The sequence below is a fragment of the Schistocerca serialis genome, chromosome 3, assembly GCF_023864345.2.
Source record: "Schistocerca serialis cubense isolate TAMUIC-IGC-003099 chromosome 3, iqSchSeri2.2, whole genome shotgun sequence".
Lineage (NCBI taxonomy): Eukaryota > Metazoa > Arthropoda > Insecta > Orthoptera > Acrididae > Schistocerca > Schistocerca serialis.
In genome coordinates, this window is record NC_064640.1 from 801,539,543 (window position 1) to 801,683,721 (window position 144,179).

The 144,179-nt window shown below is 43.2% G+C and overlaps 1 protein-coding gene across 1 annotated transcript; it reads right to left on the reverse strand.

Moving 5' to 3' along the window:
- Nucleotides 1-6,849: 6,849 nt before the first annotated feature.
- On the reverse strand, nucleotides 6,850-96,099 carry LOC126470647 (protein obstructor-E-like). Its single transcript, XM_050098629.1, has 4 exons — nucleotides 95,985-96,099; nucleotides 38,328-38,555; nucleotides 24,904-25,092; nucleotides 6,850-8,541 (listed from the first exon to the last, which is right to left on the reverse strand). The coding sequence occupies exons 1-4, from the start codon at nucleotides 96,031-96,033 to the stop codon at nucleotides 8,240-8,242; spliced, it is 768 nt and encodes a 255-aa protein (XP_049954586.1). The 5' UTR covers nucleotides 96,034-96,099; the 3' UTR covers nucleotides 6,850-8,239.
- Nucleotides 96,100-144,179: the final 48,080 nt, after the last annotated feature.

Sequence of the window (144,179 nt, forward strand, 5' to 3'; positions counted from 1 at the left end):
GCACGGGGGAGATTTAAACCCACATCTCCCCCTTCGTAGTGTAACACCGTGACCACACAACAACGACAAGACGGTCAGAAACGATACTCAATATTGCATATATTAAGTATGATATTACGTATGGACTGTTCACTGTTTCTATTTTGCTTCTTTTTTCCACAATTCAGTACTCCTTCTGCCTGTTTTCATGCTTGATCTGTGTTCAGTTTTTGACAGGCTATCCAAAGGGCCCTTACCACTAAATCCGAGGTGGGTGCGATGGGGGGTCTCCCTTGGAAGCAATACTGCATGGTCCAGTCATATTAATGTGTAACCACAGCCTATGTTAGACGTCAACGTGCAATAATCACTCGCTCACAGCCGGTGGCAGAACTTACGATGGAGGATATAGAAAGCGCATCGGTGGGACGCGGAAAACAGTGCAGTCGTTGTCGTAATGCGGAAACGGAGCGATTTATTTGGCATCCAAAGGCCGCATGGTCATTTGGTTTCGAGCCAACGGTGGAAGCATTTTCGAAACGGATAAGTTTGTAAACCGTTCGCGTACCACCACGGTTAAAGTATATCGTGCGTGGGAAAGTGGCGCTATCGAAAACTTGTACCAAGGTAATTGTGGTGCACCACGGGCCATAGATGACAGTGGTGAATGACGTCTGCGGGGAAGTGTATAGGAGAACAGACGTGTAACTGTTTAGCAACTAACCGCCCAGATCAACTAAGACGCTACCAACAGTGTCTCCTTAACGATCATTCAGGGAACATTGCTGCGTAAGGGCTTCCGCAGCAGACTTCTGGCTCATGCACCAATGCTGACTGTTGTTCATCGATGGCAAAGACTGGAATTCGTACGCCAGTACCGCAACTAAGCGTCCACTGAGTGGCGACAGGTGACCTTTTCATATGATCGCGTTTTATTCTCGAACGGACAGACGGCCGTTGGCGAGTATGGCCCTACGACAACCGTCGTAAGGGTCCAGGCCGGAGTAGGATGCGATGTGATCTGGGGAACGTTTTTGTGACATTCCCTGGATGTTCACACCATTCTGGAAGGCACTAAGGCTCAACACAAGTATGCATCTATTTTTGGGCACCATGTCCACCCCTACACGCGGTTTGTTTTTCCTTGGCACGATACATCTACCAGCAGGACAATGATACGTGTCACATAGCTCGCAGCGTATGTGCATAGTTCGAAGAGCACAAGCGTGAGTTTACCGTACTCCCTTGGCCATCGGCCACTGGCTCACCCATGTTATTTTTTTGTAAGTGGTCAGACGGTCACATACCCCTGTGTCGTTGTTTTAGCTCCTCTGACGATTTACCTCAGATATAATCCCTAATGTAGCATCTTTCACGCTTTCTCCTTTGTGTTAAGGTGTGTGAGATAGAGTGTGTGAGAGAACGCAACTGAGTGGGGGTAAGTGCATGAGAGCCTTTTGTGTAGGTTCCAGTCTCACTCTCGCATCTATTACAATCAGTTCCCATTAAACGATGGAAGTGCTGTGAGCCACCCTATTGCATGATCACTCTACGTAATTTCGTATCTCTGAGGACGCTTTCCACCGATGGGAAGGCTTCGCGGATTGTAAGCCACAAGACTGACCTAGTTTGAAATACCATTCGCCATTCTGTTTCCTGTATTCTGATGGGGTGAGTCTTGTCCTGTGTACAGACTCGGGAGGAAGACTGCCGTGGTCTTGGTGGTAATCTGTGCTGGTGTGGAGATTATACAGTGATGGAAGAATTGGATGTGACTATTTAACTTGCTAGCTTAAGTATAGTGGTTAGGTTATTTCGGGATTGCTTGGTCACAATTACTCCACAATTAAGAATGCGGCAGTGTGCTTGCAGGTGGTAAAGTAGAAACTCGTAGGTTGCTCATGCTTGATTGAATGGTAGTTTATTATAGTGCCATACACTATTTTTCAGTTCATCGTGCTGTAAATCGAAGTTGTCACCCTCTTCTGAATTATGAAATAGTTATTGTTTTGTCGAGAGTCGTGTGATGGAAACGTGATGTTCGGATTACTTGTCGTGGATTTGAATTTTGCGTTTGTTGCTTTGAGGACGCATGTGAGCTTGTAAATCATTTACCTGTGTTTAGTAATAACATGTGCGGTTCTCAGTCTACTTCTTCTGGAATTATTTCAATGTAAACCGAATCATTTTTGTTAGTGATGCATAGTATAGTGCCATGCTGTACGGCCGTCATCTTGCTGTGTATCGAGGATTCGCCTTACGCTCCCTGAATATTGTGGCATATCGGAAACCACATACTGAGCTGCAGTCGCTGAACGTCAGTAGTACGAGAGGGTAAAAAACAAAAAAATAAAAACAAATATAAAGGAAATATAGTGCCATGGATTGAGCTTGTGTAGTACGCATTCCTGCCGCTAGGTGTGTGTAGTGCAACTCATTGCCAGTTCAGTACCGCCTGTGTTGTCGACCTGGCTTGTTCTGTGCACGTGCAGCGACTGTTTCTGCAAGCGCTGTTTTGTTCTTGTTTCGTTTTGTATGACGGAATGTTTAAGTGAACAACGTGTACCTGTGAAATTTTGTTTTCTACTCGGTAAAAATGCTGCTGAAACTGTTTTAATGTTGAAAACAGCTTACCAAGATCACGCTATGGAAAAAACTGAAGTGTACAAGTGGTTTTCACGAGTTAAAAATGGCAACATGTCGATTGATGACAAATGTCGTTCTGGACGTCCATCAACTGCCAGAATCGACGAAAATATTGAAAAAATTCGAGAACTTGTGCTCACAGACCGTGTCGACAGACAATTCATCACCTGTCAGAGATTAGTGCGTTTTCTTGGAGCTCGGTCCAGCGAATTTTAACGGAAGATTTGGGCAGACAAAAGACTGGTTCTTCCACCACGAAAACTCACCTGCAGAGACAGCCATTGCTGTTAGACAGTTTTTGACTCAAATGGCTTGATTCCGCTGCCCCATCCACGCACCTTACTCGCCTGACCTGGTGCCGTGCAACTTTTTTTTATTTCCGCGCATGAAAAGGGGCATGGAAGGACACAGATTTGACAAGAAGTCAAGAAAAAACGAGGGAGGAGCTGTCAGACGTTTCTAAGGATGACTACTAAAAAAATGTGTCGAACAATGGAAGCACCGATGGGACAAATGTGTTAATTGTAATGGAGAATATTTTGAAGGAGATAAGGTTGTTTTGTAAACAATTTGAAAATATGTAGTTTTTAAAAAGTAATTACGGTTTTTTTGTACCCCTCGTTAGTAGTTCTTCTTTGGATGCTATGAGTTTTCAGGTGCAGATAATGAAAATCGACGGGTGGTGTTTCGACGACAGTTGCGTGCTAAATGAATTGTCGGAATGGTACGGAAATCGGTAGATATGATGTACGCGTACAGACAAACAAATTTTTGTAATTTCAGCAAAACTGATGATTTATTCAAGAGATAGAGCTTCACAAATTGAGAAAGTCAATAATGCGTTTGGTCATCTCTGGTTCTTATGCAAGCAGTTATTCGGCTTGACATTGACTGAGTTGTTGGATATCCTCCTTAGAGATATGGTGCCAAAAGTTTGCTGAATTGGCGCGATAGCTCATCAAAGTCCCGAGCCGGTTGGAGGCCCATGCCCATAATGTTCCAAATATTCTCAATTGCGGAGACATCCGGCGACCTTGCTGGTCAAGGCAGCGTTTGACAAACACGAAGACAAGCAGGAGAAACTCTCGCCGTGGCCAAAGGACATTATCTAGCTGAAATGTAAGCCCAGAATGGCTTTCCATGAAGGGCAACAAAACAGGACGTAGAATATCATCGTCGCACCGCGAATTACAACTAAAGGAGTCCTGCTGTTAAACGAAACGGCAGCCCAGACCATCACTCCTGGCTGTCGGGTTGAATGACAGGCGACAGTCAGGCTGGTATCCCACCGCTATCTGCGGCGTCTCCAGACCTGTCTTTGCTCGTCATTGGGTCTCAATTAGAAGCGGGACATATTACTGAAGACAATTCCACTCCATCCATTGAGATTCAGGCCGAAAGTGCCCGACACAACTGCAAATGTTGGTGTACAGAGGTCAATGGTAGTCGGAGCAAGGGGTGCCGTGGCCTCAGCCCCCATTCTGTGAGCCGCCTAAAGGACCTCGTGGTCATCGATGATAATGTGAAACCAGGGCTCTGAATGCCTCTCTGACGATTGCTCGGTTCTGTCGTTCTGTCGTGTCTCTAGGTCGACGGCTTTCTTCTTGAAGCTTTTTTTCGGCCATGGTTCACCCATCCCTGCCAACATCTTTTAATAGTGGGCATCGCTCGTGTTCAAATGTTGAGAGATTCGCCGATTACTCCAACCAGCTTCTATGAGACCAACTAAGCGTCCTCTCTCAAATGCTGACGCATGTACAGGGTGTTTCAAAAACGACCGGTATATTTGAAACGGCAATAAAAACTAAACGAGCAGCGATAGAAATACACCGTTTGTTGCAATATGCTTGGGACAACAGTACATTTTCAGGCGGACAAACTTTCGAAATTACAGTAGTTACAATTTTCAACAACAGATGGCGCTGCAAGTGATGTGAAAGATATAGAAGACAACGCAGTCTGTGGGTGCGCCATTCTGTACGTCGTTTTTCTGCTGTAAGCGTGTGCTGTTCACAACGTGCAAGTGTGCTGTAGATAGCATGGTTTATTCCTTAGAACAGAGGATTTTTCTGGTGTTGGAATTCCACCGCCTAGAACACAGTGTTGTTGCAACAAGACGAAGTTTTCAACGGAGGTTTAATGTAACCAAAGGACCGAAAAGCGATACAATAAAGGATCTGTTTGAAAAATTTCAACGGACTGGGAACGTGACGGATGAACGTGCTGGAAAGATAGGGCGACCGCGTACGGCAACCACAGAGGGCAATGCGCAGCTAGTGCAGCAGGTGATCCAACAACGGCCTCGGGTTTCTGTTCGCCGTGTTGCAGCTGCGGTCCAAATGACGCCAACGTCCACGTATCGTCTCATGCGCCAGAGTTTACACCTCTATCCATACAAAATTCAAACGCGGCAACCCCTCAGCGCCGCTACCATTGCTGCACGAGAGACATTCGCTAACGATATAGTGCACAGGATTGATGACGGCGATATGCATGTGGGCAGCATTTGGTTTACTGACGAAGCTTATTTTTACCTGGACGGCTTCGTCAATAAACAGAACTGGCGCATATGGGGAACCAAAAAGCCCCATGTTGCAGTCCCATCGTCCCTGCATCTTCAAAAAGTACTGGTCTGGGCCGCCATTTCTTCCAAAGGAATCATTGGCCCATTTTTCAGATCCGAAACGATTACTGCATCACGCTATCTGGACATTCTTCGTGAATTTGTGGCGGTACAAACTGCCTTAGACGACACTGCGAACACCTCGTGGTTTATGCAAGATGGTGGCCGGCCACATCGCACGGCCGACATCTTTAATTTCCTGAATGAATATTTCGATGATCGTGTGATTGCTTGGGCTATCCGAAACATACAGGAGGCGGTGTGGATTGGCCTCCCTATTTGCCAGACATGAACCCCTGTGACTTCTTTCTGTGGGGACACTTGAAAGACCAGGTGTACCGCCAGAATCCAGAAACAATTGAACTACGCCATATTATTGCTACGCATGGTGGATATGTGGAAAATATCGTACTATAGAGTTTCCCAGACCGCAGCGCCATCTGTTGTTGAAAATTGTAACTACTGTAATTTCGAAAGTTTGTCTGCCTGAAAATGTACTGTTGTCCCAAGCATATTGCAACAAACGGTGTATTTCTATCGCTGCTCGTTTAGTTTTTATTGCCGTTTCAAATATACCGGTCATTTTTGAAACACCCTGTATGTAATGAATGTTGGGCTCCAGAAGGTTCCCTTTCTGTGCAGCGACCGTGGAATATAAACTTGTAAAGAATGTAGCAACCAGACGCGGAAACCTAATTTATTTATCTTGTTGCAAATCGATTTCGACTGATATTAGTCATCATCGGTGCTAAAACAAATACAAGAAACAGGGCATAAACAACAACTGCTTTAACAAACGAAAAAATTGACAAAAAAACATAGTTACATCAATTACAACATATACAGATGTCTGAAATTAAAATTTAGAGTCCTAACATACCATTTTCCCAACCGATATATGCCATAAGTAGAAGTTTGGGTAACTTCTTCGTTGTACCTCGTTTCTTTGTCTTAGAGTGCATTTTGAGTACTGTACTTGCATGTATACCCTCAATTAATTTTGGTAATAATGCTGCTTTCTTTACGTGCACAAGAAGAAATTAGCAAATGTGACTGAACAGTAAGTAGATTTGTGACCCACACATAAGAAAGTGTTTCAAATAGAGATCCCGCGTGTCTGGGTTCTGTTCCTTCAGTGTCAGAGGCAAAAAATACAGATGATCTGCATTTCGCCTCTCACGTGTGGTAGGTCTCTGTACTTGTTCAAAATATGTGTCCTTTTTATTTTAAATTTAAGGCGTTATATACGTCAGCAGGAGGCATTATTTCACATTATTACGAGCTATAACTTGTGTAATGAAGCTGCTGTATTGTCTGAAGCTGAAAATAAACTGAAAATTTTATGTACGCGTTTGCCACTTTGCAGCGTTGTCGCAGTAATACTCCAATTTTATTACATTATTTCTCCCTTGTACAGACTGACTATATAGGTAACACTCAAAATTTTAAAAAATGATAATAAAGTACCGTGAAACGAAAGGGAAATGTCCTGTTAAGTATGCAGTTATCTGTAACATTTGCAGCTTTCCTCTAATGATGTGTTTTTGATAAAGGACTTGGCAGTTAAGGAGCGAGGTCTGTGCGTAGGAACATACAAACAGTTAAAATTATTTATGATTTTTATTGTAATGTTCAATGAGAATTACAATGACAATGGGAACTGTAACAATAAATTTATCTTGAGGAAATTGGAAAATATTCACAAGTGAAATACTGGGTACAAGAAAAATTTACAACGAACTGTTAAGTTGTAACTAGAAACATGAACAAAACGATTTATCTCTATTGCTGGTTGGGAAAAAGCTAATACAAAATCAGTCTTAATTAGAATGAAAAGAAATCATTAGTTTCCTTTGACAAACATTAATGAGTAATGAAAAGGTATACGGAAATGAGGAGACTTTTACGGTTGAAATACACGGATACAAAGTGATGGGAAATACTATGAGAATTCTACAATGAATATCAAATAATTACACAACAGAAAATGTAACACATTATTTAGTCTACATATATAAGATAAAATGTAAAGAGTATTTGAACTTTTCAAAGTGTACAGAGACACTGGAAGACTGAAAATGAGGATCTTCAGGTGATTAAAGTTTATTTTAATTTTATATACACCACAGGAAAATTACTTCGGGAAGACATCTGCCGTAAGATTGAAAACTATTGTCTAAAGTTTCATTTGCTGTTTGACTACATATCACAAAATTTATGTTAATGGGTGAGGTACATCAAGACTCACACCGTCGGTTTTTGGTGTTAAAATGAGCGACATAATTTTATTTTCTTCGAATTAGCTGTTGGCAGCAGCAAGGAATACTTATTCGATAAATATACCATAGTGTGACAAATATTGACCCGTAGTTAAATCTGGACGGAAATTTAGCATTTATTTAAGGTAAGGGGAAAGACGTAAGTCGTAACGAGGCGGTTTCGTTAATGTGTTGTTTATAGCACGGGGTTATAACGCCGCCGCTCCCTCCTACTCATCTCTTTCCCTCAACCTTTTCATATCTATTAGCAATAATTTTGCCCACGGTTGTGAGCTTTCGTTACTATTGGCATTTAGCGATAAGAAAAGCCTTCCACTTCGCACAGGTTGCCATTTCTAAGTAAAAACCCGAATGATAACTGACTCTAGATAGGAGTACGATTTTTTTTATTTTATTTTTTTCTCCACATAATCGTTTAAAGTTATCCTCAGGTAAAATAGCTGCAAATCATGTGGCTGAGAGTTAACGGAATACGCTCTAGATTCCTATCCTTGGCAGATTAATGAAGAAAATTTTTTTAAAATCGGGTTTTGCTTTCACACTCGGCCTCTCAAATGTGAAAGTGTGGAAGAAGTAAACGACGCTATTGCCCGGATAGGACAAAGCACACGGCGCGCCATTCACGCCCGTTCTCTTATACACTAGAACAGAGTCCATTAGATAGGAGAGGTGAGCTACAGCTAGAGCACGATAAATAAGAGCGGCGTGCGGCCTAGTTGCGCGGGCGAGGCCGCAGTGGGATGGGCAGGGCTCCGGGCGGCAGGTCGAGCGGCTGCTCACGGCCGCGTGCCGGGCCCGGCACGTTGCGGTCGTCCAGCTCCTCGGGCGGCGGCGCCTGCGTCGTGGGCACGTCGCAGTCCTCCGTGGGCGGCACCACGCAGCGCAGCGACCGCCGGTCGAACACCAGCATGGCCGGGCAGCGCTGCAGCCGCGGGTAGCCGCCCTGGCACTGCCAGTACCGGTTGCACGACTTGCCCAGCGGCACGTTGCCGTTCGCGTCCTCGTTACACAGCGCTAAAAATCACAACAAAACATACTTTACCCTTCTCAAAAGAAAATCTAGTACAACGGGGTGTACTCGAATTAAACCAGTTTATTGCCGAACCAACTACACTACTGGCCATTAAAATTGCTACACCAAGAAGAAATGCAGATGATAAACGGGTATTCAATGGACAAATATGCAGGGTGTTACAAAAAGGTACGGCCAAACTTTCAGGAAACATTCCTCACACACAAAGAAGGAAAATATGTTATGTGGGCATGTGTCCGGAAACGCTTACTTTCCATGTTAGAGCTCATTTTATTACTTCCCTTCGAATCACATTAATCATGGAATGGAAACACACAGCAACAGAACGTACCAGCGTGACTTCAAACACTTTGTTACAGGAAATGTTCAAAATGTCCTCCGTTAGTGAGGATACATGCATCCACCCTCCGTCGCATGGAATCCCTGATGCGCTGATGCAGCCCTGGAGAATGGCGTATTGTATCACAGCCGTCCACAATACGAGCACGAAGAGTCTCTACATTTGGTACCGGGGTTGCGTAGACAAGAGCTTTCAAAAGCCCCCATAAATGAAAGTCAAGAGGGTTGAGGTCAGGAGAGCGTGGAGGCCATGGAATTGGTCCGCCTCTACCAACCCATCGGTCACCGAATCTGTTGTTGAGAAGCGTACGAACACTTCGACTGAAATGTGCAGGAACTCCATCGTGCATGAACCACATGTTGTGTCGTACATGTAAAGGCACATGTTCTAGCAGCACAGGTAGAGTATCCCGTATGAAATCATGATAACGTGCTCCATTGAGCGTAGGTGGAAGAACATAGGGCCCAATCAAGACATCACCAACAATGCCGGCCCAAACGTTCACAGAACATCTGTGTTGATGACGTGATTGCACAATTGCGTGCGGATTCTCGTCAGCACACACATGTTGATTGTGAAAATTTGCAATCTGATCACGTTGGAATGAAGCCTCATCCGTAAAGAGAACATTTGCACTGAAATGAGGATTGACACATTGTTGGATGAACCATTCGCAGAAGTGTACCCGTGGAGGCCAATCAGCTGCTGATAGTGCCTGCACACGCTGTACATGCTACGGAAACAACTGGTTCTCCCGTAGCACTCTCCATACAGTGACGTGGTCAACGTTGCCTTGTACAGCAGCAACTTCTCTGACGCTGACATTAGGGTTATCGTCAACTGCACGAAGAATTGCCTCGTCCATTGCAGGTGTCCTCGTCGTTCTAGGTCTTCCCCAGTCACGAGTCATAGGCTAGAATATTCCGTGCTCCCTAAGACGCCGATCAGTTGCTTCCAACGTCTTCCTGTCGGGACATATTCGTTCTGGAATTCTGTCTCGATACAAACGTACCGCGCCACGCCTATCGCCCCTTGCTAATCCATACATCAAATGGGCATCTGCCAACTCCGCATTTGTAAACATTGCACTGACTGCAAAACCACGGTCGTGATGAACACTAACCTGTTGATGCTACGTACTGATGTGCTTGATGCTAGTACCTTAGAGTAATGAGTCGCATGTCAACACAAGCACCGAAGTCAACATTACCATCCTTCAATTGGGCCAACTGGCGGTGAATCGAGGAAGTACAGTACATACTGACGAAACTAAAATGAGCTCTAACATGGAAATTAAGCGTTTCCGGACACATGTCCACATAACATCTTTTCTTTATTTGTGTGTGAGGAATGTTTCCCGAAAGTTTGGCCGTACCTTTTTGTAACACCCTGTATTATACTCCAACTGACATGTGATTACATTTTCACGCAATTTGGGTGCATAGATCCTGAGGAATCAGTACCCAGAACAACCACCTCTGGCCGTAATAACGGCCTTGATACGCCTGGACATTGAGTCAAACAGAGCTTGGATGGCGTGTACAGGTACAGCTGCCCATGCAGCTTCAACACGATACCGCAGTTCATCAACAGTAGTGACTGGCGTATTGTGACGAGCCAGTTGGTCGGCCACCACTGACCAGACGTTTTCAATTGGTGAGAGATCTGGAGAATGTGCTGGCCAGGGCAGCAGTTCACCATTTTCTGTGTCCAGAAAGGCTGGTACAGGACCTGCAACATGCGGTGGTACATTGTCCTGCTGAAATGTAGGGTTTCGCCGGGATCGAATGAAGGGTAGAGCCACGGGTCGTAACACATCTGAAATGTAACGTCCACTGTTCAAAATGCCGACAATGAGAACAAGAGGTGACCGAGACGTGTAACCAATGGCACCCCATGCCATCACTCCGGGTGATACGCCAGTACGAATACACGCTTCCAATGTGCGTTCACCGCGATGTCGCCAAACACGGATGCGACCATCGTTATGCTGTAAACAGAACCTGGATTCATCCGAAAAAATGACGTTTTACCATTCGTGCACCTAGGTTCGTCGTTGAGTACACCATCGCTGGCGCTCCTGTCTGTGATGCAGCGTCAAGGGTAACCGCAGCCATGGTCTCCGAGCTGATAGTCCAATCTGCTGCAAACGTCGTCGAACTGTTCGTGCAGATGGTTGTTGTCTTGCAAACGTCCCCATCTGTTGACTTAGGGATCGAGACGTGGCTGCACGATCCGTGCCATGCGGATAAGATGCCTGTCATTTCGACTGCTAGTGATACGAGGCCGTTGGGGTCCAGCACGGCGTTCCGTATTACCCTCCTGAACCCACCGATTGGGGTAGCAATTTTAATGGCCAGTAGTGTAGATGTGAGTGTTAGGAAGTTTTTTCTGAAAGCATTCGTATGGACTGCGGCCATGTATTGAAGTAAAACATGCAGATACACAGTTTAGACAAGAAGAGAATAGAAGCGTTTGAAACATGGTGCTACAGATGAATGCTGGAGATTAGATGGGTAGATCATGTAACTAATGAGGAGATACTGAGTAGAAATGGGGGATAAGAAATTCATGGCATAATCTGACTAGAAAAAGGTATCAGTTGATAGAACACATTATGAAACATCAAGGGATTACCAGATTAGTATTGGGTTGGGTTGTTTGGGGAAGGCGACCAGACAGTGAGGTCATCGGTTCATCGGATTAGGGAAGGAAGTCGGCCGTGCCCTTTCAAAGGAACCATTCCGGCATGTGCCTGGAGCGATTTAGGGAAATCACGGAAAACCTAAATCAGGATGGCCGGACGCGGGATTGAACCGTCGTCTTCCCGAATGCGAGGGTTCGGTTGGAAAGTGTGTCATAACGTCGTCTCGTCAGGGACTGCACGACCCCTCCCGCCGGGGGTTCGAGTCCTCCCTTGGGCATGGGTGTGTGTGTTGTTCTTAGCATAAGTTAGTTTAAGTAGTGAATAGGTCTAGGGACCGATGACCTAAGCAGTTTGGTCCCTTAGGAATTCACACACATTTGAACATTCGAGAGCTAAGAGTTTGTTGTTGCTGTGGTCTTTAGTCCGAAGATCTGCAAGCCTCTCCATCTCCGAATAATTACTGCAACTTACATCCTTCCCAGTCTGCTAACTGTATTTATCTCTTGACCTCCCTCTACAATCCCCCCTCCCTCCACCCCACGATACCTTCATCCAATACTAAACTACCGAGCGAGGTGGCGCAGTAGTTAGACACTGGGTTCGCCCTCGATCTTGCATTCAATACTGCTCCGTTTCGTCTACAGTTTGTGTTTTCGGCAATGTCAGTTGCACAGCAGTAAGGGTACGTTTACCGTTGAAGAGGTGGCGGATGTGCACCTCGTGTCTGGGTTCACGTGTGCAATGGTACAATTGCAAAACGACGGTATGCTGAGCTGATCTACAGCGATGACTACTGTTGTGGGTTGGCAGGAGAGCCAACACCGGGTTACTAGAGGAGGCCGAAAGGCACGCGTCTGGAACAGGTCAAGGAAATTACAATTTAGAAAAACGGACGTAGCTGGCGGAATACTTGACTTTAATCCATAAATGGTGAACGTCGGTCTTGACGGTACATTATTACAGTATCAATAGTACCTGGTAATGGTGCCTTGCTAGGCCGTAGCAAATGACGTAGCTGAAGGCTATGCTAACTATCGTCTCGGCAAATGAGAGCGTATTTTGTCAGTCGGTTGTCCAACTGGGGCGAGTGCTAGGAAGTCTCTCTAGACCTGCCGTGTGGCGGCGCTCGGTCTGCAATCACTGATAGTGGCGACACGCGGGTCCGACGTATACTAACGGACCGCGGCCGATTTAAAGGCTACCACCTAGCAAGTGTGGTGTCTGGCGGTGACACCACAACTACCACAGTAATTTTTGTGTGCAAGTGTTGCAAACTCTTCATGAGTAAACGTATCCATACTGCAGTGTATCACTATTGACATACAACTAAAACTGCCGGAACAATAAACCCAAGATATATCGATCATATATGTGCAAGAAATTCATTGATACCTTATAGCGTGTAATACGTTAAGTTAATTAGTTAGTTAAGTGTTCCATAGATCACCTACACGGTTCTTTTATCGTAATGATGTGGAAGAGTCAGGATACGGGATAGGTAACATTAATGTTAACATCAATGAACACATCACTTTTTAGTCCTACTCATGCCACACATTTTATATTATTGGGCAAATGGTTTGAGGTTTTTGCTGCTACATGCAGAACTCCTTTCTGAGCCACTGACAGCTTCAATAATAATAATTAGGGTCATTTTTCCTCTAGTATTGTAGGCGTGGACATCACTATTTTTCTCGAATTGTGATGGGATATTTACGGGGAATTTCAGTAGCGAATATAGAGGATGTCTCTCCTAAGAGTCGCATTTGCTCTAGTATTTTGCAATTTTGTTTTTTCAACGTGTAGGTGGAGTCAGCCCAAACAAATGCAGCTTACCACGTCTTTCATGCGACACCCAGCGTCGACCAGTTTGTTTGCAGTTACAAAAAAATGATTTTTGAAGTGAAATTTTACCAGCCCATTTGACAAAACTGTCCCAAATTAGTCTACTGCGGTATTCGTTTGACCGACGTGTTGCAACAGGGACAGTGAAATGAACTGTCGCGTGGCTAGGGCCTCCCGTCGACTAGACCGGTCGCCTGGTGCAAGTCTTTTTAGTTGTCAGCACTTCGGCGACTTGCTCGATGATGGGGATGAGATAATGATGATGATGAAGACAACACAATACCCACTCCCTGGGCGGAGAAAATCTACGACCCAGCCGGTAATCTAACACGGGCCTCTTTGCATGGTATTCCGTCACGCTGACCACTCAGCTATTGAGACGGACGCAGGGACAGTAAAACACGAGGAATAACTACTATTCCAGCAGCGACAGCAGCGTCCTGGACAGCGGTGTCTACTATCGCTATGCAGAACCACGATGCTCAATCACTGCTAGAGTACTGGTTGTTCTTCGTGTTTTACTGCTCCTGTTAATATATATTTGTAAGACTAATATCACACTAGACTAATCTGAAAGCGCTCTGTCCAGTTGGCACGCAAAATTACAATTAAAAAATCATTTTGTTTGATACGGGAAACAAACCAATGCATTACGTCGACGCTGGGCGTCGTTCGAAAGACGGGATGAACGCGATTTGTTTGGACTGACACCAGCTACACGTTGCACAAACGAAATTGCAGATATCTGCCAAAACACCAGAGAAACTTCGACTGAAGACTTTTAGGAGAGATACGCTATATGTGAAACTTCCTGGCAGATTAAAACTGTGTGCCGGGTGGAGAGTCGAACTCGGGACCCTTACCTTTCGTGGGAAAGTGCTCTACCATCTGAGCTACCCGTCCTCACAGCTTCAATTCTGCGAGTACCTCGTCTCCTACCTTCAAAACATCACAGAAGCTCTTCTGCGAACCTTGCAGAACTAGCACTCCTGGAAGAAAGGATATGCGGACACATGGCTTAGTCACAGCCTGGGGGATGTTTCCAGAATGAGAAACATCCCCCATTCTGGAAACATCCCCCAGGCTGTGGCTAAGCCATGTCTCCGCAATATCCTTTCTTCCATGAGTGCTAGTTCTGCAAGGTTCGCAGAAGAGCTGCTGTGAAGTTTGGAAGGTAGGAGACGAGGTGCTGGCAGAATTGAAGCTGTGAGGCGGGGTAGTGCGTCGTGCTTGGGTAGCTCAGATGGTACAGCACTTGCCCGCGAAAGGCAAAGGTTCCGAGTTCGAGTCTCGGTCCGGCACACAGTTTTAATCTGCCAGGAAGTTTCATATCAGCGCACACTCCGCTGCAGAGTGAAAATCTCATTCTGGCTACCCTGTATGTATTGCAGTTAAAATGCCAACTCATTGGAGAGGTACCTAGATGTCGACAGCGAGCGAACACCACACATTATTATTATTACAGCTCGCTTTTGCGCAATACATACTTTCTTTCTAAGTGATGAGTTACAGCAGAAAATTATTCGATAAGACATTACTGAGTAGAAATATGCATAATATATCAGAAGTGTGATTCGTTTGTTTCCAAGACTAAAAATTATACGAAGAACGTAACTGAACTTAATTGTTTTAGAAGCTCTGTAGTGTGCTTCTCCCAGTTCAAGTTTTTGTCAATATGTACACCCAAAAATTTGGGACATTCTACCCTATCTACTGATTCCTGTTCATGTGCTACATCAACTGTTGGTATACTGGTTGTTGTACGGAACTGAATACAGCGTGTTTTCTCAAAATTAAGGGAGAGTCCATTTTCAGAGGATCACTTAATAATTCTTTGATAAGCATTATTAACATCTCATCGTCAGACATGAAAGGCGTACATTCCACACGAATCGACAGTTTTCTTTCAGTTAGAAGATCACTCTCTAACAAAGCTACGAACTGTAATGTGTGCGCCACAAACACAATAATTGGGTCTTCCCATCTGAGATAAATGTCATGCAACACATGTTCGTGGAGCATAATTCCATCTCCTGTTAAAAAATCACATTGCTTAGTGAGAAATATGTCCTCAAACTAAGGAATAGTTATGACACGATACGCCTCTTTACCGCTACAAAAGTTCGTTTTTAACCCCTGATTTGTTCATGCTGTGGCCCATGCACCAATATAATTCGTCTTTTCCTATCTTTTTAAATCACTGGAAGACGGTAAGTGAGGACGTTACAAATAGGCTCTTACAATCATGCAAAAAAGCAGGTGCTTTGGTAATCACGAAGCTTGTCAATTAGTTGCAGTACTTTAAAACATACACCCAGCGTAAGAAATTCTGCAAGTAGTGTTCTCCACTCTCTACTGGCTCAGAGCATCTCTTGTAGCGACAAGACTGGTTCTCCGTCTCCGATACTTGCCAAGGATAGCTGCATTCCGTAAAAAGAGTTAGTCACGGTTCGCTGTCATCGAATGGAATAAATGTAAAGCTGGAACAGTTTAGCAAATTTTCTAATATCGAGTTCTTCCTATAAAGCTTCTGTGCTTGACCCGTGAAACCCTTTGACTATGTGATGTGAAAGTAGAGAGTCCTCCCAGGATTCGCCTAAATGGCGGGTTAACTCTGCCTGTAAACTAATGAAGGGTGTACAGAGTGTTAGACTTTCGATTGCCAATCCGAAAAGCGTACTCGGTTTGTGCTTCATTCACCACGTTGTTCTGCTCGATGAGTACGTAATGGCAGTTTTAGACAGATACTAACCCGTCCCTTACCATTCCAGCTGTCTGATAACAATTCCACGAGACTCAGCCGGTGCGACTAGATTTTTACAAAGGCCACTGAATTACCGGCTTCGTACGAGAATTAAATACGTCTCTTAGCTTAATATCATTTCTGATATTTTAATGCTGGAAGCGTGGCAATATATGGTAAAAACGTAAATAGTTAAGTCCCTGTTAATACCGAACTCTGGTTTTATGTGGCAGTACTACTATAAAGACGTCAATGGCTCTACAGCGTCAAATGTTTTCATTTCTCGTAATCTTAATGGAATTAGCTGGTTAGTATGGGAGCTATGTATCTGGATGCATTCCTTTGCGTCTTAACATGCCTAGCTGCAGTTACATATTTTTGGTTGTGCGATTTGTCTTTCAGACAGCGATTTACATCCCATCGATATCATTTGAGACAGATAATTAACCCATTATATGGCTATAACTTGCTGTCGAGAACTACCCTGACAATCCCAAGGAATGATTCATGAACAGGCAGGGAATGGGTTAGTTAGCTAAGATTTCAGTTACGTTATTTCAACAGTTTCGTCATTATGCCGAAGCATACACGGCAAGAATCTCAAGTATACGGGACGTTTACAGTCTTAATAGCCTGTAGCTGACATCCAGATAGATGCAGGATGCAGTAATTGAGATGAAGATCCACAGACCCATATCTCGCAGTGCTTCCTGATAGACTGAGATAGTGGCCTCCTTACCCGTGGCCTCCGGCTTCAAGGTAAAAGTAGTATCGCCACTGCCACAAATGCCCCCGCCTTTCACTAAGTCGCCAGTCCTACTCGGCCTGGAGGGAATACAGCGTAGAAATATGCGGAACTCTTAGACCGCAGCTATACGTCTTACTAATAGGCTCTATCGGCCTGTTACACAAGTTAGCTGGACTAGATTAATATTTCACTGGAAAATTAAATATTGAAAAGGTCCAGTATCGATAATATCGTGGAGGCGCCCACCGAAAACAACTTGATATCGTATGTTCTGTCCCAGTTGTGTTAACAAGGAGTGAAACGGACAAGCACTACTTTCTACGTGAACGGCGGCTTGTTAGGGCTCCTAACGTCATCCCTTATATGCCTGAAAATAATAATCGACACCTATTTCAAAAATCGCAATCAAATATCTCACACGTGAATATCCAATCTGCTTGTCGATTGCCCCACGGATACTTTTACTGTATTCTGAGAGGACATATGTTGATAAGCGGATCACAAAAAGTTGATTTTCTTAGCTTCGTTCTTTATCTTATCAGATATTTCCATTAACTACTGTTGCCAGAAATGTCACTTGAGACACTTTAACACACCGATAACTTCTTTTCATGAGAGCGAGAATCATGCTTGTAGAAGCAATCGTAGTAATTGGTTCGCTTCCTATTGCAAAACACTTTTTCAGATTTCTTTCTCCCAAATATGTTTCAGCAGATTTGTACCACCGTCTATGAGTCCTTGTTTCTATCGTAAGACTGTAAATTTTAAAATATTTCAACACTACCAGAGAAAATGAAAAACGAAGACCACACGCTTCTGTTGTCACTGTTGTAGTTTGTCTTTTTCTTTAATTACTATTTTGTTTGGTTTGTAGAACAATCATTCATTTTGTCTGTGTAGGCTCTCATCTGTATTAACATGACCAGTTCCATCTTGCCAGACAAGCGCAACTCATTTGTATATTTAAGACATTTTTTTTTTTTTCATCAGTCTACTGACTGGTTTGATGCGGCCCGCCACGAATTCCTTTCCTGTGCTAACCTCTTCATCTCAGAGTAGCACTTCACTTGCAACCTACGTCCTCAATTATTTGCTGGACGTATTCCAATCTCTGTCTTCCTCTACAGTTTTTGCCCTCTACAGCTCCCTCTAGTACCATGGAAGTCATTCCCTCATGTCTTAGCAGATGTCCTGTCATCCTGTCCCTTCTCCTTATCAGTGTTTTCCACATATTCCTTTCCTCTCAGATTCTGCGTAGAACCTCCTCATTCCTTACCTTATCAGTCCACCTAATTTTCAACATTCGTCTATAGCACCATATCTCAAATGCTTCGATTCTCTTCTGTTCCGGTTTTCCCACAGTCCATGTTTCACTACCATACAATGCTGTACTCCAGACGTACATCCTCAGAAATTTCTTCCTCAAATTAAGGCCGGTATTTGATATTAGTAGACTTTTCTTGGCCAGAAATGTCATTGGTTATTTTACTGCCTAGGTAGCAGAATTCCTTAACTTCATTGACTTCGTGACCATCAATCCTGATGTTAAGTTTCTCGCTGTTCTCATTTCTACTACTTCTCATTACCTTCGTCTTTCTCCGATTTACTCTCAAACCATACTGTGTACTCATTAGACTGTTCATTATGTTCAGCAGATCATTTAATTCTTCTTCACTTTCACTCAGGATAGCAATGTCATAAGCGAATCGTATCATTGATATCCTTTCACCTTGTATTTTAATTCCACTCCTGCACCTTTCTTTTATTTCCATCATTGCTTCCTCGATGTACAGATTGAAGAGTAGGGGCGAAAGGCTACAGCCTTGTCTTACACCCTTCTTAATACGAGCACTTCGTTCTTGACCGTCCACTCTTATTATTCCCTCTTGGTTGTTGTACATATTGTATATGACCCGTCTCTCCCTATAGCTTACCCCTACCTTTTCAGAATCTCGAACAGCTTGCACCATTTTATATCGTCGAACGCTTTTTCCAGGTCGACAAATCCTATGAAAGTGTCTTGATTTTTCTTTAGCCTTGCTTCCATTATTAGCCGTAACGTCAGAATTGCCTCTCTCGTCCCTTTACTTTTCCTAAAGCCAAACTGATCGTCACCTAGCGCATTCTCAATTTTCTTTTCCATTCTTCTGTATATTATTCTTGTAAGCAGCTTCGATGCATGAGCTGTTAAGCTGATTGTGCGATAATTCTCGCACTTGTCAGCTCTTGCCGTCTTCGGAATTGTGTGGATGATGCTTTTCCGAAAGTCAGATGGTATATCGCCAGACTCATATATTCTACACACCAACGTGAATAGTCGTTTTGTTGCAACTTCCCCCAATGATTTTAGAAATTCTGATGGAATGTTATCTATCCCTTCTGCCTTATTTGACCGTAAGTCCTCCAAAGCTCTTTTAAATTCCGATTCTAATACTGGATCCCCTATCTCTTCTAAATCGACTCCTGTTTCTTCTTCTTCTATCACATCAGACAAATCTTCACCCTCATATAGGCTTTCAATGTATTCTTTCCACCTATCTGCTCTTCTCTGCATTTGACAATGGAATTCCCGTTGCACTCTTAATGTTACCACCGTTGCTTTTAATGTCACCAAAGGTTGTATTGTCTTTCCTGTATGCTGAGTCTGTCCTTCCGACAATCATATCTTTTTCGGTGTCTTCACATTTTTCCTGCAGCCATTTCGTCTTAGCTACCCTGCACTTCCTATTTATTTCATTCCTCAGCGACTTGCATTTCTGTATTCCTGATTTTCCCGGAACATGTTTGTACTTCCTCCTTTCATCAATCAACTGAAGTATTTCTTCTGTTACCCATGGTTTCTTCGCAGCTACCTTCTTTGTACCTATGTTTTCCTTCCCAACTTCTGTGATGGCCCTTTTTAGAGATGTCCATTCCTCTTCAACTATACTGCCTACTGCGCTATTCCTTATTGCTGTATCTATAGCGTTAGAGAACTTCAAACGTATCTCGTCATTCCTTAGTACTTCCGTATCCCACTTCTTTGCGTATTGATTCTTCCTGACTAATGTCTTGAACTTCAGCCTACTCTTCATCACTACTATATTGTGATCTGAGTCTATATCTGCTCCTGGGTACGCCTTACAATCCAGTATCTGATTTCGGTATCTCTGTCTGACCATGATGTAATCTAATTGAAATCTTCCCGTATCTCCCGGCCTTTTCCAAGTATACCTCCACCTCTTGTGATTCTTGAACAGGGTATTCGCTAATACTAGCTGAAACTTGTTACAGAACTCAATTAGTCTTTCTCCTCTTTCATTCCTTGTCCCAAGGCCATATTTTCCTGTAACCTTTTCTTCTACTGCATCCCCTACAACTGCATTCCAGTCGCCCATGACTATTAGATTTTCGTCCCCCTTTACATACTGCATTACCCTTTCAATATCCTCATACACTTTCTCTATCTGTTCATCTTCAGCTTGCAACGTCGGCATGTATACCTGAGCTATCGTTGTCGGTGTTGGTCTGCTGTCGATTCTGATTAGAACAATCCGGTCACTGAACTGTTCACAGTAACACACCCTCTGCCCTACCTTCCTATTCATAACGAATCCTACACCTGTTATACCATTTTCTGCTGCTGTTGATATTACCCGATACTCATCTGGCCAGAAATCCTTGTCTTCCTTCCACTTCACTTCACTGACCCCTACTATATCTAGATTGTGCCTTTGCATTTCCCTTTTTAGATTTTCTAGTTTCCCTACCACGTTCAAGCTTCTGACATTCCACGTCCCGACTCGTAGAACGTTATCCTTTCGTAGATTATTCAATCTTTTTCTCATGGTAAGAAGTGTCAAAATATTAGCCCGTACGTGGGGCAGATAACATAGCATTCGGTGAAGATTTCATTTCTATCTTAGACCAGAACGGAAAGGCGCCGAACATAACATAAAAACTGGCTTCTTCGAACTACGATCATGAATTCTGTACAAATTCTTCCTCAACCCAGGAAAGTTCGATGAAGCAACTTAAAAGGATGCAGATTTTTCTGCGTTCTACATACAGATTGTCAGAGGTAAGGTGACCATAATCACAATCTTACAAAGACAGAACGGTGCAGTTAAATAATATCAAACGTATTTTTCATTGTTTGAGGTTAGTGACATCCCTTTCGACAACCGTAATTTGGATTTATTATGGAACAAACAATAATGAAAGGCAAATAATTAATCTCCATTTGCAAAAGTGCTGTCTAAAAGTAAGCTTATTTTTAGACTTTCTGTGCTGTATGAACACCTGTGAAAGAGGGATGCTAACACGAAAAAATTCTGATTGTGAGAAGTATGAGGAGTGGAGGAACTGTGCTCAGTGATGATACGACATATCTCTGTCGAAACTTTAGCAAATAATATGATTGTGGAGTATGGACACTGGACAGTAGACACTACGGAGCTTTCGGCATGGCTAGAACGGGATCGCGGGAGGGGATTCCGAATTAACATAATGATTTTTTTTTTCGTGTCACAGATCTGCTGAAATCTAAGATCGCTTCAAACTTAATAAAAAATCATAAAACTTGTAGAAATACTCGAAGACTTTGCAGCTAAACGAGTAAATCGTTACATGTCCACTATCATTCGGAACATTACACTGCAGTTTCTGATTAAATATGCCAGAACCGGTGCCGCTAAGAGAAAGGCTACATAGGCAACGCACGTTTACGTAACGTTGTGTACCGTGTGGCAGGAAATCCCACTAGAAATTTTCGGCACGGACTCAAACCACTCTCTCTCTCCAGTGTATTCGGTGGATGTTGGAGTCCTGCGACTTTCTATCGCTCAATAGCTCGCAATTATTTCTCAGAGGTGATGTTGTCAAATAGTTGAAGAGATAACAAATTAATTTTTCGGAGGTGGTAATTGTAGCTAAATCTGCCACATGCGTCTGAGTATTATTACTGCCCACCTCAATCATCTACCGTATTTTACGGACTACAAGACGTTGCGGACTATAAGATTCACCTTAATTTTTAAGAAATTTCAATTTTTTAACCGTTTTTATTATTAAACTGCAAAGTCAGACTACAAAAAAATTCTTAGTTTATTAAACCGAACTGATCCCTTAAAATATCTGAAAATTGTCATCTGACCTTTCTCCTTCTTTTTTTCTTCTTCTTCCTCTTCTTCGTCGTCATCGTTGTCCGCTTCGTATATAAGATGGTCTTCACTGCCATCGAGAGCGTTACTTATGCCGCACTTCTTGAAAGATTCAACATTAATATCTTATCTCACTCTAGGCCACGACTGTTTTATCCACTTACGCACTTCTTTGATTGAAGGTCGTTTTAAAGCTCCCTTCGGCGTGAATTCATGTTGGATTTCACCCATCATCCATTTGTTCCATTCTTCTCTCATATATACTTTAAAAGGTTTATTTTTCGAGACATCAAAAGGTTGCATTTGTGGAGTAAGTTCTCCCGGAATAACAGGAAGCTCCATACTTCCCTGTCTCAATTTCTCTTCAACAGAATTTTTCTAATGACTATTAAACAGATCTGGTACAAGAAGAGAACATTTCTTCAATAAAGTACCTTTCCTTCTCTCCTACACTCTGTTAATCAACAATTTCATGCAAGTTTCGTCCATCCAACCCTTGTCATGTATGTGCTTTTGGCACTGTTTTGCGCTTGAAAATGATCGTTGGATTAAGTTTAGTACCGTCGGTACAACATGAAAGGACAACAATTTAATGCATTTTTTCATGTCCACTTGTTTTTATAGCTACAGTTTTAGCACATTTCATGGCAACATTTCTATTACTCGGCACATCAAATGTCAGTGGAGTTTCGTCAATATTCGCTATTTGAGTTAGTTTCACATTGTTTTCTTTCGATGTTGAATAATAAAGCGATGGAAAGATAATATTTTCCCTTAATACTCTTGTGGCATTCTCTGAGATAATTTCGTTTTGGTTCGCATGCTGAGTCCATGACGCTACATAAACCTGTAGCACCAACCAAACTCCACCCTTAAAGTCTGTTAAGTGCCACTGTAGCGCAAGCTTACGAGAGTGTATTCCTGTGTTAATACCAATCCCATTTCGACGGTGTCCTTGAATCCATTTCGATACGTCATTTTCTAGTTTTGGCCATATCGCATTCAGTGCTCTATTTGCACCTTCAGTCTTCTTCATTTTTTCCATTTCTTCTTCACTAGCCCGCCAATCGCCAATGGTTTTTCTGTTGGTGGAGGGTCGATATGCCACTCAGCTGCTATAAATACCTTTTATTTTTCCATTACGAAACTAGCTACAAAAATATTGCGCTCTTACCGATAACACTAACCACTTTAAATTCAAGTTCACTGGCACTTTATACAGTAACTGCAGTATTTCATCATAGGCTAGACAGTATTCCGGATTTTTAATGGCGGAGTGGGAGGGACACTATATTAGCAGGCTTGTGAATCCCCGTAACTCATGTTCATCGCGTCGGTACACTGCTGCTCCCAGTTGAATCCAGTGTTGCCAGATAGAGATAGGTTTCCCGCTGCATCGAATATATGGCCATTTTTAAGACTCGAGGGAATTTTAACTTTTATATAAATTTTATATAAGTTTCAAGTATAGGAAGCACCTGAATTTTGAAGTCAATATTTCGAAGAAAAAGGTGCGTCTTTTAGTTCGTAAAATACGGTAGTGCTCAATCTAGCTAGCTACTGACGCGGAGGTTCCAGGTTATGTTCCTGGAAACCACATAGGGTACGAGTCTGAAATGCAGCTCATTTAGCCTTTTTATTGTTTAACTTGTAGTTATTTGAATAAATTCGTAGTAGTATCGAAACGGCAGTGGCATCAAATCGAAAAGTTTACTCTGGTATCCAAGTCATGTCATCAGCATTATTCTCATATTCGCATTAAATTAAATTTAGCAGACATGGACACAATGTCTGGCAGTATTACGTAATTATGACTTACAACGACCAATCACAATCCGTATACGGGTTATGAATGATCACAACAACAGCAGACACGAGAATCACTTGTTCCTGACGAAGCAATTGGGCGATTTCGTCAAAAATTCTAGCTTCAACACAGACCTGACTCGGAAAATAAACTGATTAATATTTTATACAAGGATTTCGGTGCGAGAAACTTCGATCCCCGATCAGAACTTTGCCGGTACACGATTTTCATTGATTTCTCTCTCTCGTCTAGAGTCAGAGCTGTAATGGAAGATCCTGAATCATCGCGGACTGGTATGAAGAACGCCCAGACGTTTCGAAGGCATTTTCAGAATATGGTTTCCTGTATATCCCCCTTATATGGCATACACCTCGAAAAAGATCTCGAGAATCTGGAGCGTGACGAACTAATTTAATGAGTAAAAATTTCATTTTCAATCTTTATTCGATGGTCTTTCATTTACGTGACGGTCATTAGCTCCGCAATTTGGGATCGCAGGCAAATATTTTTGTAAAGACAAATTTTATGGGTTTAACTAATGTAGAATGATGATATTTCAGACTTCTGACCACATTTAATGTCAAAATGACTTGAGTAATGGGCATCTTTCATCGTCCAAGCCGCTCGGGGTAGCCGCGTGGTCTTATGGCGCCTTGCTCGGTTCGCATGGCTCCCCCCGTTGGAGGTTAGAGTCTTCCCTCGGCCATGGGCGCGTGTGTTGTCCTTAGCGTAAGTTAGTTTATGTTAGATTAAGTAGTATGTAAGTCTAGGGACCGATGACTTCAGCAGTTTGGTCCCATAGGAACATACTACAAATTTCCAAATTATCGTCCAAAAGCTTCAGGTTTAGCTTTAGGTAAATTCCCAGGAAACCCAATAAACACCTACTAATGGAGTACAGCCGTCATTTCAAAATGTGTTGAACCATGCTTGTCGTATGGCAGAATACGGCGTAGCTTCGGGTCATACCAAGTATCGAGTTATCGCGTGCAGGTCACACTGAACACTATCCCTTCTCGTTATTGTAACTAGTAATGCCGAGAGTAAATTTCATGATGCGTGTGTTGCTTACGGTGCTTCTGGCAGCCGTCTACGTTGTCGGGCCAGTCGCAGGAATGCGTGTCCTCATTGTAGAGAAGGCCGCCGATGCAGAGCTGCTCGGTGGAGGTGCCGTTCCAGCACGTCCAGTAGCGCGTGCAAGACGTCTCGTGCCCGAAGATGCCGTACAGCCAATCACAGTGCTCCGTGGAGATGGGTGGGTCTGCAAGATAGGACATGCGCTAAAGCCACGGCATACATATTATTTTATGGCACTGAATCCCGATGTTCACTGTGTTTGTGGGTCTGAAAGAAAAATATACAATAAAAGAGGGATTAGTGCAAAAGAGCTCCGTGTCTCGTAAGCAGCATTTTATAGCAGAAGCATACAATTTATTACTCGAGGATGAACAGGGAGATTGCACGAAGTGCTGCATGGTGTCTTCGAAATTCAACGTGTAAATTTTTATAAGATTGACTATTTGAGTAAGGTTGTCATATTCAAGGTGGTTCCGTGATGATGTTACAAACTTTTAGGGATAATGGAGGAGGGTAAAGGTATCAGTTTGGGGTAAAGGACTCTGGTCCGAAAACAATCGAGTCGAAGGTTGTATGCGAAAATCGTTCTGATATCTCTGACAGTGGATTACATGTACCTATACTGTTGTGGTTTCGGTTTTAGGGTAGGAAACTTTCAGAGGTGGTAGTATCGACCAAAACAGGAAAGAAAAGTGTAGTAAACATGGACCATACAATGCATAACTTAAGACCTATGAGCACTTGTTAATCTTGGATACTGTGAAACACATCTCTTCTACTGGGAGATATTTGGTTTCCATGTGTTTGGAGGACGTAGTATGCAGCAAAACAAGGGAAAAGTCTAGTAAATACGGTGTATAACATCCATACTTTAAGAGCTATGGGCACTTGTTGAGTAGAAGAGTTGGGTGTCAGAGTAGCTCTTAAGGTATGGACTTCAGAGCCCTTGTTTACTGAACATTGTTTTCTTGTTTTGGTCCATACCATCTCCTCTAAAAAGTGAAAACCAAAGAATCTGCAAAAAACGAGATGGGTTTCACAGTATCGGAAATGGAGTGCTCATAGTTCTTAAGGTACGCACTTCGGGACCCATGTTTTCTATACGTCTTTCTTGTTTTGGTCCCTGCTACCACCTCTGAAAATTGCTTATCTTATAATCTTAGCAGCCGGCCAGAGTGGCCGAGCGGTTCTAGGCGCTTCAGTCTGGAACCGCGCGACCGCTACGGTCACAGGTTCGAATCCTGCCTCGGGCATGGCTGTGTGTGATGTCCTTAGGTTAGTTAGGTTTAAGTAGTTCTAAGTTCTAGGGGACTGATGACCTCAGATGTTAAGTCCCATAGTGCTCAGAGCCATTTGAAGCCAATCTTAGCAACAACACTACCGGCACATGTATTCCACAGTCAGGGGTATCAGAAAGACTTTCACTTGTAACTTTCGACTAGGTCGTTTCGGGACCAGCGTCCCTCATCTCAGATTGATAGATTTACCGTTCCTCATTATCGCTAAAAGTTGGATACATAATCACGAAATCACCCTGTGTAACTGAAGTGCGCACATCATTTATACAGCGACAGGTGTGGCGTGTATGGCAAATAACGAGTTCTGCTGTTTGCTCTTTACAGAAGGGACCACTTCCCCTCCTTCCAACCCTTCCTTAACTATCTTTATCTCCTCCTCAACATATACTCTAATTTTGGGATGTTAAGATAAACAGTGATAAAAAATTATTTTACAGCAGTGTATAGTCGTATCTATAATATACTGTGTGATATTTCTTGGGCGTAGATATAAGCTTCTAATATGATTGATTATGCGGAACAGCCACGTAAAATATCGATAGGAAATTGTCAGTCTCGGCCGTCACCGGTAATTTTCAGATCTGAGGGACAAGCCCAGGCGTCGATTCGGAATTCAGCATCAGCGGTGAGGCTAAACAGGTGCTTTACGACAATGATATTCAATAACTCGTTGAGCAAAGCATGAAGCATCGGTTGATATTCCCAGGCAAACTTCAGTGTGTATGCCCAAGACTTAATATAGCTGGCCTGACAATTGCATATTTAAATCTGTCTGGGAATATCAACCGGTTTGGTCACCAAGTCACTGAATGTCAGTAATCGAAGAGCACCTGTTTAGCACACCGCTTTCGCCACCACTGGTGCTGCGTTGACCGCCGGTGCTGCGTTGGATTCAGAAATGGCGCTGGAGCTTATCATTCAGATCTGATGGTGGCCGGTAACGACCGAATTTTATCTGAGTGCGTCGGACAATAAATAATTTCAATAAGAATGTTATCAATGACAGACTTCTCCATTACTACTGAAGTGTAGTTCTTTCGAAAATTTGTATAACTACTTTCTAGTTTTATTCCCATGAGTACATCTGGCGTGGTTTTAATACTCAGTGTCACTGATTCATGATTCCCCAGCTAGTAAACAGAGGGAGTAACTGTGACAAAAGTCAAAGCAAAGTCATTAATCTAGAATTAAGCAGCAATATGAAGCTGCAACATTTCACCAGTTGCGCTTAATTTGCAAAAACTGCCTGACCATGAAGTTAATTACTTATAAATGCAAGTAACATTGTCTTATGAATACGGTAAGGTACAGGTCGATAAGATGAAAACATTGCAGAAACGAACAGAAGGAGCAGATAGAACACCAGCCGTGTTCTGCAGCCAGAAAGTAAAAAAGGACAACGTATTCCTGCAGGAACAAAACAGGAACTGATATAATACTAAATATTCAGACTTCAAACCAAATAACAGAGGAAGAGAGGAAAATGAAGGTTTACTGCCGCGTCAACATTGAGATCGTTAGAGACGGAAATTGGACGTATGGCAGGAAACCGATACTAAAAATTTAAAGGAGCTGTCAGGCCTTTTTGTAAAATCAAGGCAGAACTATATCCGGATGTTCGGACGGCGATTCGAATCCTGCTCCTCCCGAACGCGACTTCAATGCCCTCATTGCTGCACCACATCACACCGTAATACAAGTAAAGACAGCTCAATTTGGTTTACTTGGGCTTCAAATGACCACTTCATTCAACTGCGGTTGCTAATACAGTGAGTAACTAGTCGGGTTTCAAATACACACATCAAAAAAAGTTTTGATCGTCCCAGTTCCCAGAACTCCTCAAGATAGACGTTGAGTGCGTATATTATATCACAGACACAGTCCCTTTGACTGTTCAGAGATGTCGCTAAATCCGCCAAAAGATGTAAACAACTATGCATGAGCAGTGCCTATTAGACGGAGGGAGTCCGACAGCTGATCATTTCCAATCAATCCACCAGGAAGGAGGTATACAGCTCGTGTTGCCTGTAGTTCAACCATGCCTAGACGGTCAATACCGCGGTTCGATAGCGTCCGCATTGTTACTTCGTGCCAGGAAGGGCTCTCAACAAGGGAAGTGTCCAGGTGGAATGAACCAACGCGATGTTGGTCGGACATGGAGGAGATACAGAGAGACAGGAACTGTCGATGACATGCCTCGCTCAGGCCGCTCAAGCGCTACTGCTGCAGTGGATTACCACTACCTACGGATTATGGCTCGGAGGAACTTGGAAAGCAACGCCACCATGTTGAACAATGCTTTTAGTGCAGTCACAGAACGTTGAGTGACGACTCAAACTCTGCGCAATAGGCTGCATGATGCGCAACTTCACTCCCGACGTCCATGGCGAGCTCCATCTTCGCAACCACGACACCATGCGCGGCACAGATGGGCCCCAACAACATGCCGAATGGACCGCTCGGGATTGCCATCGCGTTCTCTTCACCGATGAGCGTCGCATATGCCTTCAACCAGACAATCATCGGACATTTGGTTTCAGGCAACCCAGTCAGGCTGAACGCCTTAGACACACCGTCCATTGAGTGCAGCAAGATGGAGGTTCCCTGCTGTTTTGGGGTGGCATTATGTGGGGCCGACGTACGCCGCTGGTGGTCATGGAAGGCGCCGTAACGACTGTACGATACGTGAATGCCATCCTCGGATCGATAGTGCAACCATATCGGCAGCATACTGACGAGGCATTCGTCTTCATGGACGACAATTCGTGCCCCCATCGTGCACATCTTGTGAATGACTTCCATCAGAATAACGAGATCGCTCGACTAGAGCGGCTAGCATGTTCTCCAAACATGAACCCTATGGAACATGCCTGGGATGGATTGAAAAAGGCTTTTTATGGACGACGTGACCCACCAGCCACTCTGAGGGATCTACACCGAATTGCCGTTGAGGAGTAGGACAATCTGGAATTGTGGATAGTATGCCACGACGAATACAGGCATGCATCAGTTAAAGATAACGTACTACTGGGTATTAGAGGTACCGGCGTGTACAGCAATCTGGACCACCACCTCTGAAGGTCTCGCTGTATGGTGCTACAACATGCAATGTGTGGTTTTCATGAGCAATAAAAAGGGCGGAAATGATGTTTATCTTGATCTATATTCCAATTTTCTGTACGAGTTCCGGAACTCTCGGAACCGTGGTGATGCAAAACTTTTATGATGTGTGTATCAAAAACGCCGAGAAAAAGTACAAATAACTTACTTTCCAAATTAAAGATTGTAGCATGAACCAATAAGATTGGAAGATGAATGTGTGAGAAAGTTCAAAATTTCAGATCGTCCTACAAGATCTACGGCACTCATTGCATGGTACAGTCTCTTAGAGTCGAAGACGTTAAGTACAAAAACATCATAGAAGTATTAAGTGAATAAAATGAGATATAGGAACATTTAGAATACAATACGAGGTTGAGTAAAATACATCAGCGTAGATGGGCACTGGCAAACGCCCTTCTCTACGTACGCTTATGTTATTAATCATACTCACATTACTTCACTGCACCTGTGGAATGAAACATAACAAGTATAATTTGCGTGTAAAAGCCTTTAAATTTCGTTAGTTCTAACGTGTATGAGATACAGATGAGTCAAATCCACGTTACGCACCAAGACTTGCAGTAACAGTTACTTAATAGGAATGCTTTCTGTTTTGGATCATTGTGCGTTAACACGCAGCATGCTCGCCGGGTATAGTGTTTTGTAAGTGAAATAACATATAATTATCACCACTTCACCTCTGACGCTTATCGATACATCTATGCACGTTTCCAAACGTATGAAATTGGACTATGAAGCTTATGGAAAGAAATTACGAAATGCAGTCTGACATTTACTGAAATAACGCAGATACGTTCTCGAACTGTACCCTGTTGCCTTAATTTTCTTTGAGACTCCACCTGCATGATACGGTAAGTGATAAGGTCTAAATAGTTACACGAGCGTCCCTTCACTTTATAGACATATAAGAGATATGAAAAGATAATGAGAGAGCAGTCTTCTTGTTAAACACTATTTCTGCTTGCACACTACATAAATAATATAACTACGGTTAGCGTTTACATCAGAAGAACGTATTTCCACATTTTCTTCACAAATCTTCAAAACTGTTTCTGAATTGGGAAGACTGATTACTGACCGTGAAAGAAAATGAAATTACGTATCCCTGCATTTGATGGTCCCCATAAAATGTGTTTGTTTATGAAATAAAAATGATATTCAAACTTGACTGCATTCCACGGACTTCATATCTTGGATGAATCCAAAAGTAAGAATGCTGTTGGTAGCGCTGGTGCAGAAAACACACTTGGAAACTTCCGTTAGACATCTTGAAACTATGAGGATGTTATTGGAAGAGGCACAGAAATACGGAAGTTCCTAATTTTGTTACTATGTTGTTTAACTATTAACATACTGAAATGAGTGCGGGCTGAAAGAAAGTATTTTAATACCACATCTGGTTACACTTTTATAGAAAGAGACTGCATGAGTACTACAGTTGTCCTTAAGCCTGAACTCATTCTTAAGCCATTACGTGAACCAGAGCTTCCTTTATCAACTTATAACGTACTCTGTGAATGAAGACGTGAATTCCATCCTGACAGGAAAACATTTAGCTGAAGAACAGAATGTAGTAATCCTCGGTGAAACTCATTACCGACGAGGTGCTGCAACTTGACGTTGCTTCAGACAACCGTCGCCCCATTTTCCGTTGTTACGACATACGAATTGTTCTTAGAATTGACGAACAGGAGAAAGCAGTCTACTCTCTAATCACGGTCTGCGATGGCATTGCGTTAATTTGAAGGTTTCGCTAACAAGGGGACCGCACCATCTCGCATGAGCGCTTTTGTCCAGAGTTATAGTACGTACAGGGCTCGGCCAGAAATGAAAGTGATACAAGTGGGAGCTCCAGATGGCCAAACGTGAAGAAAAAATTGCATTTTGTGGAGCGCCGGGAAAGGCATGAGCCATTTATCTTAGTGTAGTTTCCAGGCAACGGGTGATGCAGCGGAAGAAGTACAGAATCGTGAGGTCGAATCTCTATACGGAAACTTATCTTTATTTTCAACTTTTTGTTACTTACTCAGCAAACAAAGCGAAACACACTAAAGTGCCAAAGAAAATGGTATAGGCATGCGCATTCAAATACAGAGATATGTAAACAGGCAGAATACGGCGCTGCGGTCGACAACACCTATGTAAGACAACAAATGTCTAGCACAGTTATTACATCGGTTACTCCTGCTAGAATGGCGGGTTATCAAGATTTACGCGAGTTTGAACGTGGTGTTACAGTCGGTGCACGAGCGATGGGACACAGCATCTCCGAAGTAGCGATGTAGTGGGGATTTTTGCGTACGACCATTTCACGAGTGTACTGTAAATATCGGGAATCCGGTGAAACACCAAATCTCCGACATCGCTGCAGCCGGAAAAATATCCTGCAAGAACGAGACCAACGACGACTGAAGAGTATCGTTCAACGTGACAGAAGTGCAATCTTTCCGCAAATTGCTGCAGATTTCAATGCTGGGCCATCAACAAGTGTCAGCGTGCGAACCATTCAACGAAACATCATTGACATGGGCTTTCGGCGCCGAAGGCCCACTAGCGTACACAAAGCTTTTCGCCTCGCCTGGGCCCGTCAACACCGACATTGAACTGTTGATGAGTGGAAACATGTCGCCTGGTCGGACGAGTCTCATTTCAAATTGTATCGGGCGGATGGACATGTACGGGTATGGAGACAACCCAATGAATCCATGGACCTTGCGTGTCAGCAGGAGACTGTTCAAGCTGATGGGGAGGCTCTGTAATGATGTGAGGCGTGTGCGGTTGGAGTGATATGGGACCCTGATGCGTCTAGACATGACTCTGATAGGTGACATGTACGTAAGCATCATGTCTGATCACCTGCAAATTTGGACAACGGGACCGGTGTCCGGTGTGGCAAAAGTTGGTGGCTTAGCTCTTCTGCTGATTTACTTGTAGTTTGCACGTGTTACATTACTCGACCCATGGATTAAAGTAACACTGGATGGAGGCATGGGAGAGTTGGAGGGTGTGGTGTGCAGATAAGAAAGCCGTGTCGTCAGCATATAACAGGAAGCAGGTTTGGCAAGGGGGTGTGTGTGGGGTTGGGGGATTGGGGGGGGGGCAGGTTTTGGAACGTTGTGGTGTAAAGGATGGGCCGGTCGGAGTGACCGAGAGGTGCTAGGCGCTACAGTCTGGAACCACGCGACCGCTACCGTCGCAGGTTCGAATCCTGCTTCGGGCATGGGTGTGTGTGATGTCCTTAGGTTAGTTAGGTTTAAGTAGTTCTAGGGGACTGATGACCTCAGAAGTTAAGTCCCATAGTGCTCAGAGCCATTAGAATTTGTAAAGGATGGAAAGGAGGGCCAGGACAGGGGCTTGAGCTACACCAGCAATGAGTTGAAAGATGCGGGAGAAAGTGCGGTTGTTTTTGACACGGTTCAAATGGTTCAAATGGTTCTGAGCACTATCGGACTTAACAAAATGGCTCTGAGCACTATGGGACTTAACATCTTAGGTCATCAGTCCCCTAGAACGTAGAATTACTTAAACCTAACTAACCTAAGGACATCACACACATCCATGTCCGAGGAAGGATTCGAACCGGCAGCCGTAGCAGTCCCGCGGTTCCGGACTGCAGCGCCTAGAACAGCACGGCCACCATGGCCGGCTCGGACTTAACATCTGAGATCATCAGTCCCCTAGAACTTAGGACTACTTAAACCTAACTAACTAACCTAAGGACATCACACACATCCATGCCCGAGGCAGGATTCGAAACTGCGACCGTAGCGGTCACGCGCTTCCAGATCGAAGCGCCTAGAACCGCTCGGCCACAACGGCCGGCTTTTGACACGGGAAAGACTGTGGTGGAGGTAGGATGGAATTAGGTGGACATAGTTAACTTAAAGTACATAGGTTAGCAGCTTGAAGAGCTGTCCGGAATGCCATATCCAATCTCAAGCTTTTATTATGTCAATGGACACAAATATGGTGAATCTTCCTTTGTGTAATGATCGAAAATAAAATGTGCAATGTAAAAAAGTTGTTCATTTGCGGACTAGTTGGGATGAAAGTCACATTGTAAATAGGTAGGCGTGTTGGCAGGTATTGATGAATTCTTTGAGTAAGGTTGCTTTCAATTTTGTTACTGATAACTGATGTAAGGTTTTAGGGAGATTTTGGCTCTGGATGTATTCGACTGCTCTGACAATTAACCTATACAGAGGGTGATATTTTAAAGGTTGGCAAGAGTTTCGTGATAAACTCTGGGACATTTCTGAGTTGGCCGTAGGTAACTGAATATTGAATGAGAGTAGTGTCTCGGTTTTTAGCGAGTGTTTTAAGATGTTATTGGTGACTTTAGTCCTACTGGTGAAGTAATATGTAAGAACTGGAAGTTTGGTGTGAAATGTGGGATATTTGTGTTAAAATTCATTATAATAAATCAAGAGAACAAAAAGCCAATTTTAAATGCGGATATGATAACATGTCTTGAGAGACATAATGAACAAATCTTAAGATATATAAAAGAAAACAAAAAGAAAAGGCTTTCTTAATATGGACACCGCAGGATGAAGTATTAGACAACATCATTAAAAATTTGGAATTGGATGTATCCTGGAACATTGCTACGGAGAAGATCAAGGAAAGTATGCGAACGTTTGCACAAGAAACTGTATACGAAATCCCAATGAACAAGAAGAGTGAAAACAGCCCACTACCAACGTTATAGTCTTATGACAATCAAAAGCTGCCTACTGCCAGAGATCTACGTTACAGAGCATCTGTTTAAGTGGCACGTGTTATGTACAGCGAGGTAACGAAAGTCATGGGATAGAGATATACACACGTACAGATGGCAGTAGTATCGCGTACGTAAGGTAAAAAGGGCAGAGCATTGGCGGAGCTATCGTTTGTACTCAGGTGATTCATGTGAAAAGATTTCCAAAGTGATTATGGCCACACGACGGGAATTAATAGACTTTGAACGCGGAATGGTAGTCGGAACTAGATGCATGGGACATTGCATTTTAGAAACCGTTAGGGAATCCAAGATTCCGAGATCCGCAGTAACAAGAGTGTGCCGAGAATACGAAATTTCAGGCATTACCTATCACCACGTACGACGCAGTAGCCCACGGCCTTCACTTTACGACCGAGACCAGCAGCGTTTGTGTAGAGTTGTCAGTGCTCACGGACAAACAACACTGCGCGAAATAACCGCAGAAATCAATATGGGACGTACGACGAACGTATCCGTTAGGTCAGTGCGACGATATTTGACGCTATCGGGCTATGGCAGAAAACGACCGACTCCAGTACCTTTGCTAACAGCACGACTTGCTCTGCAGTGCCGGCCGGAGTGGCCGTGCGGTTCTAGGCGCTACAGTCTGGAGCCGAGCGACCGCTACGGCCGCAGGTTCGAATCCTGCCTCGGGCATGGATGTGTGTGATGTCCTTAGGTTAGTTAGGTTTAATTAGTTCTAAGTTCTAGGCGACTGATGACCTTAGAAGTTAAGTCGCATAGTGCTCAGAGCCATTTGAACCATTTTTTGCTCTGCAGTGCCTCTCCTGGGCTCGTGACCCTATCGGGTGGACTCTGGAAAATCGCGGCCGGCTCAGAAGAGTTCCGATTTCAATTGGTAAAAGCTAGTGGTGGGATTTGAGTGTGGCGCAGATCCAACGAAGCTTTGGACCCAAGTTGTCAACAAGCCTCTATGCAAGCTGGTGGTGGCTACATAATGGTGTGGGCTGTGTTTACATGGAATGGACTGGGTCCTCTGGTCAAACTAAACCAATCATTGACTGTAAATGCTTATTTTCGGCTACCTGGAGATCATTTCCAGCCGTTCATGGACTTCATGTTGCCATACAAAGATAGAATTTTCACCGGGCCACAGCTGTTCACGATTGATTTGAAAAGCATTCTGTACAATTTGAGCGAATGATCTGACCACCCAGATTGCGCTATATATGTCCCATCGAATATTTATGGGTCATAATCTAGAGGTCAGTTCGGGCACAACATCATGCGCCGACAACGCTATCTCAATTACGGATGACTATAGAGGCAGGATGGCTCAGTATTTCTGCAGAGGGCTTCCAACGTTTGTTGAGACCATGCACGTCGAGTTGGTGCACTACGCCGGTTAAAAGAGGTGTGAGACGATATTAAGAGATATCTCATGAGTCTTGTAACCTCAGTGTATTGAAAACATTACTACAGACACGAGCGACAGAGACGCTCAACATCGGTTGGGTAGTGAGCTGAATACTACTGCGATCGGTTGAATCGACCGCAAAAGGTTAATACTTTTCTATTATGCAGCAGATGTCGTTGAGATAGTCACTGGAGGAACCGATTTAAGGACCGTCCTATCACGCTTTTTGCGGCTCCCCACGTCGGAATTTCGAGTCCTCTCTCGGGCATGGGTGTGTGTGTTGTCCTTAGCGTAAGTTAGTTTAAGTTAGATTAAGTAGTGTGTAAGCTTAGGGACCGATACCTCAGCAGTTTGGTCCCATACGATCTTACCACAAATTTCCAATTTTTTAAGGACCTTGAGTGCAATGCCTCGCCGGTTCAACCACCCTGGCGTTCATCTGAAATGATTTAGAGAAACTGCGGAGAATCAGTGTCTGAATGACCGAACCGATATCTTTAGCCCGCTTCTCCAGAAAATTATCTCGATGTTTCTATCAGCGAGCAGTTTTGCCCTATCCACGAGTTCTATACTAATCTGTCTTGGTCTCGAAAACATCTCTTTCTGCAGTCTTAATCTTATTCATTCATATTCCTCAAAAATGCACAGTTCTTGAAATAAATAAAAAAAATACAGCTCTAAGATACATGAGCTAGAAGTCTCTCTCTACTGAAAGGCAAAGACACAAAATCTTAAAGTCATAAAGAATAAATTTTATTAATTTGGTTCATTACTAATATTATTACTGCATTTCTGCCTCTTCTTCGTCTCTTGAAGCAGACTTGAGAAGCGTTTGATTTGCACGACCTTCCTTTCTTGATCTAGACTAGACTGAACTACCCAAAAGTTTTTCCCTTAACAGTAATGTAATAAGTTTTCAGACGGAAAGCGTGGCTGTTATTCTGATTCAGTAGTTAGAAATACTATACGTCTTGTTATACTTATAAGGTCATTTAGATCTTAAACGTTATCGTTAAACGTGTATCAAAACTTTTCCATCTCTGTTTGAAATCACTCACTTAGGGACGCTGACGTAAACAGCTTAGTCCTTAAGGTCGAGACGATTTATCCACAGAGCGAACTTACGAAAACTATGTAAAGCGGATAAACACATTTAGAGTTACAGATGAGAAAGCGAAAGTCATTATACGGGGGAAGTTCTTAGCCAGCAGGATTACCTTATAATGGCATCATTGGTCTGTTTGTTTCTATATCATTTGAGCACGTGTCAGCGCTCATGGTACGTAAAATAAAGCGTTAATACAATGCGTAACGCTTCTCTTGTGCACGATGGGATTTATCAGAATCTCTGTATTATCGTTGGTTTTTCTTCTGAATTGATTTAAGAAGATCTAATTTCGGACAGTCTGACTTTTTTATGGTGGTTGTGACATCCCGGTCTCTACGAATACGAGTCGAGAGTACTAACCATTGGATCATCCGTTTCGGTGTTGGCCCAGATGTATGGGCAGTATGGCACGTTACGCAGACGGCCATAACGTTTCAAAAATAGCTCAAAAATCGGAACACGGTTCTCGACAAGTTCTAGTACTCATTGGGGCGAGTGTTTTATTGCGTGGTCAACGCCCGTCACCTTTTACTCCCAGAGATAGCGTATGTTCCGAAAACAAGGCAACGTATTATTTTCACCCACGTGAAGTTGATGGGAAAATCAGAGGAATTAGACCTCATGCAGAGGCTTACCCAAAGGAACAGGAAAGCGGGGAATGATGGTCATACCCTCCGCCACACAACATAATGTGCCTTTCGGAGTATAGATGTAGATTCTGAAGCAACTGTGCCTTGTTAGAAGACTATTTAAATGTATTGTAGATCTCTTATAGAAAGGATTTTCGTTATACGGCTTTGGCCGCAACTGTCGATAGAGCACAGTTTCATTTACTTTGTAACGTAAACGTCATGTTTCCCGACACCTTTCAGACAAATTTCAAATCAAACTTTACTGACAGTTATATCTGCATATTCTTTTCAGTAACTCTTCATTTCTGTTATTAAAGAACACAGCTTCGTTAAACAAAATGAAGTTTTCTTTAATATCTTGGTGCAGAATTTAAGAGCATTGACATTCAGAAGAAGGCTCAGCATTTTGCCGAAAACCATCTTTCGATATCTTGAGATTATTGAATACAGGTCCGCCTTTTATGCAAAACACTGTTTCGCCACCTCTGTGCCATCCTCAGTGGGTTTTGTTTTTTGAAAACGTTATTTTACATTATGTGGTTTTGCAGGACCATCTGTATAGTGTCCTGCACGGACAGTTTGTCATGTTTTGTTGTGACTGATCTTTCTTCTTTTACGTTCTGAGGGCACTCCACACACATGTTAATGTACTTTGTGTATCACGTTTCCAATAAACAAAACTCACTGAGGATAGCACAGAGGTGCCAAAACAAATCTGAATAACAAGAAAAACAGTGTTTTTGCATAAAAGGCGGACTTATATCCAGTAATTTAACTGCAAACACGGAAAAAAGACAAGAGCTGCAGATCCAAAAGACGAATATATCTTGAGATGTTTACGAAGTGCAACCTATATATTGAGATACAGACGTACGATTGGAAAGATCGTTTCTGGTGGACGCTGTGAGCCGACGGGAAATGGAGCAATCTGCTGGATAGTGCATTAGTGAAGAATTGCGTAAACGTAAGGGAAGAAGTTGTTCTAAGGAAGTGATGAACCTGACAAAGTTTGAGACTTCACGGGCAAGGCAAGTCCTTGACCATTTTATTTCGCCAAAGGATCAACGGGAGGGGTCATGTAGAGTTGGGGTAGACCACTAAGACTGCTGGGTACTTACTGGCTAGCTGCTTGCCGTCACAGTAGTTGGAACGCCAGGGGTAGTCGCAGCCCTCGGTGACGCCACGGTGCTTGCCCGCGAACACCAGCCCGTTGGGGCAGTCGTAGAGTTCCGGCTGGCCGTTGACGCACTCCCAGTAGCGGTCGCAGTACGTTACGTCGCCCACGACGCGCGACTTTACTTTGCACGGGTCTTCCTGGTCACGCGATTTCTGCGCCTCGCTGCCTCCTGTAAACAACAAAAACTTGCATTTTAGACACCCAGTGTTAAGATCGATGGTCAACGGTCTTGCCGCAGCGGTACTGCCGGTTCCCGTAAGATCACCGAAGTTAAGGACTGTCTGGCTGGGATAGCACTTGGGTGGGTGATCATCCGGTCTGCCGAGCGCTGTTGGCAAGCGGGGTGCACTCAACCCTTGTGAGGCAAACTGAGGAGATACTTGATAGTGAGGTAGCTGCTCTGGTCTCGTACACTAACATAGGGCCGGGAGAGCGGTGTGCTGACTACATGCCCCTCCATATCAGCATCCAGTGACGCCTGAGGACTGAGGATGACACGGAGCCTACTCGGTACCGTTGGGCCTTCATGGCCTGTTCGGGCGAAATTTATTTTTATTGTTAAGCTCGTTAGAAAAATAGAAATTTCTTCTTAATCAAGTGTCATTGTATACAGTAAAGTTTTGAGAACCACTGTGTCTGGTCAATAGCAGCGCTTCAAACAACAAAAACAATTGCCGGAATCCAATATAACCTGCTGCTGCAAGTTTCAGCAAACAGATCCCCAAGATAGAAACCCATTATCGGTCATGTAGTACAAACTGCGGCATTTTGGTAGGGAGATTTCTTACGTTTGCAAAGCGGGTATGCGGGTGAACCAGTGTAGTTGGTGATTTAATGTGTTCTCTGGATGTTTCATCTTTTTCCACACACTCCACAAAACTCTCTTCAAGAAATTCATACCCCAGGAATATTCTCCAGATAGACAGCTCGATAACATTATTTGTAAAGTATATTAGAGGGAGCACAGCTATGAGGTCTACAAATACGTCTATACTCAAAAGGCCACCTTGTGGGACATTACAACATAATCTTCATTCTTCCTTCCTTTTCTGGTGTATTTCGATTTTCTTCCTCAAACCAACTTAGTATATGTTCCAGCTTGCCAAATAATAATCAAAATTTCTCGGAAGAGAGTTTTGTAAACGACGATGTCCAAAAATGAATTACTCTTAAGTATCTTTCCAGTGGATGTCAAGTTACGGTTACGCTGTCGTTTCGGCTCAAGTTGGTCCGTATGGTTAGTCGCAGATATCTGACGATTATGAGTTGTTCCCAATGACTGATTGGCGACTTAGTTAAACAATATTTGGTCTTTTCACTTACCTACACTCTTTACATTGGCTGTGTTGATTCCAACCAACCAATAATAAAATTTCTGTATTTAGCCAATCAGGCCATTCCGCGCACTAACTGAAGCGGCCCGCTAGAGACAGTTAGTGCCAGTTGTCATAGCTTAATTGATAACGCACGAGACTGCTCACCCTTCGGCTCGGATTGGATCATTACCACCGTCCAAGATTTATTGCTGTCTTGTTCGGTTTTAGGAAACAAACCTAAGAATATGTTTGGCGACACCGTGTCTGGTGGGCCGCTTGAATTTTATTTGGGCGCGAAACGGTCTTATTGGCTAACTTCAAAGCTAATTAACTCGAAAACGGCGCAACGTATCGAATTTTTTCTTAATAATTATTTCTCAGCACGACCTACCCTGTAACATCCTTACAAGTTTTTCAGTCTGTTTCTCATCACTCTTTATATGGATCTGTTTCACTGTTTTGCTAATATGTCTTAACAACCGTGAGCTTTGCTAAAGCCTTCAAACATTTTCTCAGAAGTATTGCACATGCTTACACAGAATTATAGTTATTGAACTATATGAAAAAAAACGTAAATTACTTACAAACTACGGCGTGCGCACAGTTTATTCAACATGTAAACGTCCCTATAGATATTCGGATTTGGGTTATGACAGGTTCGATATGTCTGCCATCATTGGCGAAGATGTGACACAGACGAATAGCGAAATTCTGCATGACCAGCTGAAGTGTCGGAACATCGACGCTGCCGATGACCTGAATGGCTGTTTTCTGCTCAGCAATGGTTTTGCGGCCTCTGGGTAATCCAGAGCCAGAACGCGGTCCAAAAAGTGCCCTCCACGACATCAAGCACTCTCTTGCTCCGATGGGGTCCAGCTCCATCTTGCATGAACCACATCTTGTCGAAATCGGGGTCAGTTTGATAATGGGGATGAAATCATTTTCCAAAACCTTCAAGTAGAGTTCGGTAGTCACCGTGCCATCAAGGAATATCGCACCGACTATTCCGTGACTGGATATTGGACACCACACAGTCACCCGTTGAGGGTGAAGAGACTTTTCGATTGCGAAATGCGGATTCTCTGTCTCCCAAATGCACCAATTTTGCTTATTGACGAACCCATCCAAATGAAAGTGTGCTTCGTCGCATTCTTGCGCATACTAATTCTCATCATGCCCCGTGGCCAACCGTGCAGTTTGAACGTCCTACCGCAAACCGTTCAGAAGTTATGACGATTTTATTTCATATAATTCAATAATTGTCACCCTGTATGTTTCACTCGATATTCTGTCATCGAATGTCCTTTGAGAGGAAGTTAGTACTTACGGATACAAAACATTCATTCATAAAAATACAGCCAAAGCAGCGGTGGGGGCAACGCAGAGAACAGCAACACTAAAGTGTGCGACAAACCTAATGTAAAACTGAAAGTACCGGGCTAAGAAAAGAGCGAGGGTTATCAGATTTTGAAATACGTTTTTTGCACTCAATGCGGCCACAGTCTAAAATGTTAACGACATGGCCCATCTACAACCGATCCTCTCAAGACACGGTGCTTTATTTATACCCTGAAATCAAGACCGTTACATAAATAAGTGTGGCACTCAGATACTGGACAGACGCAGTAACTTTTTATACCTCCAAATTCCTAGAAACTTCCTTGAGGATCAAAAATTTGTGCCGGATCGGAACTCGAACTTGGAACCTTCACTTTTCGCAGACAAGTGTTGCAGCGATTGAGCTTTCCGAGCCCAACTCACGCTCCGGCCTCGTAGCTTTAGTTCCACAAATACCTCATCTCCTATCTTCCAGTTCCTGGACTAGGATTACTGGAGAAAGGATACTACTGAGATATGGTTTAGCTACAGACTAGAGATGGGTTCTAGAAAGAATTTTCACTCTGCAGGAGAGTGTTCGCTGATTTCAAACTTCCTGGTGGATTAAAACTGTGTGCCAGACCTTGATTTCCTTGTTGACACGAACTTGCATCATCGCAACTTCTACGTTTCTAGCCTCTCCTATCGGCATGTGGTTAGGTCTTCTTTTTCAGTCCATTTTCGGGAGAGTTTCGTGAGACTGGGTTTCATCTGTATACTTCTCTATCTGCCTTTACCAGCTTACACCACGTAGCGATATTTCTTTTCACTCCCAAGCCACAATTTCATTTTCGTTTACAATGTGTGTTCACGGCGACTCGTCTCTGTCCGGCCTCTTATTCAGCAAACATGTAAACTTAATGTGAGCCTTTGCAATTTTAAAGACATAAAACTAAATAAAAACGGCCAAGTTAGTTGCGTCTCAAACTTCTTTATGTTAATTACTCCTTCGGTTCTGAATTAAATATTGTCCTATTTGTTGATTTTTGACTGTACTTGACCTTCCGATCCAGAAGGAAAGCGATAAATAACCATATCGTATCTGGAAAAAAGGAAAACCGAAACAAACCTTGTCTGACCTCCTACTCTATCTCGATACGCTTGTTAGTTCACTTAGGGCTTCGCTGCGCTGGATGGGAAACGATTATACGCTAATTTGCACAGACCTCTGGTTCACATTTAACGAGCAACAGCCTACCTGAAAAGCGTATAGCTACGTTTAAATCAGCTCTTTCCGGTTTCTACATGACAATGGAAACTCATAGCTTCTTCTATCCTAAAAGTGAAAAAAAAGCCCGTTTAAGAGCAAAACCATTTCTAACGTGGATCGATGTAGAACTCCGTGATAAATTAAGTGCAAGGACGAAGATCGAAAGAACACAATATAAAATGGACTTTCTTCTTCTTCAGGGTGAAAATTATATCGTAATTACACATTAAATTTGTTCACTTTGATGTCTATATGGAGCTGATTAACATTTTAAATAGAGAAAAGTACAAGGCCAACGTTTTGTCTTAGTGTCACCTTGTTATTAGCTATAAAAATCTTGATGAAATACACTCCTGGAAATGGAAAAAAGAACACATTGACACCGGTGTGTCAGACCCACCATACTTGCTCCGGACACTGCGAGAGGGCTGTACAAGCAATGATCAGACGCACGGCACAGCGGACACCCCAGGAACCGCGGTGTTGGCCGTCGAATGGCGCTAGCTGCGCAGCATTTGTGCACCGCCGCCGTCAGTGTCAGCCAGTTTGCCGTGGCATACGGAGCTCCATCGCAGTCTTTAACACTGGTAGCATGCCGCGACAGCGTGGACGTGAACCGTATGTGCAGATGACGGACTTTGAGCGAGGGCGTATAGTGTGCATGCGGGAGGCCGGGTGGACGTACCGCCGAATTGCTCAACACATGGGGCGTGAGGTCTCCACAGTACATCGATGTTGTCGCCAGTGGTCGGCGGAAGGTGCACGTGCCCGTCGACCTGGGACCGGACCGCAGCGACGCACGGATGCACGCCAAGACCGTAGGATCCTACGCAGTGCCGTAGGGGACTTCACCGCCACTTCCCAGCAAATTAGGGACACTGTTGCTCCTGGGGTATCGGCGAGGACCATTCGCAACCGTCTCCATGAAGCTGGGCTACGGTCCCGCACACCGTTAGGCCGTCTTCTGCTCACGCCCCAACATCGTGCAGCCCGCCTCCAGTGGTGTCGCGACAGGCGTGAATGGAGGGACGAATGGAGACGTGTCGTCTTCAGCGATGAGAGTCGCTTCTGCCTTGGTGCCAATGATGGTCGTATGCGTGTTTGGCGCAGTGCAGGTGAGCGCCACAATCAGGACTGCATACGACCGAGGCACACAGGGCCAACACCCGGCATCATGGTGTGGGGAGCGATCTCCTACACTGGCCGTACACCACCGGTGATCGTCGAGGGGACACGGAATAGTGCACGGTGCATCCAAACCGTCATCGAACCCATCGTTCTACCATTCCTAGACCGGCAAGGGAACTTGCTGTTCCAACAGGACAATGCACGTCCGCATGTATCCCGTGACACCCAACGTGCTCTAGAAGGTGTAAGTCAACTACCCTGGCCAGCAAGATCTCCGGATCTGTCCCCCATTGAGCATGTTTGGGACTGGATGAAGCGTCGTCTCAAGCGGTCTGCACGTCCAGCACGAACGCTGGTCCAACTGAGGCGCCAGGTGGAAATGGCATGGCAAGCCGTTCCACAGGACTACATCCAGCATCTCTACGATCGTCTCCATGGGAGAATAGCAGCCTGCATTGCTGCGAAAGGTGGATATACACTGTACTAGTGCCGACATTGTGCATGCTCTGTTGCCTGTGTCTATGTGCCTGTGGTTCTGTCAGTGTGATCATGTGATGTATCTGACCCCAGGAATGTGTCAATAAAGTTTCCCCTTCCTGGGACAATGAATTCACGGTGTTCTTATTTCAATTTCCGGGAATGTATGTTAATGGATTACAGCCTAGAAAACGTCAGACATGTCGGAGAATTCGAGTGCCACAAAGTAATTCGAAGAGGTAGCATGTGATATCCAGTAGTTTGTGCACTGGGATTTCATCCCACATGGTAACTAAGTCGTATAGTTCGCATTTAAGTAAAAAATATTTTTTTTGACACAAAATATGGTATTATGTTTCTAGCTAATTATAGGATAGAAAGTTCTCGTGTTATGACATAACTACAGAAATTCTAGCTAATCTGATTTGGTTCTTCGGGTTTTCGATGATTAGTTGCACTTACTGCTGATTCTTTCTGCTAGCAGCACTGCTGTGGATGCCACTAAAACACGGTGTTTATATCGACCAGCACATTCAGAAGAACAGCATGTTCTAACGAAAATATTATGAGTGTTGTATGACATTTTGATTGCTCGGTATCAGTCGGTAAGCCGGCCGGAGTAGCCGTGCGGTTCTAGGCGCTGCAGTCTCGAGCCGAGCGACCGCTATGGACGCAGGTTCGAATCCTGCCTCGGGCATGGATGTGTGTGATGTCCTCAGGTTAGTTAGGTTTAATTAGTTCTATGTTCTATGCGACTGATGACCTCAGAAGTTAAGTCGCATAGTGCTCAGAGCCATTTGAGCCATTTTTTTTAATCAGTCGGTAAAAACCACAACAGATAATAGTTAAGAGACGGAAAACATGTTAAAACTCACTGAGTATAGAAAACGTTTGCCTAAACCGGTCTGGGTGAGACGAATAACAGCGGCTATTAAAGAAGAACTAAAAATCCCATGTTGTCTTCTGCAGCCACGCACTATTGCAGGTAAGATCCGAAGGTGGTATAATGACAAACGCAAGCAATATACTTGCCGGGACAGAACGTACTTATTACTCCCAAGGGCAATATTGGCAGTCAGCGTAACCCACTGAACCTGTCTTAAAATGCGCAACTTTCTCAATGTCGTCTCTTCCCCTCCGCTCATCGAGAGGTATTTGTCGGAAACAGGTGTAGCAGAACCAGAGTCAGACGGATTTGGAGTCGGAGCTACGGTGACCTTCTTACAATACAGCTGGCAACACCGCGAATAGCGCTAGCGTCTCTTTCTCCCATTCCTCTCCCTTCGAGTTTCTGCAGCCGTTTTATACATCAAGGATAACCGAGAGTCTGGGAAGAAAATGGAAGTAGCTCCTTCCTTGTCGCCTCCAACCACCAAACGCTTCTTTAGCAGCTGGGAAGATTTAACAACTCACTGCAACCGCTTTTTTACTTCCACTTCAGAGGAGGACTTTTACTTCCACTTCAGAGGAGGACGTACTCACTTTCATCTGTTGCGCAAAACAAGCATCTGCAGGAGTGTTATATAAACAACAGGGCTTGGCGGCGTACGGCGAGCCTCCGTAACAGCGGCAGACTAATGAATGTGATTTTTCGTGTGTCCCGCTCGGTCGCAATCGTGCTGCTCTATACAATCAAGCAACTAAAGAGAAAGAAAACCTGTTTTCGTTCATGACTCCACCTTAATACTTCTACTGAATGAGTAGATTGCTAATCAAGACCAAATAAACTAGCGCAACACAAGACCACAAAACATTTCAATGGACATCGTGTAAACATTACGTTAGAAGTTTGTGGCGGACCATCATTCGAATACGAGTCTATGCGTCGCCTTCGTGTTGAGATATCTGAGTGGGAATGGCGACCCCATTCAAAATTCACACTGGACTGCAATCACGCTTTTTTCTCTCCCTAACTGTTCAATCTACAGCATACTCTTAGGTTAATAATTTCAATTCTTCATTGCTTGCAGTTGTTCTTCAAATATGGCAACGTAGTAAAAGGTACCGGAGCAATTACCGTCGAAAGTAACTGAATAGTTTTCGGTATTTGTCAGCGCAGTGGAAGCATTAAAAAAATGGTTCAAATGGCTCTGAGCACTATGGGACTTAACTACTGAGGTCATCAGTCCCCTAGAACTTAGAACTACTTAAACCTAACTAACCTAAGGACATCACACACATCCATGCCCGAGGCAGGATTCGAACCTGCGACCGTAGCGGTCACGCGGTTCCAAACTGACGCACTTAGAACCGCACGGCCACACCGGCCGGCAGTGGAAGCATAGCAGAAATCTTACCGAGATATCGTAAAATCATTCCACTTTCGCGGTGTTATGGATGTCGTCGGAATACGTCTGGACACACACATTTAAAATGTTTTCCGGTTTTGATATTTGAACCAAAATGTTTCAAATGGTTCTGAGCACTATGGGACTTAACTACTGAGGTCATCGGTCCCCTAGGCTTAGAACTAGTTAAACCTAACTACGCTAAGGACATCACACACAACCACGCCCGAGGCATGATTCGAACCTGCGACGGTAGCATCAGCGCGGTTTCGGACTGAAGCGCATAGAACCGCTCGGCCACAGCGGCCGGCAATCTTTGAGTCGACTGGTGCTGACCTCCATATGACTAAATTCACTTTACGTCCAAATTTCATTCCAGTGCATGTAAACGGGGATTGCCAAACTTTTCCTCTGACGGACCACTTTGAGAATGCAGATACTTTGACGGGACACCTTGTTTAGTTTGAAGGTTAATATAATTTTTTAAAAATGAGACAAATTTGTTTTATTCAGTGATTACTTCAATTTTAAATCATAACTAATAACGCAGATATTATAATAAAATTTTAAAAAGTAATTAGTGCCGTCAAAATGTGGAAAAAACGCATGTTATTAATAGTTTTTCGTGGAGCCCTTATCCTCTTCCACCGGAACACCAGACTTTCGTGGAATACAGTAATAATCTACTGTAGCTCCCGAAACCTAGAGCTACAAAGCTGATTTTCCTTACACCAATTTAAACTCGAATAAAACACATAATTTACGGAAAATAGAAAAGTGCTGTGTGAAGAAAGGTATAAAGAAATGTTTCCTTGTGTTTCTGTTCCGCTAAAACCGAGAAATCCGTGGACATCCTAGAATTATCTTAGAGAAGTGCAAATAGTGAACATGAAAAGGCATTTTAGCTAAGAAAAACACAAAATATAGACAACATCTACGGAGTCTGATGAAAAAAACATGTAGAAGCAAAAAAAGGTAGGAAGGCGTAAACTCTCGTCAACTATTAGGTCGGTACGTCCTCTTCGAAGGCTCGGACTGGACAAGGCTGTAGCAAGAGATCAACTGTAGCCTTTTCGAAGCAACGACCCCGGCATTTGCCTTGCGTGGCTTGAGTAAGTCACCGAAAACATAAATGTGGATGGCTGGACTGGGACTAGTACGCAGCTCCTTCCGGATACGAATCCCGTGCTTTTACCTCCGCGCCTCTTCTCGCTGAGACAGAAGAGAACGTGACAGTTAACAATTACATATGCAAAGAAACCGTGATAATGGTTGTTTAAGAACAGAGCAGGAACAATGACTGACATATGAATAGAGTTTTAACGTTCCCCCGACGATGAGGTCAATAGAGACGGAGCACGAACTCCAAAAGGGGGAAGGTAGAGAAGTTAAATTTGGCGTGTTCTTTCACGGCATTAGGCTTACACGATTAAGGGAAACCGACGGAGACTAAAGCTGAGCGGCTGGAAGGGATTTGAACCCTGGTCCTACCGAATGAAAGTAGGCGTTACTACGGCGCCACCTCGTCCGACAGATGCTGAAATAGGCACTCAGATTACAGCCGATTAGTGAAGCCAAACAGGAAGAAACGTGTGGCATACCCCGAACGAGTACAGCGGCTAACACGCCTCTATCCTGTGGTAGGCTTTCGGTCCTACATCCTGCTGATACTTGAGAATAGCTTCAAATGATTGTAATGCGTTGTCCTTGTGTGTCAGGTCTATAGCAAATCATCAGGACCATTATTAAAACTACTGTCCAAGTCGAAAAGGCTAAATTTGTAACTCAATTTCCCCTAAAGTATCAGTACACTTCTTCCAAAAACTTTCAGAGATATTGTTCAATTCCTGTATTATTTTACCGAAACGACTTCAAAATAATTATATACTCCCACACAACATAGGCTCTCAAGGCCGATGTTGAAACCCCAAAGTTCCTTCCGCGTCTGCGGAGGACATCTTCAAGGGGGCTTTTAGCTTTTTCGAAGGTCTGCAATCCACCAGTGAGCCACCGGACTTTCGAGAAAGCTACAATCCCGCTTGAATATGTCCTCAGAAAACGCGGACGAAACTTTGAATTTCGGCAAGAAATTCATCCGCCCACAGTTTAATCGCCAGAAATATTTTAATAAATGTGGAAGTTTATATTTTGCAGTTGCCGCTTTACCTTCGAAGATGTTCCCTACACTTGGAGGTGAAAGATCAGTGAATTGTGTTATATATCGACAACGGCCTCGGCTCGGAAGTTTTAACTTAAACAATTATATACTCTCTTTAATATTCTCAGCGACCTGGTATCCAAGGTGTTTATTTCTGCGGGACAGGAATTACTAAAATGCCGAAGACAATGCGTCTTTCGAGAAACCAATAACTTCCGAAAACCTAAGAACGCAAATAAGTAGCTTTTCTTTGAATTACACGTGCTAAATACGGTAAATATGTATCACTTCACAGGCTTAAGTAGCTGATTTCCACACAGCAGGTCACTGATTTAGAATATTTTTGAAAAAAGTTCTCATAAGCTTCATAATTTCAAACTAGGCCAGCAGCAGAGGAAGTGACTGGCGATGGTATTTATGTAATGCACCTTTACGATGCATACCAGTAGTGATTTAGATGGGAAGCTGGCAGTTAGTTTCGAAGAACTGTTCTCCAAAGTTCAGTCCATTATTGTTCTATTTTTCTTGTTATAATATACGACGACAAACAGGCAGATAAAAAACACGCTTCTTTTTCGACGTAGCCTTCTTTTAAACTTTGTCTAATGTTTTTCGAGTGAGTAGATTCCAGTCCTCAAGTGCAGTTTTGGAAGGCCTGCAGAATACAAAAAAGGCCCTTTACCTTTCCGGTAGAAACTGGTCCGCCTTTTTTAGTGCTACGCCACCAACTCCCATTCAATGCTTCGATAGCTGTTTCGTTACTGATATGAATTAGCCGATCAACACCACCCACAGTGACAAGTTAGTGTACAAGATTTTTTTCCAATCGGCCAAACCTTACTGAGCAATTAATTTTCACGTTTGTCTTCGGTAAGAGTTTAATAAATGTGCCATCTAGTTCGCACAAAGCGTTCACAATCATTGCATAAAACGAATCTAAATTTTCCTTCTGGTATGCTTATTACGTCAGCTATTTCACACGTATTCAGGCGTGTCCAGTAACGTATCTTACCCCTCTGTAGCGATGTTTTCATTTCTTAGCATTTGCAAATGGATTAAACTTCTTATAATCGTCATCCAACATTACATGAATTTCCTTTGGCTACAGATCGCCATACACAAAGCAGTTACGATTGAGCGATATTCTGGCTAACCCATTTGGACTAAAAACACATACTTCGTTCTGTTTCTTTTATTTAGTTACTGTCTTTACAACGGTTTTAAACGCCTCCTGAAAAATGTGTTTTGCCAGCTCTGTTGTTACTCGTTACGTGCGGTTAACGGTAACAAACGTCCAGCAGTTCTAGGGTCAGTTGGCCACATGTGGTACTCGTAATCTGTATATCCGACGCCCATGTGATTTCCAGTGTGCTCTTTCGGTGACGGGTATGAATTATATCGACGACATGGTACAGAGGTTTACTATTACAGCAATAACCAGCCTCGTTTAAAGTCACTGAAGTACCTCCAGACAACTGATGAAGTTTTGTTCAATCACGTCAAACCAAAGTAAAACTAAATCTGTTTCTGAAGCAGAAAAAATAGTGGCTAGCCTTCGTATCATGAAACTTGAACCTCCAGTTGTTTATCCCGTTCTGTTAATCACTCCGTTGTAGGCAATTTTATGGAGATCTGCTGTAATTATAGTGGGGGACACGAAGTCAGAAATTACGTACTCACCACCTCTAAGACTGTGGCTACGAGCTTAATGGAGAGGAAAGTAACCTTCGTCGATCGTACAGGTGTTGCCATGGACCGCTAAACATGCAACGAGCAGTTTTCATTTGTTGTCATACATTAAATCGTGATCCAACCGTGAGCTGGCTTCAAAAATAACGCCTGGCCATGAAGTTTCACTCATAACGAGCGAAAGGCAGAGTTCTTTGCAGCTGGACATGTTTCTGATAATAATACACGGTAAGCGAGATTTAGACACGGTCATCAGCGATCCGCTTATCATCGATTTAACGCGTATTGTGAATAAGGACATACAGGCATGACCACATAAGTTACCACTACCTCACTATGCTCATAGATGACTCAATATATCTAAACCAAGCTCTTAGATAGTTTTAGTACTTAACGGGGCGAAAATTTTGCTATGCAGATAATACTCGAAATGTTTTACTGATAAATCTAAACTTCTGAAATCGTACGCAGTATGATGCCGAAGTCTGAGGGCATAGTGAAATTTCAATCTCCTTCAAAATATTTGGAGGGAAATGGAGCTGAAACAGCGGTGTTTTAAGGAAGAAGGAAGATTATGGTTTAGCGTCCCGTCAGAGACGGAACACAAAGTCTGATCGTGAATAATGGGGAAAGAAATCCAACGTATCCTTTCAAAATATCTGTCCACCAGTCGTGATTAATAGAATCACGGAAAACGTAAATATGGAGGACTGGATGGAGAATTGATATTCGGTTCTCGAAGCTGTAAGGCCAATGTTTAAACCATTGAGCCACCTCGCTCACTTCAGTATCTCCAGACACTTCTTCGGCCGGGAATCTTATTGACTGTAGTAGAATTGTCTTCATTGGTGAGTCCGGCTTCGAACCGAGTCCCGACGACCAGCGGAGACGTCCCTGGAGACACCCTGGGCAGTGGTAGGGTACCAACCTGACTGTCTGCCATCATACGGCCAGACATCCATGTGTGATAGTCTGGTGTGCCATTTCATTTCAAAGCAGTGTCCCTTCGGCTGTTATCCTCGGCACCCCAACAGCACGGCAGTACGTCGACGATATTCCACGCCCCGTTTTGTTGCCCTACATGGCAAGCCATACTGGGCTTATGTTGCAGCAAGATAAGGCCTGCCCATACACGGCGAGAGTCTAACGCTTGTTTTCGTACTTGCTAAACCTGCCCTTGGCCAGCTAGATCGCTAGGTCTCACACCGATTGAGAACGTTCGGAGCATTAAGGGAAGGGCACTCCTATCATCTCGGAATTTTCACGGTCGAACGCACCAGTTGGACAGAATGTGGCACGATATCCCTCAGGAGGGCATCCAACAACTCTTTCAATTAATGCCAAGCCAACTAATTGCTTGCATAAAGGCTAGAGGTGGACCAACGCGTGATTGGCTTGCTTAATTTGTGAAGCCCTTTCTCTTGAATAAATTATCATCTAATTTTTCTGAAGTTGTAATCGTTTGTTTGTCTATATATGTACATCACATCAACCGATTTCCGCCCCATTCGGATACTTCCTCCGTTGCGCGTCTTTTTCTCTTGTCTTCGGATGTATATAGGATAGCTCGCACCATATCCCAAAACTGACACTGCTCTAGGACGGTGATACATCCTAATTGTTTTCAGGGAAGCCGATCTGGTCTATTTAAGATATTTATAATTTTATGCGTCATCTTTTTAGAGTTTATCACCACCATTACTGTTAGGATTACTCGATAACTTCACTTTTAACAGAAAGCATGCAGTTTTCCTTGGTAACATTTTAACACTTTAACGCCATCCTTCAAATTAATGGACTGCGAAATTACACTTACTTTCCTGTTTCTCTCTTGTGATCCTCACGAAGAACATGTCGTCTGCCATTGTCATCAGTTCAGTAACGTTAGTGCTATCACTTATCTTCCGTATTACGGAATTCCAAAAACTCTGGACCGCACATTGCCCCATATGGACAGTCTTTCGTGTTGACTTTCATTGTTTCTTGTCCTGGACGCACTAGAGATGTTTATATTCCTCTCTATCTCTTAGGAAGTTGTATAGCGTTTCTAGATTCTCCAACTGCTACAGCGAAAAGTCATATGGAGTGACGTGATTAGAGTTGTAGGCCTCTAAACGGCGAGGCCATCAGCGAGAAAGAAAGAAGGCTTGATGCATTTCCGCGTAGTGGATTAATGCAGTGGACTAACAGCTGCGCATTTAATTTTGTAGAGGAAGGAAATCCAACAAACAACTACAATTTTAAGAAATTTTTACCAAGTTACTAACAAATAGAGTTTACAAAAGTGTTGCTGAAGCGGAGTTGCTTCCTCTAAAAAATAAAAGAAAGAAGTCCCGAAATATCTGTCATCGCGTACATAGTGTACATAGACTGGGCGTCTGTCGGAAGCTAGACTCAATTATTTATTTATTCTTCTTTTGACGTGCCTCTCCTAAATTCTTACTGGTGAGTGCTAATATCGTGCGTGGTCTATAGTCTTTCAATGTTTCATATATTATTTTCTCGAATATATTAGCCAAAACCACCGACAGAAAAATGGGTCTTGTTCTGTGAAAGGATATAATGCCTATTATTTAAATAGCCTTTCCATAACATTAGTAATCTGGCATCTTCTGTTTCACATTGTTCTGCATCTTCGGGAAGCAGTGCTTCCATTAGCAGGCAACTAACTCTCCCCAGCTTTCTGTAACTATCCCAATATATGTTTTCGATGTTGCCAGTCGTATTTACTAGATTGACGTTTATGTCTGAAATTACTCCTACTCTGCCCTAGTCGGGGACCGATTTTGAGGTGTATTCATTATTTCTAGACTGAGTTTCACGACTGTTTGATATAGTTGCCTTCCACAGCCATCTGTCAGTTAGCCAAACCACAACACAGATTGCACGTTCCTCTCGATGACATGTATAAAGCGTTTAGTGCGTTCCAGTTGATTAATATCCTTTAGTGTCACTGAAATCTCGTCCGTCTCATCACTGAATTGACGATACATGTAACGCAGGATGTTAGTCTCCCTTCCAGTTAAATTCCCCACATACTACAAATTCCTAATAAAACAGTGTGGAGGCCTGCATCAAATCAACCTTAAGACTGGCGACAACAACAACAATAACCGCGCTGTAATACTTAGCCAATTTAATGAGTTATTAAAACCAGTATTGGTGACGTAGAGCGTTGTCAATGAGTGAGTATCTCAGCAGCCGTTGGCATACTAGGGAACTGTACTATACGGTCCTTGGAGACAAAATACATCGAAATTCAGTTGTTCAGTTTCTTCTCGAACTTCATGCAATATGGCCGGCCGCGGTGGTCTAGCGGTTCTAGGCGCTCAGTCCGGAACCGCGCGACTGCTACGGCCGCAGGTTCGAATCCTGCCTCGGGCATGGATGTGTGTGATGTCCTTAGGTTAGTTAGGTTTAAGTAGTTCTAAGTTCTAGGGGACTGATGACCACAGATGTTAAGTCCCATAGTGCTCAGAGCCATTTGAACCATTTTTCATGCAATATGCAGTATTTTTCACTGCGGTGAGTTTTCCGATTTGTATTCCTCCTTACTCTATTGGGGTTGATTGGATCTATTAAACAGTTCGGACATGCTCATCCATAAATCCATTCTATACGACCATACGTCATGACGAAGTACTTGCATAGCCTATCTAAGCAATATAATTTTTTTCTTATGATAACTGTTTGAACCGGCTTTCTAGCTTTTCCACAGCCACTGGGAACTTGTTGTTATAAAGAGAGCCTATGTACGAAATCAGGTGCAGGAAAGGTAAAATATTCCCCTTCTGGGTGCATATTCCTGACTGTATGTCTTGATGCTGTAGCGGGTGTCATCTGCTCTTCTAGCCTAGTGAACTGTACAAATAGGACTAACTGCATGCTTCCGAGGAAATTAGAAAAGCCCCACTAGGAAAGTATGAGGTTAGTGTAACTCATACTAAAGTGTAACAGTGGTTGACAGGGAACTCTTAATCGAAACCTTCGGAAGGAAGTTAACGTTGTTGCAGTCATGCCATGTTGAGTAAATTTAATCCTGGAACACTAAATGGGGGAAAATATTACACTGCTGCTAAATCATCGTAAATTTTACTACTGCAAATTTATTCCAAGGAGAACATAATTTGTAAGTTACCCATTATTAAACTACAAATATTATGCTTCCAATCGCACGTTACATACCAAATTAAGTACAGAATGTCATGTTTTGTACTTACAGCAAGCGTAAATTTTGCGAGGGTTTAGTAATCTAGGGTTAAAGATCCATTTTTCGAAATTGTGTGTGGAACAGCCTTGTCGCATCAGTTGTGTACAAGGGCGTACTGAAGATTAATGCCTCCGAATTTTTTTAATTATGTTCTTAATATAGGCTGAGGTGTTACATGTCATGCATATTACTCGATCGACTTTCCCATTTCGCAAACGCAAATTACAGTTCTCTGCCGCTAGAGGCCTCCGAATTAAAGTGCGTAACGTGGCGATATTTAACGTAAATACACTGCTGGCCATTAAAATTGCTACACCAAGAAGAAATGCAGGTGATAAAAGGGTATTCATTCGACAAATATATTATACTAGAACTGACATGTGATTACATTTTCACGCGATTTGGGTGCATAGATCCTGAGAAATCAGTACCCAGAATAACCACTTCTGGCCGTAATAACGGCCTTGATACTTCTGGGCACTGAGTCAAACAGAGCTTGGATGGCGTGTACAGGTACAGCTGCCCATGCAGCTTCAGCACGATACCACAGTTCATCAAAAGTAGTAACTGACTTATTGTGACGAGCCAGTTGCTCGGCCACCATTGACCAGACATTTTCAATTGGTGTGAGATCTGGAGTACGTGCTGGCCTGGGCAGCAGTCGAACATTTTCTGTATCCAGAAAGGCCCGTACAGGACTTGCAACATGCGGTCGTGCAATATCCTGCTGAAATGTAGGGTTTCGCAGGGATCGAATAAAGGGTAGGGCCACGGGTCGTAACACATCTGAAATGTAACGTTCAAAGCGCCGTCAATGCGAACAAAAGGTGACCGAGACGTGTAACCAATGGCACCCCATACCATCACGCCGGGTGATACGCCAGTATGGCAATGACGAATACACGCTTCCAATGTGCGTTCACCGCGATGTCGCCAAACACGGATGCGACCATCATGATGCTGTAAACAGAACCTGGATTCATCCGAAAAAAATGACGTTTTGCCATTCGTGCACCCAGGTTCGTCGTTGAGTACACCATCGCAGGCGCTCCTGTCTGTGATGCAGCGTCAAGGGTAACCGCAACCATGGTCTCCGAGCTGATAGTCCATGCTGCTGCAAACGTCGTCGAACTGTTCGTGCAGGTGGTTGTTGTCTTGCAAACGTCCCCATCTGTTGACTCAGGGATCGAGACGTGGCTGGACGATCCGTTACAGCCATGCGGATAAGATGCCTGTCATCTCGACTCCTAGTGATACGAGGCCGTTGGGATCCAGCACGGCGTTCCGTATTACCCTCCTGAACCCACCGATTCCATATTCTGCTAACAGTCATTGGATCTCGACCAACCCGAGCAGCAATGTCACGATACGATAAACCGCAATCGCGATAGGCTACAATCCGACCTTTATCAAAGTCGGAAACGTGATGGTACTCATTTCTCCTCCTTACACGAGACATCACAACAACGTTTCACCAGGCAACGCCGGTCAACTGCTGTTTGTGCATGAGATATCGGTTGGAAACTTTCCTCATGTCTGCATGTTGTAGGTGTCGCCACCGGCGACAACCTTGTGTAAATGCTCTGAAAAGCTAATCATTTGCATATCACAGCATCTTCTTCCTATAGGTTAAATTTCGCGTCATCTTCGTGGTGTGGCAATTTTAATGGCCATTAGTGTATATCGTTGTATGAGAGGTCGTCAAAAAACTCAAAGTGAGAATTCGAAAAATTCGTCAACACGTGGAGCTCCCTCTCCTTCAGCATGACATTTCCAGACCGCACACGATTCCGGCGACGTCTGCAACAATCCGACGCCTTGGGTTCTCTTTCATCGATCATGCTCCATACAGTCCCGACTTGGCCCCGTCCGATTTCCGTCCGTTTCGAAGACTTAAAGAACACCTTCGACGACTTCTCTCTGACAGTGATGTAGCGGTTCAAGCAGAGGTGAGGTTGTGGCTCCGTGAACAAAGTCAAACATTCTGCAATGGGGGTATCAATAAACTGGGTGTCCGTGCTTTAGGAGTTTTAACATAAAAAATTAGGAGTCATTACTTTTCAGTACGCCCTCGTATTATGAGAATAAAATAACAGAGATTAGGTCGTTTGCACAACCAGGTAGACATATTTCATTCTCTCAGAAGGGAAGAACAACTCTCCAGCATGCACTGGGCGGTGACTATCGAAACAGGCATACATGCCCTCATCTTGTGGTCGTGCGGTAGCGTTCTCGCTTCCCACGCCCGGGTTCCCGGGTTCGATTCCCGGCGGGGTCAGGGATATTCTCTGCCTCGTGATGGCTGGGTGTTGTGTGCTGTCCTTAGGTTAGTTAGGTTTAAGTAGTTTTAAGTTCTAGGGGACTGATGACCATAGATGTTAAGTCCCATAGTGCTCAGAGGCAGGCATACATGCACGTAGGTATAAGCAGGAAACATCCATGGCCTTGTTCAAGTAATAGCTGTTACTTACTGGGCACCATGAGTTTACACGATCCAAAATTGTATTCATGCTTTGGCACGACACGATATTTGTCTTATTATTTCGAGTTGCAATAAGGAAAGGAGCTCCAGCGAAGTCACCTATGGTTTCTTGCACACTACGTTCTCCGTTTGGCAACATATTGCGGATTGCGTATTCAGTAGGTCAGAGCAACGGATACTCGTTTACCGGAGAAAATCTGAGACTTCCCAGCGACAACGAGATAATCGTCAGAGTGCGTGGGCGTGGGAGCAGTACTGCGTGAGAAACATTTAGGGATGGGGAGAGGAGACGAGTACGCAACGTGCCTTGCATATTGCATGAAGACGCGGGAACGCACGTAGAATGCGCCAGCCACTTGTGAAAGTGGTGGCTGCCATTTTGACGTGGAGGTCGACGTCTCGCCTGGCCTTCTGGAAAGTTCTGCACGTACGGTAGATGGCTCCGTTAGGTAGCTCAGCGTGCCCAGTTTGCTTCCACAGGCGCGAACTGCTGCAGCTTGTCCCCTGGTGGTCGGTCTCTGAAGAATGCGTGCGTCCTTCGTCCCCGTCCGTGAGCGGCTTGGCATGACAAATGTGCCGCTGTAACCTCAGATAGCGCGCTCTGACACTGCCAACTACCTTCTCGATGCAGTACTTCTGATTTCAATCACAGGTATACGCCATTTCTAAGGAGAGGAGAGGCCTTAGGTTCCACTAATCTTACTCTGATCAATAGAAAATGTTAGACCCAAGAAATGCGAAAGAAGTACAAGGATTAAATTTTATTTTGTACAAGGTGTTTCTTAAAAAGCCCTACAAACACCTCGGGCGTCTAGTGGGTGCTAGGTAGCTAAATAATAATTTGAACAGGAACTTCTGTCTGAGAACGAGCCCCTTCCGTGCTACAGGAAAAAATCTGAGTAATATTCTCCACTCTCACGCCTGGAAGAGCGATAGTAATGTACTGTCGCTCTGGAGATTACTACGTATGTAACCAAATAAGTAACGTGGTAGCAATGATATCTCCTAAGTTACATGCGGTCAGCGCGTCTGAATGCTGGGGGCCCGATTTCGATTCCCTGCCGGGTCGGAATTTTTCTCCGCTCGGGGACTGGGTGTTGTCCTCACGCTCGTATCGTCATAACTGACATTCCACTGTTGAGATGGTTATGTGGGCACGGCCCAAAAGCCAATAAAGTTACATGGCAAACCTACTGTATTAACATGTCTCATTGTATACGGGTGTCCGTGCATCCACTACGCATCCGAATACATTCTTACAATAGCGTTTAACATCGGGCATTCATTCCACAGTGGTTACTACATTACAGATGAAATAATTGCTGCAGTCACAGTAAATTATACCGCCCTTTCACTCAGCAGACGCGGGAGAGTGGAAGATATTGCTTAAAACGTTCGTTCCTATAGTGCGAAAACTGTATGTTTCCGAAATGGATTCCAACCGCCACCCCTTAAGCACTCTAGGAGCTGCTGAACGGAATCTTCAAGTATTCTATATAATATCGAGGTTCTTCGAATATTGAAGTTAAAAGACACATTATCTCCCAGTATGTGTGCATCTCCATCGTCTTTTTACAGATTTCTTAACTTTCATAGATGTTAATTATCGACACATCTTTCTACTCGTGTTTAAGACTGGAACAGACGTAGTAATAATTAGCTACTACTATGGAATTCTTTATATTTTAAATGTTTTAATAAATATAAACACTCGTGCTACAATCTTCCAGATTGTATACTACGAAATTTTGAATCAGCGAAGAGATAAAGAGGATATTTTGAACGTGTTTTCGTCACCTAGCGCCTTCGAACGAGTTAGATTATTGTACAAAACTATCAGAGGGTTATTAAATATTTTCATTATTGTCATTATCATATTTTAAACTACAGTTTGTAGATCTTCAAGGTATTACAAGTTGTGAACGCGAAAAATCGCCAAAATTTTTTTATATCTCGATTTTGACGAATTCTTTGTTGTCTGAAGTGAAAAACAACATGAATCTTTCGTGTAATATGCCTTGCAGTGTTCAGAGTAAATTGTCAAGAAGCACGCATAATATTCATTCGTTGGCCAAGTTGTTAAGGAAGTTATTAGAGATTGCATACTAGTGGTACAATTGGCATCATCACGAAGCGCAAGTACACAACTAAATTAAAGGATCAAACACTAACTAACAGTCACTCAAACCGTTTACGCATCGATCTAGAAGATATTCGAAAGGAGGAAAGAAATGTATAATTTTACGTCCTGTCGAGAACGGGGTCGTCGGAAACAGAGCATTAATGAAACTGACGAAGGATTTTAGTAGTCGCCCACGGGCTAACCGAAGGAGCCATTACGGCATTCGCCTAAAATCTTTCCACGCAACCGAGGAAAACCTAAATTAGGATGGTCACCTGGGAATTAGAACGTCACTGGTCCCCAGTAAGAGGCCAGTGTATATATTACTACGCCACCTCGTTCGGTAAGAATTTCAAACTATCCGCATCTGATGAGGAAAAGTCGTCAGAAGTAGCCACAAAGGTAGGTTAGCAAAATGTATTTCACCTGTCTCACGAGGTCAGCTAGGCAACTGCACACAATCTCTCTGCACTAGCTGGGTGAAGGCTGCTTGATCTAGGAAAGCCTCGCGCGTCCAGTCTCGGTATCATTTCCCTAACAGAACATGTTTCCTTCTCAAGCCACGAGTACCACGCGTAGGTGACCCGTTTCTAGCATGGCAGTGAAGCAGGTCAAGTACTTCTGCAGTGATAATCAGTTTTAAGGGCTACAAACCACGAGCTAACCAGCCGTACCGCGTCCACATATTCGTTGAGAGCCGCGCTACAACAGGTTCCGCGCGCCGCATTCACCGGAGAGCGCTCTTAGCATTCTCCTCGGCCGACTAAGTGACCTTCATCCGGTTGCCAAGTATTCTGAATATTTCCTTTGCCAGCAACTTTCGAATCGTTATAGCACCCTCTCGTCTTCGCGTGCGCGTGTGTCCTTGCAGCTGCCGCCGAGGTCGCAGTATCACTAATGCTTCTTAAGCCACGTCAACCGTTTTTTCCTTCGTCAAACCCTTGAACTAACAGGAAGATCCGTGTGTGTGTGTGTGTGTGTGTGTGTGTGTGTGTGTGTGTTCGTCAGATCACCTTACCTAGGAGATACTGAAAACTTCTGTAAAGTCGTGTTTTGAGGTAGCCAGATGGAAGAAAAATCAGAAATATTATGCTTCACACCAACAGACCGGGCCAGGCCGGAAAGAATTTATCGATAGTTTCATTTTAGGATCTACATCACTACAGGTGAAGGCTGACTATTTTCGTGAACACGACTGAGTTCTTTCTCTTCCCTGGTCCGTGGCGCAGGTTATCAGTCTTGAATGACACCCCTGTCGACTATTCTTTACTCCACGTACCAACACCAAAACTTTTTTTCTTTGTACGACCATAACAAATAAAACTGGCTCTGAGCACTATGGGACTTAACATCTGTGGTCATCAGTCCCCTAGAACTTAGAACTACTTAAACCTAACGAACCTAAAGACATCACACACATCAATGCCCGATGCAGGATTCGAACCTACGACCGTAGCGGTCACGCGGTTCCAGACTGAAGCGCCTAGAACCGCACGGCCACACCGGCCGGCTCGGCCATAACACCTATTAGCCATTTACAAGCTATACTACGTGGAAAATTTACTTCAGACAGTTGTGCCGTCACACAAATAGGTTGAAAAATTAACTGAAGAACTCTTCTTGAGAAATCTGGGCGTGCATTTATTGATATGTTTACATGCATGCAAATCGTGTCTGTGTAGCAATATCATCTGTGTGGTTCCGATACATTTCTAGTGAGGATTTAGCGTCCCAGCGAGGGCGAAGTCACGGGAATGGGAAACATTGCTGTGTACTGATTAAAATCAGATTTATCTGCTTTAAATAAACATCCCATTAACATAGAGTGACTCAACAAAGTCACCGATGGGGTCATTAGAGACGGTGGAAAGGATCCGTTTCGGCAATAAGCCGCGTGGTCTGTGACGCCTTGCCACGGTTCGCGAGGTTCCCCACGTCTGAGGTTTGAGTCCTCCCTCGGGCATGGGTGTGTATGTTGGCCTTAGCGTAAGTTAGTTTAAGTTAGATTAAGTAGTGTGAAAGCCTAGGGACCGATGACCTCAGTAGTTTGGTCCCATAGGAACTTACCAAAAATTTCCAATTTTGGCAGTTATGGTGGTGGGGGTCGGCCCTGTCCACCCTGCGATATTCGTATGAAGATACATAGAGAAACATCGGGACAACTAACTTTGGATGGAAGGAAGAAAATTTTAATCCCACTTCTCACGAAAGCTAGTTCTGTTTGATAACCACTACATCGCCTTGATTGGATGAGTGATTTTGGAAAACGGCGTGAAACAGTATTACGATGCCTGGACGTAAATTTGACTTCGACGTATACCATTAATAAGTTCAATTTTCTACAGCTGCACTATCTTCAGTAGCACCATTATTTATTTATTTATTAGACACACGCTCCGGCTTCGCGCGAGTGGCACTGAATATCTATAGGCGGACGTAACAGTATATACAAACTTTCCGCATGAATCAGTCTTTTAGTGAAAACCCTATCAAAATCCCTACTGTAGTTCCTGAGATTAGCCTACACATACAAACTGAAAAACACGGAGGGGGACTTTAATATGTTATACATATAGATTTAGCGTAAGGCATACCTTAAGAGTTTTTTTAATCACAACAGTTGCTACACATATACAAAGATTACTAAGCTACTACATATCAACGCTTCAATAAAGTTCTTCAACGTAGGAAGGAGCTTAAGGGCTCTCAACGTCGAGTTTCTCTCAGCGATTTCTCCAATGTAATATAATACAAATAATACAACTATTAGCGTCCGTGGCTTTCAATAAGCCACACCTGTTCTCTGGGTAGCGCTAAAGAACATTCCCTTCGAAGCAAATATTTAAATCCAAGAAGCAGAGGTAGTCAGATAGACTCAAAGACACCCCTGGCTAAACTGAATTTGTCAGAAATGTACCACTACTTTTCATAGACGGAAACAGGTCATGCATCTCACTGTGAAAACAACTATGGAAATTTTCTTCGCGTTTGTTAACATTTAAATTTAGCAAATCAAAGTAAGTCTATCATCGTAAAAAACAAAGAATCAAAATAATTAAACGCAGACTGACATTAATTTGAACTCTGGCCATTCATATCATTTGCTGGGCGCCGTTTTCTAATACAGAACTAATATGAGGAAATAATTCTTTTGAACTTATTCATTGCAATGTTAGGGTCATGTTTGTAGTAGGGAAGGCGAATGTTTTACTTCGTTTTATTGGGAGAATTTGTGGAAAGTGTAGCTCATCCATAAAGGAAACGGCGCATGTAGCGCTAGTGCGATCCATACTGTTCGGGAGTTTGTTATCCCCATGAGATCGGATTATAGAAAGACATCGAAGCCATTCATAGGCGTGCAGCTGGATGTTTACGGTAGGTTCGATCAGGATGCAAGTATTACGGAGATGCTTCATGAACTCAAATGGGAATCCCTGGAGGGAAAAACGGTTCAAATGGCTCTGAGCACTATAGGACTTAACATATGAGGTCATCAGTCCCCTAGACTTAGAACTACATAAACCTAACTAACCTAAGGACATCACACACATCCATGCCCGAGGCAGGATTCGAACCTGCGACCGTAGCAGCCGAGTGGTTCCGGACTTAAGAGCCTAGAACCTCTCGGCCAGCGCTGCTGGCTTCTCGAGGGAAGACGATGATCTTTTCGCAGGGCACTGTTGTGGAAATTTAAAGAACCAGCATTTGAGACCGGCTGCAGAACGTTACTGCTGCCGCCAATGTACATTTCCCGTAAGAAGAAGGTGAGATGCGAGAAATTAGGGCTCGTAAGGAGGATTTTAGACAGTCGTTTTCTATTTGCGAGTGTAACAGGAAAGGAAATGACTAGTAGTGGTACGAAGTACCATCTTTATCACCCTTCGTTTAGTTTTCTCACTCGTTCTAGAACTTCTGAAAACCACTGATCAGCTTTTTTCTACAATGAAATAAACCTTCGGGCATGATGGACTACTGTATCAATCTGAGACGAGACTACACTACACGACTCCAGGCAGCTACTGTCCAATTTCTGTGTTGTTTGGCCCAGTGAGGCTTAAGTTCCTCTGTAAACAATGGCCTTTTGCGAGGCACCCGACTCCAAATGTCTGTTGCAGGCAGGTCCATTCACTACATTCTCTAGCAGACTGGTTGAGATGGACGTGCGTTCACTGACAGCACCAGTTCCTGTCGAGCTTGAAACCCATTGCCACTAACAGCGCTTCACACTCGTCTCCAGTCCCTGTCGGTTACGATATTTTTACGACTACTTCTCTTGGGCCGTGTTGCACGGCTGCTAGCGGTACAACGTTCCTTGGTGACACGTTAGACGGTTGGCGTTGATGCATCACCCTTTCGGAAAACTTGATTTTCCATGAGGTTCCTTTCTGACATTCTGTCGTCTCTCCGCGTCGATCCATTTTAGTGCACTGATTCTATACAAATGACTGTCACATGCACACCAGTTCACTGCCATGACTTAGGTCATTAATAGAAGGTCACGTACCATTCTGGTACAAGTTCTACATGCGCTCCAAGAGGGTGATTAACGTTTCCTCGCATAACAATAGTGAAGAAGCATCAATATAGATTTCCGATGAAATTGTGGGGAATGACAGCTTAATCAGTTCGTTAATAGCCTCCTCCCCGCTTAGCACTGTGCACCATATTTCTGGGAGGCATACTTCCCACGTTGTTGGAAGTACATCTAGATCTACATACATACTCCGCATGCCATCGTACGGTGGGTACCATTACCACTACTAGTCATTTCCTTTCCTGTTCCATTCGCAAACAGAATGAGGAAAAAACGACGGTCTATATACCTCTGTAAAAGCCCTAATTTCTGCTATCTTAGCCGGCCGGAGTGGCCGTGCGATTCTAGGCGCTACAGTCTGGAACCGTGTGACCGCTACGGTCGCAGGTTCGAATCCTGCCTCGGGCATGGATGTGTGTTATGTCCTTAGGTTAGTTAGGTTTAAGTAGTTCTAAGTTCTATGGGACTGATGAGCACAGCAGTTAAGTCCCATAGTGCTCAGAGCCATTTTTTTTCTGCTATCTTATCTTCGTGGTCCTTACGTTCAGTGAATGTTGGAGGCAGTAGAATCGTTCGGCAGTCAGCTTCAGATGCCGGTTCTCTAAATTTTCTCAATAGGGTCCCTCAAAAAGAACTTCTCCTACCGTATAGGGATTCCCATCTGAGTTCCCGAAGCATCTCCGTATACTAGCGTGTTGACCGAAACTACCGGTAATATATCTAGCAGCCCGCCTCTGAACTGCTACGATAGTCTTCCTTTAATCCGACCAGGTACGGATCCCAAACACTCGAGCATTACCCACGAATACATCGCACTAGCGTCCTCTATGCGGTCTCCTTTACAAATGAACCACACTTTCCAAAAATTCTACCAATAAACTGAAGTTCGTCATTCGCCTTCACTACCACAATCCTTCCACTTGATCTTCGTAAACATAGATGCTTCCATCATGATGGAGCGCCGCCTGACTTTTCCCGTTTCATTGGAAGTTCCCTGAAAGGTGCCTAGGGAGAGAAGATACTGTTTGTGTCTAGCTAGAGCACTTGCTCTGAACCCACTTGATATCTTCAGGCACGTTCTGTGTACGAGACACCTGTAGAGACTGAAAAGGATATCCTAGCAAGAATTCTCGTACCGGTGGTATTATTCGAATAGTGGTCTGGTAGTGCGTGCTGGTACGATAGTTGGTGCCACGGTGTCATGTCTGCATAGAAGCTGGGGGTGGGAGGATTGGGGGGGAGGGGAGGAGGGACGCCACTTTGAACAATTGTTGTGAAGGTTGTGCAGATAAATAAAATTGTTACAAAAATCTGTCTACTTCCTCAAAGTTGATGTCATCAACACAGATGTAGTATGCTTAGAGACTCTGTGAGTTATGCAGCCAACTGAGCTTATCTGTTGTGAAAAACAGAGGATCAGACACATTTATTTCGTGTCGTTATCCCGTTAGCTGTACCCACACCTGAGTCTCAGGTCGTAGTGAATGCAACGCCATAATAATGTTTTATTATAAGCAGGGAAAGGACATTTACATAATATGGGTACTAATCATGAAAACTCTGATCTGTTTTTTTTTCAACTGTTTATGTATTTTATATCTAAGGTTTAGTTGTGGAATCAGCTCATTTTTTTCGCTTAAACAAGCGGAGAACGTTTCACACAGGCTGACTGACGTATCAATCCAATGGATTGAGTACAGGACTATCTCTACTCCTTTTCCCGCAAGCTGGCGTGTTACTTTATACGAGAAGGTCCACGTACATGTAATGGCCGTTATGTCCCTCTAATTTTCAAGAAATTGGCTAAAAATATCCGAATGACCAGGTAATTTGCATCTGTCAGCACTGCCAAGAGTGGCAACGCTGGAAACACCGTGTATTTGCATAACAGGGACGGAACGAAGTGTAAGACTTCGTAAGTCCTCTTGCGAAAGCGGTGGCAGTTAAATCTACATGCGTGTCAAACAGGAAATGCCAACTCACTTTCACCTGGCGGACCTGACAAGCAGTTAAAGATGTCGCATCACCGCTACTTGGAAAAATCCTACGGATTTCCGACAGGGTACAACAAGACTACGACACTGTCGTAGCGAGAAATGGTAGTACCACTGAAGTAACATCATTCCATATAACTGAAAATTAATGGCATAACCTCGATTTTATTAATTAATAATATCGCTGTTCTGTTGCACTGATGACATAGATTGCCCTTTCTTGCCTTTTCGGTATTCTCACTACTACACTATGTGTATCCGGACACGCTCAGATACATACGTTTTTTATATTAGTGCATTGTGCTGCCAAATGCTGCCAGGTACTCCATATCAGCGACCTCAGTAGTCGTTAGACATCGTGAGAGAGCAGAATGGGGCGCTCCGCGGAACTCACGGACTTCGAACGCGATCAGGTGATGGGTGTCACTTGTGTCGTACATACAGCACAAAAGTGTACAGGCCGACCTCGTCTGTTGACTGACAGACTGCCGACAATTGAAGAGGGTCGTAATGTGTAATAGGCAGACATCTATCCCGACCATCACACAGGAATTCCAAACTGCATCAGGATCCACTACAAGTACTATGACAGTTAGGCAGGAGGTGAGAAAACTTGGATTTCATGGTGGAGTGTCTGTTCATAAGCCACACATCACGCCGGTAAAAGCCAAACGACGCCTCGCTTGGTGTAAGGAGCGTAAACATTGGACGATTGAACAGTGGAAAAACGTTGTGTGGAATGACGAATCACGGTACACAATGTGGCGATCCGATGGCAGGGTGTGGGTATGGCGAATGCCCGGTGAACGTCCTGTGCCAGCTTGTGTAGTGCTAACGGTAAAATTCGGAGGCTGAGGTGTTATGGTGTGGTCGTGTTTTCCATGGAGGAGGCTTGCACACCTTGTTGTTTTGCGTTGCACTATCACATCACAGGCCTACATTGATGTTTTAAGCGCCTTCTTGCTTCCCACTGTTGAAGAGCAATTCGGGGATGGCGATTGCATCTTTCAACACGATCGAGCACTTGTTTATAATGCCGGCCTGTGGCGGAGTGATTACACGACAATAACATCCCTGTAATGGACTGGCCTGCACAGAGTCCTGACTTGAATCCTATACCACATCTTTGCGGTGTTTTGTAACGTCTACTTGCCGCCAGGCCTCACCGATCGACATCGATACCTCTCCTCAGTGCAGCACTCCGTGAATAATGGGCTGCCATTCCCCAAGAAACCTTCCAGCAGCTGACTGAACGTATGCCTGCGAGAGTGGAAGCTGTTATTAAAGCTAAGAGTGGGCCAACACCGTACTGAATTCCAGCATTACCAATGGAGGTCGCAACGAACTTGTAAGTCATTTTCAGCCAGGTCTCCGTATACTTTTTATCACATAATGTATTTTGCCGCAAATAGCTGTGTGGCTTGGCATTCACTTTGCTTGATTAGGAGGCAGCCTCATTATGCTTATTTGCTACTTTTCGTCTTTCTCATATTGAAGGAGCAAGACGGAAATTGGTTTTGGCCACAGATTTTATTGAGTCAGTATCCTAGTACCGTCTAATCTTCTCTCGTGATATTTCACTAGGGAAACCATATAACAAATTGGTCTCATTGTTTTTAAGTGGACGTTTGAAGGAATGCAAAATTTGTGGGTTGAGATTGTGTACAAGAACCAAGTATATATAGTTTGCTAACCTGCATGAAAAGTCAGTTGCTTAATTGGTAATGTACACGCTATGTGGGTGTTGATATTGTGCTTGTTTTATTATGAATGAATAAGGAAGAGCAGACAAGAGTCCGTCAGATTCGATGCACTCATGTATCGCAGTCCTCTCGAAAGACACCTACTGCAAAGTGAGGCCTAATGACATAATACGGCTGACGGATAACCGTGAACAGCTTCTAATTCTTCACCTGCTAAGACGCAGTGTCCAGTCAATGCGATCGTTATTTCTGATTTTCGAAATGTATCCCAGGACGCTGATGCATAGTGCTGTGGCTGTTAATGTACGAATCCACCACCTGTCGGCCGGCCGCGGTGGTCTAGTGGTTCTAGGCGCGCAGTCCGGAACCGCGGGACTGCTACGGTCGCAGGTTCGAATCCTGCCTCGGGCATGGATGTGTGTGATGTCCTTAGGTTAGTTAGGTTTAAGTAGTTCTAAGTTCTAGGGGACTGATGACCACAGAAGTTGAGTCCCATAGCGCTCAGAGCCATTTGAACCATTTTTTTCCACCACCTGTCAGAGAATCGATGAGCTCTGACTGTGTCATTAGATAACATTATTTCAAATTATACTGCCCTAATAATACCATTTCAGTACCCCTTATAGCACTGACGGCTACAGCAAGGTATACAAAGAGATATGATTTAATTACATGTTCAACAAATAATACCTGTTAGCTGACATAAAAATAATGTCTGATTTTGTTATGATCTGAAGTACTAACAACATCAAGGTTCTCAAGACAGGAAGAAACGTTCAGTTTTGGTAAACACTCCGCCAAAAACAGAAACAACACCCCCGAGGTCGGTGTGCAGTGGCCCCAGGATGGAATATGTGCATCCTGAGGGATTGTAGTGTTAGTGATCCATTTGTCACGTCCATCGGCGATCGGATGGTGCTCAAGAGGTCTGTCTGTGTGTCCCCTGGTTTGACTCTGCAGGCAGTAACTGTGCTGAGTTTAGAGGTGAACAGTGTTTGCGATATTCTTTCCGGGGTATAACCATGCCCCGCCGAGGAATACGTACGCCTGTTGAGAAACTTCAGCCATCTGAAAGGGGTCGCATTGTGGGCCTACGGGAGGATGGATGTATCGACGGATTGCTGCACATGTTGGATATAATGTACTGGTGATATGTGTCACTGCTTTCATCAGTGGTCTGTGGAACATTCCCACACCCCAAGTTCTGGAACGGCGCGTCGTATTAACGCACGTCGAAATCAACGCATTATGCGAGCAACGGTGGCAGACCGAAAACCATCCAAGGAGCAAATCTGAGCCCATGTTTCACCTGCTGCGTCACCAGTGGCCAATGCACCCCCTCTGCTTGCAGCAGTACTACGAGGGGCGTTTGAAAAGTCCGTGCAAATATAAAAACTACTTACGTGTTTGGGGTAAACCTTCTTTATTTTTCGGCATAGTCTCCTTTTAGACTTATACACTTCGTCCAACGCTGTTCTAATCTGCTGATCCCTTCCGAATAATAAGAATCGTCCAAGTGTGAAAAATAGCACCGCCAAGCACGGCTACTCTGGTGTCGCGAATTAGTCAACTGGAGAATGGACTGGCGCTCTGTTGTCTTCTGTCATAAGAGTAAGTTCCGTCTGAATGCGAGTGATGGACGTACACGTGTATGGTGTAGACCTGGTGAGCCTCCTATTCCGGAATGCATTCACCCACAACGCATATGTCCCTCCCCAGGTTTCATGGAGTGGGGGCCCATCGGTTACAGCTCAAGGAAGGAAGGAAGATTGAATTAACATCCCGTCGACATCGAGGTCATTAGAAACGGAGGACAAGCTCGGATTGTGTCAAGGACGAGGAAGAAAATCGGCCTTGCCTTTCCAAAAGAATCATACCGCCATTTGCCTGGAGCGATTTAGGGAAATCACAGAAAACCACAATGTGGATGGCCGGACGCGAGTTTGAATCGCCGTCCTCCCGAATGCGAGTCCGGTGTACTAACCAGTGTACCACCTCCATCGGTCAGTTACAACTCGCGGTCACCTTTAGTATTTCTACAGACTAAAGAACCAGCTCCCGCTACATTGCACAGGTTGTTATCCCGGTGCTGTTGCCACTTCTTCGACAGGAAGGTCATGTGGTTTTCCAGCAGTACAATGCACGTTCATATTCGGATGCGACGACGACACGATCTCTTCGTGGACTACAGCAACTGCTCTGGCCAGAAAGATAACTAGATCATTGAACACATATGGGTCATGATGAACCGGGAACCTACTCGTTCTACAGAGCCTGGAAGAACCATTGTCTAACTGCAAAAGAAGGTGCAAGATGCTTGGGAAAATCTATCGCAGGATGCCATTCGGCAACTTTGTGATCATTTGTAGACAAGAATGAACACCTGCGATGCCACTAAGGAGGAGGGAGGGGCACACTGGGTATTGATTTGACTGTTTGGACACCCTTTACTGTGACAAGTGTGTTTCATTTGGTCGTAATTTGTTATTAAATACCCCTACAATGATTAACAACCTGTCACATCACTTCTCAGCAAAATGATCTTGCCCTTGAGGGTGTCGCAATTTTTTTCGCAGTAGTGTGTCAAAGAAGAAACTTGGAAACATAAACATGAGTAAAAGTACCAAAAAAGAAAATCGAAGACTAGCAACTAGCTTCTGGCATGAGAAATATAAATGTTTCAGAATAGTTAAGAACGTTATAAGACACTTCATCCTCAATCAAACGTGCTACAGTAATTTTCTGTCTTCCCATCGCTATGATGAGACTGTGGTAGACAACATGAGTCCAACTACATCTCATTTCGTTGTTAGGATCAATGCGATGAACCACGCCAGCGTCTATATCATCTTCTTTGCTGATTTTGGTAATAGTTTAGTAGTACTGTTTCACGCAAAAGATTTTTAGAGTATATCTTCTACTGCACTTTCATTTAATGGAAGTTTAGAAAGCTGTCAAATCAAATCGTACAGTTTTGTATGAATGTTTATTTTACACTGTTATTAATCTATAACGTGCGCGCGCGTGTGTGTGTGTGTGTGTGTGTGTGTGTGTGTGTGTGTGTGTGTGTGTGTGTATGTGTGTGTAGGCACCAAACTGATACCAATTAAAGGTCCGAGAAGCACCTGAGACCTTAAATCAAAAATTAAATAAAATTAAATGGAGAAGTAACGTGTAGTTAACATAATCACAGGTCACATTTCCACCACTGTTCCTCATATACCTTATAGGTAAAAACAAGAGAGGCTGTCTAATCAAACTTAATTCATAACTAGTTAAATGCAGTTATAATACTGATCGGGAACCTATTCTGTAATTAACACAAAAGTTCTGCTAATTTTCGTTCAACAACAATTGTACAATGTTATTCATAAGCTAGATCTTTTGTTTATTTCCTGTTATTGAATCTCTTGATGATTTCCACAGAGAAAACAGCAGCAGTTATCTAAATTATAGCTTTTACCGACACACCAATGAATTTAAAATTTCTGCAATGTGATACACCAAATATCGGTCATGGTACTGCTTGCGGACGCTCTCTGAATTTGCTTAGACTGGCTACGACGAGAAAAAAAACTTAGTGTAGAGTGACCACATTGTTCAGCCATTTACACGTATGACAGAGGGGCCCGTCGTTCCATTTACGATGTGTTTCATTCAGCGCAATGAACAGATTATCCAAGAGGCCTGTGTGCTACGCGAGTTTTATACGACAGAGATGCATATGACCCTTGAAAGAAAAGAACCAGATTCTAAAACCAGGTTGCCATCAGTCTATGAATAGCATAAAAGTGATTAATGTCGACATTTGGATTTCCTGAGGTAAACCGCAGAGCGTTCGCTTACACGATTGCCGAAACCCAACTGAAAACTGAGACTGTATTTCATCTTACAGCAAGGCCACTCCCTTCCAGTTCATATATCGTTGCTCCACAGCTTAAATTTTATAAATGATCGGTAGCTGGTACATTTCAGTCATTTATTGACCTCACAGTAGGCTGCAAGTAGACGTACAGACTGCAGTCAGTTTTGTGAGTCCCTATAAACTTTGCAACACAAGCAATTCGTAAGAGCCCATTTTTACAATAAAGGCAATTGCATTTCGGTAGAGATGATCCTCGCGCTGCGTTACTGTTTCTTTTAACATTTATCTGGTGAAACTGCTGTCGCTATTATAACATTTAACGACAGTGGTGGTAGAGTGCATTTTTCACTTATAAAAAAAAAGTCGCTAGCAAACGGTAAAATATAATAACTTTTACAAGATACGGTGCGTTCAAAAAGTTTCTCCGCAGTGCCGTATGATTGTTAGCCGCGCGTGCCGTATGATTGTTCGCCTGCCTGGATTACTTCCCTTCAAGTGGACTCTCCCAACATTCCACTGTTTCGTTCATCTCAGTAAAAATGAATATTCAATAAATTAATAACTTCTATTTCACTGAGTTTCATTTCGGTATATTTACTGCGGCATACGGCTCGCGCGGCTAACAATCATAGGGCACTGCGGAGAGACTTTTTGAACACCCCGTACATTTAACTTCTTTGGCAGCAAGGAAGACTACACAGTGAAGGATTTATTTCTACAGCTATCTCCTGTGGCTCCAGGATAACGTATAGGCAGTTTTTCAAGCCCTGTCGTGCTGTGTTGCGCTTTCCCTTTAAGCCACTGAAGTCGACACGAAATATAATATATACGACTATTAACTGTGACCTACTGCGCCTTTATGAGGGAGCTGGAATAAAATGAAATGCGAGGTGCGGCTACAAAGGCAGGAACTCCCAGCAACAGGATCTCTTTAAGCTGCCGACGATAACATCCACTCACACAGGCCTCTCTCACAGCCAGCTTTCTACCGCGTGGAGAAACTTCATTTCCACAGCCAGTTAGCGTCAATGAGCATCGTTCCTGTGACCCTCACCCAGCGTTTCGAAAACAATAACGGGGTATTGTGTCATCCACCCACGCAAATTTGGCCTACTAAATAATGACACAACAAGTCTCTACCAGGTGTTTTCATGTCACTTGTTTCACAGTTTAGACGCTAGTATATTGGTTAATATATACAGTAATATTGTGTTTAAGCTATTTATTGTACTTCATATATTCAACTGTACTACGAAAGACCACGTACAGGCGTAATGCAGGTCATATATATCCACTTCTTTTCTGGTGAACATGTAAACCTGTAAGTACTTACGGTCTGTTAAACTGTAACCAAATCATTCAGCTGTCATACAATATGCCGTCAACTTGACTAGAGGATAAATTGTATGTATTAGAATGAACATCCCGTCTTGTCAAATTACTTGTGACAGCGCCATGATAATCTCTTTTAGAAATTTTGATATTATTTAACAGTCGCATATAATTATCGTTTTATGAATTCTAGCAGTATTGAAATGAAGAACCTAAACTAGTACATAAAGTTCGCCATGAACTCAATGTGTCTGCTGTTTTGTTCATGGTACGAACTCAGTGGTCCATTATATATTTCTCCACTGACAAACCGATCTGGCGTCCAGCTGAAGTTCTTGGATAGATTCTCGATGAACTACATAGCTACCAAGACCATACATCCGTTTTTATCACAATAGACTTTGTAAAAAGAACAATAACAACGAAAATTATATAATTACTGATTCTGTGAACTGGACGACCTCGCAAAACTGATATTAGTGGAAATATTTTGTTGCAAAATTTGTCGCGCTCAATAAGATATAAAGATACGAGAGGGGCAATAACGAACGGTATCTTTGATGACCAGATATTTTTTCATAAATACCGTAAAACCACATTCAGACAGAGATAACGACCTGAACTTATTTTTACGTCAACAACAGGAGAGAAGCAAACTGCATTTGAGGAAATCGTGATATCAACTCTTCAGTCTGACAATCAAGCGTGTAAACTTGAATAAACATGTCTTTAAATGTCTTACACGAAGTTTACTCTTTTGTAAGAAATAATTAAGTATTGATCAAATTCTTATCAATTATGATGTAAAAATAAACCGTTGATCTGGGGCTTGCGTATACTTTTAGAAGTTTTTGAATTTCATATCTCGTGACAATTAATGCGACCTGAGTTATGCTAAGAACTTCCACTTCGGGTAATCTCTTACATTCTGCACTACAAAAGTGTAACTAAGCTTTCTGTTTCACACTCCTTCTTAGCTTCTTTGTCGCTCATCTTGTTCATACATTGAATAAACGTAAACTTGTGGTACACCTCCTTCATAAAGCGAACGTCCGCAGTCACAACTATGCGTATCATAGTTATATGGCTTCCTAACTTGCTGAGACAAGGCATCCGCGCGCTACAATAGCCAACCTTGGTTTGGTATACCAGTCCAATTGGATGGGGTGTCTGGTGCGGTTTCGCACATCTGTGCGAGCAAATTCCGCAGTTCACACCCATCTCTACTTCAGAAATAAAGTACACAAAAAGTTAAATAAGGACAACACACAGCACAACAATTGTATAACACGCCTTCATCTTAGATTAAGAAATCTTTGTGGCGTCTGCAAGGGCCCCTTAGTCATAAGAATAAAATAATTTCAAATATAGGTGGAGCCATTGTCAATCGCGTATGGTCTCTGAGAAAGCGGAAATAACGCAGAAAAAGAGTTGTTCATATTAACTAACAATAGATAGAATAATATTTCTGTTCTATTATTTACGCCGTTTTCTCGAATCTTTTAAGCCACTGACGAGAATTACTATTATTGAAAGTCTTATCTAAATAATACGTACACCACGAAGACAATATAACTATCAAGGAGGTTTTAAAAACAACGTTAACATTCAGGAGATACTGGGATCCATTTTTCATGCAAATATCATTTGGTTACTGTAGGCTCTTGAAGTCGTTCCTTAAGAAATATCAGAGACATTCTTCCAATATTAAAGAGGTTGGTAATGATGTTATCATAACTTAATGTCCTTTTCTGATTGGGTAATTAAAACCCGATGTCACTGTAGAAAACTGGGAAGAATATATTACTAGGGGTGATAGCACAGTCGATCTACGGAGCGTTCTCGACATCATGAACTAGAAGAATTGTGTATTAAGATAGAGTTACAAAAACTTGTTATCACCCAGCATATTCATAGTATATACAGAAATTCTTTACACAACAATATTAATTATTCTTAATACTTACACAATGAACACTTATCATGCCACTCTTACTTCTGACTGTACACCATTGCCTATATCGAGGAATTTGAATAACTGTCGTCAATGTTTCCAAAAGTGACCGATAGTACATACAAAAATTAGTTATTTGTGATCTCATTTACGTTATTTACTGTATTTTACTTTATCACTAAGACCACTACGTGCGAAATAAGCAAAAAGAGTTTGCTATGTAAATTTCATCTTATGCCAGATGCTATTTACTCAGCTTCCCTTCGTTCATACATGTTTCAATATTCCCTTTGCCGTCTCCAATGGGCCCTTATTTTTCATTTCTGCCTGCCTTTCCGAACAACCAACTTGTGGACACTGAATAAGTTTTTATTTTTGTGGCTAAAAGGAAGAACTGATTTGGAAATTTATAATTAATGGAGTCTTCCATATTGCACAATTAGCCTACTACCTTTTTTTCCTTTTCCAGTACCAAATTCAAGCGCTGTAATATCCATTAGTGGTGGCTCCTTTATAGTGCCTGACATTTCAGAACTCTTAGCATTTTCGCAGTAGACTCATGATTCTGATCAAACCTGAAGATCCTACAGTGTGCTATGTAGGAGCACTTTATCGTCAGCTACCTGTGTGCCCCGACGTTTATGGTAACATTGCTTCCTTAACTACAGTTACTCATCAAATACTACGAAGCTTTTTTGCTCCCTTCCCCCCCGCCCAGTTCATATCCAATGGTATCTTTTCTCTTTTCTACATAGTCGGTAAATAACGGACTGACATGCAGCATGTAAACTAGACCTATAAATAACCGGTCAGTCAACGAAGCGGATAACAACTGGCAGTGTTTTACGTGCTTACTCTAATATTTTTAGCAGACAAAACAATCCTAACATAAAATGGTCATTCCGAACATTCATAGCGTGAGGGAGAAAAAACGCTACTGGGTATATATCAGCGCATAAGAGAATCCAGTATAACGCAGCCAAGGAGATTTTCAAAGCGCACGCCTGCACACTGTTAATATTACGAAGAAAAGCCATGTGCCACTGAGGCAGCACTGGTTGAAATTGAACTTCATTCAGTTAAGTCAACAACCTGTTCATGCGAAAATTCTCTCAAGCCGCTCGTGGGAAGATATCGCTTTAACCTCGTTCCGTAAAGAGCATTGTCCTGTGAACCCGGCCTTTCTCTTCCAACGAGAAGACCCGCCAGTGTGTGACAGTTGTGTGCAGTCACTCTTTGTGTATTAATTCTGAAGTGAATGCATTTAATTTGCACACAAGATCACAACTCTTCGCTCTCCTAGAGACAGATTTTCTGCTTTAAGGTAAAATGTAACTATTGTTATATCTGTATTCAGTGGTCCTCTTTCCAACTAATGAGGAGGAAGTCAGACCATTTGTGCTAAATACTTACACGAGATCACCATTTGTGTGACAGAGCATCCTCCTTCCTAAAGCAATACATTATCGTAAAAAAGCTAAAGAAGGTTAAGGTTGTAACGTCTACTCAATGTTAAGATTATTGTTGATTGAGGAATGAACAGCGTTAGCCTATTTAAATAAACATGTCAGCATCTGTTTCTAGTGACGCAGAGATAACGCAGTCAACCATATTAGGTTGCTAGAAGGTCTATTCCTTTATATTAGCCCAGTGTTAACCACTGTGACATCTAATTTGGTAATAAACAAACGAATCAAATGCTCCACTTGCAACCACTTTATACTGCAGTCATTATATGTTAATTTAGCGACAGCTTCCTTGGTGATTACATTCCAGCTATTATGATCATCTTAATATCATTTTTTGAAGTGGCGCAGCGAGAAAACTTGAGTATCAGTTTATGTCTGTCTTATTTGCCATTTGAGTTTTTCTTGTTTTTGGGAACTCGTCAAAAATATATTTAAGAAGCAAGTTTTTGGTACTTTCTTCGGATTCTTTTTTCATTGGGCGAGGTTATTTCCGAAGGACATACCGTCTGAGTACCATCGCCTGGAATAATTTTATTCAGTTATTCCTAATTGCTAGGTTCATTAGTTCCTTCCACAGTTGGGTTGAGAAATTGTTCTAAATTCACATCGATTTTAACAGGAGAAACTACAATTAAATTTCAGCCCACTCTTCACATTGTGGTTTTCTGCGTTTTCTTAATCGCTTTCAAGTTAATGGCAGTTCCTTTAACAAGTTCACCAGAGTCCAGTAACAGAGGTAATGCTGTGTCTATGACTTTACAGCAGGATCTTCAATACTTATGCCGGATTGTTCAACGACAGCTGGACCGAAGTTTCAGACCAAGCTATTGCACCGTCGGTTCAGTACACTGTATTGTTGTAATCGGGAATAATATGAGAACGTGTTGTGAATTAAGGCAGGTTAGATCTTAACATGGTCCTTATAGATAGAGCACAAGCTCTGACTGATCATTAATGGGGAGGGAACTCGGTCATCTGGCGCCGTTTACAGAACCATCCCAGTATTCGCTTGAGGTGGTTTATTGGGAACTACAAGGTTTTTGAGGAGAAAAGAAAAGGCCGCAGATCTCAAGAGTTCAGGTGAGCTATAAGCTGGATTAATAATGTCACACTGACAGTAAATTTCACCTCAATTCTGCTCAACGCCGCCATGGACATGTCACACTATGGAAGGTCGGCACACTCTCTCCTACCCACATTTCATCCCCTTCGCCGGTCGGTGTTGCCTTGCGGTTCTAGGCGCTTCAGTCTGGAACCGCGTGACCGCTACTGTCGCAGGTTCGAATCCTGCCTCGGACATGGATGTGTGTGATGTCCTTAGGTTAGTTAGGTTTAAGTAGTTCTAAGTTCTAGGGGACTGATGACCACAGATGTTAAGTCCCATAGTGCTCAGTGCCATTTGAAACATTTGAGCCATTTTCATCCCCTTCTTCTGATACCTCAACGTTGGAGTTTAGGTTACAAAATGGTTGAAATGGTGAAATGGCTCTGAGCACTATGGGACTTAACATCTATGGTCATCAGTCCCCTAGAACTAAGAACTACGTAAACCGAACTAAGCTAAGGACATCACACAATACCCAGTCATCACGAGGCAGAGAAAATCCCTGACCCCGCCGGGAATCGAACCCGGGATGGAGTTTAAGAAATCCTTTCGGCACCCCTTAGGTGGTGTTAGTCTGCCTTCAGGTGCCAGAGCAGCCGAAACGCAGAATGTGTGTCGACGTTTCTGACAGGTACTTATGTAACGTGCTAAACTGAGGTACGTTGGTGGCACCTTGGTGTGTTGCCGAACTGGTGGTGGGGGGGGGGGGGGAGGGGGGTGGCTTAGGGGAATCTTTGCCGTTTTCTTCACGCACTATTTAATGTTGCATCCTCCCTCCGCCCGTGATCACGACACAGAAGGGCACGAAAAAGGAGTGATGAAAAGCACATGAACCCTTTGTTGCTTCGGTGCACGTCCAGTTTCCGTTAAATGGTTTTTAACAGTTCGTAGTGGTTCAAATGGTTCAAATGGCTCTGAGCACTATGGGACTTAACATCTATGGTCATCATTCCCCTAGAACTTAGAACTACTTAAACCTAACTAACCTAAGGACATCACACAACACCCAGCCATCACGAGGCAGAGAAGATCCCTGACCCCGCCGAGTTCGTAGTGACTCTTACCTGTACAGAAGAGCAAAAATTGCAGTCCGTCTACACTCGAAAGGGGTTGTATCACGTTTAATGGTGTTGCAGCCCTACAATGTCATTAGAGTAGGGTTGAAGCGCCCAGAATGTGGCAGCAATGCCGAACGTTGTCATGCACGTCTTCTTGTTGCCCATCGCGCAATGGACTGTCATTATCGACCGCGAAATGTGTGGGAATCAACGCCCTCCGGGAAGGGGTGGTTTCACTCATGTCCTTAATGCACCTACCTGAGGCCTTTTCGTGGCGATTCGGAGCGCCAGCGTGCCTGAAATGTTTTCCTCGGCCACGTGATTTCAACGCAGGGTGTCACGTTTCTGACCATGGCAGAGGCCTCAGAAGAAGGGGCGAAATGTGGGTACGTGACTTCTGAGCTGCGGACTTTTTTTTCCCGCCATTCCAAAGGAAGTTTTCAGGCGACGTTGAGCCAAATCTCAAACATATGCGTCGAAATGGGACAATTACGGAGACCGAAAACGTGATCTTTTAATTTTGTATAGTGTAGTTGCTACTGACGAAAGACACTTCTAGAGCCTTCGACGCAGCGGCCTGTGTGAGTGCTAAGGCATCTGCATATCGGAAGGAAATAATGAAATTTCAGATAATGTTCCGTCGACGTCACGGTAATTACAGACCGAGTACTAGTGGAAATGAATGGAGGAGGAACTTGGTCGTGGCTTTGATAATGTAGCTATCCAGGTCTTCGCCTCGGGTGATTTAGGGTCAACGCGGAGAAACTAAATCACGGTGGGCGGACGGAGTTACTATGCCCACTCCTCCCAGATGTCTTAACCACAGCATCACCGCACCAAATTAGTGTTGTAACGTCAGTGGTTATAAAACCCCCAGAGACCAGACACATTTATCAGAGGATATTAAACACGAGAGTATTATTTGGATTCTGTGGAATGATTTAGAGACTGATTGGCTTCTCGGAGCCTTAAGAACAGGGGGAAGAGCGGTTTCTCTTTCTGTCGCTGGACAGACGGGGCGTGGGAAGACGCGTCGGCGGGCAGGTGCGCAGCGTGTGCGAGCAGGTGACAATGTCTGGAGAGAAGCCGCACGTGTGACTCTCTCCGCTTTCTCCCGGCCGGCGACTTTCTTCCCGCGGCACCGCTGCTCAGTGAAAACGAACGCGGAAGACGCAGCGCGGCCGCAGTGGCCCCGCCCGAGTCCTCCGGCCGCTCCGTTCCGATCCACTACATAAATAAAAGCGCCGTTCTGCAACCTGCCTGCTCCTCTCGACCAATTCCGCAAAAAATATCACGCCGCCTCCGGCACTTCCTTGAACCCCCCGCTGACGAGCTGCCATCTGCCAGTGACGCTATATTAACCACTAAATGAAGAAGATATTTCAATCGTGGCTGATGGCAGACTCTACCTGCGGCTAAGTGAAAGTCGTTTAATTCCGCAAGCCCGCCGATTATCGCCGGGTCTTCTTCCTCCTAACGTTTCTTGCTTATTACGCACAGCGGAGCTCCATGATACTATTACCTAATCTTTTTCCTTGTCTTCTAAAAACTATAAAGGACAGTCATTTGAAAACGAGACAGGTGGAAAAGAAGTAATTAAACTGTTTATTGCCGGCCGCTGTGGTTGAGCGGTTCTAGGCGCTTCAGTCCGGAACCACGCGGCTGCTACGGTCGCTGGCTCGAATCCTGCCTCGGGCATGGATGTGTGTGATGTCCTTAGGTTAGTTGGGTTTAAGTAGTTCTAAGTCAAGGGGACTCATGACCTCAGATGCTAAGTCCCATAGTGCTTAGAGCCATTTGAACCATTTTTTGAAACTGTTTATTATATCGAAAGTAATCGCCGTAACTCTTAATACCTTTATCTCAATTTGAGACAAGACGGTCGACGTCTTCTTGGAAAAATGCTTGCAGTTGCCTACGGAAACCTAATAGTACCCAGGCAAGCACCTTTTCGTGCGAAACAAATCGATGGTTACGAATGTCTTCCTTCAGAATTCCAAAAGTATGGCAACAGCACAGGGAAAGATCGGGAGCGTATGGAGGATGGGCAAGGGCTTCCCAGCGAAAACTACTGCGGCGTACTCGAAGCAAACTTGGAAACATGTGGGCCCGCCAACTACGCTGCAGGAGTTTCGCCGGCAAGCCGTTATACAACCTCCACCCAGTCCTGCTGTCTCCTCACGCGTTTTCCATATTTTGGGAGCCCTGAAAAAAGACATTTGTGGCCGTCGACGTACTTCGTACGAAGAGGTGTACTCGTGGGTACAATCAAGCTTCTTGCCTTGTAGCACAGTGGGATAAATATATTACCAGTTATGGCGATTACTTTTGACATAATAAAGATTTTGCTTACCTTTTAGAGTTCCATACCTCAATCGGTAAAAAAGAAGCCTTATACAGGGTGTTACAAAAATGTACGGCCGAACTTTCAAGAAACATTCCTCACACACAAATAAAGAAAATATGTTATGTGTACATGTGTTCGGAAACGCTTAGTTTCCATGTTAGAGCTTATTTTAGTTTCGTCAGTATGTACTGTACTTCCTCGATTCACCGCCATGATTTCATACGGGATACTCTACCTGTGCTGCTAGAACAGGTGCCTTTACAAGTACGACACAACATGTGGTTCATGCACGATGGAGCTCCTGCACATTTCAGTCGAAGTGTTCGTACGCTTCTCAACAACAGATTCGGTGACCGATGGATTGCTAGAGGCGGACCAATTCCATGGCTTCCACGCTCTCCTGACCTCAACCCTCTTGACTTTCATTCATGGGAGCATTTGAAAGCTCTTGCCTACGCAACCCCGGTACCAAATGTAGAGACTCTTCGTGCTCGTATTGTGGACGGCTGTGATACAATACGCCATTCTCCAGGGCTGCATCAGCGCATCAGGGATTCCATGCGACGGAAGGTGGATGCATGTATCCTCGCTAACGGAGGACATTTTGAACATTTCCTGTAACAAAGTGTTTGAAGTCACGCTGGTACGTTCTGTTGCTGTGTGTTTCCATTCCATGATTAATGTGATTTGAAAGAGAAGTAATAAAATGAGCTCTAACATGGAAAGTATGCGATTCCGGACACATGTCCACAAAACATATTTTCTTTCTTTGTGTGTGAGGAATGTTTCCTGAAAATTTGGCCGTACCTTTTTGTAACACCCTGTAGAATAACTACGTTGCCCTTCTGTCCGTCAGTCCGTCCGTGAGCCTCATTTTCAGGAACGGGTAGAGGTATCAAGCTGAAATTTATGGCAGTAGGGTATACCGCCCCGCCGGCCGAGGTGTTCGAGCGGTTCTAGGCGCTACAATCTGGAACCGCGCGACCGCTACGGTCGTAGGTTCGAATCCTGCCTCGGGAATGGATTTTTGTGATGTCCTTAGGTTAGTTAGGTTTAAGTAGTTCTAAGTTCTAGTGGGCTGATGACCTCAGAAGTTAAGTCCCATAGTGCTCAGAGCCATATACCGTCCCTTGGCAGTGTAAAACATTTAAGCTTGTAAGTCAATGCACTCAAAAGATAAGGCCAGGCCTCAAATTCATTCATTAAAACCTATAAATGAAAGATATATACATATGTGGAGCCTGGTGGTGTGGCAGTAAAGTGCGTGTCTGGACGCCAAGAGGTTGCGAGATCGATGTGAGGAGTCGCCACAGACAACACGTGCACGTTAAACTGTAGGTCGCCTTTCCTCGGTTGGGTACAGGGGTACATTAGGGACATGCAAGTCATCGAAATGGCGTCCATTAGAAAGACTTCCATCAGACCGTTGAGCTACACGAAAGTTTCATTATTATCTATGTAAATAATCTCCGTCTGTTTCCATCTCTCTCGGTTTCATTTGACTGTCTCTTATAGTTTCTTGTGTCCCTTGAGACAACGAGAGATATTCTGAACCGAACAGTGAAAAACTATTTTGTGGTGAAAATGCTATTATTTTTCAACTTTGTCTTATATTTCGTCAACACATATAGCCCAACGTTTCTCTTGCAAACAGATTGTCCCTTTTCCCGAATCATCTGCTGAATTCAGCCACCCAGTTCCTAATTGTTTTAAATCAAGATCTCGAGCTGCCACTTCTCCTTCAAATGGCACATCGTTTATCCTGAATTATGATCACAAACCTCCACTAACGTAAGACGTATATACTTTGAAAGTAAACTGTCCAAATCAAAAAGATATTTTAACCTCTCGGTGGCAGCGCATCTATATCAACGTAACACATTTTGTATGACTGCTTTAAAAATGACCTACGAACGAAATCATTCCGCATTTCAAGTGCTCACTCACATTACTGCACAAAAGTAGCAACATAAAAAAACAAGAAGTAGTATTGATGTCAATAAGCAAAACGAGTACTACGCTACTGCGAGGACATGTGAAAACATGGTGTAACTGACTATGAATCATGAAAACGTGCTCTTCTTATTTGTTGAAAGTGTATTAGACACCTGAGCAATCCCAGAAGGATAAACGTGACCTCTGATTAGATTAGATTAGATTAATTCTTGTTCCATATATCATGGTTCAAATGGCTCTGAGCACTATGGGACTCAACATCTTAGGTCATAAGTCCCCTAGAACTTAGAACTACTTAAACCTAACTAACCTAAGGACATCACACACACCCATGCCCGAGGCAGGATTCGAACCTGCAACCGTAGCAGTCCCGCGGTTCCGGACTGCAGCGCCAGAACCGCTAGACCACCGCGGCCGGCTCCATAGATCATGAATACGACACTTCGTAATGATGTGGAACGTGTCAGGTTAATAAAAGATGTCTGTACAAGATATTACATTACACAAAATATCGCATGACAATAATGTTTAAGTTGGTTTCTTTCCCTTAATTTATATCTAAAAATTCAGCCAATGAGTAGAAGGAGTTGTCATCCAGAAATTCTTTTAATTTATTTTTAAATGTTGGTTGGCTATCTGTCAGGCTTTTGATGCTGTTTGGTAGGTGACCAAAGACTTTTGTGGCAGCATAATTTACCCCTTTCTGTGCCAAAGTCAGATTTAACTCTGCATAGTGAAGATCATCCTTTCTCCTGGTGTTATAGCTATGCACACTGCTTTTACTTTTGAACTGGGTTGGATTATTAACAACAAATTTCATAAGTGAATATATATACTGTGAGGTTACTGTGAGGATCCCTAGATCCTTAAATAGATGTCTGCAGGATGACTGTGGGTGGGCTCCAGCAATTATTCTGATTACTCTTTTTTGAGCAATGAATACTTTTCTACTCAACGATGAATTACCCCAGAATATGATGCCATACGAAAGCAGTGAATGAAAGTAGGCATAGTAAGCTAATTTACTGAGATTCTTGTCACCAAAATTTGCAATAACCCTAATAGCATACATAGCTGAACTCAGACGTTTCAGCAGACCATCAATGTGTTGCTTCCAGTTTAACCTCTCATCAATAGACACACCTAAAAATTTTGGAAATTCTACCTTAGCTACAGACATCTGTTTAAAGTCTACATTTATTACTGGAGTTGTGCCATTTACTGTACGGAACTGTATATACTGTGTTTTATCAAAATTTAAAGAGAGTCCATTTGCTGAGAACCACTTATTAATTTTGTGAAAAACATGCTTTACAATTACGTCACTTAGTTCTTGGTTTTTGGATGTTATTACTATACTTGTATCATCAGCAAAAATAACTAACTTTGCATCTTCATCAATGTGGAATTGTAAGTCATTAATGTATATCATGAACAGTAAAGGACCTAAGACCGAACCCTGTGGGACACCGTACTTGATAGCCCCCCCAGTTTGAGGAATCAGCTGTTGTTTTAACATTACTTGATTGCAGGTTCGTCCTCTCCATAAGAGGCCATTTCTTTAATTTATGTATTCTTAAGGACCACGTTCGGCTGGGTTTGGAAAGGAAATCGGCCATGACTTTTTCGAAGGAATTATCTCAGCACTCGCCTGCAATTATTTAGAAAAGTTAGGGGAAACGTAAATCTATGTGGCTGGACAGGACTTTTTTAAACCTAGTGCACGCCCACTGCCACTTCGATCTTTCCCGTGTCATTGGAGGGCAGAACTGGATAATCATGTGGTTGGGATAACGCTCTACCCATCTTCAACATCGGTATTTAAAACTGGAGCTGTAGCTTCTCCTTGAAATAACACACCGTTTATCATGAACTATGTTCACAAGTGAGGGATAGAACGAGATGTCGCAGTGGTTAATGGATTGGATCATTGTAACCAGGTGAACTACCACAAACCAACTATTTACGTTCAATCATACTAACATCAACAGCGGCAAGAGCACATGGTGGCATGATCGAAGCTGAATACGGGGTTTGAAACACTTCCAGTGATGTTACTCCCAGCTGAAACATCGCAGAACTATTTTTCAAATTCATTATTTGATTCTGTGTGCATTCTCTATTGCCCAACTTCTGAGAGATCCAGTAAATTATTTCAGTTGAACGTCACAGAACTAGCTGCCCAGTCATTGTTCGCCAATCAAAATTTCTTAATAGGACACCATTCAGCTCTAGGGATTTGGTTCCTGCAGCACCCATCCTTCCTGACGTTCGGATCAGGTTGCCTATCCCTGTACCGTCACTCATCCTAGCAACAACAGTAATAACATGTCCTACATACGAAATGTCTAAAAATAGTGTCTCATGTTCCTACAGCAGCCCATTTTAATCAAAATTAAAGGGTGTTCCAAAATGATCTCTACACCTTTGATCACGTATATTTAAGAAATGGTGATGGGTAGAAAGATTCGGTTTGCGGCATATTGCTCACACGCACCTAGTTTTTGTTCCGGGCTGGTTACTGACGAAACTGGCTATCCGCAGCAGGTGGCACAGATTGTGTAATGGTTGAAAAGACCAAATATGACATCGACGTCCAGCAGAACTTCCAACCACGTCACAGGAGCACACCAACATCACGTACGACCATCAGTCCGTGGTACACGAGCTTCAAGAAACACTGAACTGCCTCGAAAAGGATGAGTTGCGGGCGTCCAAGCGCGAGTGATACAGATGTGAAACGAGTTTGCATTTCCAAAGGTCGAAGAACTGCATCCTGACATCACGTTGCAGCATGATGGTAACCCTCTTTCTGGAGCCTCGATCGTTAGGAAGGCTTCAGACGACGCATTTCCAGGTCGCTGTAGTGGTAGAGAAGGACCCATTTCTCATGGATTAAACTGCCTATCCCTGTAACATTACTCATCCTAACAATAACAGTAATAAATGCATCCTACGTACGAGGTGTTTAAAAACGGTCTCCAGACATAACTCGATTAGATCTTTTTTCTTGGGGGGGGGGGGGGGCGGGGAGGGGGTCGAGGGGTGGTTTTGTGAAGCATCCTGACTGCTACACTACAGTGCGGGACCTGCAGAAACTGCTAGTCGCATCAGAGTAGCAACCGCACATTTTAAAGAGGACATGCGAGACCGGACGTGGATGGAATTGGAATATTGCTTAGATATCCTGCGTGCTACAGATGACACATACGTTTAACTCTGCTGAAGGCTACTTAAGCTTCAGTTTTATGTGAACATTATGTCGCAAACCACAACTTCCTACCTGTCCCCATTTTAGAAATATACGTGATCAAAGTTGTAAAGATCACTTTATAACACCCTGTAGATGAAAAGTTCGTATAACTGTTTACTTGTGAGGAATAATATGTAGTAGACCGCCTTACTGTTGCCATTTACTGCACGTGTCTGAATCACTGTTATTAGCTAGACACTGATGGCGGCGCTCACAGGAGTCATACCATTGCAACGATCTGCCACATCAGTCAGTTGAGGCTAAGCTGCTCATGCGCTACGTTAGTTGAACAAGATTAGTGACTCCGTGCAGTGTGAACAAACTGTACTGCAAAAAGTGGAGTGCAGGCATACATCTCCTAGTCCCCCTTTATGTTTTTAACCCCCCCCCCCCCACACACACACACACTTCCCTCCAATACTGAATGGTGATCCCTTGGTGTCTCAGAATGTGTCCTATGAAGCGATCCCATCTTTCAGTCAAGCTGTGCCACAAACTTCTTTTCTCTCCAACTCTATTAAGTACCTCCTCATAAGTTACGCATTCTACCCATCTAATCCTCAGCATTCTTCTGTAGCACCACATTTCAAAAGCTTATATTCTCTTCTTATCCAAACTGTTTATCGTCCATGTTTTACTTCCATACGCGGCTGCACTTCGGACAAATAACTTCAGAAAAGAATGTCTGACATATGTATCTATATTCGATGCTAACAAGTTTCTCTTCTTCAGGAACGCTTTCTTCTCGTAGCCAGTCTAAATTTTATATGCCCTCTACCTCGGCAACCATTACTTAAATTTGTTACCCAAACAGCAAAATTCATCTATTACTCTATATGTCTCGTTTTTTTAATCTAATTCCCTCCGCATCTCTTAATTTAATTCGATTACATTCCATTACCCATGTTTTGCTTTTTTTGATGTTCATCTTATATTCTCCCACCAAGACATTGTCCATTCCATTCAGATGCTCTTCCAAGTCCATTGCTGTGTCTGACAGAATTACAATGTCATCGGCAAACTTCAAAGTTTTTGTTTCTTCACCCTGAACTTTATTTCCTCCTCCAAATTGTTCTTTATTTTTCGTGACTGTTTGCTCAGTGTTCAGTTTGAATAACGTCAGGGATAGGCTACAATCCTGTCTCGCTTCCACCTCAACCATTACTTCCCTTTAATGCCCCTCGACTGCCGTTTGATTTCGGTACAAGTTGTAAATAGCCATTCGCTCCCTGCATTTTACCCCCGCTACCTTCAGAACTTCAAAGAGTGATTCCAGTCTACAATACTGCTTCCTGTAGGAATTTGTGACACTTTTTAAACATCTTGTATGTTAATTATTAATTAATTTGAAATTTGTAAGTGAGGTTGGCACTGTATACCACGATGGTAGATGCGTGCAAGAAACGGTCAGTGTGATGCATTTGAGCCAGCTGACGAGTCTTTTTAGCAGTGCGTTATGGCAGGTTTACTTTATGAGAACGATTATGGTTCTTTTTTTGCCAATTGCCTATTTCAAAACAAAAGGATTACTATTGTTCTAAGTCTTCTTAGGGCTTCCCTAGTCCATAGCTAATCTTGGGTTCCTTCAGAAATCCTTCGGTGCGTGCAGAGATTTAAACTTTACCTCACCCACAGACCAATGAATGATTGTTTGTCTTCGTTCATCTGTCATGCACACGAAGTTGCGCGGGCCATCGTTCAACAATGAGCTCAGCTAATTTTAGTTCTCCGAAGAGCAGCAGGTGAATTGCGGGACAATCCGAAGGCCTTGCCAGTCCCTTGAGGTTTCGTAATCAGAATGAGCAGAAACTGGTTTCAGTTTGCAAGCAGGCGGCCACCAATGCCAAGCTCTTCTTCCAATAAGTGTGCGTGACGTCAGCCTTCCTCTGAAGCATGACGGCAGGGATGACCACAGCCTCCTTAATAGCGGAGTGCATCCATCAGCACCGTTCACCATACGACCTTGACAAACTTCAATAACGTTTATCCTTCACGGTCGCCAGTTCTTATGACATCCGCAACGGATCCGTGTTTGTCATACTGGCGTCCGTTGTGCCAGCTAATGCTGCGGTGAGACAGCGACTAGTATCCGAATTGATGCTGCTTCTCAGTCGACTGTCTTTATTAAAATGCTTGGTGATGTGAGGCTCTTTTATGAATCAGAGCTTTATTAAGTCGGAGGACGGCTCAGACATCTACAGGGTGATTCAAAAGTAACTGTACTCACTTCGCAAGTGTAATGTGTGCACCAAAGTAAGAGTAAAATGTTAAATAAAGTTTTGTGTGAAATTTCTTTATTTCCGAGATATGCAGTAGAGTAGGGATCACAAAAGTAATTCTTCTCAGAAAGCAACGACACTAAGGTATTCGAAATTCAGCACAACTATGTTCTGTAATTTTCCCCAGAATATATTCAAAATGATGTCCATATAGACGAAGACAGTGACGTGCTCGATGCCTTCCCGCTCTCGGAACGTTGCAGGCTCCGTTTATCAAATTCTGCACACTTTAACATGCATTTTCAGGTAGTTACTATAGTTGTGCTACATTCTCAACTTCCATATCATACATGAGTTTCTAGAGACGGCCCCTAAGGTAGAAGTGCAGGAGGTTAAGATCCGGAGATCTGGTGGGCCAAGCAACAGGTTCTGCACGGCCTACTCACTTATCGGGATAAACAACACTGGGCTACTCTCTTGCCTGGGGCACCGTCGTACGTAAAGGTTAAGTTGTTTCGTGCAGCGAATGGGACATCATGAAGCAAACCAGCCCATTCATGTTCCAAAAGCTGTCGATATATTCTGCCAGTTAGGCACTGTAGAATAACATGCGGTCCGAGGAAATGATTGTCCACAATACTACACGAAACGTTAAGTGCAAAACGATGGTGATATCCTCTTACTGTAGCTACGCGATGATTCTCAAACACCCACACGTATATGTTATGAGCGTTCACGATACCCGCACGAGTAAAGAGGCTCTCATCCATAAGCAGAACCCGACGACCGAACAGTGGATCAGCAGCATGACGCTAGAGTAACCACTGACAGAAACTCTGACATCAAGGGTAGTCTAAATTTGCCAGCTCCTGCAGCCATTTTAGTCTTATTTTGATGCTTACATTACATCCACGACGTGTGTGCAATCAATTTTGGATCACCCTGTGTATTTGCTCATCTGTGAACGTTTAGTCGTCAATGGGACATGGACAATAATGCCTCTCATCTGATAGGATATCGAATGTGTTTAGCAGGAGCTTGGAACTAAATAGTTTCTACTAGTTCTGTTTCCCGTCCAGCGGAGACAATGAAGAACGTATGTCGAACTTATGTATTCTATTTGTTTTTAGGCCATATATAGATATTACTACAGTCGGTAAATAAAATAGTCAAAAAACAACATGCACAAATTACACACAAATAATAAGAGTAGGATGTAAGATCCACTATACGTCATATAAGTGGAATTGGGAAATGAAATAGTGATCTATATACTGCGGATCCTACTGCGAAACAGAGGTAATAAAATGCCTCAGTTTCTTTCAGTCAAATTAAAAGGAAGTCATATTTGATGTCCATTTATAATGATTTGCCAGGAATCTATGTCCACCAGCGCAATAGCATGTTGGGTCAATTATGGTACAAAAACTGTTTAATTTCGTCGTGACATGAAGGTTATAAGTCTTTGATGGAGGTACGGATGCAGATGATATTAGATGTCTACTCGGAGGATATAAAAGTCCAGTAGGAAATTGTACATTAATTCCGACATCCACCCCGATTTCTGTAGGAAATCAAAGGCCAGAGCATTCGTAAAATAATTTCGTTCTCTTAAGCCAAGCGATGTGGCACAGTACTGAAGTCACTGAGCATACATTCTAGAGTAGCTAGGTGCAAATACTCGTCTGGCCATTCTGACTTAAATTTCCCATGCCTTCACCAAATCGCTTTAGGTGAATAGTCAGCACAGCTCCACTAAGGCTGCGGCTAAATCTCTCTACCATCCTATTTCAACTGAGCTGTTTGCTCATCGTTAATGGTCTCGATGTAGACGGTATGTAAATGTGTAACAATTCTTCCTTTTCAAACTGTACCTGAAAGGACACGTCTGCTACCCTATGTACGATAAAAAACATGCAGGGATCCTTCCACTCAAATTCATATTAGCGCTAGCAGTGGCAAAGAAGACAGACGAGCTGAGGGATCCTTGTTGTCTATGACAGGGATAAAATAGCCCCCGACAAGTGAGCTAGGAGAACAGTGGGTCATAAGAACAGAGCGGGCAGCAATAACAGGGCAGGGAAAGGCTTCGTTTCACTCAATGAACTACTTTCACGTCAGTCCTCGTTCATGAACGCTCCCGCTGTCCAGTTTTATAGCTCCAAGTGTATTTCTCGTGGCTGCTGTGAATAATGAGTAAAACACTTGTAGATAATCTAACGGCGCATACTTAAATAACAGATAATGGAAGTATTGGTGTGATGGTAAATCAGTGAAAACGAACCAACAATGACGGCTGCAGTGCAAACGAGAAAAACGACAGGAAAGTGGAAGCCACTCAGTAGTCGTTTGCCATAGTCTTGGAGTGGCACGTTGAAAATATCCTCAGCGAGATGAATCAACGAACGGAGAGTTCTACGTGGTTTCGTTTTGAATCTCAACTCTATTTATTAAGTTATATATCTCTATTTAAGTTATATTCTATTTAAGTTATATCGTTTCGCGAACTATCAAAAGCCAACACACAGACAGTTTCTGTATCAATACCATAACAAATTCCTGAGCTCAATCTATCTGCCAGCCACCTATAGTGGGAATCTTGGAGGAGCTGCGATAGGTTAGTGTGGGGAGGATGGATGATGGAATAGAACCATTCGAATATTCAGCTGGAGTTATTTGGAAAAGCCTAGAAAAAATTAAAGCTTTGGCATAGGAACCAGAGTTTGTACCAAGAATCATCTCAACTGTCCCTTTGTCTCGAATTCATCATATTATTGTCAAGAATGTCTGCGAAAGTTCATTAGAAAGAAAGATAGTGTCGGGTTTGTCCAAAGAGAGCGTGATAGGACAGTTAATGTTCCCCTTATTCGTATACGACTTATCAGAGAAAATAAGGGACATTTTCAGAATATTCTCTGCTTGTATTATTCCTCCACGATTGTTAAATAAGTATCGTCAGAGTAGTCTAGACAAAATTACAACTTGGAGTACTGAATAATAAATGTGCATAAATACGGATGAAATATCTTCTAATATTCAATTTCTTTACTGACAAGGGTTTTTACTGGCAAATCGAAGAATAACAGAGATATGAAGTGAAATGAGCAAGAAGAACTTTTGCAGTAGGGGTGGACGGACTTCGATCAATTGGTAGAGTTCTGACAATTGCTGCGAATCACGCACACGTACATTTGATGGGATCTGTTCTTCAGCGCTGTTCAAATATTTGTAATTCTCATCAGGCCGACTTGAAGGAGAACGTAGAAAGCGTTTAGAGGTATGCTGATAAAACCAGTTTAGTCAGTACGAGAGTTTTCAGGAGATGCGGCCGTACGTGGAATACGCTAAAGAACAGCGACAGTTTGTTGCCTCAGGCTATACTATTTACTTAGCCCTCTTTTCAGTGACTGAAAAGAGGATTTAATAAATATTACATACTGACTGACTAGATGTCGCCTTCATTCAACAAATTTATGGTTATAGTGATGTTCTTCTCGCACATCGCTATTGCATAAATTTATGGAACGATTACTCAGAAAATCTGCAAAAGAGTTCTGCTTTGTCTACCATATATATCGCGTAACGAGCGTGAATACAAGGTAATAGATGTTTGGGGTGCGTATTAGAGCATGAGGTCAGTTTTACCTCTTTCTATTCGCAAAATGGGAGAGGAAAGTAATGAGTAACAGGGAACAGGGACATACAAAAAAACCAAGAATTTTTCCATTTCCTTCAAATGGAAAAATACCTGATGAATGAAGGCAGAGTGATCAGAGTACGCTACAGGGCTTGTGAGACATGGGTAACAGAGCTACAATGAGAAATGTGTGAACTAAAACGACAGAAAAGCGATCTTGTTCAAATAAATTTATTTTTCATGAGAACGGTCGCGCTAATAGCAGAAAAAGGGTGAACAGTTCACTAAAAACCTAGAGGCAGAAGAAAGCTGATATGTATCTTAAACTTGAACAAATAGACTGCCACTCATTGACACCGATGCGAACTTAACTTTGAATGCCTCAGTGATAACTTCATTGAATTGTGCCTTTTCGCTTCTATAGAGAGCAGGATTTCCTATGTTTGTGAAACTAACGTCTACAAATGGTATTCAAGGTATATATTTGGAAATATTATTTTTTATAGTGCTTCGTTACAATTCTGGAATGTGCACGTTCATCACCGACTTACAGTCGAGTCTAAGGCATTTCTTCAGACTTCTCTTCTATCCCACTCGATATGACACAATAATCGAACCTTCCCAATTTTGTATTATCGTCTGAATTTATGCATCTGAATTTATCGTCTGAATGCCTGTGTGACAGAACTAAAATAGTTAAACTAGACTTGAACTTCTACCTCGATGGTTTCCAATTTCAGAAGAGTGCTTTGCGCGCATGAGAGCGTGAGTCTGGCAGAGAAAGACAGAAGTGTTGCTGAATCGTGTTAAATCCCATCTACGATGTATTAACGCCAGTATCTCGCGTGATTGTCTAGAATGATACTGGATTCGCATTGAGAAGGAGCGCGGTTCAGCTGTCCAGTGGGCGACGTTACTTCGTGTAGTCTTCATAACTTACAGGGACTATTGGGATGACCCCCAAGCAACTGTCACTCCGCTATTCCAGCCTAAGTGAGCTACTGGCTCTTACTCAAATGATTCCAAAGCCAGTGAGACGTTAAATTCTAACCTTCGATCTCCTTGTTTCACGATGACTTGCAGATTCCTACTACCTACGGAACCCCTCTTCCTCCCCCATCCTACTCTCCCACTTCCCACACACGCTCCATCCACCCAAAAAAATTACTTAATAAATGTGATGCTTCTAAGGATGAACGTATTTTTAACACGCATTTCTGGGAGAAAAATAGAACTATGTTTGCAAGTACAAAAAACGGGAAGATTAGAGCTAGAAATATTGTCTATGTTGCTGTCTTTAGAGACGGTGTAGTAGTTCAGAAAAGAAATGGTCATAAGCTCTTTAAGGTATCCTCCGGCTTTCGGTTGAAGATATTTGGGGAATTCACAGACTCCCTACATCAGGATCGACGGGTGGGGATTTGTACCCTGCGAATACGACTCCAGTGTCGTAATTACTGCACCACGCCCTCAGTTCAGATACTATATGGGTTTCTTTCTATCGCGCATGCGTCCCTTCGTAGTCTCTAACCTTGTTTTTCTCGCTGTTGGAAGGCGTGGCTGCACAAGTAAAACCAAAGGTCTGCTGCATTTCGCACATGTAGAAAATAAGGTGTGGTATGGTTAGCTTACAAGGGTTTTCCCGTTTTACGTGCACATGTTGCTAAAGATGGTGAAGCAAATCTCCACCTCTTTTAAGAAAAAACGAAATATTTTAGGAGGCAACATCCACGCTACGGATGACGCAGTCGTCTTCGACTTTTTATCTTGCGTGTAGCAGGTCATTTCACAATTTTCTGTATTTAATTTAATCATACTATTGATCAGAATATCCGTCGCATTATGACGCAAAACTTGGTCCATGTACCGATCGTCAATTAAGGTCAGCATTGCGTTACGTAGACGGGATATCTCCATCTCGAAGTTTTAGATACGAACCTGTTGCATGGAAATGTAAGATTATGGTTCAAATGGCTCTGAGCACTATGAGACTTAACATCTCAGGTCATCAGTCTCCTATAACTTAGAACTACTTAAACCTAACTAACCTAAGGACATCACACACATCAATGTCCGAGGCAGGATTCGAACCTACAACCGTAGCGGTCTCGCGGTTCCAGACTGTAGCGCCTAGAACCGCTCGGCCACCCCGGCCGGCGAAATGTAAGATTAAGATTAGCTTTTAGCCTCAGGTCAACAATATTAGCGGAACAATCAACATGACATTAAAGCATATACCTGATGCACCTTATAAGTGCTTGAGAAGCTCTGTTCATTGGCAAATTACTTTCATGACATAAGGAGTCATCAAAAAATGATACAGACAAGCACGTCTATGATAGCAGATACGAGGGCCTCAAAATATTCCATGGTATCGAGGTAAAGTTTTTACGTTGTGTATAAGAGCCAGATAATGACATAAAACATTGTCTTATATACTCGATGAAGTTTATATGGCACTCTTAGACTACTGGCTGTCTACGTCTTGAGAAATCTCCCGGTGCGACCCATTGGACTGGCGTAGTGCCAGAGTGCTAGCCTTGTACACTGGAACTGCTAGTCTGTGTACCTGGTTGTTAGCAGAACCTCTGATGTCCGGTCCAAATGACTGCTGGTTTGTTGTTTCTTTGAAAAGAACAGCCCTTATCAGACCACAGAAATAATTTCCATGTTCAATAGTGTTAATTCCCACGGTAAACTAGGACACGAAGTACCTTCGCTGAGTAAATGGATTCGAAATTTAACTAATTTAATCTCTCGTAAAACGGCAAGTCTTCAAATGCAGTGCACATGTTGGTAACTCATTGGTAATGCAACTCCTAAAGATGAAGCGATCGGTCGTGATGAGAGAGGATCGGCTTTGTATGGATAAATAAGAGCTGTTTTCAGTGAAACACCTCCGAATTTGCTAAATTACTGGTTTAAATACCCTGTAACTGCAACAAGGAGATTTTCATTGAGGACAAAAGCATTGCTAGTTCGAGATATTAAGTAATTCCTGAATGCTGGCCGGCCGGAGTGACCGAGCGGTTCTAGGCGCTACAGTCTGGAACAGCGCGACCGCTACGGTCGCAGGTTCGAATCCTGCCTCGGGCATGGATGTGTGTGATGTCCTTAGGTTAGTTAGGTTTAATTAGTTCTAAGTTCTAGGCGACTGATGACCTCAGAAGTTAAGTCGCATAGTACTCAGAGCCAGCCATCCTGAATGCTGGAGGATAAGGCTATCGTGCTTCATTAATTAAAGCTTGTTTTATACTGTCATAGCTGAGCAGAAATGTACTATGATTACAGTAATGTTTTGATGCAACAATATATGACAGGCAATAAATATTCACCTTCGTGAAATGTGTGATAGTTTACTTTATTTGTTATTAAATTGTGGCAAAAAAAGATGATTTGGTGGGAGAAAATGAAACTTTGTTCGATTATAGACGACGCAATGAAACCCCACAATCAAATTTCTCTGTATGTGGAACGGTGCGAAAACATTAATCAGACTTCCAATTTCGCGACGCAGTTGTGAATACAGTACAGCTTATCTGCAGTTTTAATACGTAAAACTCTTGCGAAATATGTCACTGCGTCGTTTTTAATTGCGTGGGACCACCATCAAAAAGGATCAACGAAGAATATTCAGGGAATTCAGAAATCGCCCTATCATATACCGACTGTTTCGTCAGGAGGTGAACATCGGGTGAAAAGTCAGAGACATGTGAATGTAAGCTTTCACGGAGTTAATGCTGATGAAATCCTCTCGGGCTTCCATCCGGGAGGCTGCGTTCAAATTCCGCGACATTTCGATGAGTATCTTTCTCATCTTCTGGCGACGCTCGAGAAACTTTGACCAAAAGTTACAGACGTTCAAAATGGTTCAAATGGCTCTGAGCACTATGGGACTTAACTGCTAAGGTCTTCAGTCCCCTAGAACTTAGAACTAATTAAACCTAACTAACCTAAGGACATCACACATTTCCATGCCCGAGGCAGGATTCGAACCTGGGACCGTATCGGTCGCGCGGTTCCAGGCTGTAGCGCCTAGAACCGTTCGGCCACCCTGGCCGGCGTTACAGACGTTCTTTGGGGAAACTTTGTGAGAGAGCTGACGCGCTCCTTGCGAAATAATGATGTAAATTATTGGGAAGCTATCCGGGGTGTACCTGAAAGTTATTGCATTGCATTTCTAGTACTAACGTAGGCAAGTAATCGCATCATACGCAGTATACATTTCCAGTTACAGGCATTCCACAGCTACCATGGGAATTTTTAGAACAACTCTGTAACATGCTCTAGAATGTCACGCATTGTGGAGCTCTTCTTCCAACATTTCCAGCCTCTGTAGATTTCTGCACGGTGTGTAGATTGGAGAGAGGAACTAGAGTTTTCTGACGCAAGGTATCGACCAAAATTAGCAGGCTGCTATACACAAGAACTACCAATGCACAGTTCCTGTTAGATTTAAGAGTAAACGTCCAGCTTCTGGTGAAACTGATACTATGTTTCAGAACCTGAACATGTAATTTGTTAATACTGACTCAAAAGTAGATGCATACAGCGAATGTGCTGAATTCTATTTTTCTCTTTAGGGCGAGAGAGCTTTCGGCGTTACGCACTTTAGCGAGATGACTGGCGAAAGGTGAGGAGCCGCACTAACAACTTTCGCTTTTACTAAATGGAGAACCGGTAAGGGTCCTTACGGTCAGGAAGAGGATGCCTACCTGCAAGGAGCAGCGCTACTACGAAGAGCGAGCTGGCGGGGGACGTCATGCCGGCGTTGCACTAAGCACTACTGCGATGGCTGGCGTGCTGCCGCCGCCTTTTTCTGAAACATGCTACGCGCCCGCTCGCTCGTCATTGGCCGGGACGGCGCGCCGGCGCTGGCTATTGGTTAGCGCTCGAGAGGTTACTAAGTGGGCCACCGGGGAAGCGCCAGTGAAAAGTCCGTCCCTGGAGGGTTTCAGAAAACCGAGCTCCGGCCTACGTCCGCGATGCGTAAAATTCATCGGCGAAAAAGAAAGGGGGGGAAAAACAACGCCGGCTCTTACACAAGGTGACTCCCGTTGGCGCAACTGGCTGTTTGAATAAAGCAAACTCTTTTCCGCTTCAGGACAGCTTCCTGGCTGGGTGTGATGGTCTATCGAGGAGGGAACAGCACTGGCCTCTTCGTAACCCGGACGAAATCTGCTACCTGACGAAACACGTTGCATAACTTCTCTTACTTCCGAACTAACTAGATAGCTGCTTAACTAATACTGAATTGTAGTGAGCTCGGAAACGTGCTAATAGCGTCGTGGATCGAAAGTCAGCACCATGCATGATGGTTCGGAATAGTACCACTTGTGAGTACTTTGTTCGGGAGGTAACATTATTGGTTTGGTGCATGAGTTCCAAGCATTTTCCCGAAGTTTAATAAACACAACAAATACGCACAACAGAGACTATAGCCATCACTAATATATTCTCCTTCACTATTTACAAGTCTACTAATGCGGGGTAACTTTTCCATTCTGTGACTGTAATCACGTGGTTCTGACACGAAGAACTCATCGAGCCATTTTCGGAGCTCATTCCCATCAGGAAAGGAAGTTCCTCGAATGTTGATCGGTAGACAGCGGAAAAGGTGAAATCTGAGGGCGCAAGATCAGATGAATAAGCTAGGTGCGGAATGAATTCCCAATCCAACTCCTGTATAGCTTTTTTTGCCAGTCTAGCAGAATGCGGGCGATGTCGTGGAGAAGTAACACTTCACGCAATCTCCCTGGTCGTTGTTCTCGGACTGCGTCTGCAAGACGGGGATGTTTACACCTCGGGGACGCAATTTGTAGTACACTACACCGTCTCTGTTCCACCAGATGCATAACATTATCTTTTCTAGATGCGCACAGAGCTTCGTTTGAGCTCAACCATACCTTTTTTTTTCTTATGTTAGTATACGAGTAAAGACACTGTTTCTCACCATCAGTAACGATACAGCATAGGAATGATCGGTGTTGTTCACGAGCCAGTTGATAATTAGCAAGCAGAGATGCATATATGGCCATCCGCTGTGTTTTGTGATTTTGGCTTAGAGCATGTGGTAACCATACACCCGATTTTTTCGCCTTCCCCTCTGCATGAAAATGTTGCTCGATGGTGGAATTATCACAGTTCCATCACATTTGCCAGTTCTCGAGTACACTGACATGTCTCTTTGTCCATTAATGCGTTTATCCACAAAGATGACTCAGCCTCGTGATGCCAATTGAGGAGCTACTCGGCTGCCCGCTGTGGTCGAGCGGTTCTAGGTGCTTCAGTCCAATTCAGTCTGGAAACGCGCTGCTGCTACGGTCGAAGGTTCGAATCCTGCCTCGGGCATGGATGTGTGTGACGTCCTTAGGTTCGTTAGGTTTAAGTAGTTCTAAGTCTATGGGACTGATGACCTCAGATGTTAAGTCCCATAGTGGTTCAAATGGCTCTGAGCACTATGGGACTTAACATCTGTGGCCATCAGTCCGCTAGAACTTAGAACTACTTAAACCTAACTAACCTAAGGACATCACACACATCCATGCCCGAGGCAGTATTCGAACCTGCGACCGTAGCGGTCACGCGGTTCCAGACTGAAGCGCCTAGAACCGCACGGCCACACCGGCCGGCTAAGTCCCATAGTGCTTAGAGCCATTTGAACCATGTTTAGAGGAGCTACTTGACTGAACAGTAGCGGCTCAGGTCAAAGAAAACCATCATAACGACCGGGAGAACGGTGTGCTGACCACACGCCCCTCCTATCCACATCCTCAGCTCAGGATTACACGTCGGTCGGATGGTCCTGTTGGGCCACTTGTGACCTGAATACGGAGTGCTTTTATGTTCTTCATCACACCCCGAAGGTCTTCCTGAACTTGGAGAGTCACTAATGTTGAAACGATCCTACGTAAAACGAGAAACCCATCTTACTGTGCCCTGTCCAGTGCCATTATCCCCATACGAGGGACAAATGTTTCTCGCTGCCTCCACTGCTGTCACGCCTCTGCTGAACCCAGACAGAAGAATACGTTGGAAATTTTCCGATTTCTCCACTTGGCACGCCAATTTCTAGCGTTCACATCTCCACTCACTATCTCCCTACGATAAAATAACAATATGTAAACTCAAACAGCAACAGTGAACTGAAAATGAAAAATGTCAATCGATAAATAAGCCCATAGCAACCAAAATATCAACATGCAAAACGAAAACGCTTCGAACTGATGCACCAATCTAATATGTTTGATGACACTTCTACTTTCCTTATTAGGGCAATACCCGCGGTGACTCGCAGTATTCTGTTTCTCCGCAGTGCCAGTACACAGAGTCGAGCGAGAAGGTATTAACGTAATAAGAGCGTAATGCAGAAAGTACATGACTAGTAAATGCCACAGAATACATACTCGTAGAATTACGTACGGGGAATATTTTTTTCTCTGACGATACATTTACAATTCCGCTTATACGATGCTGCAGTATGAATATACCAACATCAGTCTCGTAAATACTGAAGAGTTAATCGTCAGAGCGAATAGTTGCTGAAGCGATAGGACAGCTACAGCTTAACTTCTCATCAGGGAATAGAATATTAGAGACGAAGCAGCAACTCGCCGGGAGAAAGATACGGACGAAAGTCAGCCGTAGCCGTATTCAAGAAACTATCCCAATATTTGTCTAAAGTAATTCAGGGGAACCACGGGAAACGTAAAACTGGATAGTTGCATAAGAATTCGAAGTGTCTACTTGACACTGAACATTTTTCGTTCATCTCATACGTTCACTCTAACACTATTGCAGGACACTTCACTGATTAGTCTTTCAGTAGTTATAACTACAAAGTTATTCTAAGCTTTAAAATATTGAAGCTTGATAATACAAATGTTGTCGACCATAGGGCAAGCTAAGCCGTTAGTTCAAATGGTTCAAATGGCTCTGAGCACTATGGGACGTAACTGCTGAGGTCATCAGTCCCCTAGAACTTAGAACTACTTAAACCTAACTAACCTAAGGACATCACACACATCAACCGAGGAAGGATTCGAACCTGCGACCGTAGCGATCGCGCAGTTCCAGACTGTAGTGCCTAGAACCGCTCGGCCACTCCAGCCGGCAAGCCGTTAGTGTTAGTTCTGCTTGCGTTAAGGACTGTTACATGCAGCCACAGTAGAACCTTCACATTCACCTCTGCAGGGTCTTATTGTATCATGTTAAACCTAGACCTCGAGCTTTGCTGTGTTCAGTGGCCTATGTTATCGCTACCACGTCATATGAGGTGAAACTGTAAAATGGTAACACCACTTATGGTACATTTATTGATATTAATGCAATCTGGTACCTGGTATTGTAAGCTTTGCAATTTTTTGTGAGTACTGCAAGATACTTTTTTTTAAATATATTCTCATCTGTTAGATAATTGTACGTGATATTACGTTGGAAGGTGCTGCAATAGATTAAAATAGAGCTCACCAGCGTGTTTTATAGATAATAACGCCGTGTCACCTCTAGTGTATTTGTGATTATACCTTGCAGCCTTTCCCCCTCCTTTTACATTTAAACATGGAGTTAGGTCGGAAATTTCTGTATAATGAGTCAATATGTAACACATATCGTAACCTAGACCATGACTCAGATAACAGACTTATACACTGCACCATAACCTAGACCTCGAGCTACCCAGCACATGTCAGCAGATCGTTGAAAACACGTTACTATACGAGCCTCTACACTCGTGTATAGTAAAGTCACACAACGTCGTTTTCATACTTTTAATTTTTATGTATCAGACTTTATTAATGCAACGATAATAGTTTACCACTTTATGTATCTGGTAACAACGACCACAGCAGTGATATAAGATAGAGTAAAATAGTTTTGTAATAACTATTTTTCGTATACATTTGGAAAATCAGGTATATAAACCCTTTAATTTTGTGGATTTTTATATATAAAAAAATATATCAAATTCTTTACATTCTATTTCGAAGCTATAATAGTATGTTGCGAAAGACTGCTGCCACCTGGTGGCGCCTCAAAACACAATGTATTCTGATGATTGCCTCATTAGTTTCCTATCAGATGTCAACAAGGGCACAACATGAAAGGACTTTATATATTTCTTATGTATTTTATTTGTGACTACTGTACACTTTTCGCACAGCTATTCTTTTATTGTATGACGAGAGACTATACTATGGAATGTCGTCTCTATAAAGTATGTTTACTTTGAATTTGCATTCATTTTATGTTGGTTTGATGTTACAATTTTCCAGAAGTGTTACTTTATGTACGTTACGGCTGTGTTCACTTAGTGTGAGCAATCGACGAAATGGATTGGCCCAGTAAAATATTTTTCTATGCAAATGATCTGAAGATGGAGATTTAATTTCGCTAAAGCTAGTAGTCATTATGTATTTTTATGCGATCTGGGCTTATAATCTTCTGTAATAAATTAAACAAACGTGCTTTGAAGGCTGTTGTATAACACTACAGATATTATGTTACCTACCTCACTATAACATACGCCATGTTTCATTTTAAAGTCGCAGGAAAATTACAGAAGTTCCAAGCTAAAAATTCCTACGTAATTCTAGCACTGCCTTTTCTTAGGACAATATTCAAGTTGTTGATGTTTCCATCCCCTTAGAAATACTCTCGTCCTGGACTGACTTGCCCTTCAATGCAGAGTTCATGACTTGCATTTTTTTATTTTTTTGTTATTTCTTGGTTAGATAGAAATCATCGGCTCTTGAAGCGCTTCACTGGAATGCAGGCTATCAAACATTACAGTCAGACAACATAAACTTAAAAATACATAAAAATAAACTTTCAAGCTCGCTCCTTTTACCAAAAATCGTAACAGCTGGTAGTACCCCTGATGGCTATAGTTTTTAGAATGGAGATTTAAAGCTCAGGGTTCATCGGTATGCAAATAATCAAGTACCAAGATAATTTCGTGGTTCCTGTAGCTGGAGCGTTTTTCAATGTGACTGTGGTTGTCCGACAGTTATCAAATCATGTATGCAGATTGGTTGCAACATGTATGGGTTCATAAATTTCGCAGACTGTTTGGGTTTTCGTAATTTTTGATCTGTAGGGTCAAAATCATGCCCACAGCACACCAAGGCTGGAAGAAGTGATGCGGTGTATAAGGAATTGCATTACGTTTGAAGAGATCCTCGTCCAGCCATCCAGAGGTAGGTTGTCTGTGAATTCTCTAAAACTATTCAAGACAATGCTGGGAAGACTTCTTTAAAAGACCGCCGTCAATTTTCTGCTCCGTCCTTGTCCAAACAGAGTTTGAAGTACATCTTTAATGAGTTACCTTTGATGGGGCCATAAATCTCAATTTTCCTTCTTCTTACAATCATGTATAGTAACCTGCAGACTACTTTTATTTATCGGCGAAATCAACGTTCATACTCGGCAATCAGTTGTGCGATGCTACATACCATTATTTCTCGTTTGTTCGTGTATCAGAGGAGTAAAAAATTTCCATTTTTTTAAAACCAACTGTGTGCATCTCTAATGTCTCATTTGGTTCTTATGTTAACAATTTTTCATTGCGTCCATAGCGACATGGTTTTAAGCTCTAAACTTCGTTCCTTTTTGATTACATTTATAATTACAATACATTAAACGAGTATTGAAGTTTACAGATTACTGTACTCAATGTCTAACAAACCACTGATTATTTGTCATACATCATAAATTATTTGTTGTGAGTATAGAATTATTTGTTCAATGTTAGTTATTTAGAATTTTGTCTTTTGTGCAGTTTGCTGACTGCAATGCTTTTATACCAAAAAATTAACAGGGCGAGGTGACAATTTCTCGGGCAGACTACACAGACGGCACTGAAATCAATGAACTTGTATTTTTCTTGTATTTGTATATGTTGCGTAATAACGTAGGTTAATCCAGGTGTTAGCTCGATGTGCTCAATATTTTTGTTTAGATGATGTTTTGAAGTGGTCATGTTTATACATTGTTACAATGCGTAAAATATAGGACCACGCTATCATAAATTTCTTTCGTTTTGGTCAGTTTATTTCCAGCAAATCCACACAAAGTTGTGAAGGTCTATAAGTATGTCGTATCATTTTCAGTAGGTAAGAAACACACCGCTGAATTCAAATATGTCGACCTTCTCTTGAAAATGACACATGTAAAAGACGCCCTGGAAAAAATGCCCAATATTATACTGAGCGATCAACTGTTATAGTAATGCGAAATAGCTAACATCATCAGCATATCATATGAGAGAGTGCGGCACATTTTATATGATGGATTAACTATAATAGTTTAATGTAACCAAAAGCGAATATGGGATAATGAATATATGAAAAGGGATTCTCCTTACTGATCATCCTGAAAAATGAAATTACCAATATTAAATACTGCCCATATCTTGCAAACCATATTTTGAAATGGAAATATTCCGTTTCAACGATAGAATGTACTCACTTGAAAGACGTATAACAAGGTATACTGAACTAAAAGGAGAATAAACAAAAAATAATTTTACATAAGAACCACAGTGTCGAGAATGTATTACCTCGCCTTGGTATTGTTAACGGTTGAGTACCAACCTTACAAGATATCGTAGCGGGGATTAGAGACGGGTAAAAGATTAGTTGAATACGAATGCACGGGGAACTCGTCCTTGTCTTTGTTGAAGAAATTCATTTATGGACAGCCTACATCAATATGGCAGGACATAAATATGAACCGTGATCGTACCCAACACGAGTTGAGTGCTTCAACCGTTGCGCCAACTTTTCCCGTGAAATGAGATACAAGCAACTCATACTCTTCGTGTAGTATTTACAAAACCTCTAAATAGACTTTCCGTTAGTGACAAGTTGTTTGACTTTCAATGTGTATCTCCTGCTTTGTTTGAAATGACTTCACAAATCTGAAGTGCACTACCTGATGCTCACGTTGAATTGTAGCCCTGTGTGCTGACGGTTCGGCTTACCGTATAAATGCACGGAGGGAAAAATCGCAACAACAAGAAGGATTTGTGCGACATAAACGGAAGTTGATAGGCGCGTTTCGGCATCTAAAAGATGTCTATTCAAATTCCGCGCCAATAGCATAAGACTGGCAGTAGTAGCGCCACTATAAGAATGCAAATTAGGTCCGCTTTAAATACACGCTGTAACGGTCGCCAGCGCTAGTTACCTTTGAGATTGGACGTGGTGAATTGATGTTAGTCAAGAATGGCTTTAAGGCGACAAAGACGCCTTTATTAACACCTCACTGAGTTTGAACGAGGTCGTGCATTAGGGCTACGAGAAACTGGATGTTCCTTCAGCGATATTGCAGAAAGACTTAGGAGGAATGTAGCTACTGTACATGATGGCTGGCAGTGGTGGTCACAGGAATGTACGGTCGCAACTATCGAGCGGCAAGACCATTGTGTTCAGCGTGTAGTTCTGGCGCATCGTACTGCATCTGCAGCAGTGATCTGAGCAGCTGTTGACACTACAGTAATAGAACGAACTGTTACAAATCGGTTTCTTAAAAGACAATTCCGAGCCAGACGCCTTGTAGCATGCATTCCACTGACCCCAAACCACCGCCATTTGCGACTTCAGTAGTGTCAAGCGAGCGCTCATTGGAGGGCAGGGTGAAGGTCTGTGTTTTCTGCTGAGCGCTGGTTCTGCCTCGGTATCAGTGATGGCCGTGTGTCGGTTAGAAGGAGGCCAGTTAAGGACCTGCAACCAACCTGTCTGCGTGCTAGACACACTGAACGTACACCTCGAGTTATGGTCTGAGGCGCAATTTAGTACGACAGCAGGAGCACTCCTGTGTTTATCCCACACCCCTGGCTGCATCAGTCTGGTGATTTGTCCTGTTCTGTTTCCATTCATGAGCAGCATTTCAGGGGGTGTTTTCCAACGGGACAACTCTTGCCCACATACCACTGTTGTAAGCCAACATGCTCTACGGAGTGTCGACATGTTGCCTTGGCCTCCTCGATCACAAATTCTGTCTCCAATCGAGCACATATGGTACATCATCGGACGACATCTCCAGTGTCATCTACAACCAGCATTAACCGTCCCTGTATTGACCGACCAAGTGCAAGAGGTATGGTACACCATCCCACAAACTGACATCCGGGACCTGCACGACACAATGCATACACGTTTGCATTCTTGCATTAAATATTCTGGCGGTTACACTGGTTATTAATGTGACAGCATTTCACATTTGCAATGGCTTAATCGTGCTTACATTAACCTACGACCAAGCAATGGTAATCACGTACGTTACCTACTTTACATTATTTATATTTTGATGTTGCGATTTTATTTCCTCACTGTACTTCCTTTGGGTCGGTTAGAAGTAGAGGCTCTAAGAACAAATTTACAAGCAGAGTTCGGTTGTTGGAGCAGTTTTGTAACAAAAACAGCTGGTCAATCTTTCCAGAAAAGTCCATAAATCTCCATGTTTCCTTATAAGCAGTTGTTTAAACGACACTTCAGTCATGAAAGTGGGTAAAAATGCGTGTCCAATTTAATGAAGTTTGGCATACGTCATGCACGACTATTTTTTGATTATGAAACGTCCCTTCGGAAAAATTTATGAATGATTGTGCTGATAAACCTCTTATATTATTTGATTTTCAAACAGCTGAGCAGAACAGAACGTACTCAGACATTTCGCTCTTTACCTATTCTGATCAACACTAAACTGACACACAATATTTTTAGCGCAACGCAATCTGACTTTCAATAATCTCTACAAAAGAATGGCCCTGACTAACAATAACCTATACCTTTCATGAATCACTTACCTCACAAAAATCTTCGTTACTCGAACTACTGCAATACAGCGAGTGCCAATACTGCCAGCTAAATAAAAGATTCTAACTACTGAAGGCACTAACCACTGATAGGCATAGTTAGCAAATGAAAGATTTTGATAGAGAACAAACAATGTATTTACCTTAATAGTGTTCAAAAGTTCATGATATCCAGTCTTACAAATTTACTCTTTCTGGCGGACACACGTCCAGATCCTCCGCTCTTAAAATTCTGCCATCTCTCTCCCCACATCCACCACTGCTGGCGGCTCACCTCCAACTGCGCAACGCTACGCGCTGTTCACATCTAACTGCCCAACACTACAATAGCAAATATTGCAACAATGCCGACCAGCCTCAGACTGCACACAGCACAGTCAGTGATTTTCATACAGAGCGCTACGTGGCGTTACCAACATAAAAACCTAAACAGCCTACTTACAACATGATAATCGATTTTATGTTTACAGATGTATTTCTTCTAACAATAAGCACACGTTTCTGTAAACACATGCTACGTTACTCGAAATGACGATATACCTTGAGTGAGAGGTGTAGTACATGAAATAATGTAGAAGTCATTAAGCTCACGCAACTCCCTGATATTCCAAGAAGAAAGAATTTGTTGTTATTTGTGTCGCTCACTCCAGCCTAGTTGGAGCTCTCTCCCTCGTGGTTCGCTGGACAATGGCGCTGGGAGAAGTGCACTGACCCAGTTGAGGCGCGCGGCTGGAAGGAGAGCGAATGTATCTTTCCGCTTAACGAGACTTTCAACATTAGCCTTAGCAAGCATTGAACTGGTTTACCGTCAGTGTGTCAGCTGTGTCTCACAACCGCAGAATGACGCTCAAACAATGCTGCGAAAGTCTATACTATTCACTAAGAAATGGCAACACTATTTCTTAGTACTTTTCACCTTGCCGACAGGAAAATCTGCCCCGTCGGCATAGAGGTCATTAAGAGTCGGATTACTAGCTCATACTGAACAAGGCTAGGAGTAGGGAACGCTCGTGACCTTGTTCGAGAATAGAATTACGTAAGCATAGATCTGTTTTTAATGGCTCCTCCGCTAGATGTTTTATACCAAAATGAAACTAGCTGTCTTCCCGTCATTGTAAAAAAGAGTTTGCTGTCTTTAACACCGTGAATGAAATTCCCCACTAACAAGCGAAACTCCCCATTGCAATCCCCTCACATTTAGTGTTAAGATGGGCCAGTGGATATTCCGTCGAAAACTGAACACAGATCAAGCATGAAAACAGGAAAACAAAAGCAAAATCGAAACAGTGAACAGTCCAAGATCAAGATCTCCAACAACGAGCGAAATTATGATCTGTCTGTCCAGTCATTGACGTGTCTGTTCGCTGTATTCAAAGTTTGCAACAGCAAGGTGTAGGGAAGGGACCTCCAGACGTACGTACCTCCTATTTGTTCAACATGAGTACCACCTGTTATGGCTCTTGCGCTCTAAAAAAATGGCTCTGAGAACTACGGGACTCAACTGCTGTGGTCATCAGTCCCCTAGAACTTAGAACTACTTAAACCTAACTAACCTAAGGACATCACACACACCCACGCCCGAGCCAGGATTCGAACCTGCGACCGTAGCAGCAGCGCGGCTCCGGACTGGAGCGCCTAGAGCCGCACGGCCACCACGGCCGGCTCTTGCGTTCTACATCTACATCTACATCTACATCCATATTCCGCAAGCCACCTGACGGTGTGTGGCGGAGGGTACCTTGAGTACCTCTACCGGTTCTCCCTTCTATTCCAGTCCCGTATTGTTCGTGGAAAGGATTGTCGGTATGCTTCTGTGTGGGCTCTAATCTCTCTGATTTTATCCTCATGGTCTCTTCGCGAGATATACGTAGGACGGAGCAATATACTGCATGACTCTTCGGTGAAGGTATGTTCTCGATACTACAACAAAAGCCCGTACCGAGCTACTGAGCGTCTCTCCTGCAGATTCTTCCACTGGAGTTTATCTATCATCTCCGTAACGCTTTCGCGATTACTAAATGATCCTGTAACGAAGCGCGCTGCTCTCCGTTGGATCTTCTCTATCTCTTCTATCAACCCTATCTGGTACGGATCCCACACTGCTGAGCAGTATTCAAGCAGTGGGCGAACAAGCGTACTGTAACCTACTTCCTTTGTTTTCGTATTGCATTTCCTTAGGATTCTTCCAATGAATCTCAGTCTGGCATCTGCTTTACCGACGATCAACTTTATATGCTCATTCCATTTTAAATCACTCCTAATGCGTACTCCCAGATAATTTATGGAATTAACTGCTTCCAGTTGCTGACCTGCTATATTGTAGCTAAATGATAAGGGATCTTTCTTTCTATGTATTCGCAGCACATTACACTTGTCTACATTGAGATTCAATTGCCATTCCCTGCACTATGCGTCAATTCGCTGCAGATCCTCCTGCATTTCAGTACAATTTTCCAATGTTACAACCTCTCGACATACCACAGCATCATCCGCAAAAAGCCTCAGTGAACTTCCGATGTCATCCACAAGGTCATTTATGTATATTGTGAATAGCAACGGTCCTACGACACTCCCCTGCGGCACACCTGAAATCACTCTTACTTCGGAAGACTTCTCTCCATTGAGAATGACATGCTGCGTTCTGTTATCTAGGAACTCTTCAATCCAATCACACAATTGGGCTGATAGTCCATATGCTCTTAGTTTGTTCATTAAACGACTGTGGGGAACTGTATCGAACGCCTTGCGGAAGTCAAGAAACACGGCATCTACCTGTGAACCCGTGTCTATGGCCCTCTGAGTCTCGTGGACGAATAGCGCGAGCTGGGTTTCACACGACCGTCTTTTTCGAAACCCATGCTGATTCCTACAGAGTAGATTTTTAGTCTCCAGAAAAGTCATTATACTCGAACATAATACGTGTTCCAAAATTCGACAGCTGATCGACGTTAGAGATATAGGTCTATAGTTCTGCTCATCTGTTCGACGTCCCTTCTTGAAAACGGGGATGACCTGCGCCCTTTTCCAATCCTTTGGAACGCTACGCTCTTCTAGAGACCTACAGTACACCGCTGCAAGAAGGGGGGCAAGCTCCTTCGCGTACTCTGTGTAAAATCGAACTGGTATCCCATCAGGTCCAGCGGCCTTTCCTCTTTTGAGCGATTTTAATTGTATCTCTATCCCTCTGTCGTCTATTTCGATACCTACCATTTTGTCATCTGTTCGATAATCTAGAGAAGGAACTACAGTGCAGTCTTCCTCTGTGAAACAGCTTTGGAAAAAGACATTTAGTATTTCGGCCTTTAGTCTGTCATCCTCTGTTTCAGTACCATTTTGGTCACAGAGTGTCTGGACATTTTGTTTTGATCCACCTACCGCTTTGACATAAGACCAAAATTTCTTAGGATTTTCTGCCAAGTCAATACTTCCGTTCTGGAAGTTCTGACTCTTGATTTCCTTTGTTGTAACATAGTTCACGACCGTTTATTTATTGTTTTCATTTCTATGTGAGGTGTATGCTGCATCTAGCCTGCTCTCACTGTTCATCACATTTACTTGCGACAGTAATATATTCTTATCGCATGACTCATATTCTGTAACCTGTGCTCAGTATGACTACTGCGAAGACTACAAAAGCAGAACAGACACATCAATGACCGGACGAACGCTCATAACTTTGCGAAAATAAAAAAAAAGTGGCGCTCGGAAGGTTTGAACACGGCTCTCCCGCATTGGTGTCCATAGAACCATGACGCCAAGATCCGTTGTCTCCGATCGATGTTGCACAACTTGGGCTTGTACCGTTCACTGTTTAGATTTTGCGTCTTTTTTTCACAGATCAGTACACCTTCTTCCTTGTTTTCATGCTTGATCTGTGTTCAGTTTTTTGACAGACTATCCACTGGGCCATTTTATCACTAAATCTGAGGGGGGTGCTTAAGCTACTTACAGTTGGTCGTCGGTGTCAGTAAAACATCTCTATCTTCGGTTTTATTTTTGTCGAATACTGACATTTTTTCAAGTACTACAATGGTCAGATTACCACACACAAATTTCCGTATTAAGTGAACAAAGTTTTTTGTATATTTTTATGGTACACAAGGATATTATTTCCTACTTCTAACTTAGGCCCCATAGCTGGAGAGGAGGTTGCTAAAAACGATATTGCGGTTGAGTTTGGCCAGGATGTTGACAGTTCTAATGTTGAGTGTGGAGGAAATTTTCGCGGCTAGTATTTCTACCAGTTAGTGGAAAAGAGGAAGTCTCGAACACTTCATAATAACCAGAACACGCCAAAGTCCTGAGTTAAATCCTATGCCTCTACTCAGTACGTTACTGCGTAAAAGCGTGTGATATTATTTCATATAATCCACAAAATTTCTAGAGTTCAGCCGTAACCACACTTTGTGATTCACTAATATTTCAACTGTATATTGTTCAGCCATCTCCGGAGCGAGCTTAAGGTGTTATATGTTCATGTTCACAATTATTTGTGCATTAAATTAACTACAATCCTATTTCAATTTTTACCAAATTAATAAATGAAGAAAATACACTAGAAAAAACCAGTCGAAGTATTAGTTCCGTAGCAATCACGACATCAAAATAGTAAGAAATAGACAGACTACTTTCATCTGAAAATTAAAGAAACGGTTCGCCCACAGCTTAAAATATCTGTTACTAATGTGCATTCTACTTTATTTAGTGGGCGCTAGGCTGCTATCCGCTAAACCTGTAGTCAGTATACAAAGACGAAACATTTTTATTTTTAACCCGAAGTAAGGCATCGTGTTCAACAGCTTGGACTCACATGTTCAAAAAACCGTGCAATTGTCAATAATTGTTTTAGCATGTGTGTGTGATACAGGTAATACAACAAATAATTCTGCACTTCAGATTACTAAATTTCTTCTCAGACCAAGCATTCTGTGCGTTGGCCATTAAATTTCTACTCTCGAATGTTTGGTAGAAGTGACATGAGTTATCCCGCTTGTAAAGAACTACTGCCTATAGGCGCAGATTCATATTTAGTGGTAGATGCAGAATATATAAAATATTTGATTGACTAGATTTCACCTACAGGCATTTCTTGCAATGTGTCTTAAGGTGTCCGACTGTGCAAATCACAACATTTTTTGAGGAAGCTTTTGATATACACTGAGTAAATGGTTCACTATATATTTGATTGATAGGAAGCAAAAGTCGATTTAAACAGGTCATGCAGCTCTCATGGCGAACGTTCTTCTATGTGTGGACAAATTGATAGTGGTGTTCCACAGGGTTCAATTCTATGACCACTATTGTTCTTGCTAAATATAAACTGATAAAGCAGAAATATTGCTCATTCCTGGCAATAATACCTGTTACTAATGTGCATGCTACTTTATTTAGTGGGCGCTAGGCTGCTATCCGCTAAACCTGTAGTCGGTATACAAAGACGAAACATTTTTATTTTTAATCCGAAGTAAGGCATCATGTTCAACAGCTTAGACTCATGTTCAAAAAACCGTGCAAGTGTCAATAAGAAGTGGCAGTAAATGATACATTTAAAAATATGATTCACTGGTTTTCGGTAAATGGTGTATCACTTAACTTAGAAAACACAAATTCATTCAATTTTGTACAAGACAAAATATGTCAGCATCAATAACCATACAGCATGGATGAAAGACACAATGTAAAACTGATTATTCGGAATTCCTTACTGTGTATAGTGATCAGAGATCTTGAAGTAGAGCTCATATTACAAAAATCCTCAAACGCTTGATTTCAGACATATTTTCCCTATATGTAATTGCTGTCTTGAATGATTAAAGCACTAGGAAATAAGTTTACTGTAGAGACTTCTATTCATTGATGTCTTATGGCATATTTTTTGTGTAATTCGAAATATAGACACAAATTATTCATTGCACAGAAACGTGCTCCAACCTCAGGCAGGCAAGGGTTCAAAAATTAGCTCTACTAATAGGAATCTCACAATACAATTACTCTCTTATAAAGTTTGTTGTGTTGTGAAAATTACAATGGCGCTCATAAATATAAGACTACGTACAAAAATAGCTCCCACTATCTACAACTAGTACTTACTCTTGTATAGAAGGGAACAAAGAATGAACCCATAAAAATTCGAGTTAAAGGTGCTGGCAGGCAATGAAACTCTTAAAAATAATTTGAATTTTTTCTACTTGATACCTCCTTCTACTCCATATACATATTTCTGGATAAATATTACGTAAATGTTATTAGACTACAATTATGAAATTTTTATGTAAATAAAAATTTAAAAGAAATACGATAAGGTAGAGGTCCATTATGTAGCCATTGTCTCACAAAGGAAAATCTTATTTGTAAACCGACTGACACATTCCACATAACAGCGAGTTTTCACGAATATGATCCACAGCACATGCAAATAATTAAGTTAACTATTAGCTAAAACCAATTCCAACGCAAGAGGCAACGTTTGCTTTGAAATTTTCAGCTTCCTATTTCCTTCCCATTCTATAGGCAGATATATACTTCCGTGCTGGAGCATACGTCCGGGCTGAATGGAAGCTTCAAGGACACAACTCCGAGCACCGCTCTCCGTCTCGCCGCGTCGGCTCAGAAAGCGCGACCGAGAAAGGAGCCCCAGGGATTTAAGCTGCGTCCCAGATACCACCGGTCGTTGTCCAGAAACACGAGTCGACTTACCGGAAAGTAACAATACAAGTGATGGAAACGCAATCTCTCCCTATAGTGTCCGTTATAGAAAACAATGAGACATTTACGTTGAGGAAAATATGCCTTCAGACTCCAGGGAATAACTGGTAATGTGTCGCAGAAGCCAAAATGAGTAATTTAGAAGTAGATATCCTTGGAGTACTGAAGCAACTTAAATCACTCAATAAAAAAGTCTTCCGGTCCAGCCGGCCGATGTGGCCGAGCGGCTCCAGGCATTTCAGTCTGGAGCCGCGCGACCGCTACGGTCGCAGGTTCGAATCCTACCTCGGGCATGGATGTGTGTGATGTCGTTAGGTTAGTTAGGTTTAAGTAGCTCTAAGTTCTAAGGGACTGATGACCTCAGAAGTTAAGTCCCATAGTGCTCAGAGCCATTTGAAGCGTTTGAATCTTCCGGTCCTGATTGTATATTAGTTAGGTTCCTTTCAGAGTACCTGATGCCATAGCTCTATACTTAAGAATCAAATACAACCGCCCACTAGATGGAAGATCCGTACCCAAAGGCGGGAAAGTTCTGCAGGTCGCACCAAAAATCAAGCAAAGCAATAGGAGTTCTTTCTCGGGCCTGTGTCCCTCTCCAACGCGGGGTCAGTTTGTTATGACGGATTTGGCAGTGTTAATCTCAGAGGGTGGCCGGATGCCCTTTCTGCTGGCACCCCGAACCCCCCCGGGACGGAAGTAGTGTACCCCGGCTGTCTGCGTCTAGTGTACGTCAGGAAATAGTGCGAACGTTTTCAAATGTCTGTGAGTCGTGTAACTGAGGCGGAACTTGGGGACCAGCCCGGTATTCACCTAGCGGGATGTGGAAAACCACCTAAAAACCACATCCAGATTGGCTGGCATACCGGCCCTCGTCGTTAATCCGTTAGGCAGATTCGATCCGGGGCCGGCGCGCCTACCCGAGTCCAGGAAGCAGCGCATTAGCGTTCTAGAAAAGCAATAGGAGTAATCCACTAAATTACTGGCCCACATCATTAACGTCGATATGCAGCAGAATTTTGGAATATATATTGTGTTCGAACATTATGACTTACCTCGAAGAGAACGGTCTATTGACACATGGTCAATACGGATTTATAAAACACCGTAACATTCTTCTTGTGAAACACAAATAGCTCTTTGCTTACACAAAGTGTTGAGTGCTGCCGGCCGAAGTGGCCGTGCGGTTAAAGGCGCTGCAGTTTGGAACCGCAAGACCGCTACGGTCGCAGGTTCGAATCCTGCCTCGGGCATGGATGTTTGTGATGTCCTTATGTTAGTTAGGTTTAACTAGTTCTAAGTTCTAGGGGACTAATGACCTCAGCAGTTGAGTCCCATAGTGCTCAGAGCCATTTGAACCATTTGTTGAGTGCTATTGACAAGTGTTTTCAAATTGGTACCTTATTACACGGTACGTCACAAGCGGCTTGTAATAAAATTGTGTGATTATGGAATATTGTCTCAGTTATGCGACTGGATTCGTGATTTCCTGTCAGAGTAACTGTCGTAGTAACTGATGGAAATTCATCGAATAAAACAGAAGTGTTTTGGGGCGTTCCCCAAGGTAGTGTTATAGGCCCACTATCTATAGAGACGGTTTAGGAGACAGTCTCAGCAGCCGTCTTAGGTTGTTTTTCAGATGATGCTGTCGTTTATCGTCTAATAAACTCATCAGATGAAGAAAACAAATTGCAAAACGATTTAGAAAAGATATCTGTATGGTGCGAAAATTGGCAATTGACCCTATATAATGAAAAGTGTGAGGTCATCCACATGAGTGCTAAAAGGAATATGTTAAACGGTTTTGCGATAAATCAATCAAATCTAAAGACTGTAAATTCAACTAAATCCTTAGGAATTACTATTATGGCAACTTAAATTGGAACGAAAACATAACAATGTTGTGGGGAAGGCGAACCAAAGACTGCGTCTTATTGGTAGAACACTTAGAAGATGTAACAAATCTGCTTAAGAGACTGCCTACACTATGCTTGTCCGTCCTCTTTTGGTGTACTACTGCGCGGTGCGGGATCCTTAACAGATAGGATTAACAGCGTACATCGAGAAAGTTCAGAGAAGGGCAGTACATCTTGTATTACACTGGTCAACACTCATTTTCTTGCCAAGGATATTTGAGTGGCTTTAGGATGGGTTAGTGGTGCTGAGGACGAATATAGCAACCATTTATGCAGTTTGGCTCTAGTTTTTGAGATAATGCATGATTTATTCAAAAAATTTGAAAAAATTGCTAATACTGAACTCGAGCGCTACAAACTACAATGAAAAAAGAAAATAATCTTTATAAATAGCTTCTATGAAAACCTGATAGGCATTTGTCCACGTATAAAACATAATTGAAAAGTTTCTCTATAAGTATATCATTTTCCGTCCATGACGAACCGCTTCCTGCACGCTTTCCTTTTATAGGTCTCTTCAGAACAGTCACGTTGCAGATTCCAGCAATAATCTGCCATCATATGACTGTCCCATCTTCCTTTATATCTTTCCTCTATTCCTTTCATATCTTGATGGAACCGCTCTCCTTGTTCCTCACTGAAATCACCTAGATTACGAGGAAATCGATCCAAGTGGCTGTGAAGGAAGTGCAATTTTATGCTCATGTTAGCTCCTAAGTTTTGAAAGTTAGTGAGCATGTTTTTGACCAGTTCCTCGTAATTGGGAGCTTTATGATTGCCCAAAAAACATTTTACAACAGCGACAAAACTGTTCCAGGCCGATGCTTCAATGACAGTCATGACACTTGTAAAATTGGTATCGTTGATGAGCCTGCGAATTTGAGGACCATCAAATATTCCTGCCTTAAGTTTTTCACTACTGAGTCCAGGGAACGTATTGCAGATGTATGTGAAGCAATTACCATTTCTGTCTAAAGCTTTGGTGAATTGCTTCATTAGTCCTAACTTAATATGTAATGGTGGAAGAACAATCTTGTCCCTACTAACCAGAGGTTCATTAATGATGTTTGCTTCACCAACAGCCATATGTTCCCTTGGAGGCCATGTTTTCTGCTTCCAATGTTCGTGCTTTGCCCTACTATCCCACATGCAGATAAAACATGGGTGCTTTGTGTATCCACTTTGTTGTCCAAGCAAGAAGCTCACCGTTTTCAAATCAACACAAATCAACCACTGGTGCTGCATATACTGAATTTTCTGCAGAACCATCTTGATGTTAGCATATGCTTCACAAAGTTTTGTTGAGTGGGCAATTGGAATAGATGCGTAACGATTGCCATTGTGTAGGAGAACACATTTTAAACTTCTAGTGGAACTGTCTATGAAGAGACGCCAGTCCTCTGGTCTATATTCCGACAGCCCCAATTCAAGTAAAAGTCCACGTATATTGCTGCAGTACACTATAACCTCTTCTTGGTTGAAGTATGGAAGAAGGTTTTCTTCTCTCGTCCGGTAAACTGTTATTTTAACACTTGGATGAAGACAGTTCTTTTCCTTAAGCCTGGATGCTAAGAGTTCTGATGCTTGCTTGCCTAGTTCTCGTATCAAGTCACTGTGCTCCTTCTGGTCGAACTGCTGGGGTTGTGTCTCACGTCCTTCGTATTCCGAACCACTACTTGTACATTCCTCGCCGTGCACATCGTCATCTGATGATGTTAGCGTGGGTAATGTTGTGAAGGTTGGTACAGGAACATCGTTGCTGTACACCACCGGTCTTCTTGCTGACTCCAAATCGGGATATTCCCACTTTCGTTTTTTGAACCTATTAAAACCTTTCACATTAACAATGCAAAAAAAGCAATCATCTGTATGGTTCTTGTGCTCTCGCCATACCAATCCTGCAAACACCGGAGCACCAAAACCAATGATGACAAAACAACTCTCGGAAGAGACTCAAAAAAGGCCTTTATCAAGACCATCACTAGTGACAACTTCCTGCAATATTGAAGGCTTATCTGTAAATAAAGAAATTTTATTATCTGACATGTGCAAACGAAACAACTGTGATGTTTTAGTGTTACAAGAAACACACAGAGCACCAACTAGCCATAGACCAAAAATACAGGGCATGAAATTAGTTCTTGAGAGACCACACGAAAGGTACGGAAGTGCTATATTTGTGAAACCGAACTTAGACGTACGCTCCTGTGCTCTGACCTGCGAAGAAAACATAGAAATTTTAACTATTGGGCTACATTCATGTAGTGTAACATCCGTGTACAAACCACCCGGTGCGAGGTTCAAATTTACGGAGCCTGGAAATTTCCATTCAAAAAACATGAAAGTTGTACTAGGAGATTTTAACTGTCACGGTCTCGCATGGGGTTATAAAGAGACAAATGACGATGGCGAAATGCTGGAGACCTGGGCAGACCAGACTAAACTGAAATTGATACATGACCCAAAGTTGCCTGCATCATTTAACAGCGGAAGATGGAAACGAGGATATAATCCAGATAACATCTTTGTCTCCGAAAAGGTATCCCTGCAAACTGTAAAGCAAATCGAGGACCCAATTCCAAGATCGCAACACAGAGCAATAACTTGCTGCATTACTGCAGTAATCAAATCAGATGTAATGCCCTTCAAGAGACGCTTCAATTTCAAAAAAGCTCATTGGGAACTTTTCACAGAGGACCTTGATAAGGAGATCCTGGAAATTAAACCAGAGATACAAACATATGAAACTTTTATAGACCTTGTCAAGAAAATCTCTCGTCGGCGCATACCTAGAGGGTGCCGCACCCAGTATATCGCTGGACTCAATGGTAGCAGCAAGGAAGCTCTGAAAAAGTATGAAGAACTGTACAATAAGGACCCCTTCTCAGAGGAAACGATCCAGGCAGGTGAGGTACTGATGTCTGGTATCTCCGAAGCGAGAAAGGAAAAGTGGTGCAACCTCCTACAAGAGACGGACATGAAGCACAGCAGTAGGAAGGCATGGAAACTGGTCAAAAGCCTCAACAACGACCCAACAGAACCACAACCAAATTACAGTGAAGTTACACCTGATCAGATAGCTCACCAACTACTCATGAACGGAAAAACTAAAAGGAAGATCAGGAATGGCAAAATTAAAAGAAAATTGAACGAGGAGATTAGCTTCCTAGCTCACCCGTTCTCCATTCAGGAGCTACAAGATGCCATCAAAGATTTGAAAAACAATAAGGCCGCTGGCCTCGACGATCTGAGATCTGAGCAAATTAAACATTTTGGACCGGGAGTACAAACATGGATCCTAGAGCTAATGAATAACTGTATTACAACAATGCAAATTCCTAAACTGTGGAGGAAAGCCCGGGTTATTGCGTTACTAAAACCAGGGAAAGACCCAGCTGAAGCTAAAAATTTCCGGCCTGTCTCACTGCTTTGTCATTTATTTAAAGTGCTGGAGCGAATGATCCTCAAACGCATAGCTGATTATGTGGACAAAGTCCTCATTAACGAACAAGCTGGATTCCGACCAGGAAAATCATGCTGTGGCCAAATCCTGAATCTCACACAGTACATCGAAGACGGCTATCAGAGAGGAGAAGTAACTGGGGTCGCATTCCTGGATCTCAGTGCTGCATATGACACAGTTAACCATAAGTTGCTTACCCAGAAAGTGTATAATGTCACTAAGGACTACGCCCTTTCTATGTTCGTGCAATGTATGCTACAGAACAGACGCTACTATGTAACCTTACAATCTAAAAACAGCCGATGGAGGACACAGAAAAATGGACTTGCACAGGGCAGTGTTTTGGCTCCAATATTATTTAACATCTATACCAATGATCTTCCCATCAGCCACCAGACACGAATGTTCATATATGCTGATGATGCAGCAGTGGCCACACAGGATAAAACCTTCGAACAAGTGGAGGAGAATCCCACAGGAGCCTTAACAGAACTTGCTACCTATTACGACGGCAATAATCTCAAACCAAACCCCAGTAAATCACAAGTATCCGCCTTCCATCTTAGGAGCAAACAAGCCAAACGGAAACTCCGAGTCATGTGGCAAGGGGAAGAGCTGAAACATACAAACAGCCCAAAATACCTGGGAGTAACATTGGACAGAGCACTTACTTTTAAGCAGCACTGTCACAACACTAAAAAAAAGGTCTGTGCCAGGAACAACATACTGCGGAAGCTAACAGGTTCATCGTGGGGAGCTCAACCACATGTTTTGCGCACCACAGGTCTGGTGCTGAGTATCTCAGCTGCGGAATATGCGGCGCCAGTTTGGAGGAACTCTGCCCACGCTAAGCAAGTTGACGTCGCCGTAAACGAAACTGTACGTATTGCCACAGGATGCCTCAAACCAACTCCCACAGACATCATTTACCCCATCATAGGCATAGCACCACCCACTATCCGCAGACAAGTAGCCGCCGAGATCGAAAGATCAAAACAAAAGAATGATCCTCGACACCCGATGTATATGCACCGAAAACAACGTGTCCGGCTGAAATCCCGCAGGAGTTTCATGGAAACTACTGAAGAGCTCGCAACCAAGCCCGTCGCAAGGCGACTATCTCTCTGGGAAGAAATGGTGCCACACTCCACAATGGAACTACTTGAGGAGGGATCTGCAGGATTTCAACTACCTTTTACAACTTGGAGGTCATTAAACCGGCTGCGCACTGGAGTAACTGGGTGCAAATCAAACCTATTTAAATGGGGTTACAGTGATAGCGATAGGTGTGAATGCGGAGCAATACAGGACTTGGACCACCTACTGATCTGCCCATACATGTCTATGACATGCACTAAAGATGATATTTTGAAAGTCAATGACAAAGCAATCTACGTTGCTAATGACTGGGAAGGGAAGATATAATTGGTGCATCCGGACACGGAAGAAGAAGAACCACTCCGAAGTTTAAGCTTTTCCTTTTTCGTTTTGTCCACTGCCGTAAGCACTCCACACAGCATTTACAAACTTTATGGGGTGCCCACGCCTTGTCTTGATCTCCAAGTTTAATTCCGAAATATGCCAGATACGCTTCCTTCACAAAAGGAGTGATATTCTTCCTGTTCTTTTGAAGAACGTATTCACCACAAATGTAGCAGAACTCATCTGGATGGTTCACGCAAAGACGGCGTGAAGAACTCATGTTTTCCTAAAACAAAATTGCACAAATACTACATATTATGCAGAACTTTCTTGCATTTGCATGTCAATCACATCCAACAAACATCATTAATTGTTTTGTGTGCAATGAATACTCACCTCTTATTTGCTACGTCACGATGAGAAGGTTCTATCTCCTTGAAGCTGCACTGCACATGTGTGTGACTTTCGACCATCGCCATTTTTCTTGTTTACACTGAAGGCAACCTATCGGCTGTTGCGGGGATTACCTCGGCCAACAAATGAATGTCGAGTACCGCCGAATTCAAATCTGCACAACCCTCAATATCTTCAAGACACGCACCGCACAACAGGACTGAACACATGCTGACAGTGTGATGTTTGCATGATGTAATCCTCAACCACACAGATGCACTCCCTGAGCACAATTGTTTAATAAAGATAGTACAATATCACTAATTAAAAAACAGGTAACAAATACATTACACCATATATGGACCCTGCAGTCGATATTATCCACATGAAACTCTCATTTCCACAAATAACCTATATCTCAAAAACCAGAGCCAATTTGGAAAAAGTACAAATATACTCGGAATGAGTATCATAACAATATCCCATTTTCGTTCAAATTTCCCTGGCAACGAAAAACAAATTTTATTTTGTAGAGCTGTGTTATCGATAAATAGGGGAGATAGTGTCAAGGACATGATACAGGATTTGGGGTGGACACCATTAAAACAAAGGCGTTTCTCGTTGCGGTGCGACTTACTCACGAAATTGCAATCACCAACTTCCTCCTCCGAATGCGAAAATATTTTATTGACACCGACCTACATAGGGAAAAACTACCATCAGAATAACATAAGTAAAATCAGAGCTTGCACGGAAAGATATGGGTGCTCGTTTTTTCCGCGGGCTGTTCGAGAGTGGAATAATGGTGATTTATTGTGAAAGTGTTTCGATGAAGCCTCTGCCAGGCCTTAAGTGTGATTTGCAGATTGGCCATGTAGATCTTGACATCTACGACAAACTCAGTGCAACGTTAGATATACCAGAAAAAGTCATTTTAGTCGAGTAATTCATGTTTTTTCTCCTTTTGGAATTACAGGCGCTGTCATAAGATTTTAAACTGCTTTCGGTTATTCTGCCTTGAAGTGGCGTCAAGATTTTGCTACATTTCGACAAGCTGACTTGTTGCGATCCTCTTAACGACGGTGCTACAAGATAAAATACACGAGAGCAGTTCAGTATCACAGATATCTTAACAGTTACGCTTTATCGATTTAGAGGCACACTCAGAACCCTTCTAATCCGATAATATTTACGTTTACAATGTAATAATAATTACGTGTGGGTCAGTAGCCGCGTGCAAGTCACAAAGTCACAAACTATTATCTTCTGGTTTAACAAAGGAACACAAGAAACAGAAATTTTAGGTCCTCCTCTTTTAAAAAATTATCGGATACACAAATGTGATTTTGACACAGTGTATATAAATATAATTTGTTTTTTGGTTATGAACAAAAGAGCATTCTAATGCTTTTGTATGTGGCGCGTAAAACATGCTAACACAGGGAAGTCCATTAAATGACAGCCTACTTGCTTTTATGATGGCCACCTACGATAGTACCGTGGATATGCGAGCAATATGTACTAACAAGCAAATTCAAATGCGCTGGACAGTTTTACCTAGGTCTAACGTTTGCCTCTACTGATTCCTCCGTCCGACATCCGATTTACTCGTCGTCCGGTACGCTAGAACTGGAGCGAGTGCGCTAGTCGAGTACTCCGGCTTAATACTATGTCATCACTTCACCAAATGCGCCGATCTACTCTAAACTACACTATCTGACAAAACAAGCGAAGCACTCAGAACGGGAGGAGGAAACGAAATAAAACTTCTCGTGCTGAGTGGGTATGTGATGTCACTTCAGTTATTACCACACAATCAAAAAAAGTTTTGCATCACCTCGGATCCGAGAGTTCCGGAACCTGTACAGAAAATTGAAATAGATATCAACACAAACATCATTTACGCCCTAGTTATTGCTCATGAAAACCACACATTGCATGTTGCACCACCATACAGCGAGACCTTCAGAGGTGGTGGTCCAGACTGCTGTACACACCGCTACCACTAATACCCAGTAGCATGCCCTCTTGCATTGATGCATGCCTGTATTCGTCGTGGCATGCTATCCACAAGTTCATCAAGGCACTGTTGGTTCAGATTGTCCCACTCCTCAACGGCTAATCGGCGTAGATCCCTCAGAGTGGTTGGTGGGTCACGTCGTCTATAAACGGCCTTTTTCAATCTATCCCAGGCATGTTCGATAGGGTTCATGTCTGGAGAACATGCTGGCCACTCTAGTCGAGCGATGTCGTTATCCTGATGGAAGTCATTCACAAGATGTGCACGATGGAGGCGCCAATTGTCGGCCATGAAGACGAATACCTCGCTAATGTGTTGCCGATATGGTTACACTATCGGTCGGAGGATGGGATTCACCAGCGGTGTACGTTGGCTCCACATGATGTCACCCCAAAGCAGCAAGGAACCTCCACCTTGCTGCACTCGCTGGACAGTGTGTCTAAGGCGTTCAGCCTGACCGGGTTGCCTACAAACTCGTCTCCAACGATTGTCTGGTTGAAGGCATATGCGACATTCATCAGTGAAGAAAATGTGATGCCAATCCTGAGCGGTCGATTCGGCATGGTTTTGGGCCCATCTGTATCGCGCTGCATAGTGTCGTGGTTGCAAAGATGGATCTTGCCATGGACGTCGGGAATGAAGCTGCGCATCGTGCAGCCTATTGCGCACAGTTTGAATCGTAACACGACGTCCTGTGGCTGCACGAAAAACATTATTCAACATGGTGGCGTTGCTGTCAGGGTTCCTCCGAGCCATAATCCGTAGGTAGCGGTCATCCAGCGCAGTAGTAGCCCTTGAGCGGCCTCAGAGAGGCATGTAATCGACAGTTCCTCTCTCTCTGTATCTCCTCCATGTCCGAACAACATCGATTTGGTTCACTCCAAGACGCCTGGACACGTCCCTTGTTGGGAGCCCTTCCTGGAATAAAGTAACAATACGGACCCAATCGAACTGCGGTATTGACCGTCTCGGCTTGGTTGAACTACAGACAACGCGAGCCGTGTACCTTCTTACTGGTGGAATGACTGGAACTGATCAGCTGTCGGACCCCCTCCGGCTAATAGGCGCTGCTCATGCACGGTTGTTTACATCTTTAGGCGTGTTTAGTGACATCTCTGAACAGTCAAAGGGACTGTGGTTCAAATGGCTCTGAGCACTATGGGACTCAACTGCTGAGGTCATTGTCCCCTAGAACTTAGAACTAGTTAAACCTAACTAACCTAAGGCCATCACAAACATCCATGCCCGAGGCAGGATTCGAACCCGCGACCGTAGCGGTCCTGCGGTTCCAGACTGCAGCGCCTTTAACCGCACGGCCACTTCGGCCGGCAAAAGGGACTGTGTCTGTGATACAATATCGGCAGTCAACGAGCCGGAAAAAGAGCTCAGATTCGTCTATCAAAAGCTACCTAAGCTTCAGCCCATGCTCACCGTGCTTCATTTTGAATATTCTATCACCATTTCACGCAACTGGCTTTGTCTTAAACGTTTGAAACTCTTTTTTTCCAAAAATCGTCCTTGAATATTGAACACACTTTGTTCTTACACTTAGAAATTGTGGAACTGACGTTTGTGCAAATTTTGAACCTAAATTTTGTGAATTTTGGCAGAGTAAAATTAACAATGAAATCGGTTTGCTTTCTTGACCTTCTTACTACGAGAGTACTCTGCTTGTAAGTGTTAAGTTGCCCGCCCGGTTAGCCGTGCGGTCTAACTCACTGTTTTCCGGACACGAAGGCGTGCCGGTCCCCGGCACGAATCGGCTCGGCGGATTTGTGTCGAGGTCCGGTGTGCCAGCCAATCTGTGGATGGTCTTTAAGGCGGTTTTCCGCCTGCCTCGGCGTATGTGGGCTAGTTCCCCTTATTCCACCTCAGTTACACTATGTCGGCGAATGCTGCGCAAACACTTTCTTTCTCCACGTACGCGTACACCATAATTACTCAACCAAGCAAACATTGGGGTTACACTCGTCTGGTGAGAGACGTTCCCGGGGGTGGGATGGGGGGGGGGGAGGGGAAGGGGAGCGAGACGGATGGGAAAAGTGTTGCGGAGGTAATCCCCATGACTGTTGATATATTTATCCCACTGTGAGAACACTTTTTTGTCTGTCCCTGCTCACACATTGAAGCTTCCTCTAGTGAGATGTGGGTTGCGTGTTACTGCTGCTAAAATTTTAGTTAAATTTCTCTCGTCAGCTGCTATTTTTTTATTGCAGTATTACATCCTTCACATTTCAAGTTCCTTGAAACAAGCCTTCACGGACAAGTGCTTGCGTTAGACTAGGGAACCATGAACGTACCCATGCGTGCACCTCTTCGTCCGAAGCAAATCGATAGCCATGAATGTGCTTTTTCAGGGATCCAAAAATATCGAAATGGCATGGAAAGAAATCGGGACTGCATGGAGGATGTGTAAGGGCTTCCCAGAGACACTTCTGCAGCGTACTCGAAACAACCTTGGCAACATGTGGGCCCGGCCCGCTGGAAAGCCCTTACACATATTCCATACAGTCCCGATCTCTCTCCACGCGACATCCATATATTTGGAATCTTGAAGAAAGAGATTCGTGGGTGACGATTTTCTTCGGACGAATAGATGAATGCCTGATTAAAACCACGTTTCCGTAGTCAGCCGGAATCATTTTTTCGATAAAGGTACTGCCTGCCGTGGCACACAGTGGGATAAATGTATTAATAGTTAACGTGATTACTTTTGAAATGATAAACAATTTACTCACTTCTCATCTGTCTTGTTTTCATTTAACTGCCCCTAATGTTTTAGGTGGCCTCTCTTAATTGCATCTTCTTGTATACAAGATGAACCAAAATTCGCGAATGCTAACGCGTCTGCACGATTCCTTGCATACTGACAAGACAAAAATATCTGTAACAAAATTTCTTCTCCTTCATCTTTCCGGCTGAAAATGGTCGTCAAGGAAAGGTTGCAATCACTTGTGCTGCAAGTACCTTAAAAAAAAAAATGTTCAAATGTGTGTGAAATCTTATGGGACTTAACTGCTAAGGTCATCAGTCCCTAAGCTTACACATTACTTAACTTAAATTATCCTAAGGACAAACACACACACCCATGCCCGAGGGAGGACTCGAACCTCCGCCGGGACCAACCGCACAGTCCATGGCTGCGGCGCCTCAGACCGCTCGGCTAATTCCAAATATCTTCGTTCAATACGTTGCAGCTGTGCTGGGCAATTACTGCACGTGGTAGAGTTTTACGATAGTTGCGGTAGAGTGTTTTACTTCGAAATTTTGATTACAGGCTGAGGTGCAAACTCTTTAACTGCTAATTTTATACTGCGTAATATGGTTTTTGTCTTCTTAACCGTTTTATGCAGCAATTACACGGAGTCTTATGCAAAACAGTTGTAATTATTTAATGCTAACACACAATTTAAATGCAACCGCTTTTGTTATGCCGCTTTTAAAGACATATTTTGTCTTTAAGCGTTTACTCAGTCTTCTTCCATGCACTACACTCCTCCCTACCATCTGGTCCATTGTCGTAATTGCTTTCTTTTCTTCAGTTACACCCCTTACCCCAGACTTAAAACAATATTCGCCACACTTGCTGAAGATAGTACGTATGTAACATCTCCACTTTGATATGTCTTTTATTTATTTCTGTTCTTTGATTGGTATTTTATTTTGTAACCTATTATGAATTTTTCTGACATCCCTGACCAATAATTATGATGTTCAGCATTCAAAGAAATATAACTGAAACATATGAATCATTGAAGAAACACTGTACGACAGCACTGCTGGGCACATTAACTTTTTTTTAGAAAAATTCATGTGAGACCGGTATCGAACTCTTGAGCTCAAGTGTTCTAACGCATACCGATACCAGTTACAAGAGCGTTTATATTCCTTTAATATGCTGGTCTCCACTTGCCCCTCCCAGCCCAGCCTTATGCTCCGCTCACCAGTTTGGCCACCTTTGGCTTGCTTCACAAATGTACAGGATGTCCCAGGAGGAATGACCAATAATCAGGGTTATGTCAAGAACGATCATTCGAAGCAAATTCACTAAACGTGAGCTCTAAAATGCATACCTTAAGAGCTACAAGCACTTGTTCGCTGGAAGAGGTGTGATTCACAGTACCGAAGATAAAAAAGTGCTCATACCTCTTAAGGTATGCATTTTAGAGCTCATGCTTTGCTTTTTTGCTTCGAATGACCGTTCCTGTTATATCCCTGAATATTGAGCATTCCTCCTGGGACACGGTGTATATTTCTTCCAATTGAAGAATTAAAACTTTTTCCATCTGGTAAGCTTTGTTAGTCTGTGTTGACTTACACTTCCTTTATTATAAAAAGGGAACTTAACAAATATCTTTATCTGTGCATTGGAAAAAGAAATGGTTGTAAAAAGTGAAGTTCATTGTGCGTCATGAAACTAAAAAGATTTCTCCTTTATATTAACACACGTGTTTCTCGTCAAAAATGGAAACAGAACTGATTGTAATACAAATGACGTAAGAGGCTGTTAGGCTTCAGCCGCAATCGGGCATTCAAATAAATCCAACGGCAACATGTGAAAATTTTTACCGGACTGGGACTCGAACTCGGATTTTCCGCGTTGCGCGAACGGTGGTCTTAAACGTTTTTCTTTTTCCGCGAGCGTTGGTCTTCACCTTTTTTTAAAAAATTGTTTATCAGTTTATCCACATACAATTGATTAATTCAAGATCTGGGAATATCATCAAAATAACAAACAACAATAACTGAAATAGGAACGCCCTTCCGACGAAACAAAACAGCGACCGAACACGAACGAGAGATGAGTCGGTCCACGTTGATCCCCAAGTGTCAGCGGATTTGATTTGGGCACGTCAACCCGGAAAGTATTCCACATTCGTCACATGGGTCATGTGCCGGAACAAATAACGAACTAGAACTCAACTTCATACCCGGCAGACCCAAGCTGTGAGAAGAATCCATGACAATACTGCTCAAAAAATTGGCATAACATTGACGATATTTCGAATGGCACATTAAAGAGCTACGATTATCTTGGGGAAACGCCAAAAATCAAGGACGCTCTTGCTGTCATCTTGAAACAAGCGGCACAACAGTGTTTGGAGCGGCACAAAGAAGAAAAGTAAGTATTTTCTTTATTGTCAGCCACACCTCTGCAGAAGGTCCACACACCAACCGATATTCATCCGTGTAAGTCGTGACACACCGAAAGCAAATCGGAGAACGTGCCATATTAATGACATGTATCCGTTGTCGTGTCATGTGTTTCTTAATGACAACCAGATACTGGGTCACACCAGCCTCTGTGGCGAGGAGAACAAAGTGTACAGAACACCACACTATAGGCCAGCGATCTCAAGATGCTGGCTCTCCACCATGCTCCAGGCGTGACTTCTCATCATTAGGTAGTAAACGACACATACTGTAGGAGTCCTGGTACGCGGCAATTCTGCATGGACGCAACTGCATTCGATGAAAAAGTTGTCGAGGTGCCAGAGGGAATTAGAAATATGCGCTACTGCAATCGGCGGCACTCGGGACTGAGGAACAAGTTCATCAATCAAGGCTCCTGACAAACCACGTCAGCCGGCCGGAGTGGCCGAGCGGTTCTAGGCACTACGGTCGCAGGTTCGAATAGTGCCTCGGCCATGAATGTGTGTGATGTCCTTAGGTTAGTTAGGTTTAAGTAGTTCTAAGTTCTAGGGGACTGATGACGACAGCAGTTAAGTCCCATAGTGCTCAGAGCCATTTGAACCAAACCATGTCAGATGCCGGGTCCACAATTTAACCACCGTGGACAAGTAGAGGGCAGTCACTCTAACAGGCATGTTGACAAGATCAAGGCCACCTTCGTGAGGGAGAAGAGCCCTTCCGGCAGACCCCTGCCTATGTTCAAAGCACCAGACTTCGTAAAATTCATACGATTGCCCACAGCAGTTCAGTATCGAGTGATCCATTCCAAGGCCACATACACATCATCCATCGAAACAGCCAGAAATATCAGGCCATCCATGTATGCCCAACAGATAAGAATGTCCCGTCATCGTTATCCCACTTAACCAGCTCCGCAATGGTAAAAAGGATCATCGACAATGGGCATCCCTGCCAGACCGATCGCAAAGTAATAACGGGACCCGCTGCACATCGATTAATCAGCTTCCATGACGAGGCAACTTGGAAGAGTCCTATGATGATATGTATAATGTCATGGGACAAGACCATCCCTTGCATCACTTCCGCAAGATATTCATGGCTCATCTATCAAAGGTGCGGTCAAAGTCCACCGACACCAAGGTGCCTTGAAAGCAGCGGGTCGCTGCTAGAGCGATAGGTTCATGATAGTCGCTGAGCGCTGTCTGTATGTTACTGTCCCCACCAAGTCACGACTGACTCAATGATATAACTTGAGGCAGGATGCGCTTCAGATGGACTGTGAGGAGCCGGGTGAAAATCTTGAAATCACAAGTAAGCATGGTCAACGACTGGTAATGCATAACTCCAGACCTCCAGACAGTTTGGGGACCAGAATTATCAGTCCTTCCGCAATGGTAGTAGTCAGTGGAGTGTCATGGGACATTAGTTCTTGGTACACAGCAATCCTAAGAGGATCCATAATGTTCTGGAAGACCTGATAAAATTCCAGAGGGAAACTGTCTGGGACTGGGGAATTGTTTATTGCACCCTTACAGAGAGCGGCGTCGAAGTCATCAGCCATAACCACAGTCATATGCATATCCACAGTAGCCTGTCGGGAAAACTAGCAAAGGCCGGAAAACTTCATCCATTGCTGTGGCATCCTGGTCCACTTGTGCGTGGAAGTGTTGATAGTGGTCCACAAAGGTGCTCGCAATATCTTTGTGGGACGTCAATTGACAACCATGCGACGTGTGAAGGACATGCCGCAGTACTCTCCAACACTGCTGCTTCTCTCTGAAAATGTGGTGCATTGACGGGGGTTCCCTCGCGGACCCCACCCTGACATCTTACACGTATCATTGCTCTCTCAAGGTGGGGGAGTGTAATCGAAATAGTCTTCGCCTTTAGCCTCTGAATTTCAACCTGTCGATCAAGAGATGGTGCTTCGCAAGAGAGCTCCCACAGCAGTGTGAAATAAAATTCAAACGTATTTCGATGCCAATACATCTTGTCGTGACTATATTGTATCAGTATGTGACGAAAAGTATGCTTAGCACATTCGAGCCACCTGCAAAGCACTGAAGGTTATGTCGGAAGGTGTCTTTCACAGGTGGTCCATATCGTCTCTATTAATTACCTGCCCTCTGGATGCTAGAGATATGCGACCTTAAACTTCCACATTTGACAACCATGCCTCACACTCTGCCATTGGAGACAGACAGTTCATATGTATGTGATGCGGTCAGAGAAGGCCGTAGTCCACAACTCAGCGTTAACTGGTGCAGCCGTGAGACACTGGGAAACATAGATACGATGAAGGCGACTCGTCGAATGGCTCATAACATATCTATATCCACTTCGATCACTATGCATACGTTTACCACGTGTCAATGAGATTCAAATCCTGGACCATCAGTTGTAGTTCCTGGTATGGGGTATAATGGGGAAATTGAATCTTCTGGGATATAGCACAGCAGAAGTTTCCATCAAGAATAAAGAGGTCGCACCATCCCGAAAAAAAACCGCGATCTCTTTTGAATAAAACCGCGACTGTTACTGATGCTTTTAGAGGCCAGAGGGAGAATAGACATTGATGGTCCAGACATCATGGAAGGTCACTGATGGATTATTGGCCGATGGTAGATAAACCGCATCTTCAACCATGATCCCTTCCTGTAGGAGAATCAACATCCCACTATCACCTTCAGCGCACCACATAATTTAGACATAGTATCCATAAAGAGCGGATAAGTTGTCGAGGTGAACGTCTTGCAAGAGATCAATTTTGATATCAAATGCCCGCAACATTTCACAGAGCAAGTGAATTTTGACCTATGTCCGAATCCTGTTTACATTTATAGAGCCAATCCTGTAAGCCTGTAGTGGTACTGCAATCACAGAGATGCTCGTTGAAGCAAGAAGACGAGCAGTGTCCATATGTGACTCTCCAACAGACGGCGCAAATCCATTCACATCTCCAGCCAATTAACAGTCATGGGTTGTGGTAGCAGGAATCGCATCTACTCCAACGTTTGTTGGTCCGTCTACAACATCATCGGACCACACTGTAGTGCGCGGGCCTAAATCGTCCAGCGTAACCTTTGTAGCGCCCAAGATCTACAGTGCGGTGTCGGAGGAAGAACGGCGCTGGCCCGGTTGCTGACTGTCGATGGGAGGCATGGCGCTAGGTGAGTGCGATGATTGTTCTGTATCCGACGGGAGACACACTTAATGTTCTCTCCCCCCCCCCCCCCTTCCTCCCCCGAGAATCATCCAAACGGAAAAGGTCTTAGCAGAGAAGATAATTATCGTCCATAGAGTGTGGCAGGCAGTTGTTGACAGAGTAAGACGACGTTTCTTACGTCTCTGCAGCGACTGGTCTTTACGCTCGCGTGCTTCAGTATCTGAAGACGCCAGGATGTCCTGACGGTCAGGTACGAATGTGGCAGTAGGTACGACCATTGAGTTGACGGTCGTCCCCGCTGCCAGAACCTCCTCGCCACCCTTCAGCCTAGGCAGAGCAGGAAAGAGCACAAAAAAACTTGGGGTTACCGAAGTTTGATTTCAAATGGTTCAAATAGCTCTGAGCACTATGGGACTTAACATCGGAGGTCATCAGTCCCCTAAAACTTAGAACTACTTAAACCTAACTAACCTAAGGACATCACACACACCCATGCCCGAGGCAGGATTCGAACCTGCGACCGTAGCGGTCGCGCGGTTCCAGACTGAAGCGCCTAGAACCGCTCGGCCACAACGGCCGGCAGGAGAGGGCACAGGCATAGACAACTTTCCCTCCTCATCTCCCAAATGTACAGTCGTAGGTGGCAAAGGTTGAATAGTGGCAGGTGGTGCAGACAGCAGGTGGAGTCATTCTAGAGAATCTTGACACACACCAGTGGAAACGTCATAATTGTATTCTAAATCAGTGCATCCCCAGTCGGCAGGTGCATGACCCTCGGCTGCATGCACTCAGAGTGAACTTGTCTGTCTCAGCCACAGCCCAAGCATGTTTTCAGCTGTCTATTACAGATTACAATGGCGCAGCACCCGCCAATATAAAAATATATGAAGATGGTATCTTTATACCATTAGCGATCTTGCAGTTCTCGAAGAATGAAATTGCAACAGTTCTCGAAGAATGAAATTGCAATGAAATCCAGACCGTTAGCTGCTTACAGGCGTTCATAAATATCAACGAGAACAGTTGAAAATATATACCCCGAATGGGACTCGAATACGGGATCTCCTGCTTAGATGGCACACGCTCTATCCGAGTGAGCCACCGTGGACACGGAAGGTAACGCGACTGCTGGGACTTATCTCTGGCATGCTCCCCGTGAGACCCACACTTCCAACTTACTGTCCACACACTTCATTTGTAGTGCCCCTGGCCACTATACTCATTACTCGCGGTAGTCAATCTACTGATACCCGTAAGAGTTTGAGCAATGTGAGTTCATCCGCACTGAAGAAGATCATTGGCCGGTAAGCCTTATCTGTATGAAGATGGTATCTATTCTTTCTGTCATGTCCGAAAGAACAGATACCATCTTCATATACATAAGGCTTACGGGCCAATGATCTTCTAAGGTGCACATGCACTCACAGTGCTCAAACTCTTACGGGAATCGGTAGATTAACTACCGCGAGTAATTACCATAGTGGGCAGGGACAGTACAAATGCAGTGTGCGGACAGTAAGTTGGAAGTGTGGGAGTCACGGGAAGAATGCCAGAGATAAGTCCCTGCAGTCGTACTAACCTCTGTGTCCTCAGTGGCTCAGTCGGCTAGAGCGTCTACCATACCAGCAGAAGACGCCGCAGTCGAGTCCCGGCCAGGGCACACATTTTCAACTGTTCCCATTGATTTTTGTCAACGCCTGTAAGCAGCTAATGGTCTGCATTTCATTGTAATGTCAATGTAAAAATAGGTTGGCCATGTGTGGTTAATTCATTACAGGTATGAGGTAAAGTGAGCCCACATCACAGCTGTACAGTTTATCAGCTCCCTATAGTGGTGGAGTGCAGCAGTTACCATCTCCAAAGGTACTTCAAATGAGAGCTGAAAAGCATGTATTATCTACAGTCCAAGATCCACATAGTCTCCAGACACTTCACCAATATTGCCTTCTGAATGGCGGAACTTGAGACCACACCTCGTGTCATTTAGAATCCTCTCACAAGCTGCGTCTTTAATTAGCATACTAACCACTATGGATAGGTTTGTGCCAACATAATGGTTATAGTCACTCTTAACATTATCTGTGAGAAAGTTTTCGATATCATGTGCTTTCGGACGTGCATATTCACTTGAAAAATTGATGTTCAATGTCGATTTACGAAAAGAAAATATAGCGACCGAAGGCGACTGAATGAAACAATCCCCAGCTCGAAGTCTGTTGCAACGACGTAAACAGAGACGTTCGTGCAGCTATACTGAAGAAGGTTGCCGGCCGAAGTGGCCGTGCGGTTAAAGGCGCTGCAGTCTGGAACCGCAAGACCGCTACGGTCGCAGGTTCGAATCCTGCCTCGGGCATGGATGTTTGTGATGTCCTTAGGTTAGTTAGGTTTACCTACTTCTAAGTTCTAGGGGACTAATGACATCAGAAGTTGAGTCCCATTGTGCTCAGAGCCATTTGAACCATTTTGAACTGAAGAAGGCAGACTTTCCGCTTCGGCTGGCCGACCACGCTTCCTACCCAGCCCAAATTATCAACTAGTCGCACTGTACACATGTAGCATCCACTGTCCGTTATCCTTAATGCTAGCAGCTCTAACTGATTCCCACAAGAGTTAGGACTTAACGTGCATCCTCACTGAAGATATCATCATCCGAGGTCAGGAACATACCGTATACTACTGTGTATGTTGAGTCTGTTCTTCATGGACGCCGGGCGAAGTGGCCGAGCGGTTCTAGGCGCTACAGTCTGGAACCGCGCGACCGCTGAGGTCGCAGGTTCGAATCCTGCCTCGGGCATGGGTGTGTGTGATGTCCTTAGGTTAGTTACGTTTAAGTAGTTCTAAGTTCTAGGGGACTGATGACCTCAGAAGTTAAGTCCCATAGCGCTCAGAGCCATTTTTTTCTTCTTTGACGTCTCCGAAAGAGCAGAAGTCACACATATAGTAATGCAAATATTTATCCTTCTTGAAAAATGTGAAAGGAAGAAGACATTTCTTTCTGTGAAAATTATTTTAAAATTTAAAAACTATCTAAGAAATGTAAATGAATGAAATATGCTTGAGGTTTGTATACGCCAAATGTTCCTTTACTATTTTTTTATCATACCCTCATTCTTTCACATACAAGTTTCAGCATGTTGCCATATTTTCTTTTGGGCCCGTATACCTGCTAATATTGTAATATTTGGATTGTGTATATATCTTGAAATCAGTGGTGGTATCAGGTCCAAGGTTGTTTCTTACATAACTCATGTAACTGCCATTAAACCATTAGACGGCGTTGTTTCTTTCTTCTTAGGGAAGTATCGCGTTTATGGCCTGCACAGCATGGATGATGACACGTTCGCAGCAGAAGATCTGCTAAAGATTGATGTCTTCCCTCCGACCTGCTTCCAACTATTTATGTTCGCTCAGCATGTATAACCGTGAGTAACTGTGTCGATTAAACTGCAACGTTGGCAAAGGCTTTTTTGACTCAGTCTGATTTGGTATACTCGTTCGTTGGTGCTAACTATGCTGCTGACTTATATCTACAAAGCTGTTACTACAATGATACGCAAAATGTAAGGACGAAAGTAATCTTTCGCATGATGTGTCACATAGCTCCGTGAAACTTGGATCATACGAAGAAAGAACTGCTGTAATATGCTACAGGAAGTAACTGAAAGAAATAAGTAGTGAGACGAATATAAATGACACTTTTATTCAAAAACAATAATTGCATTGAAATCACTGTGATTGATGATAGCTTCCTGGACATTACAAAAGGCGGGAAGTGGTTCTTGATAGGGTGTGTAACCAGCATGTGTAAAGACATTGCTTTCCCCAAAAGTCGATAATATTTTTTTTTCTTTTGTGCATTACCTTGTCATAGTACGTATGTATCGCTTATTTCAACTATTCTTTATTTGTTAATACGTCACATTGTTTCTTCATTCATTTTGCTACTGTTTTATATTTTATATTGTACGAATATGAATGTTCTGGTTCTATAAGCTTTGTATATCTTTGGTTAGGCTCGGAGAAGTATTGTGTCAGAGAGAGAGCGAACGACTATCGATAGAGAGCGTGCGAGTTGTGGTATCGTGGCCGGTTCGCGGGTGTAAAACGTTGCAAATTTCGGCGTGAAAGACGGTGATACGCGGAGGAACAATTAATTACAGTGCGTCCGCTGTGTTAATAGGAGATTGAGCATTATTAAGTGAACAGTAAAACCTGAAAAGTATATCGAGTGTTTGCAGTGATGATTTTACAAACTGTGTGAACTTGTGACAACTAGCCATGAACCAGACACCATTGTCGTGTGGAGACACTAACTGTTAGAATTGCGTGCGAGTGGACCAACCCAAAATGTTAAGTAAAAGAACAGTGCTGTGATTTGATCAAGAAACATTTATTATATCTTCCAAACTATCTTAAAGACGACGGCGTAACTGAACTGATGTTTAACGGACTGTTATAGTGAAAAACACATGTGACTGTTTTCCTTCGGCAACACGGTGAAAGAACTGTACGAAGTATTGGCATTAACCGGATATATATCTTAAATGCTAAAGCCGTTGCATAATTCCGACCTACCCGCACCGCGTGATTATTAATCTTTTAATAATAAAACGCGCACGTGACGACAACGCGCATACTGGAACTATTATTATCGCGCGAGTGCTGCCAGCTGATTCGACTACAACGGAGACGTGGACCACCGCCGTAACTGGAATATTAATGAAACAGGAGGATCCATCATTATCCTCACGCCACGCACCAGGGTTCACTTCACACATCGTCCGCGCGGACCACCGCTGACCTCATCGCACTGCCTGCAGCAACATTTAAGACATTAAAAGAAAATTATTACGCTCTCTCTCATTTCAAAATTAAAGACAATTGCAGTTAAATTAACTATTTTAAAAATACTGTCGCAACATCTCAATTTTGTTTAGTTCCAATAAATATTCTTTCCATTATTTCGTTTTGTTGAAAGTGTTGAAAACCACCCAAAGTTCAATTAATAATTTTCTTTCAAAATTCATCTCAGACATTTTGCTGCTCATTATAATTTTATTTTAATGTTTGTTTGTAACTTCTCTTGGAGGGAGTAAATATTTTATTTTTTGTGTAGTAAAATTAGCTACCATAAAATTACGTATATTACCAGCTGATGCTGTCCGCCATTACTGCTTGAAAACTGCACCTATTTTCTCATTATCTTTCAGCTTCAAAACAAAATTACGTATTTTGTGGGCATCTAGTAGATGCGCGATGTCTGTGTAGGCCCCTACAATAATTTGTTTTTACTTTTGCAAGTTTACTGGAATTATATTGACTTTAATTGTTCATTTGGCCCCCCGTTAAAGTGATTTATCGCATTTATATAATTGTACAGAATTACCTAATACGTTTTTTTTCTTTTTCGTCCATGTCTAACACAGGTAATCAGATTCCTTGTATAGGTCATGTTTTATTATTTAATAGTTTTTTTTTAGAAGTAGAGTACCAGTTTCTTCACACACGGACGACAGTACATGGTCTGCAACGTACTCCCATGCTGGCCAAAAGGTTGGAAAGGATTTTTTGGAGTGGGGCGTTCCATTCCTCCACCTGAGAGGTTCACAACTGTTGGATGGTCGTCGGTGCATCTGAACGTGCTGCAACACGTCTCCTCAATGCATTCGACAAGTGCTTGGTAGAATTTAAGATGGAGGAACGGGCAGGCCAGTCTATTCGACGAGCATCCTCTCGTTCCGCAAGCCGCGCCACCAGCGCTGCTACTTCGATGCTGTTGAGCACTGCCTTCCATAAAAATGATGTCAGGGTGGAATGCACCTCTGAAAAGACCCGGTAAGGAGTATAGTGTCACAATAACGTTGACTGGTTTGTGTACCGTGTTCAGAGATCTGGAGACCAGTGCGTTCCATGCAACCTTATGCATCCCCACATCATAACACCTAGACCGCCAAAACGATCATTTTCGACAATGTTCCTGGGTGGATTTCGGGTTCCCATTTCTCGTCATATGAGGGTACGTTGCAGTAAGTTGAAGAAGCAGTTAAACATGTTGTCACCGGTTATCGTTTTTAACAAGTTTTCTGCGATTTTTGAAGCGTCATAAAGGAAATTCCTTATGAAAAAGGAGAACTGTGGATTCAAAATGTAATTGACTAAGACAATCTTCACTTTCTCAGGAGATCGTGGGTCTTTCTACCTGATAAAAAGTGTGAAGCATCGAGAAGGGTCGGAGAAACGAAATGAAACTTCACAGCTTGAGAGGGTGTGTGAAGCTACTTCAGTGATTACAATATCGAGTCAAATTTACAAAGAAATGGGACCATACTGCCAACTTACCATTATGACGTTGCACCCTCTGGCCTTGATACGTGCACTTATTCGTCTGGGAAAGGTGTAATAAGCCACTGTATCCTCTCCTGAGGCAAGCTGACATAGAACTATTGTAACTAGCCCTTGATATTTTGGATACTACCTCTGAGACGGAGTTGGTATCCCAGCTGATCCCTAATACGATCTTCTTGGGACGGATCTGGGGATCTAGCTGGGCACAGGAGTATCTCAGGACCACGCCGACAGTTCATTGAGACAAGAATAACGTGTGGACGATCGTTCTCTTGTTGAATAAAGGCACCACAATACTGCTGCATGAGGGGTAACACATGAGGACACAGGATGTCCATGTCGTACCATTGCGCTGTCGAAGCCGTGACATGAAGTCATACCCGATGGCTACCCATACTACGACGCTAGATGTAACAACGTTGTATCTCCCCAAAATATTGCGGAAATGGGACCTCCCCCTAGGTCGCCGCCATATTCGCTGACAATTGTCAGTCGGGATAGAGCAGAACCGCGATTCATTGCTGAACGCAGTGAGGCGCTATTCATCAGCAGCCCATGCTCCTAGTTTATGGCACCGCTCTAAACACAGCTGTTTGTATTGAGCTGAAAACGGCAACCCACGCATGGGACAAGAAGTCACTTCTCCATCTTCTGCTAGACTCCGATGTCCAGGGATACGATGTGCTTCGTGCACAGTAAGGTGATCCTTCCTTGTGTTGATCAGAGGTGGTTGACCGAAACCTTGACAAAGAGTATGCCTGCCCAACTTTGGATCATTGTCACTGCACAATTCGACAAAAATAGAAACCCAGAACGAGGTCTAACCTCTCTCAGGTGATGATAACGCTGTCTTACACAAGTACGCTGCATCCTTTGCCCTTTATCATTATCATTCAACTCTGATGCTGTTAATGCCACTTATACATGGTGAAAAGTATTTAAACCGACAAGCTCTGGGAGGTTGTAGGGGACATCAAAACAAATATTTTCCCATAATGTCATTTTTTTTCCTATGAGGATTATTTAAACCGGTGGAGGCCGTATTACGCCCTTCAGATGTTAGAGGGCGTACTACGCTCTGCAGTTGTAGGCAACTGCTGTCCACCAGTGTAGTAGTGCATTGTCTCTGTTTACTAATGGAGCGATACACCAGGAGTGAGTACACTGATATGGTTGGCGCGTACTACGTAGCGCACCACAACCGACGAGCTGCACAGCAGGTTTATCGACAACAATATCTTAATCGCCGTATCCCGCATCATACGACCTTTGCTGTTGTGTACCAACGTCTGCGTGAGACCGGGTCATTTAGCAGATTACCTGGACAGGGACGCCGTCGCACGGTAAGAACGCAGCAATTTCAGGAAGCTGTCTTGCAGCATGTGGAGCGGGATCCTTCAATCAGCACTCGTGCAATTGCACGTAACATGGGGACGAATCAGACGAATGTAAGAACAGTTCTTCGAGAGCAATTGTTACGTGCATTTCACTTACAGCGTGTCCACAACCTGGAACCAGTTGATTATCCACCCAGAGCACAGTTTTCGCAGTGGTACCTGGAACAGTGTGAAATGCATCCTACATTTCCATCTTATGTGTTGTTTACCGATGAAGCAACGTTCTGGCGTGATGGAGTCTTCAACATGCACAATTCGCATGTTTGGAGTGAAGATAACCCACATGCCACAGTTACCAGCGCTCATCAAGTGCGGTTCTTCGTTAATGTGTGGGTCGGTCTTGTTCGGGACTGTTTAATTGGGCCGTATCTGTTACCTAGGCCATTAAATGGCAGACACTATTACAATTTTCTCGCCAGAGCATTGCCAGAATCGCTGGAAGACGTCCCGCTCCCTATAAGACAATGCATGTGGTTCCAACATGACGGGCCGTCGATTCCTGGACCGACGGTTCCCAGAAACGTGGATTGGCAGAGGTGTTCCTGTACCATGGCCTGCTCGATCCACAGATATGTCCCCTCTGGACTTTTGTGTGTGGGGAGAGATGCGCAACCTTGTTTACGCAACTCCTGTTGCATCAGAAGAGGATCTGGTTGCCTGTATAGTAGCAGCAGCAGGAACAATTCAGGATACTCCTGGGGTTTTTGCCCGTGTCAGACAGAACATGATCCGACGATGTAACCTTTGTTTACGTGTCAATGGAGGCATTTTTGAAAATCTACTGTAATTGAAATTAGGCTGTGTTAATGTGTTGTCTCTTGGTCATAAAAAAATGGAAAAGTGTTTGTTGGTTTAATTAATTTGCCGCCAGAGAAAGCTACCTCTACCGGTTTGAATACTCCTCATACGAAAAAAATGACATAGGGAAAAATATTTCTTTTTATGTCCCCTACAACGTCCCAGAGTTTGTCGGTTTAAATACTTTTCACCCAAGCCTGGTAACAACAGTAAACACGAACAACATTAATGCTCTCTGTTGCCCGTCCTACCTGTCACAGAGGATTACAATTTTAATCGTATGCACAGTCGCTGATGGTTCGTACGTTCATTGACATCCGACCATGTCTTCCTAGTGTTTCACCTTTTCTCAGGGAGTGTAGTTGACATATTTCAGGAGGAACAACATCACAGAAGAATTGGCCCACTCGCATACTCTATAGCTCGTGGCATGTTACTCAGAGTCGCTGGCCGCGTGAAAGCCAGAACACTGTCATACGTTTTACGCGAGAAAAATGTGAAGCGAATGTCGCGCTTCCGGAACTGGGATCGCCACTAATGAGCGACAAGCGAAATTTTCTGCAGTTGATAAGTTCCTGCCGCCGCAGCGTGTGCCGTTAGGAGCGTTTCGAAAGCGTTGATGAGAAGCGCTTGCCACATCACACGGTATGCGACAGCACGTCTTATCCCGCTTCCGGGATTGTAGCTGCCGCATTATTCGCGTCTCTCTTGTGTCTCCGTGGCAACACCCCAGCGTCTCGTCTAGCGGGCGGGCTCTGGCTTCCTGGCCATAGAAGATCTACCGTGACACTCATACAATCCACCATTTGGTAAATATGGCATTTTAAATCATCAGCCAGTTTGCTTGTGTTTCTTAAGCGAATTTGTACCTACCTCTATGAATACACCCCATCACGCCTGTGCTAAATTCAGGGTGTATAAAATCACAATTGGACGAACTTTGCGGACAGGTTCCTCATACCATAACAAAGAAAAATAGTCCGAAAATGTTTCGTTTATTTATTACCGAATGTACGTAGTACAAATGCACTTCATGCGTCTACCATTGTCTGCACAGTGTAACTGTTCAAGATGTCCTGAATTCGGAGAAATTGAAAGAAAATAACTAAAACGTTCTCCTCTTTTTTCCTGCTAAGCCGGATCAAGGGATGTCGCTGACTTTCGAAGACACATAAATGATGTTGCAACTTTTCATACAATTCCTGGATTTGCGGGCTTTTTTTAGGCTATGGAAGGTCAGCTGCATAAAATAATTCATGTATGTGCCCCCCTCTCCCCACCTCTTTCCTAGCAAAAGCCTCCCCTGGACTGGCATGTAGCTAACGTGAAGTCTGTGGAACTCGTTCCTCTTGAATGTCAATCTGTCACCGTTAGCATTCGCCAGTACGTCTCGAAAGTGTGCTTTAATTGTGCTGGAACCCCATCGCGCTCAAACTAAATTCTTATCACCAGTGATATACTGTGCAGAAAGTCTGAGACAGTTCATCAGTACGTCAATTTTATGCGTGGCATAACGTATAATGTTCTTTCAGTAGCAACCAAAAATTGAAGCGTTTCTGGACGTACCAACGTAAAGGTCTCTGGTTTCCAACCTGGTGAGTTCGACGAAAGTTGAATTAATTCAATGTACCGGAAGAGACAACGACGCCATATGTCTGCACTGCATTTACATGACGTCTTTATCTTTGTTCTACTTTGAGGAACTCATCTCCAAAGTCTGTCCAAATATTTTTGTTGCACTCCGTACACCTAGCAGAATCTAATATTTGCGGAAACTCAACGATTTACACTAATTTATGGAAGCAACATAGGCTTCCTTTACGTAACTGTTGCTCAGTCCCTGGAGAAGTTGCGAAACATATAAAAACAGAATATCAAATCAAACACCTTTCAGCCGTCTAGTTTCCAAACTGTTATTTTACTGGGCTATCAGCTTCGGTGATTTATTATGCCACCTTCAGGCCCCTGTGTACAGATAATAGTGGTAACAGTATGAAATGGGTAACAAAAATGGGGTACAAGTCTTACATACAGTTTAATAACATAATTATAACAAACTGTACAGGAAGTTACATAAAAGTTACAGATAAATTAAGGAACAAAATAAGAGAACAGTTGCAAATTGTAGTAACATGAACTAGGGAGCAAAGTATATATGTCACATAATCGTGAAAAAGAACTTACTAAACGGAGGTCAATCACCCGGGTTTCCACAGTTTTTATTGACTTAGCAATTATCGCTTAGACAACATTACGATATATTTAGCACTTTATAAGTTGATGACATGAGTCTCATTTTTTTGGGTTAACGGTTTCACATTGCAACGATTTATTATTGGTTCCTAAGAAAGGAATCCGGGTAACACATGTTCTCAATCTGATATGGATGTACTTTCTTTCTCTGATTTTTCCCCTTTGTTTAGTTCATGCCAGTTTGTTAAGCAGTCTTTCACATATTTTTTTTATATCGTAACCGCGGTTGATGGCTTGTCCAATAAATTCTTTCTTTATCCTTTTAAGATTGATCTACTTGAAATACAGGGGCTTGATTTCCCATGTATGGTTATTGGCTAATGTACAACAGATTGGAAATTTTAAATTTCTAATAAATTTGCTCATTGTTAATTAATATGGGGTTCTACTTTACCTTTGTGTTTGCCTGTATATTTGAATACATCAACATAGTTACCTGGTTATGACTCAGTACTGAGTGCAATGTTTTCATGTGTACTGAATAAATTGAGACACCACTCTATGAGGAATACGTAATTGTAATTTGTGATTGTTGTGGTACTCGCTAACAATTTCGTACAATTAACGTGTAACCGCAACCGATATTGCTTAATAGTAAGATGTCGTTAGATTTTTGCACCTTCGTAGTTTTTTCACAAGTCCTGTGCGATGGAGGTTAACGTTGCCTTGACCTACTTACTTGCTTACTTTCATTCTTCGAAATGTAACCACGATGGTTGCTGCACTACATTGGTTAGCATTATGGTGTTAGTGTTGTAAGTTCTTCCCACTTTACGTTGTTTCCGTGGTACATGGACGAGTGTTCGTTTTCACGTGACTGCTACTTTTATTAGTTGACGTGGGTGTTTATTCGGATTGTACACCTGTATCTCTAATGCCTTGATAATACCCGACAAAGTGTTATAGTATATTCCTTGACATCCACATTCTCAACTAACCATTTACTCATAAAGGTACCACCTGAAATATTACACATTGTATGGTAGATCCTGACACATGTTTTCTGGTGGTTTTTTTTTTTTTTTTGTCGTCGGTCATACTATCCTTTGTCTTCCCTTGCTTAAGGGCAATATGACATATAGAGGTATGGATCTTTGGTTATTCTGATTGTAATGAGTGTCTTTCTGATATACTGCGCATGTATCGCAGTAATTTTCTTTAGACTTACTTCATAGCTTATGGTTCGTTATATCACTCAGCCACACGCCTGTTTACCAGCAGACTTATCACTTTCATGATAGCGTTGGTTATGACCATTTCCATATGTTTCAATACTTACTTCTTAGTGGGAATTCCTTACGGTATGTTACATCAGATTCGTAGTTCGGGTCATTAGAAATGTTTTATTTAATAAGTTGTATCTTATGAGTCTGTGATTGATAAATTACATTGATGTCTTTATATTCTTGTTTTATTAGTTGTTATTAGTATATGGAACATTGTGATATACACTCCTGGAAATTGAAATAAGAACACCGTGAATTCATTGTCCCAGGAAGGGGAAACATTATTGACACATTTCTGGGGTCAGGTACATCACATGATCACACTGACAGAACCACAGGCACATAGACACAGGCAACAGAGCATGCACAATGTCGGCACTAGTACAGTGTATATCCACCTTTCGCAGCAATGAAGGCTGCTGTTCTCCCATGGAGACGATCGTAGAGATGCTGGATGTAGTCCTGTGGAACGGCTTGCCATGCCATTTCCACCTGGCGCCTCAGTTGGACCAGCGTTCGTGCTGGACGTGCAGACCGCGTGAGACGACGCTTCATCCAGTCCCAAACATGCTCAATGGGGGACAGATCCGGAGAGCTTGCTGGCCAGGGTAGTTGACTTACACCTTCTAGAGCACGTTGGGTGGCACGGGATACATGCGGACGTGCATTGTCCTGTTGGAACAGCAAGTTCCCTTGCCGGTCTAGGAATGGTAGAACGATGGGTTCGATGACGGTTTGGATGTACCGTGCACTATTCAGTGTCCCCTCGACGATCACCAGTGGTGTAGGGCCAGTGTAGGAGATCGCTCCCCACACCATGATGCCGGGTGTTGGCCCTGTGTGCCTCGGTCGTATGCAGTCCTGATTGTGGCGCTTGCCTGCACGGCGCCAAACACGCATACGACCATCATCGGCTTCAAGGCAGAAGCGACTCTCATCGTTGAAGACGACACGTCTCCATTCGTCCCTCCATTCACGCCTGTCGCGACACCACTGGAGGCGGGCTGCACGATGTTGGGGAGTGAGCGGAAGACGGCCTAACGGTGTGCGGGACCGTAGCCCAGCTTCATGGAGACGGTTGCGAATGGTCCTCGCCGATACCCCAGGAGCAACAGTGTCCCTAATTTGCTGGGAAGTGGCGGTGCGGTCCCCTACGGCACTGCGTAGGATCCTACGGTCTTGGCGTGCATCCGTGCGTCGCTGCGGTCCGGTCGCAGGTCGACGGGCACGTGCACCTTCCGCCGACCACTGGCGACAACATCGATGTACTGTGGAGACCTCACGCCCCACGTGTTGAGCAATTCGGCGGTACGTCCACCCGGCCTCCCGCATGCCCACTATACGCCCTCGCTCAAAGTCCGTCAACTGCACATACGGTTCACGTCCACGCTGTCGCGGCATGCTACCAGTGTTAAAGACTGCGATGGAGCTCCGTATGCCACGGCAAACTAGCTGACACTGACGGCGGCGGTGCACAAATGCTGCGCAGCTAGCGCCATTCGACGGCCAACACCGCGGTTCCTGGTGTGTCCGCTGTGCCGTGCGTGTGATCATTGCTTGTACAGCCCTCTCGCAGTGTCCGGAGCAAGTATGGTGGGTCTGACACACCGGTGTCAATGTGTTCTTTTTTCCATTTCCAGGAGTGTAGATAGTTATGGGGTTGAGCTGCATTAAATGGTATATGTTTTACCAGTATATGACAACATGCAATAAAATGTTTTACCTTCAGCCTGTACTCGTCAGTATATGACTATTGCTTTACTCCAGTTGTTTCACGGCACTGCATTAGCATTACACCGCGATTATCTATGCATAACGTAATATTGACCTCTGTTCTGTAGGTTCTTCTTATAATTATACGACTTACATACTTCGCTCCCTAGTTTCATACTACAGTGTACAACTGTTCTTATTTCATTCCTTACTTTATCTGTAATGTCGCTGTAACTTCCTGTACAGTTTGGTATTGTTATGTTATTGCATATTACTACTGTATATAACACTTGCACCCCCCTCTTTTTTATCTATTTCATACTGTTAGCATTGTTGTCCGTACACAGGGGCCTGAAGATGGCGTAATAAATCGCCGAAACTGGTAGTCAAATAAAATTACAGTTTGGAAATTAGACGGCTGAAAGGTGTTTGATATGACATTCTGTACTGAACAGCCGAGTCCCGCATCCATCTCTGAAAAGATGGAGATAGAGAGATATAAAAAAGGACGCATAATATCTAGAGAACTGAAATAAAGTTCTTACCTTTACTTATTTTTCTTGTTAGTATAGGGGTAAGACCACTGCACCTTAGCAAACAAAAAAAATTCAGTAGGGTTGTAAAACGAATTGTTGATCTCCAGTTTCTGAAACTATCACAGTGTACCTCCAAATTAATGTACGTAATTAATTTTTTTTCTTTTTTTTGCTTTAAGAAGAATGTCCTTCGCTCAACAGATAAAAAATGGAGCCAAATGTTTACTTAAGCTACTGATGGTAGCTACATTGTGAAATGCAGCAACTCAGACTTCCGCAGGAGGGATGCAAATCTCTGTAAAACAGCCATAAATACGTTTAACAGAGCATTCTACAATTTTATCTACATCTATAATTCGCAAGCCACGTTGCTGCTCACCACAGTAAACCACTCTTTCCCACCTCGCCCTATTCCATTCACGAATTGCATGTGGCAAGAACAATTGTCAGTAAAGTCCTATTATCTCTGATTATCTCGGTGTGGTCATTTCCCATTAAGTACATCGAGAGAAGTACTATGAGGGCATGCTGAAAATTAATGCTTCCGTATTTTTAATGTGAAAACTCGTAAACATTTTAAATAAAATAAA

Bases quoted from the DNA above. Each gene is read 5' to 3' on its own strand.
- LOC126470647 (XM_050098629.1), bottom strand. From the start codon at position 96,033: ATGACGTCCCCCGCCAGCTCGCTCTTCGTAGTAGCGCTGCTCCTTGCA. The intron at 38,556-95,984 runs GTAGGCATCCTC...TGTTGTTTACAG, and splicing joins AGTAGCGCTGCTCCTTGCAG to GAGGCAGCGAGGCGCAGAAA. The intron at 8,542-24,903 runs GTAAGCAACACA...TGTGATTTTTAG, and splicing joins AGACGGCTGCCAGAAGCACC to CGCTGTGTAACGAGGACGCG.